This window comes from Hyaloscypha bicolor (assembly GCF_002865645.1).
Source record: "Hyaloscypha bicolor E unplaced genomic scaffold K444scaffold_58, whole genome shotgun sequence".
In the NCBI taxonomy this organism is placed as follows: Eukaryota; Fungi; Ascomycota; class Leotiomycetes; order Helotiales; family Hyaloscyphaceae; genus Hyaloscypha; species Hyaloscypha bicolor.
The window spans coordinates 1-117,213 of NW_020194560.1; the positions used below are offsets into that span (position 1 = coordinate 1).

The 117,213-nt window shown below is 41.6% G+C and overlaps 34 protein-coding genes across 34 annotated transcripts; 14 read left to right on the top strand and 20 right to left on the bottom strand.

Annotated features, from left to right (window-relative positions):
* Positions 1-16,262: 16,262 nt before the first annotated feature.
* On the bottom strand, positions 16,263-17,457 carry K444DRAFT_662988 (uncharacterized protein). Its single transcript, XM_024886767.1, has 3 exons — positions 16,907-17,457; positions 16,645-16,846; positions 16,263-16,578 (listed from the first exon to the last, which is right to left on the bottom strand). The coding sequence occupies exons 1-3, from the start codon at positions 17,140-17,142 to the stop codon at positions 16,321-16,323; spliced, it is 696 nt and encodes a 231-aa protein (XP_024737473.1). The 5' UTR covers positions 17,143-17,457; the 3' UTR covers positions 16,263-16,320.
* Positions 17,458-18,847: 1,390 nt separating this feature from the next.
* On the bottom strand, positions 18,848-20,999 carry K444DRAFT_629073 (Phosphoribosylaminoimidazole carboxylase; the record flags this gene model as incomplete). The annotated part of the gene is made up of 5 exons (XM_024883002.1): positions 18,848-18,994; positions 19,048-19,092; positions 19,256-19,668; positions 19,786-20,112; positions 20,162-20,999. 5 exons carry the CDS (start codon positions 20,997-20,999, stop codon positions 18,848-18,850), a joined length of 1,770 nt encoding a protein of 589 aa, XP_024737474.1.
* A 16,017-nt stretch (positions 21,000-37,016) lies between these two features.
* K444DRAFT_528055 (uncharacterized protein) lies at positions 37,017-38,138 on the bottom strand (the record flags this gene model as incomplete). The annotated part of the gene is made up of 4 exons (XM_024874682.1): positions 37,017-37,700; positions 37,749-37,846; positions 37,916-38,041; positions 38,090-38,138. 4 exons carry the CDS (start codon positions 38,136-38,138, stop codon positions 37,017-37,019), a joined length of 957 nt encoding a protein of 318 aa, XP_024737475.1.
* Positions 38,139-38,527: 389 nt separating this feature from the next.
* Positions 38,528-39,730, top strand: K444DRAFT_560539 (uncharacterized protein). Its single transcript, XM_024876903.1, has 3 exons — positions 38,528-38,800; positions 38,862-39,217; positions 39,270-39,730. The coding sequence occupies exons 1-3, from the start codon at positions 38,575-38,577 to the stop codon at positions 39,597-39,599; spliced, it is 912 nt and encodes a 303-aa protein (XP_024737476.1). The 5' UTR covers positions 38,528-38,574; the 3' UTR covers positions 39,600-39,730.
* Positions 39,731-41,395: 1,665 nt separating this feature from the next.
* On the top strand, positions 41,396-43,860 carry K444DRAFT_612331 (uncharacterized protein). The gene is made up of 4 exons (XM_024880108.1): positions 41,396-41,712; positions 41,772-42,069; positions 42,121-42,484; positions 42,539-43,860. The coding sequence occupies exons 1-4, from the start codon at positions 41,579-41,581 to the stop codon at positions 43,438-43,440; spliced, it is 1,698 nt and encodes a 565-aa protein (XP_024737477.1). The 5' UTR covers positions 41,396-41,578; the 3' UTR covers positions 43,441-43,860.
* K444DRAFT_386134 (P-loop containing nucleoside triphosphate hydrolase protein) lies at positions 43,489-46,226 on the bottom strand. Its single transcript, XM_024872388.1, has 6 exons — positions 44,935-46,226; positions 44,666-44,873; positions 44,399-44,611; positions 44,225-44,350; positions 44,092-44,169; positions 43,489-44,043 (listed from the first exon to the last, which is right to left on the bottom strand). Exons 1-6 carry the CDS (start codon positions 46,054-46,056, stop codon positions 43,622-43,624), a joined length of 2,169 nt encoding a protein of 722 aa, XP_024737478.1. The 5' UTR covers positions 46,057-46,226; the 3' UTR covers positions 43,489-43,621.
* Positions 46,227-47,333, bottom strand: K444DRAFT_386140 (uncharacterized protein). Its single transcript, XM_024872389.1, has 3 exons — positions 46,956-47,333; positions 46,513-46,902; positions 46,227-46,426 (listed from the first exon to the last, which is right to left on the bottom strand). Exons 1-3 carry the CDS (start codon positions 47,026-47,028, stop codon positions 46,398-46,400), a joined length of 492 nt encoding a protein of 163 aa, XP_024737479.1. The 5' UTR covers positions 47,029-47,333; the 3' UTR covers positions 46,227-46,397.
* An 814-nt stretch (positions 47,334-48,147) lies between these two features.
* Positions 48,148-50,900, top strand: K444DRAFT_612334 (uncharacterized protein). Its single transcript, XM_024880109.1, has one exon. The coding sequence runs from the start codon at positions 48,199-48,201 to the stop codon at positions 50,827-50,829; it is 2,631 nt and encodes an 876-aa protein (XP_024737480.1). The 5' UTR covers positions 48,148-48,198; the 3' UTR covers positions 50,830-50,900.
* On the top strand, positions 50,661-51,407 carry K444DRAFT_386229 (uncharacterized protein). The gene has a single exon (XM_024872390.1). It carries the CDS (start codon positions 50,931-50,933, stop codon positions 51,207-51,209), a length of 279 nt encoding a protein of 92 aa, XP_024737481.1. The 5' UTR covers positions 50,661-50,930; the 3' UTR covers positions 51,210-51,407.
* On the bottom strand, positions 51,408-53,322 carry K444DRAFT_386230 (uncharacterized protein). Its single transcript, XM_024872391.1, has one exon. The coding sequence runs from the start codon at positions 53,262-53,264 to the stop codon at positions 51,606-51,608; it is 1,659 nt and encodes a 552-aa protein (XP_024737482.1). The 5' UTR covers positions 53,265-53,322; the 3' UTR covers positions 51,408-51,605.
* A 496-nt stretch (positions 53,323-53,818) lies between these two features.
* On the bottom strand, positions 53,819-54,335 carry K444DRAFT_527933 (uncharacterized protein; the record flags this gene model as incomplete). The annotated part of the gene is made up of 2 exons (XM_024874670.1): positions 53,819-54,077; positions 54,139-54,335. The coding sequence occupies 2 exons, from the start codon at positions 54,333-54,335 to the stop codon at positions 53,819-53,821; spliced, it is 456 nt and encodes a 151-aa protein (XP_024737483.1).
* A 4,662-nt stretch (positions 54,336-58,997) lies between these two features.
* Positions 58,998-60,423, top strand: K444DRAFT_612336 (glycoside hydrolase family 105 protein). The gene has a single exon (XM_024880110.1). The coding sequence runs from the start codon at positions 59,083-59,085 to the stop codon at positions 60,199-60,201; it is 1,119 nt and encodes a 372-aa protein (XP_024737484.1). The 5' UTR covers positions 58,998-59,082; the 3' UTR covers positions 60,202-60,423.
* Positions 60,424-62,586: 2,163 nt separating this feature from the next.
* On the bottom strand, positions 62,587-63,062 carry K444DRAFT_720868 (uncharacterized protein; the record flags this gene model as incomplete). Its single annotated transcript, XM_024888495.1, has 2 exons — positions 62,911-63,062; positions 62,587-62,857 (listed from the first exon to the last, which is right to left on the bottom strand). The coding sequence occupies exons 1-2, from the start codon at positions 62,967-62,969 to the stop codon at positions 62,587-62,589; spliced, it is 330 nt and encodes a 109-aa protein (XP_024737485.1). The 5' UTR covers positions 62,970-63,062.
* Positions 63,063-63,874: 812 nt separating this feature from the next.
* K444DRAFT_560553 (cora-domain-containing protein) lies at positions 63,875-67,437 on the top strand. Its single transcript, XM_024876904.1, has 3 exons — positions 63,875-64,726; positions 64,779-66,803; positions 66,863-67,437. Exons 1-3 carry the CDS (start codon positions 64,359-64,361, stop codon positions 67,137-67,139), a joined length of 2,670 nt encoding a protein of 889 aa, XP_024737486.1. The 5' UTR covers positions 63,875-64,358; the 3' UTR covers positions 67,140-67,437.
* Positions 67,438-67,692: 255 nt separating this feature from the next.
* K444DRAFT_720870 (uncharacterized protein) lies at positions 67,693-68,316 on the bottom strand (the record flags this gene model as incomplete). The annotated part of the gene is made up of 1 exon (XM_024888496.1): positions 67,693-68,316. One exon carries the CDS (start codon positions 68,314-68,316, stop codon positions 67,693-67,695), a length of 624 nt encoding a protein of 207 aa, XP_024737487.1.
* A 2,372-nt stretch (positions 68,317-70,688) lies between these two features.
* On the bottom strand, positions 70,689-71,741 carry K444DRAFT_612338 (uncharacterized protein). The gene has a single exon (XM_024880111.1). It carries the CDS (start codon positions 71,576-71,578, stop codon positions 70,742-70,744), a length of 837 nt encoding a protein of 278 aa, XP_024737488.1. The 5' UTR covers positions 71,579-71,741; the 3' UTR covers positions 70,689-70,741.
* Positions 71,742-71,913: 172 nt separating this feature from the next.
* On the bottom strand, positions 71,914-76,218 carry K444DRAFT_612339 (uncharacterized protein). Its single transcript, XM_024880112.1, has 5 exons — positions 75,918-76,218; positions 75,555-75,866; positions 75,162-75,398; positions 74,164-75,098; positions 71,914-74,099 (listed from the first exon to the last, which is right to left on the bottom strand). Exons 1-5 carry the CDS (start codon positions 76,021-76,023, stop codon positions 72,183-72,185), a joined length of 3,507 nt encoding a protein of 1,168 aa, XP_024737489.1. The 5' UTR covers positions 76,024-76,218; the 3' UTR covers positions 71,914-72,182.
* Positions 76,219-77,719: 1,501 nt separating this feature from the next.
* K444DRAFT_386322 (uncharacterized protein) lies at positions 77,720-78,780 on the bottom strand. Its single transcript, XM_024872392.1, has 4 exons — positions 78,722-78,780; positions 78,262-78,650; positions 77,922-78,197; positions 77,720-77,856 (listed from the first exon to the last, which is right to left on the bottom strand). The coding sequence occupies exons 2-3, from the start codon at positions 78,576-78,578 to the stop codon at positions 78,032-78,034; spliced, it is 483 nt and encodes a 160-aa protein (XP_024737490.1). The 5' UTR covers positions 78,579-78,650; positions 78,722-78,780; the 3' UTR covers positions 77,720-77,856; positions 77,922-78,031.
* A 372-nt stretch (positions 78,781-79,152) lies between these two features.
* On the top strand, positions 79,153-79,588 carry K444DRAFT_528015 (tubulin binding cofactor A; the record flags this gene model as incomplete). The annotated part of the gene is made up of 2 exons (XM_024874679.1): positions 79,153-79,317; positions 79,409-79,588. 2 exons carry the CDS (start codon positions 79,153-79,155, stop codon positions 79,586-79,588), a joined length of 345 nt encoding a protein of 114 aa, XP_024737491.1.
* A 187-nt stretch (positions 79,589-79,775) lies between these two features.
* K444DRAFT_642872 (uncharacterized protein) lies at positions 79,776-80,867 on the bottom strand (the record flags this gene model as incomplete). The annotated part of the gene is made up of 1 exon (XM_024884788.1): positions 79,776-80,867. One exon carries the CDS (start codon positions 80,865-80,867, stop codon positions 79,776-79,778), a length of 1,092 nt encoding a protein of 363 aa, XP_024737492.1.
* A 546-nt stretch (positions 80,868-81,413) lies between these two features.
* On the top strand, positions 81,414-82,262 carry K444DRAFT_501562 (uncharacterized protein; the record flags this gene model as incomplete). Its single annotated transcript, XM_024873350.1, has 1 exon — positions 81,414-82,262. A coding segment is annotated over one exon (849 nt), but the record flags the coding sequence as incomplete, so codon positions are not given.
* Positions 82,263-83,121: 859 nt separating this feature from the next.
* Positions 83,122-83,811, bottom strand: K444DRAFT_612345 (ubiquitin; the record flags this gene model as incomplete). The annotated part of the gene is made up of 4 exons (XM_024880113.1): positions 83,708-83,811; positions 83,584-83,638; positions 83,421-83,503; positions 83,122-83,209 (listed from the first exon to the last, which is right to left on the bottom strand). Exons 1-4 carry the CDS (start codon positions 83,716-83,718, stop codon positions 83,125-83,127), a joined length of 234 nt encoding a protein of 77 aa, XP_024737494.1. The 5' UTR covers positions 83,719-83,811.
* Positions 83,812-84,519: 708 nt separating this feature from the next.
* Positions 84,520-86,124, top strand: K444DRAFT_588599 (uncharacterized protein). Its single transcript, XM_024878064.1, has 3 exons — positions 84,520-84,722; positions 84,782-84,935; positions 84,988-86,124. The coding sequence occupies exons 1-3, from the start codon at positions 84,537-84,539 to the stop codon at positions 85,758-85,760; spliced, it is 1,113 nt and encodes a 370-aa protein (XP_024737495.1). The 5' UTR covers positions 84,520-84,536; the 3' UTR covers positions 85,761-86,124.
* A 558-nt stretch (positions 86,125-86,682) lies between these two features.
* On the top strand, positions 86,683-89,400 carry K444DRAFT_386425 (uncharacterized protein). The gene is made up of 6 exons (XM_024872393.1): positions 86,683-86,816; positions 86,870-86,970; positions 87,025-87,051; positions 87,103-87,613; positions 87,664-88,393; positions 88,447-89,400. Exons 1-6 carry the CDS (start codon positions 86,775-86,777, stop codon positions 89,193-89,195), a joined length of 2,160 nt encoding a protein of 719 aa, XP_024737496.1. The 5' UTR covers positions 86,683-86,774; the 3' UTR covers positions 89,196-89,400.
* Positions 89,372-90,176, bottom strand: K444DRAFT_629094 (uncharacterized protein; the record flags this gene model as incomplete). Its single annotated transcript, XM_024883003.1, has 2 exons — positions 89,372-89,936; positions 89,986-90,176. 2 exons carry the CDS (start codon positions 90,174-90,176, stop codon positions 89,372-89,374), a joined length of 756 nt encoding a protein of 251 aa, XP_024737497.1.
* Positions 90,177-90,571: 395 nt separating this feature from the next.
* Positions 90,572-91,949, top strand: K444DRAFT_527855 (uncharacterized protein; the record flags this gene model as incomplete). Its single annotated transcript, XM_024874664.1, has 4 exons — positions 90,572-90,702; positions 90,892-91,092; positions 91,144-91,551; positions 91,622-91,949. The coding sequence occupies 4 exons, from the start codon at positions 90,572-90,574 to the stop codon at positions 91,947-91,949; spliced, it is 1,068 nt and encodes a 355-aa protein (XP_024737498.1).
* Positions 91,950-92,479: 530 nt separating this feature from the next.
* On the top strand, positions 92,480-93,375 carry K444DRAFT_528099 (carbonic anhydrase; the record flags this gene model as incomplete). Its single annotated transcript, XM_024874687.1, has 2 exons — positions 92,480-92,721; positions 92,802-93,375. The coding sequence occupies 2 exons, from the start codon at positions 92,480-92,482 to the stop codon at positions 93,373-93,375; spliced, it is 816 nt and encodes a 271-aa protein (XP_024737499.1).
* Positions 93,376-93,870: 495 nt separating this feature from the next.
* K444DRAFT_663007 (NAD(P)-binding protein) lies at positions 93,871-95,448 on the bottom strand (the record flags this gene model as incomplete). The annotated part of the gene is made up of 4 exons (XM_024886768.1): positions 95,173-95,448; positions 94,660-95,115; positions 93,963-94,572; positions 93,871-93,904 (listed from the first exon to the last, which is right to left on the bottom strand). The coding sequence occupies exons 1-4, from the start codon at positions 95,204-95,206 to the stop codon at positions 93,871-93,873; spliced, it is 1,134 nt and encodes a 377-aa protein (XP_024737500.1). The 5' UTR covers positions 95,207-95,448.
* Positions 95,449-95,882: 434 nt separating this feature from the next.
* On the bottom strand, positions 95,883-97,197 carry K444DRAFT_588613 (uncharacterized protein). The gene is made up of 3 exons (XM_024878065.1): positions 96,738-97,197; positions 96,397-96,683; positions 95,883-96,345 (listed from the first exon to the last, which is right to left on the bottom strand). Exons 1-3 carry the CDS (start codon positions 96,871-96,873, stop codon positions 96,001-96,003), a joined length of 768 nt encoding a protein of 255 aa, XP_024737501.1. The 5' UTR covers positions 96,874-97,197; the 3' UTR covers positions 95,883-96,000.
* A 69-nt stretch (positions 97,198-97,266) lies between these two features.
* Positions 97,267-100,253, top strand: K444DRAFT_629098 (uncharacterized protein; the record flags this gene model as incomplete). Its single annotated transcript, XM_024883004.1, has 6 exons — positions 97,267-97,275; positions 97,364-97,867; positions 97,945-98,317; positions 98,366-98,817; positions 98,927-99,171; positions 99,221-100,253. The coding sequence occupies 6 exons, from the start codon at positions 97,267-97,269 to the stop codon at positions 100,251-100,253; spliced, it is 2,616 nt and encodes an 871-aa protein (XP_024737502.1).
* Positions 100,254-100,906: 653 nt separating this feature from the next.
* Positions 100,907-102,829, top strand: K444DRAFT_386551 (uncharacterized protein). The gene has a single exon (XM_024872395.1). It carries the CDS (start codon positions 101,259-101,261, stop codon positions 102,735-102,737), a length of 1,479 nt encoding a protein of 492 aa, XP_024737503.1. The 5' UTR covers positions 100,907-101,258; the 3' UTR covers positions 102,738-102,829.
* A 173-nt stretch (positions 102,830-103,002) lies between these two features.
* On the bottom strand, positions 103,003-105,383 carry K444DRAFT_663011 (uncharacterized protein). The gene is made up of 2 exons (XM_024886769.1): positions 105,087-105,383; positions 103,003-105,017 (listed from the first exon to the last, which is right to left on the bottom strand). Exons 1-2 carry the CDS (start codon positions 105,191-105,193, stop codon positions 103,091-103,093), a joined length of 2,034 nt encoding a protein of 677 aa, XP_024737504.1. The 5' UTR covers positions 105,194-105,383; the 3' UTR covers positions 103,003-103,090.
* Positions 105,384-109,167: 3,784 nt separating this feature from the next.
* Positions 109,168-110,304, bottom strand: K444DRAFT_612352 (alpha/beta-hydrolase). The gene has a single exon (XM_024880114.1). It carries the CDS (start codon positions 110,263-110,265, stop codon positions 109,216-109,218), a length of 1,050 nt encoding a protein of 349 aa, XP_024737505.1. The 5' UTR covers positions 110,266-110,304; the 3' UTR covers positions 109,168-109,215.
* A 3,064-nt stretch (positions 110,305-113,368) lies between these two features.
* K444DRAFT_629103 (uncharacterized protein) lies at positions 113,369-114,395 on the bottom strand (the record flags this gene model as incomplete). Its single annotated transcript, XM_024883005.1, has 3 exons — positions 113,369-113,422; positions 113,567-114,272; positions 114,334-114,395. 3 exons carry the CDS (start codon positions 114,393-114,395, stop codon positions 113,369-113,371), a joined length of 822 nt encoding a protein of 273 aa, XP_024737506.1.
* Positions 114,396-117,213: the final 2,818 nt, after the last annotated feature.

Genomic DNA, 117,213 nt, shown 5'->3' on the forward strand with positions numbered 1-117,213 from the left:
TTATTATAAATATAGTAAGTATTAAATAATACTTATTTTAAAAAAAGAACTTTTTAGATATTTATAAAAATCTCTAAATTATAACTATAAAAGCTTTCTTTAGCTTATTCTAAAAAGTTAGAAGCCAAGTTATATTAATAGGACCTTTTTTATAATTAGGTCTTCTATTAGGTTTATTTATTAGATTTAAGGCGCCTTTATAATAAATAATATTAAAATTATATATTATAAGATATATTACCTAATATACTTAATAGCTTTCTAAATACTTTATTTTTATAAAGTATTAGAGGTTATTATAGTCTATAATAACCTTAATTATAAATCTAGACTTTTTAAGATAATAATACTAATACTTAAAGGCTTTAATAATTATAAATAGCTTCTTATTATAAGTACTATAGTTATATTTGGCTCCGGAGAATTTCCGGGACTAGAATATTACTAGATACTAGTATTTTTTCGGGCTATTATTAGAATTAACTTATTATAAAATAGTATTAGTAATTACGAATTTTAATATATTAGTTTTAATATAAATCTTTTTAGAAAAGTCAAAATAGACTAGAATAAGTATTATAATAAAAGCTTTTTTTAAAATCTTAAAGCTTTTAGCTACTTTATTTATTTATATAAAGAAACCGGATTTCCGGCCCTTTTTTATTTCTTTTAAAAGATCTATTAAGCCTATAATTACCTGAAAGTAATAGTAAATAAATCTATAATAGAAATTAGTAAATCTAAGAAATACTTAGATATTATAAAATAATTCTAGTTCTGGCTATTTAATAATATTATAGACCTATTTAGGATTTATATAAATATTTTCTATTCTAATAAGGAAGCCCAAAAATTTAACTTCCTTAATATTAAACTTATATTTACTAAGTTTATAAAACAGGTTATTTTTATATAGCTTAGTAAGTATCTAGTAAATATAATTATAGTATTTATTCTTATTTCGGGAATAAATAAGAATATTATCTAAATAAATAATTATAAAATAATCTAGAAGCTCTATAAGTATAGTATTAATATATACTTGAAATATAACTAGTATATTAGCTAGCCTAAAAGGTATTATAAAATATTTAAAATAGCTATAGCAGATTCTAAAAGCCGTCTTTTACTTATATTTTTTATGAATTCTTATCTAATAATATATATTCTTGAGATCTAGCTTTATAAAGATCTTAGCTTCTCGGAACCGGTTAAGAGTCTTATTAATAAGAGAAAACAGATACTAATTCTTAATTATAACTTAGTTAAGTCTATAATAATTAATATAAAGATATAGTTCTTTATTTTTCTTAGAAATAAAAAGAATAAGTGCCCCTATTAGGCTTTTATTAGGCCTTATCTAATATTTATAAAGTATATCCTATAAATATAGATATAATACTTCTAGTTAGGTTTCTAATAAATTATATAAAGGCCTATACGGGACTATATTATCTATATTAATAAAGTATTTAATATTACTAAGATTAGGAAGTTCCGAAGCTTTATTAGAATTAAAAACCTCTAAGAAATCTTTATATTTATTATTCCGGAAATAAATAAGTATTTCTAAGGCTTCTTTTTAAAAAATATTAATTTACTATATTAAAAACTCCTATTTAGTATTACTAGAATTATATAATAAAGTAAAGACCTAGTAATTATTATAAATATATAAAGCCTATTATCTAGAATAGTTATATTTGCCTTTAGTTAAGAATAAGACTTAAGGTACTAGCTTAGGGTACTAGTTAAGCTTCTTACTAAATTCTTTTAGTATTAGGATCTTAATATTATTAGGCTATATAGGTATATATATCTATTATTTCTTAATATAGTCTATATATTATATAAGGATTACTTTATAAAATTCTATACTAAAAATAAGGCTATAAGAGCTAATATTCTTATACTTATAGAACTAGAGCTTAAAAGAATATATCTTACTATAATTATCTATAATAAATATCTTAAAATTATAGGCTTAATAAACCTTGAATTAGTTCCTATAAAAGATTATAAATTCTTAGTTATATTTAGCTAAGATAATAAAGCCCTAGCTTTAAGCCTAATTATTATTAAGGAAGTTATAATCTGATCCGGTATTACTAAGTCTATTATATATTTCTAAAATATCTATTTCTGGCTATATTAATTTTACTTAAATAATTATATAAAGTAATATACCTTTTTTATTATAACCAAAATTATTAATATTTAAGATTTGGCCTTCTTTTTTCTCTATTTCTTAGGAAAGTTTCCTCTAGAATACTTCTCTATAGCTATAGTATTAACCTACTTCTATAAATGCCTTAATTCTTTTATAGTTTTGGCCTTATTAGGGTTCTACTAAACCTATTTAGTATATTTAAAATACTTTATATTTCCTAAGAAATATTCTTTCTATTTATAAGTCTAATAAACTATACCTAAAGTAAAACTAGTACTTTATTAAGGCCTTAAAGAAGCTAAAGTATTACCTAAGAGTTTTTTATATAATCTTCGGAACTTATTCTTTCTTTTTTAATAGTCTTACAAATTAGAATTTATTAAGTTAGGGTCTTTAGAGGCAGAGTTACCCTTATTAGACTTCTTTATCTTTATTTTTCTTAATTTAGAATAAGTAATATATTTTGCTTTCTGAGCTTTCTTAAACTATTCGGAAATAGATATTACCTTATTTCCTAAGAAAATAGATATAAGTATCTAATAAGTCTTATAGTTAGATAAAGTAATATTAAGAGTCCGAATCCGGTCTTTTTTAGGGTATAGGTCCTAGTTAACTTTAAAACTAATTATTCGAGTATATAACTCGGTAATTATCTTACTATTCTTCTAATAAAGATCTCGGAGTTCCTTAAAGATATCTTATTAATAGGTTTAAGATACTTAAAGTATATTAGCTAAATAGGCCTTAAATTACTTCTAATAAACCTTATATAATAGTAGGCTTTACTTTATTATAGTTTCTCAGGTATTATAAGGTTTATTTCTAAGAATACTTATAGTAAAGTTAACTCTAGAAAAGTATTTATTATAAGTTCAAGATTAGGTCCTAAAAACTATTTCTTAGGAGAATATAAATATTCTCTATTTCTTAAGGAACTTTCTATAATATAAGTCAGGTATCCGGACCTTAAAAAGTTTTTCTTAGTTTAAATATATCTTTAGAATATTATATAATAGTTCCTAATAAATAGTATTGAGATTATTCTCAAAGCTTATTATATTAGGAAAGAAAATAAGTTCTAATTTCATTTTAAGAAGTTCCCTAGTAGGAATTACTAAGGAAAATAAGATAAACTTATAAATAGAGTTTTTATGAGATATAGTAAACTATAAGGTATTCCTAAAGGTATTCTTATATTATTCTAACTATAGAATATATTAGTTAATTATATTTACTAATTCTTGCTTTTATTAGAGCGCTTTAACTTTAGTATATAAGCCCTATTCTATAGCTTAGGTAATAGTAATTCGGGTATTAATCTCGATATCTTAATTATTACCGGGATTATTTCCGTTATTATTACTAGCTCTTAAAGACTTCTAAAAGGCTCTATTAAAAGTATTAGATAAGCCTTTACTATTACCCGTATTAGGGTTAATCTAGTCAACTTCCTTTATAAGAATAGCTTTAATAAGAGGTTATATATTTCGCAGATTTCGAGATATAATTACTTATTAAACTATTTTCTTTAAGAATAGAGAGATTAGCTTATAAGGTATTTATTAGTAGGTAATAAGATAATAGAATAAATTAGTAAGTTATGAAACCATAATATTAAATTTAGTATAGAACTAATCTTTATCTCTCTTATAAGATCCAGGGAAGTTTCCTCTAAATAGGAGGCCCTAATAATATATATATAATTAGTAATTTATAAGCCTAATACTTATAATATAAATAGTAGTTAGTTATAAAGTCAGAGGGCCTCCGATCTCCCTAATTAATACCCGTAATATCCGAGGTTTGTTATATGCCCTTAAGTTACGTATGACCCTATATATATTACATATTTCAACTACTAATTATATACTATAATTAGTGAAACTAGCCTATAAAGCCACTATTACTAAAGTGCCCTAGAAGTACCTATAGCTTAGTAAGTCTATACCTAAATTATAGGCTACCTATTCTTATAAAATAAGGTTTACTAAGGCTATAGGCTTAAGCTATATAAGGAGTTTCAGGAATTAAAAGACAATTCTAGGATATGCCCCTATAAGTATAAGGGCTTAATTACTAAAAGGCCCTATAAAACTTCTAAGTTCTAGTATTTAAATACTATAGTTACTAGGCTAATAGTATAATACTATAGCTATAGCTACTATAGGACACATATACTAAAGTTATATAACTTTATATTATAATATTCGTATTATATAACTAGTATTATTTAATAGAAAACTATTTCTCTCGAGTTAATTACTTTTATTTTATATTTATAGTTTTCTTATAAAACTTTTCTTTAATTATAAATTCTATAAATTCTATTAATAAAATACTAAATTATTTTTAATATAATCTATTATAGGTTCTTTTAATATAGAATTATTTAAGAAATTTATTAGAATTATATTTATATAAGCTAAATAATACGAGAATTTCGAGGATTTTATAGAATCTATTTTTTTAAAAAGTATTAATATAGCTTAGAAAGAGCTTACTAAAAGAAAAATAACTATTAGATATTATATTTAATATTTTTTTATAAGCTATAAATTCCGGCTACTAAAATATTATACTAATATTAATAGGCTCCTTTATTTTTAGTTTATATTAAGATTTCTTTAATTTTATAAATATAATTTTATATTTTAAAATATTTTAGTAGTATTATAATAATAGAATTAATATAATAATTAAAGATATAAAGTTTAAAGAATCTTATATATTAGAAAATACTAAATTATAAAATAAAATAAAAAGAATACCTTAATTTTTAGTATTATTTTACTTAAGTAATTCCGGTTTAGCTTTATTTTATATTTATTTCTAATATTTTATTCTTAATAAATTATATCTTTATACTAGCTATTATATTATTTTTCTTTAAAAAAAAGTTTAAATACCTTTATTTAGGGAATTATTTAGTTATAATAAAGAAAAGAAAAAAGAAATAATTATTATTTATTTAATTTTATTTAATTCTAATAATTTATTTATAATTAAAATATAGTTTTAATTTTACTAAAATAATTTAGTTTCTAATATATTCTGGCTAGTTTTTTTTATTTATTACTTATATTATATCTATATTTATATTAATAATATAGTCTAGAAATATTATATAAATTATAGCTAATACTAGAACTATTATTATTAAATAGTTTTCGAATAGAAATAGTAAATTAAATTTATTTATTAAAGCAGGCTTTAATATAATAGTTTATTTTTTTTCTTATTTAAAATAGAAATATCTGGCTTAACTAAGCTACTTCTAAACTATTTAATTAACTTTTAGGCCTTTTTAAGCTTAATATATATATTTTCGAATTATTTATTTATTTTAATAATTTATATATTAAGGCCAGATATTTCAGCTATTTTATTATTAAATTCCCGGGCTTTAAACTTTATGATTTTTGTTTTATAAAAGCTTTTAAAGAGCTTTTTGACTTACTTAATAATATTATATATTAATTTATTAATATTTATAGGATATTAGTTCTTTATTTTGGCCTTTAGAATTATTTATTAGCTTTTGGTTTTAGACTAATACTTTATATAATAACTGCTATTTAGTATTATATATTTCTTAATTATAATAGGTATTTTAATATTAGTTTAGCTATTTTTATTACTATTAAAGTTCTTTTTCTTATTAGAATTCTTTCTATTATTAGACTTTTCTTTATTAAATTCCTTATTACTATCTAATACCTTATATTTCCTAAATATATTACTTTTATTCTTATTAATATTTTTAGTACCTGGCTTAATAAAATTAATTTATTAGTATTTCTTATTAATATTATTTATTCTATTTATTAGACTATTAGATTTATTATTACTAGTAATTAAATCCTCTATTTTATTATTCTTAAAATACTTTATTAAAATAGCTTTTATAGTAATTTCAGATATATTCTCGAGAATAATACGGGCTATATTTTATATATTAATTTATTTTTAAATAAGGGAATTACTATTTTTATTTATAAAGATAATTTAGCTAGTAATTATATTATAAATAATTATAATTACTAAATTTGAGATACTACTATTATTATTTAAATTATTTAGGATCTGGTAAATAGTTTTATTTAATCCGGCTATAAATAATATATTACTCGAATTCTTATTTATTCTATTTTTATTAATAGTTCTATTAAGGGAATAATAATAGTATAAATAGTTAAGATTATAAAAATTAAAATAACTAGAAAAGTTTTCTTTGATTTTTAATAATATTTTAAACTAATATAAACGAATATTTATTTTTGGTTTAGCTTTAAGAATTTATTTTTTTAGGCAATTTGCCTAAATAATAAAATATAATATAATATAATAAAAGAAAATATTTTATCTAGATTTCTAAAAAAAATTAAAAAAATATTAATATAATAGAATAAAGGAAATATATTAGAATTTAAATAAAACCCGGGAAATATCTAGATTTTTCTTCTTTTTCTCTAGTTATAAAAGCTTTATTATTAAAGTTTATTATTATCTAAATAGTTTTTATTAAATTTTTTTTTAATATATTAAATTTACTCGTTTAGCTAAATAAAAGGTTCTATTTTACTAAAATTCTATTTATAGAATTTATAGAATTCAAGTATTAAGTTTTTAAAATTTAATATAGAATACTATTTATTATTTATATTTTATTTCTTTTATTTAACCTTATAATAAAGCTTATTATAAAATATTTTAAAAGAAAGAATCTTCTCGATTTCTTATTCGAGTTTACTATTAATTTTAATAAAATTAGACTCTTTATTAGTTTGGCTAGGTAATAGATTAATAAAGTTCTTAAAAAGTCTATTTATATAAAAAATTAGCTAAATTCTATAAAATAGGAAAAGATTTAATTAGTATAAATAGCCTATTATTTTATTAATTTTAGAAGATCTAATAAAGAAATAATTTAATTTATTAAATAAATAATCTATTTTCTATATTTTTTTAATTATATAAATTATATTCTCTAAACCGAAATTTGATTCTTACTGCTTTTTATTAATTTATTTAGCTTAATATTTCTAGGCTACTACTATATATTTTCGGGTATAATTAATAGTAGTATTAATTCTTTTAGCCTATTATTATATTTTTTCCCGATTGAGTTTTTTCTTTAATATTTTAAACTCTATTATTAGTAATATTTAATTAAAATTCAGCCTGAATTTATATCTATAATTAATTATTAAAGAAAATAAGCTAATTAATTTATATAGGTAAGTAGTATTTATAATATTAAATACCGGAAATAAATTCATTTAATTATTCTAAAAGTAATTAATAAAGAAGTAAAATCGAATATTAATAATTTAATTAATAATTTCCGTTTATTTATTAATTTAAATATATTCTATAATCGAGAGTTTTAGTTTAGTTCTAATTAATTTTAATAATTTATTTATAAAGTCCGAAATAAACTAGGGTTTTTAGTTATTAGTAATAGTAAAGAAAAAGCTTCGGAATTACTAGATATAATAATAAAACAAGCTAATAGTAATTCTGGCTATAATATTTTTGGTTATTAGTAGACTAATATATTATTTAAATAAATAATTAATTATAATAAATATATTATTATATTTCTTATTTATAGAATTAGAAATATAGAAATCTATAAATAAATTATCCTATATTTTTGAGAGAACTAGTAAGAAATATAATAGGCCTAGTATTTTATTTCTTAGCTTATAAGACCTTTAATATTTATAATAATTTATTATAAAGTAGTTAATATCTATAGAAAAAATAAGCTATTAATAAAGTTTCTAAACTTGGATTTTTGTTTTATTTTAATTAAAATAAATAATAGTTATTATATTATAGATTTATTATAGGAATCTAATTTATAAATTATTATATTTATCTAGTATAATAAGTCTTTTATTATAAAATGAATAGCTATTTAATATTTCTTATAAATCTGTATTTTTCTGGGCTTTCTTTTATTTATTCTTAAGAACCGGGCCTATTTAATTAGTTTATAGAATTTTAATTATAATTAATAGCTTATTTATTTTTTCTATTTTAATAAAAATAGAAATAATATCTTTTAATTTAGTAAAAGTAAGAATTAGATCTAGTAAAATAACTAGTCTAGTTCTTTTAGTTTCTTTAGCCTATTTCTGGGTTAGTATAAGCTTATTTTTTCGAGATAAGATATTAATAATAGTATTATTTTTATTTGGCTAATAAATAATTTAATAATAGAACTATAATAAAAAAATTTTTATTGGATTTATTATTTATTTAAAAGTCTTTTAGTATTGAAATATTTGAAAGCTTTATAATTAGTAATAATTATAAAGAGTTTTTTATTATAGATTTCGTAATAGCTTTTGGTTCTTTAAAAAGCTTTAAAATAGAATATAACCGGATATTATTATTTATTCTTTAAACCTTTTTTAAGAAAATATATTTATAATAGCTAGATTCAAATAATTAGTTTTTAGGCAGGTTTCCTAATTATATTTAAAATAGAAAAATATTAGAGTAAAAAGAAATAATTTTTTAAATTAATTAAAGATATTTAGCTGGGTTTTATTAAATATAAACTTTAATATAATATTCTTTTTAGTTAGATAATTTAGGAAATAAGAGATATATTTATAGGCTTAGATAAACCTATAATAGAAGTTATAAAAGCCCAAAAACAATTATATTTCTCTTTTTATTATAAATTAATATTAGTTTCAAATAATAGAGATTTTAATAAAATCTATTTATATATTTTAATTTGAGATAATAAATCCCAAAAATATTATTTTAGAAATTTCAAATTTATATTTATAGATATTAATTTATAATCTAGTATTTTAAAATTTCTATAAAATTATTCTAATATATTATTAATATTTCTTTTTATTTTTAGTAAAAATAAATGTATTATTAATATAGGCCAAATAAAAGTTATTTAAATAATTTATTAGAATAATATTAATATATTATTAAAAAGTTATAGAACTATTATAGAATTTAAATAATAGAATTATTAATTTAAAAGATTTATATCTCGTTTTAAAGCCATTTATATTATAGAAACTAGTTCTATATAGATTTAATTAAAAGTATATTAAATATCTAACTTAGTAAATACTAATAATTTAGCTAATTAGTCGAGTATTTTAATAATAAATAATAAGAAATAATAATTCTTTTTTATTATAGTATTTAGCTATTAATAATTAATATAAAATTATAAGTTATTATTTTTCTTTTTAATAAATAAAACAGGTAATAAAAAAAAAGAAATTAGATAATTTAATAAAGCCATTTTTTAGGTTCTTAATAAGATATTCTCTTATTTTTTCGAGTTTATAAAAGCTTATTTTATAGAAATAGGCTATTTTTATTAAGGGATCTAGTCTATTAAAACAGAGCTTATAATTAAAAAATTAAGATTATAGAAATATATTTATTACTTTTTTAGAAAATACTCTAGCTATATTATATAGCTATATAAAAAAGAATATCCGGAGTTCTTAAAATTCTTTAGAATTAAAAAATAAAATATTACTAAAAGTATTTAATTTATTTATATTTAGAAAGTATATAAGATTACTAGTTTAAATATAATATTTAAAAGATTATAATATTAGTTATTTAATTACTATAGGTAATAATAGATATTTCTTTAATTTATAACCTTATTTCTCAAATATATAATCGATTTTATTAATAATAACTAATTCGATTAAATTATTAGAATTTCTAGTATTTAATTAGAAAATAATTATTCTAATAAAACAGAGAAAATAGCCCGGTAACTTATTTATTTTAAGAATATTAAGATCTAGCTTTTTCTTTTTTACCTAATATTTGGCTTTTCTAATAAAAAGGTTTTATAAAGAAATAAGAAATATATCTTTTTATTTCTTTAGTCTAGTTTTACTAGTTTCTTTTAGGATTCTAGTTAGAATATCTTTTAGATATTTATCTTTTTAATATTTTATATTAAAATATTAGATTTTCTAAATAAGGTCTAATTAATTTATCTTATGATTTTCTGGCTAATAGAATTAGTTCTATTAATAGTCTAGTAAAATATTATATTTTATAAGCTATTTTTTTTCTAAGATTATATTATAAGAGCTAAAAATTAGTAATAAATAAATATTATTAAGCTTGGAAATATTAATTAATATCTAGATTTATTATAGCTATATATTAAATAGCTTTATTAAATTATTTATTAAAATCTTATAAAAAAATAAGAAATTTAAATTTATATAAAGGCATTTATAATACTTTTATTAGAGAATAAATATACTTTTAGTTAATTAGAATATATATATTTATTCTAATATTTATTAAATATTAGAAAATTATAGTTTTATTTTTTTTAATATATTCTATATTTAATAAGAAACTAGTTTTTATTAATTAATTAAATAAGATTTATAAGTTTTTAATAGAGCTCTTATTTTAGAAAAGCTATTTCTATATCTAGAACTAGGCTTTTCCCGATTTACTAATATTATATTTCTTATTAAATAATAGATAGAAGTTAGTATCTTTATTATTTATTTCTAAATTATTAGTTTTTTCTAAATAATTAGTTTTTTCTAAATAATTAGTTTTTTCTAAATAATTAGTTTTTTCTAAATAATTCTCTTTAATAAATATAATTTTATTAGTATTAGAATAGACTCTATTTATATATTTAGGGTTTTTTATAAATATAATAATAGAGATTTTTGAACTAGTTTAATCTCTTTTTAAATTCTCGATAAATAGCTTCTTTTAATTATAAAAATACTAGCTATTATAATTAATTTACTAGATATAAAGTTATAATAATTTCTTAATTTCTAATAGGCTTTCTAGTTTAGAGTAGTATTTAATAACAAATAGTTTCCGTTAATTATTTCTTCTAAAACTATTAGTTCTTAATTAAAAGAAGCTTATTCTTTTATTTTATATATTATTTAATAAGATTTCTGAGTAAGTTAAACTTTTTATTATTTAAGCTTTTAAATAGTTCGAGATTTATCTTATTTATTAAATTATTATATTAATTATCTAGTAACTTTTCTAGTTTTGTTATTAAATAAATAAATTTTACCTAGAATACCGGAAATAGCTTATTTCTTTATTTTAGATACTAATATATTTATTTTATTTTCTAGTATTTTATTTCTTTATTTTTATTATAAGCTTATTAAAGAATCTTAAAAATCTATTTAATAATCGAAATCTATTTAACTAATTCAGGTTTTAGTTAATTATAAATAAAGTTACAGGTATTTCTAGTAACTAATTATATTATATAAGTAATTTTTAGTAATTTGCTATCGAATTTAAAGAAGTTCTATATTAGTTTATTTTTTATATTAAATATCTAGTTATTAATCTAATAATTATCTTTACTTATAAATAGAATAGAATTCTTGATTTTAATAAGCTATAATTAATTACTATAGACTAAAAGTAAAAGAGAGCTTTAATATTAGTTCCTATATAGTTTTTCTAATAGGAATTTATAATATTTCCAGATATTTACTCATTTAAATCTCTATTTTATAATTTCTTTTTATATTAGTCTTTTCCTTATATAAAGTTAACTAGTAATTGCCTTTAGCTTATTAACTTTTTTAATAAGTTAATTAATATATAAATGAAATTTCTAATAATATTCTATTTATTTATTAGCTATAAAGCAGTATTTATTAATAAAATTATCCTATATTAGTAATTTCTACTAGGCCTTATCTATTTTCGGGGCATTTATATTAATTTCGAATTCTAAATTAGCTAGCTATTTCTTAATATTTTCTTCCGAAATAATATTATAATAGCTTTTCTAGTAATATAAATTTATAATATCGAAATCCGGTTCCTTTATTTTATTATATTAGAGTCTTTTATTTAATATATCTATAATAGTAATATTTGGTTCCGGGCTATTTATAATAGTTTTAGAAGAAGTATTAGTTATAGAAATAAATATTAAGTAAGTTCTTTTTATTTAATATTAGTAAATTATAACTAGTTATTATTTAATTTAATTTTAAATTAGTAAACTATAATTAATTCTTCCTATATTAGAAAAAAGAACCGGTTCTTTTATTTTTATTAGTATTAAGGAAATATTATCTATTTTAGTTAAGAGCCAAATTCCGAGATTAATTAAGTTACAAAAAATAATATTTTTCTTCTTTTATATTAGTAGAGAACTGACTATTAAAAGAGAAGTATTATTTATTCTAGTTAAGAGCCAGATTTCAAAATTAATTAGATTATAGAAAATATTATATTTCTAGCTAAGCTTTCTAGTTTTTTATAATTCAAGGAAGTTATTAAATATTAAAAGTAGTATTCTATTTTCGCTTTCTAAGAATAAATACGGGTTCTTTATTAGTAGTATTATATTACCTCTATAGGCCAAATCAAGCGAACTTAGTATTATATAATAGCGGGATTAATATAATAATTAAAGATATAAAGTTTAAAGAATCTTATATATTAGAAAATACTAAGCTATAGAATAAAGTAAGGAGAATGCCTTAATCTTTAGTATTATTTCGCTCAAGTAATTCCGGCTTAGCTTCGTTTTATACCTGTTTCTAATATCCTGTTCTTAATAGATTATACCCTTATATTAGTTATTATAAGTATAATAGATAGCTTTAATATTAGCTAGTTTAAAACTCTAGTAAGTAGTAATAGGTAAGTATTGGTTTACTAGTAATATATAGTACTATTATATAGATATCGTGGAATACTAGTTATATTAGTTAGTAAAAAATGATTATATTCTATAAATAGGAATTGTAATATCGAGGTATTAATATGCGATCCCTAAATATACTAAGCCTAATTAGTGCTAGTATCCGGTATGCCCCGCTGCCTACATGTCCCGTTGCCTACATATAGGAAACCCGGTCATGTGATATAAATTACATGACCTCCGGGAAACCATACCAATAGTAAGAAAATCAGGATAAAATTACTCGGAATTAAATTATGGTTTCAACAAGAGCTCCACGCCAGATATATTTATAGTTATAAGGAGCAGGGGCTCTAACGAGATAACTTTCGTAGTTAGGGGCCGGTATGGATAGGTGGCCGGTACGGGTTCCATTTGTGGACCCATCTTTGCCCTTTAGAGTTGGATTTGCCCAGCTTATTATTAGGCTAGACTCGCTCGCCAAATTTGCAGCGACTTGGGAAACGCGAATCTGGACCAGATCTCTGGGACCTCCGATTGTGTTCACAGGAGGGCAAAATGGGTTCGACAGGCTCTCCTCAGGTATGCTGGGGCTCTCTTTAGACATGCTTAGGCTCTGCTTACCCTGCCCTTAGGTTAAAGTAGCAGCTACCCACGTCCGGGGACCAAAATAGAACTAGCGAAAGGAAAGAAAATTAATTCTGAGTCTAGTGGTCCACGTCTGCATATAATGTCTGCCCGTTATACATAAATTCGGAGGGGCGGATAGAGAAGAGTAGTATGAACAGTGTATCAAATGATTAGATTAGATTAGATTAATGGCTATTAATCTAATCTAATCACGAAATATACTCATTAATTATATTCTATTCACGTATTAATTAGATTAATTATAATTAATCTAATTAATCTGATTAATACACACGTGATCCTACACGTGACCGTGCTAGCCTAATCTGGTAACGCTCCTGCCCGCTCTAGCTCTAGTGCTATACTAATCAGGGGCGGCAATACTTAGTAAGCGACCCGAAGCTAAATTAAAAAAGGGGGAATATAGGAGAATAACTAGTTTATTATTATTAAAAGCTAGCATATAGCTACTATTATATAAGCCCTGGCTTAGTTTAATTAGGGCTACCTAATAGGTGCCTTAGTTATTTAATACTTATTAAGTAAATAGTCATTTACTATAGTCACGTAATAGATTAATTAGATTAATTATAATTAATCTAATTAATTATTCTAATCTAATCAAAAAAAATCTGAATTATATTAATTATAATCTAATTATATTAATTAATTTAATTAACGTAATTAATCCTTTAATATACTAAGTATAAATAAGAAATACTTAAGGTATTTATACTACTTATAAATATTCATAAGTAGTCTTAAATAGAATATAAGTAGTGTGAAACTCAAAAAATTTAAGTAGAGTAGAATATATATTCATGAATATTCACGAATAGCCACGTGATCTCAATAAATTACTATATATTTCATTTTTAAAAAAAGAACTAAGGTACCTATTAAGTAGCTTTATATAAGCTAAGCTAGTACTTATATAGGACTACTTAAATACTAATCTTCTATAATAATAAACTAATTATCCTCCTCAGAATTTTGTTTTTTCTCCTTTCTCCCCTTACTATTATTATTAAATTCTTAAGTCGAGGTAATCCTAGAAGTATTATTAAGGGTTCGGTTCGCTTACTAAGCGCCGCCACCCTATCTAATTAGGTGGCGAGGTGGTACTAGAGCGAGACTACTGGGGGCTTTACCAAATAAGGCTAGCTTGGGACGTGTGTGCGTCACGTGTACACTACTTAAAGTATTCATGAATACCTTAATTAGAATATCAGTAGAATATAAGTAGTGGAAATATTTAATGAATAGAATATAAGTAGGGGCCACTACTCTACTCTACTCTATTCATTGTTCACACTGGAGAAGAGTCTGGTGGAAGAAGGTATACGAAAGACCAAAGATTTGGGAGGAAGGTGACGCGAGACAACGCGTTTTGCGACACGAATCTGCCTTGAAAGGTTAAAGGAGGTATTTTTTAGGAGGGGCGGGCGGGTGAGGGATCCTGTTTCGGCTCCTTAGGAGCCGACTTGGTCCCCCTGAATATAATCGTATAGAGTTGACAACTTTCGCACGGCGGAGCTGAATGGGAAGTAAATTATAATTGGTTAATAGAAGGAGAGCAGGAACGTGACTGAGCAACCTGAGTAGAGGGTGAGGCGAGGGTGAGTAGCGCCTGAGCAGAGCGGCGATGGTGACTAACCACGTTGAAAGGAAGGGAGGTTTAGATTCGATGAGATTACCTTTGTAAGCAATTGGTAAACTCGAGATAAGCTGACGATTCTCGTTTTGGGACCGAGAAGTAACCAATCTAGGCAAGTACTAGGGTAGGTACAACATCAGCTAGACACTTGAAATTTCGCATTTAGTGGCCTGACCGCGGAATGCGGGCCTGATCAAGTACTTGATGTGACACGACACTCATTAGACATTTGTCTTTGGAAGCTTGACCAGTCTATATAAACCTTCATCGCTTCACTTAAACCCAGCATTTTAAGACAAGACCACATTTCTTACCCATTTATATATATCACCGCCTTTCATGGAGCTTTAGGCATGAAGAGATCTATTATCGCTTTCTCTTCTATAATCTGGATAGCATTAGCTGCGCCGGCCCAAAATGCTACTCTCGTTGAACGTGGGAGTGAAACCATCGTACTCTGTACAGATATTAATTTCGGAGGTACTTGCATTACTTGGACCCAACAAAGTCACTGCTGTAAGTCGGGTATTTCAATCTTTGAAAAAGAAAAAAAAACAACTCACTAACGATGTATAGGGGACTTTCAGGATCCATTTTTGGCCCCTTACAACGATCAAATTTCCTCAGCCTATGCCCTGAGCGACAGTATCGAATGGGTTATGTGGGAGTAAGTCAGAGCTAGAGGATGGCTCACAATGAATTATCTTTTAACATAAAGTAGGGATTATGGCTGTAAGGGTGCAAACATATTATTTGAAGGATCACTTGAGGACTTCAGTGTCTTGAACTTCAATGACAAGACGAGTGGGTTGTCGTGGTGTTGGCCATGTACACCGAGATAGTTTTAGTAGACCTAAGGGAGATATTGAATTATTTTGTACTTATCTCAAACAAATTCTTCTCCGCGTTTTATTTAAAATTTTGTGACCTTTAATTAAAAGCATTTACCAGCAAAGTACTTAGACTCCTTAACCTAGATATTATAACTCTTAATAATTTCTTTACCTTCATATCTTAGTAAAATATCTTATATAATATTTTTAATTTATTTAATTGAAATTCTCCGTTATAGTTTATTTAATAAATTCAAGTAAAGAAAAGAACTTGTTATATACAATCCGTCTCTTCCTCTATAACACAATTCCACCCTCGTCCTCATAGCCCAAAACACACACGTTATTTCATACCCGCTAATACCTCTCTGCCCCGGGAGACCAAATCCCTATTATCCCACGTCTTACTCCCTCCCCCGTTAACAGCAACATCAATCATGGCAGCCGCAAGCTCATTAACCCTAATCATCGGTGCAAAGGTCGCACTGAGGCTATTGAGCAAGCTTCTGTCTTTCGCCGTCACGCCCGAGGGGCGCATGATGTAGACATCCAATCCCTCGTGACCTTTCCCGAACTCCTCAAGTTTGGTTTCTGCTTCACCCTGTATTTACTGTTAAAATCCCGAACGTAGAAGTGACATGGAAAAGGGAAGGGGGAAGGCACTCACACCCAGACGCCGCGATTCTTTCGCGTACGGAAGGTAAATGGGTTTCCCTTCCCTTACAGCGAGGATGCCGCTCGTAAATACGAAGCGGAAATTCTGGGACTCAGGTTTGGGGAGTTGCGAGAAGGCGTTTACTCCTGCGAGGGCGTAGTCGAGGGTTACTTTCCGGGTGGTGTTTGGGTTGGTGGATTTGGCTCCTATGCACCTGCTCATATATCAATATCCCATTCCAGTATCCCAGCAATGAGAATGGAGGTAGACATACCAAATACAAGCATCGGCCCCTGATAACTGTTCCAGAACAGATGGAGTGTAGGTTGAGAAGTCCTCCACTAAGACATTTTTCACCTTTGGATTTGAGGCGAAGGTTGCTGGGATTGGATGGCGGGTGAGTGCGACGACGGATGTGATTGAAGGGTGAGCGAGGGCTTGCGTGAGCACTTCTTGGCCTACGAAACCTGTTGTGCCAGTGAGGATGAGCTTCATGGCTTTTGATGTCATGTGATCTCGAATTTGTGAGTTGTGATTGGAGACAAATGTCTTGAAGTTGTAATTGTGGATCGAATGAGGTTGATGATTCTGAAACAGAAGGGAAAGCAAATTCACCACTTGCCTTTATAATTCGAGGGTATAGACACTCATGTACGTATCAGTCCGTTTCTCGCCTCTTCAAATGACGATACCCCCCTTCTCATGATCGTTGTTCCATTCGTGGAGTGATGGGATTTATCCGATGTGGCTGAAAGCACCCAGGATTTCGGCCGAAGTGTGGCGGCGGGAGAAAGCTGCGCTGTCGACATTCAGCCTCCAACCGAGAGCAGCCAATCCAAAAGACCAGGTCGGGCTGATTTTGACCCGCCCGGTCACATGATCGTGAAACTGTTAAGCCGACTTGGAGATGCAGTGTGACGCATGTTTGTAGCCTTGCTCTAATTGTCGGGGATGCCGACGGGAGAGAATTCTCGTTAGAATCGACTTCGTGACTGCCTTAAAGAGGACGGCGAGATTATATTGAGGATCCGAGAGGAAGGCGATAGATAGCTCGAGATCTCAGAGAAAGACACGCTTAAAGCGAGGAAAATGGTGACAGCGAACGTACGAAATAGGGGTAAGGAGATGAGGCAATAACGGCAAATGAAGAGTGGAAGCGGCAATAAGGGAAGAGGGAGAGTGACACGGATCTGCGACTACGTCTCATCACTGAAGCAAAACCGTACTGGAAAGTAACGGAAGAAAGAGGACTGGTTGACTGCAGTCAGAGTTGAAGCATCGAAGGAAATTAACTTGAAAGCATTGCTCTGTGACATGGTCTCAACCTATTATTACATCCAGTGAACACCATATCCAAGGGAATGTTCCTGACCACGGCCAACCGAGCTCTGTAGATGATCGATAACATCAGAGTGAGATCCTTTATGTGCTTATGAAGAGTATTTTGCCCAGAAGCCTGAGTTTGGGGGGACTTGCTAGAATGGAATTGATGGTATATCTTCCCCCCCTCACAGTATTTACGCGTGTATGGTGTGCTGAGATTCGCATCTGCTCTGGATTCTTGGACTGAAAAGTCGCCCGAAGTCGAGGTAGTTGAGGTCTTGAGGTGTTCTATTTCGCCGCCTCAGCAAGTTGCGAACTTAGTTGGGGGGAGATCGTCATAGTTTTTGGGCTCGTGGCATAAAGATGTACAAGATCTCCGAATCCGTAACTTCAGACGGGTCAAAGATGCGATTGCGGACTTCCGAGATCAACTGAAGATGGTTCGAGCCCGTCGGACTGAGAGATCCTCGAAGGCTTGCCCATACGTCTTGGTTCGCAACATTTCCATGTTCGTTATCCTTGGCGATTTAGTGTGAGGATCCGTGGTTGGATTTGGCGTGCAAATCGGTCGGCCAGAAACCTTCACCCGGGAAATAACCCCCAATTATACCCGTCGCCAGGAGGTGGTTCTGTATTTCAGCTAGTGTGGAGTGCCGTTTGAGGAATTCCGACCAGCGTACGTAATAAGGTCTTGATCCAGGGACCAAGGAGAACCTGGCGCAGCCTGAGTTGTACTCTATATTGGATTTACATTGTATATTCTGCTGGTTTTTGCCGGACAAACCCCACTACCCAAATCCCTCCTGACCGAATTTCAACCTCTGCAGTCGACCCTCACGTTTGTAATCGATGGAATTATCAAGACTTGAAGGTATCTGATTTAATTAGCACTTCAATAAGCCTTGAATCCTACGTCTTCTAATCGTCTAGCTTTTCCGACAACCTCTTCACCCATATCACTGGCGTATTTCTCCAGCTTTTCCCGAATCACATCATCACTTGCGCCCAGGATTCTCGCAGCTAACAATGCAGCATTGATCTGCTCAAGTTAATCTTCTCATCTCCAAACCAAACTCGAGAGTTGGAACTTACACTATTGTTGATCGCCACCGTCGCAACTGGCACGCCCCTGGGCATCTAGCCATCATTTAATTAATCCGGAATTTTCTTGGACTTGAAAGGGGCATTGGAAGCTGAGGAGTAATGCTCTTGAGACAAACGAACATGCAAGGGCCCGAGAAGTTCCCGGGCTCCGAGCTCTCAAACTAACAGTAGTAAATTAGTATGAAAATAAGCTTACCTGAACGATACTCAGCAGACTATCCATCCCATCCAAAGTGCTCCCTTTCACCGGAACCCCAATAACAGGCAGCGGTGTCGAAGCAGCGATCATGCCTGGTAGATGCGCGGCTCCGCCAGCAGCTGCAATGATCACTTTGAAGCCGTTGACGACGGCCGAGGAGGCGAACTCTGTCATGCGGAGGGGTGTTCGGTGCGCAGAGGTGATGGTCACGTGGAACGGGATGCCGAGGGTAGTGAGGAGCTCGAGGCCAGGTTTTAGGACCGGAAGGTCCGAGTCGGACCCCATTGTTACGGCGACGAGGGGTTGGGGGAGTAGTGATGGGGAGGGCGAGATTGTTGATGTGGGGAGGTCCTTTCTCGAGGCTCGCATGTTGTCTGCGAGTTGGATTAGGGGTGTGATCAGGTGTTCGCCTGAGACGATGTTAGCATTAATCTTCCAAATTGAGAGGTACATTGAGGTGAAGTAAGTTCGCCAACCTGGCGAACAAGACTTCCACATCAGTTTCAGAACAGGGAAGTGAAGCATACCTTCAGACATTGAATTCGCAACCACCGTGATATGCCCAATTTTCCTTGCTGGCTTTGACTCCTTTCCATACATATGTAAAGCAGCATTGGGAGTCGCGACAGCACGCTTCATGAGTTCTTTATGCGAATCCTTCGAGGCACCGCCAAGGATGTTCAACATGACAGCTGACGGGAACATAGCGGGTATCGTGGCATTCGGGAATGGTGGCATGATTCCCAGGATCGAGAGAAGTTGCGACTTGTATTGTGAGAATGTCGGGCACGCTTCAATGGTGTAGTGACCCGAATTGTGCGGACGAGGAGCAATTTCGTTGACCACAAGGGCTCCTATATAACGAGTGAGTAAGAAGTGATAAAAAAATAGTGTGAATTTTACCAGTGTCCATAAGGAACATCTCCACTCCGAAAACACCTTTGCCCCAAAGACCTCCAACTGCCTTTCTCGCGAGCTCTTGTGCTTCTCGTTGTACCTTCTTGGACACAAGTCGCGGAGGAAGGTAGACCAACTTGCAGATGCTATCCTCATGTATCGTCTCCACAGCTGGATATGCAACTGTTGCCTTCCCGTCCGTTGAAGCGTCATCCTCAGTTTTCACAACCATCACAGCCAGCTCCATCATGAAATTCGCCCATTTCTCTGCGTATAATCCTCTACCCTTCAATGCATCTAGTGCCTCCGGTATATCGTGTGGGAACTTGACGGTAAAGTTACCCCGTCCATCATATGCATCCTTCTTCGCCTTCAGCATAAATGGATATCCATATTCAAGTCCAATAGCGTGCAATGCACCTGGGTTGGACTCTACTTCCTTTGATGGGACAGTCGACACCCCGTTCGCAATAAAATGCTTCTTCTGTAAGAATTTATCCTGGATCGTCCGGATCGTCTTCCAACTCGGCTGGACCTCCACCTTCTTCATCGTCCTCTTCCCATCTTCCCCAATAACCTCGACGCCCTCTGTGGCAATATTTTCAAGCACATATGTATTCACATGCTCAATTTCCACGGTCAGGATATCCACTTTCCTCGCCAGTTCGAGGATCTTCTCCTCGTCGATGAAGGACCCATCAATGTGCGCGTTCTTCGCATTGACTTGTTTCGCCGGAGAGTTCTCGGCGTCGAGTATGAAGACTTTGATTCCGAGGGGGTTTGCGGCTTCGCAGAGCATTTGCCCAAGCTGGCCGCCGCCGAGGAGTCCAATCGTACGGTCCATGGAGGGGTTCTTGCGCGTTGTTAGAGTGAAACGAGAGGATGTTCTGGGCCGATGGGAGGTTAGAAAACTAGTAGAATGTCGCCATTCAAGGAGGGGCTGACGCGGGTAGTTTGAAATGCACTACTTACATGAATTGGTCCTGATCATGGTAGGAAAACGCGGAATGTCGTGACCTTTTCTTCCAAAATGAAGAATTTTGACCTTGCCGGATGAGGATAGTTTGGCCGGCAGAATTCAGCTCACCGCTTTGAAAGTACCACTGCCTTTCTATGTCAGGTGATCTTACATCTCTTCCTCTTCTCCTCTTCCTAGCCTTTGACTTTGGGAACAATAGGTCTCAACACAAAGGTGGTAGAATCTTCGTAAAACTACTGAGGCCATTAGCGGGCTAGCGGACAAAACCGAGAAGCGAAAAGTGATTTTCTGATTTTCTGATTTTCGCGCCCACCACACCTCACTAAAAAAAAAAAAAGTACAGTATACACGCCTTATTCTCGACTACTCCTAATCCCCCCTTAGCTTACGTAGTCCGTAAGGCAAATCCTATGAATTACAAGGCATATCTCCATCTCTCTTACTCTCTATATCCTCTATACTACCTATATTACTCGAATTATCTATATCTCCTTTATCCCCTTTTCCTCTAGTATCCTTACCCTCCTCTACTATAACCTTTTTCCCTATTATCTTCTGACCTTATATCTGTTTTTATACTTGCTTTCTATATCTTATAGGCAGTCGAGGCTTTAATATAAAGGGTTTTATAGATATAGAGCAAGGCTTTCCAGACTTGGTAGGATTAGTATTAAGTTAATAGAAAGTATAGACTTTACTATTATTATTATATCTGTAATTTATATAAGTACTATTAAATTTGCCTTCTATAACTATATAGTATTTAAAAGAGCCCTTTAGTCTCTTCTTATTACTATAAGTAATATAAGCTTAAGAGAATTCGGTTCTATAAGTATATACTAAGCTTGCCTCTAGATTTGCCTTGCCTTTCTCTAATTCCTTTAGCTCCCTGCCCTAGTATAGCTCTATTTCTCTAACTTTAGCCTTATTATTAATTTGCTTTACTACTTTAATAGTATTATTAGATAGTATAAGAAGATTAAAGTATTATTATAAAAAAGGAAAAGGAAGTTATATATAAGAAGGAAATTAAGAAATAGAAAAGTTTATTAATTAAATATATTAATAAAAGAAAATATTATAAACTAAGTCTGAATTATTAGAAAATATATTATAAATATTATCTTTTTACTTATTTATAGCTTTATTATCTTTTCTATTACTTTTATTTTTACTAAAGCTATTACTTAAAGCTATATTTAATATGTTTTTAATAAAGAAAAGCTTTAATAATAGTATTATATATCGGAATTAAAGTTGTTTTTAGAAAGAAGTTAAAGTTAAGATTAAGGCTAAGATTAAAGCTAATATAGTTATATTTTTATTATTTATCTTTAGGATATAAAGATATATATTTAATATAATTATTTAAACCCGAATAAATTCATAATAAATAATATCTAAAAATAGAAATATTAGTACTTAATAGCCCTAGATTAAATATATTTAAATATTAAAAAAATTATAATTTTAGGTATTATAGTTATAAAAATAAAGATATAAATATTTTTTCTTTTACTAACTTATAAAAGCTAAGATATATTAATAATAATTAAACTATATTTGATTTATATAATTAGCTAATTTATTTTACTAATTATAAATAATTCGAAGTAATTTAAATTTCCTTAAATCTCTATATATAATTTATTATATAAACTTCTATATTTCTATATTTAGTAATACTATAATTATAATTTTTAAATAAGAAAAATTCTCTTATTCTAGTATATATAATTATATTTATTTCTTATTTTTTAAATATATAGTTATTAAATTAGAAAAGTTTAAGAATTCTAAATAATACTTTTTTTTAAGAAATATATATTTATAATAAATAGTAAAAATAAATATAGAATTATATAATAATATAATTACCTTATATTAATAACTTTATTTTTTATAAAATTATAACTTTATTTTATTTTTATTTTAAAATCTCTATTCTTTTTCTATATTTTTTTAATTTTACTATTAATACTAAAAGCTTCTATTCTTTATTAATATCTTCTCTATTAATACCTTTATTAATACCTTTATTAATACCTCTATTAATATTAAGAGCTAGTATCTAATTACCTTATAACTTTCCTTTTCTCTTTCTTACTTCTTCTTATTTCTCCTTATTTCTTCTCTAAACTCCTTTTCTAAACTCTTCTTTCTTTAATACTTCTTCTATTAATACTAATAACTAGTATCTAACTGCTTTATAATCTTTTCTTTCTTCTCTAAACCTTTCTAAATTTCTTCTCTAAATCTTTTCTTTAAATCCCTCTTTCTTTAATACTTCTACTAATAATACTAAAAGCTAGTACCTAATTATTACTTCCAGATTACTTTTATTTAGAACTCTTATACTATAAGTCTTTAACCTACTTGCTTTTTAGAAAGCTAAATTTTAGATCCTTTTTCTCTTTTTCTAATATCTCTTTTTCCTCTTTTCTAATACCTCTTATATCTTTAGGCCCTTTAGGAATACTTTTTCTTAAACTTCTAAAAAAGAGGCTAATTCTTATTTAGATTTCTTTAAACTTTAATATCTCTTTTTCTTTTCTAATATCTCTTATATCTTTGGGCTCTTTAGAAGTACTCTCTCTCAAACTTCTAAAAAAGAGGCTAATTCCTATTTAGATTCCTCTAAACTTTAATACTTTCTCTCTTTCTTTAATACTTATAAAAGCCTTTAGGCTATTACTAAGTACCTCTATTCTTTATCTTAGAATATATACTAACTTATTTTTATAGGAAATAGCTTTTTTTCTTCTAATCTCGATTTTTTTAATATATACTTCTTGCCTTTAGACTATTTAGATATCTTCCTATTTACTTTTATAAAATATATACTAATTTATTTTTTAGTTTCCTTTATTTTACTTCTTCTTTAATATTACTATATATATATCTAGTTAGTACTAGTTCTTATAACTTATAATTAGGCTTTTTATTTATTAAATACCCGGATATTTTATTTTTCTTTTATTATAAATTAAGACTTAAATAGTATTTATTTTAAGTATTTATATTCTCGGATATATAAAACTCTTATAAATCTTTTAGAATTATAAACTAGCCTATTTTAGTTTAGGGAAGCTTTCTTAAAAGTATTTCAGGAATTATAGTATTTATTATAATCTTTTCTAAAGATTAATATAATATGAGTATTTCTAGTTTATTTTCTTTTTATAAAGTAAACTATTACCCTAAATCTATATAAAAGTCCTAATTATTTCTTAAGTTAAAGTATAGGTATTTCTTATTTCTATTAAATTAGGTATAAAGAATAGCAGGTACCTTTAGACTAGACTATAATATTAGTTAAGTACTAAGACTTCTTATACCTATCTTATAAACTTATAATTTAAGATATATTATATTTAATAGGGCTTCTATATCTAATTACTTTATATTAGAGTAAAATATCTTAGTATTATAATTAGAGAAATTCTGCTTTATAATTTTATTTATTACTTATAGATTTTCTAGCTAATAAGTCTTAGCTAATAGCTAAGAAACTTATTAGCTACTTTATCTAAAGTCTTTAGGAATAGGAAATTGCCTTAATAAAGACTTAGTATTAAAAATGGATTTAACTAATTAATCTAAATAAGGAGTTTATAATAGGAATCTCTATATCTGGATAATTTTATATAATAAACTCAAGTTCCTATTTCTAGTTATATAAGTTATAATATATAATAAACTTAAAATTTTCTGGCTTATTAAAGCTTGGGTTATTTTTAGAAGAATTAGTAAGCTTTTTTAAATAAACTTATTAAGGCTTTGGTTTTTAAAAGTATTAGTCTAGCTTTCTTATTTCTTTTTTAAGTAATAGTTTAGCTCTTAGGAATTATATATAAATATTAATAAAACAAATATAAGAATATATTATATATGTTTTCTAAATAAATTAGAATAGAACTTATAGGATTCCTGTAATATTTATATTAAATCTATAGTACTAGCTAGTAAAGACTTTAATAACTTTAATAAGACTTGAATTACAAGCCTGGCCCTTAGATTTCCTGCTTAACTTAAAGATTAAGTAGTTTATAATAGGTTATTTATTATAAAATATATTATATTCTTTTCTTAAAAAGTATTAGATACTAGTAATAGTCCGGAAGCCCTAAAGTCCTTAAGACTCTTTATAAGTTTCGGGCTTTAGGGCTTTTCTATAGCTAGCTAATTATATAAAATTATATAACTATATAAGTCCGGTATTAATATCTTTAATTAGTAACTTTATATATAAATATAGTATGATTTTTAGTATAGCTAGTCTAATATATTATATATTTATATATAAATACCTGTAATTTTATTATTATAATATAATATATTCTTAATATAAAAATTTCTTTATAATTCTAGATTTTTAGAAGCCTTTTCTATACTAAAGGCAAAGTATATAATATAATTTAGGTATTAAACTCAAAAGGCAAAGAATTATAAAGGCCCTAATAATTATAAAACTTTATAAACTTAAATAGATTTAAGTATTATAAAAGTATTAAATTTAGTAGCCTGACTTTTAAATTATATAAGAACTAATTAAAGAGTATTACTTTAAAGTATTAATTCTAAATTCTAAATATATATATATTTATAAGGAAATAAGACCTAAAATAGTACTAAGCTAATTATAAGATATAGGAAAAAGTATATTAGATATTAGGCCTATTTTTTCTTAATTACCTTAATCTCGGTAAATATTTATATATAATTTATTAGACCTTATATAATAGGTTTACTTAGGAGAAATAAGGTTAATTAGCCTAGGAAATTTAATAATAATAGTTAAACTTCTGTCTAGTATAATAGGTAAAGTACTAGTAATAGCTCGAATACTTTAAGTTTTACTTATAAAGCTAAAGATATTATATCTATTAATTCTTTATATCTAATAAGGAAAAGAAATAATATATTTATATCTTTAATATACTTATTATTATAAAGTAATACTAATATGGTCTATAAGATTAATTATAGTTTTCTTTACTAGAAAAAAAAATAGTAAAATTAAAAAAGGATCTAATAATTTATTACTATTATTATTATTAATAGCTTTAATATTATTATTATTATTATTAGGATTAGCTTTAGTAATACTTTTTATAATACTTTCTATATTATTTTATAGCTTTTAGAGATTAGTAAATTAAGAAGAATCCTAGTATATATAAGTTAATTAAACCTAAAAATAAAAAAGAATTTATAAAAGAAATAAAAAGTAGGAGCCAGAATTAAAGAAAAGAATTATATATATATTTTTATTTACTTACTAGTTTATTAAATTCCTTCTTATTCTTAAAGTCTTATACCTATACTAGTAAGTAATATTTTCCTGGGCTCTTTATATCTTTTTAGTTTATTATTTAATTTCCTCAAGTTATTATATTTTCTAAGTATTTTCTAGCTCTTTATAAGTAATTTTAAGATAAAGATCTTTATATAAAGTTTCTTTCTAAGTATTTTCTAGCTTTTTATAAGTAATTTTAAAACAAATATCTTTATATAAAGTCTTATTCTAGTATAAAATAAGGAAAATTATTTAGATATTCTTAGGGTCTAGATATATATTATAGTAAAAAAGATTAAAGATAGTTTAAATAGAACCTAGTAAAACTATAAGTTCCTAGGCTCTTTTATTATTAGAACTAATATAGAATACTAGTTTATTTATATTATTAATAAATTAATAATAATAGATAGGTTTACTAATATAAAGAAAGAAATAAAAAAGTAGCTACTAAGAAACTATATTAGAAAGAGTAAAAAAAACTCGATTATTTATTTCAAATTAAAAGTTACTTATTAAAAAACATTTATTAGAATTTATATAAAGAATCTAGTAAAATGTAATATATACAGGGTCGCACGTGACTTAAGGGCATGTAACGAACCTCGGATGTTACAAGTATTAATTAGGGAGATTAGAGGCCCTTCGACTTTATAACTAACTACTATTTATATTATAAGTATTAGGCTTATAAATTACTAATTATATATATGTTATCGGGGCCTCCTATTTAGAGGGGGCTTCCCTAGACCTTATAAGAGAGACAGAGATTAGTTCTATACTGAATTTAATACTATGGTTTTATAATTTACTAATTTATTCTATTGTCTTATTACTTACTAACAAATACCTCATATAAAAGAAATAGAAGAAAACTTATTACTAACTTCTTTAGAAAATTAGATAGTTCTTTACTTAGCTCTCTAATTCTTTATATTATTAAATACCTACTTATAGAAAACTAGTTATAAAACTATAGTCTATAATTTTATAAGACTAGATCCGGCTATATTTTGATTTATAAGACTTTAAAGGGCTTTAGATAGCCTATTATTAATATAAGAAGCTATGGCCTAGATAATAGCCTGAGTAATTCTTATATTTATAGTTTATTAAGCTTATATAATAATATAAGTATTATTAGAAAAGTAGTTAGATTAAGTAATATGGCTTATAGTAAAAAAAAATATAAAAGAAAGTAGTTATAAGGCTATTAGAATAGGAAAAGCCTGGGGTAAAGCAGAACTAGTATCTAGTAGCTATATAATAATAGTAATTAGAGAAATAAATATAATAAATATTTCTAGAAAAAAAGATATAAGATAAGAATACTAAAAAAAGCTAAAGATCTAAAGTATTTTAGATATAAAAAAAAGAGTAAATATAAACGGAATTCCAGAGCTATAAGATTCAAGTTTACTAGTATTACTATTCTAGGTAAGTAAAGCGGCGGCCTTTATATTATATTTATTATTAGTAAATTAATAGAACTTATAATATTAGATATTACTATACTAGTATTTAGCTATAGGATATATAGTATTAGGGCAGGTTTTAAGAAATAGTAGTACTATTTTAAGAAATAAGAATTTAAGAATATAGAATATTTATATAATAAATAAACTTAATAATTCTATTAGTACTATTCTTAAAAATAAAAATAAAGTTTTAAAAATAATATATTTAATAATAAATAATACTTATCTTAATATATCTAGTTATTTTATAATTAGCTTATTTAATTACTTTATATTATTAGGAATATTACTAATAAAGAGCTATTTCTAGATAAAGTCCTGGATTATTAGGAACTATATAGGTATTCTTCTAGCCTATATATTATTTATATACTTTATATTTATTAGGATAACTTACTTAAGAATCCTATTTCATATAATAGTAATATTATATTTACTAGTTAGCTTCTCAGACTCTCTTAATATTAGTAGCTGCCCTGAGGCTATATATGTCCGGACTATATATTAGAACTAGTAATAAGCTTAAATATATAGTTAGTTACTATTTCTATTAATATCTTTTATATAAATATTAGCTATATTTATATTATAAAATATAAGCTTCTAATAATACTATTCTAGTATTTCTTTTAATAGAAACTCATTAATATCTATATTAGTATATAAGTAAACTATTTATATAAAGTTATATAAGGTTATATTACTTACTCTAAACTAAATAATTATTAAGAATTATATTATAAAGCTCTATATTTATAGAGTAATTCTAGTATTATATCTTGCCTAGGGGCCTTATATATAGTCTAAATAGCTTACCGGCTACTATATTAGACTTAGATTTGTTTTTTCTAATCTTATAGATATTTTACAAGTCTATAAACCTATATATCTTATTTTAGATCTGCTATATATAAAGTACTAGTAAAGTAATCCGGTCTTATAGGTATTAGTAATTATAACCCCTAGTATAGGCCAGTTCCTAAAAGTAGTTTTATATATACTAATTAGAATTAGTTATATAATCCGGTATTATAATACTAGACCTAATAGCCTTAATAAAAAGTAGTATAATTATTAGTATCTAATACTTTCTCCTAATAATAGAAAGAATAAGAGGCAGATATAGAGAAACGGAATTACTTATATACTACTAGTATAACTAGCTTTTCTAAAGCTCCTACTACTAGAATTCAATTTATTAATTCTCGGTACTTTTTCTAGAAATAAAATAGTTCTTTATATATATAACTAATAAATTAGCTATCTATAAGAATATAAAGTATACTTTAGTAATAAGAGAGAGTTTAGAGCCTTAATTAGCCCTAAAGAAATAAAAGCAATAGCCTATTTAAGTATAAATCTAAAGATACTATTATATAACTAAATAAGTAATCTAATTAGAGATTCTAATATATATCTAGATAATATTATATAAATAAGTATTAATATAAGTATATATCTCGATCTTAAATAGTAATAGCTTATTATATCTATTAATTAACTAAATCTAGTCCGGTTTAGATATAATATATTTTTCTTTCTTAAACTATATCTATTATATTTATAGTATAATTATTTCGGGATCTAGAAGTTATAATATTATATATAAGCTCTTTCTATAAATAATAAAATATATTAGTAAATAAGGCCCTAACCTTCTAAGCTAGGGCAAAATAGTAAAGTATAAAAAGACTAATTAGGTTATTAGTAAACCTTATTAATAGAAGTATATATATAAATACTATTATTTATAACCTATAACCCGCCTATTATTTAGTTTATTCTATAGTATTATAAATAGTTACTTATTTACTACTTACTTATTTATTATAGTTATATAGTAAATAAGACTAAGCTTCTTATATATATAAATAACTCTAGTAATTAAAGCTATATAGCTATAATTCTTAAGATTCTTAAGTATTTCCTTATTTATATCTCCCAGATAATATAGAATTATAATCTATATATAAAGAAAAGATATATCTGCTATTTAAGTATATATTTAGATATTCTATTCTTATAGTTACTATTAGATTATATATGAATTAACTAAGATTTTATATAAATCTTTTAATCTATTTATAATTTCTTCTTAATTAATATTTATATAAGCCTATTTAGTAATAGCTTTATAATATAATAATAGATTTATTAAAAGTTATAGTATTATTTTAATAAAATCTACTAAGTTATTTAATAGGAATTAAGTTTAAGATATACTTTACTATTATAATATACTTTTTAGTAATATAAGTACTAAAAAAACTCGAGTAATATTACCCTTATATAATTTTATTAATTAATTACTAAAAAAAAAGTAATTAGCCAGCTTCTTAGTTATTTTAATAGTTTAAATTTTCTTATTTCTAATCTCGGGGAATATTAAGGAAGTTATTAGACCCTATTTAATAGCGTTATTCTAGAAAGCAATGATTGCGCAGAGATGCAGAAGCTTCGATTCGAGATCGCAATTTATTGGCACTCGTTGTCGTGGAAATGTTTGGCGATGAGCTGTCGATAGTAGGCAATGATAATATTTACGAGCTTCGTTGCCAATCAACCACCAGAACTTCGGAAGATCTCCAGGGTGCGCTAGCTACGGGCTCCTTTAAGGACGATGCTGCAACTATAATTTTTTTTCGCAAAATCAAAATTACGATATTTTAAAAATGTGCTATTATTAATAGTCTAGCTAATTTCTATGGTAGAATACAATTAAAACAGTTAATCTATATGGTGTTTTATTATATTCCATGGTAGGAATGCAATAGGGTAGGAAAAATTAATAAAATGCACGTGATATGCCCCCTGGCCTACTAGCTATCTGGTATACTTCGTTTATACTTTTGTTCCTATATTATTATTTCTAATACTATTAATCTATTATTATTAAACTCTTTATAATAGGTCGTTTTAAGATTAATATTATGTGCTATTAAGCCCATATTCTTTATTTAATTGAGCAGCAGCTATTATATGAGACTATTGTGGAGAGGTTAAAGCATGACTTTGACGTTGATATTTCCCTGAGAATACTATATAGTAGGCTTTCCGAATGGAAAACGCCCTCTAAACGTTTAATATTTAATCCTTTGCCGCAGGTGAAGGGTCTTATTGCCTGGTTCTTTTGTAATATCCATATGACTAATACTAATATACTTACTAACCTCCGGAGCTTAGGATATGACATTCCTAATCTATAACTATTATAATAAGCTTGCCGGGCTATGGGCCTTTGACGTCAAATGCTTAATTCGCAAGTTAAGCTAGAAAAGGAGTAATTTTGCCATATCCTCAAGTAATATATAGTGGATAAAGGCCCATAAGGTAATACTAGAAGTTATGGCTACCGGCTTCTATATACTTATCTTAACTCTCTAGGGAATGGCCAGAAGTTTTCTAGAAATAGAATAGCTTCTGTAATATAGGAAATTAATCCAGAAAGTATATAACATTACTCGGAAAAGATAAAGGCAGCTAGGGGGAAATATAATATTTATGGGCCGAACTTTGTTTGGTCTATTAATGGCTATTATAAGGTAAGTATAGTATATACTTAACTTCAAAAATTATTATCTCAATAACTACTAATCCGTTTACTTAGCTATGATTTTGTGGGATTGAGATATATACTAGTATTAATGCCTATTTATGGTTCGTACCTTGGATTTATATTAGAATCTCAAATGGTTATGCTATAAGTAGTAGTATTTCCTAATTCGGTATAAATATATCCCCTTGAAAATGCCAAAATTCACTTAGTCGTGATTCCGGCTATGTAATTCTATAGTATTATAGAGAACTAGTTATTTGAAAAACCCTTAATTTAGGTAATAAACCCCCTAAATCTCTATACTATATTCTTCTTTAGGCTAATTAATATTATACTAATATATACTTACTTATACTACTTTCCAGGTTACTATCCTAGTATAATACCTTGACTTAGTAGACGAAATAGAGGTTATTCCGCTCTATATTCAATTGGATAGAGGATGCGAAATACCTATAATTACTAATATCTATTATATCCTCTATAAAGCAATATACTAAATAAGGGGTATTAATCCATATTAGTTCTCAGATCTCTATTAGTTCGGGACTAGTATAGCTAATTAATGAATTGAGGCATGGTGAGGGCAAGTTGCGAAGGTAATTTATCTATACTAATCCCATATAGACTTATTTAATTAGCTAATATTATATAGGATATGCTAAATAAATGGAAGATATTTTTCAAGTAACTATACTCTCAAAGGCTTTACTCCCGTAAACTTCTCCCTGACTATATTACTATGCTTTTTGTCTATTTACTTATTATACGGGAGTAAACTAAGGAGTTTGTCCGGGTTTGGAATATTTATTTAATTAGGAAATAGCCTAATTATCTATATATTATCCCTAGTTAACTATTCCAGAACTATATGTTTTTAGAGCAGATAGGGGTTAGGGACTACGGGATTCCTATTAATATTAATAAACTAAACGAGCTATATAAAGGATATGCTAGCTATAATAAAGACATATATTTACCAGAGGTTATACTTGAGTAGTATAAGCAAGAGCTTAAGAATGCCGGCTTTATATTCCTAATTATGGAGTTTATATGTGACTTAAATAGGGATCTGAATTACCTGAGTATATATATATATCTAAGGGAGTCAATTAGTAACTACCTAATTAATACGAAGAATACTTGTCTAAAGCTAGGGCTTTTATTAATACCTAAGGGTATATATAATTAGAATTCATTACCAGAGGTAGCTATGGGACTAGAAGAGGCAAGGCTAAAGAATTATAATAATTAAGATGGCATTTAGTTTATTAATAAAGGGAGAGACGCTAGCTATAGAGATAAAGATCTTACCTATATTAGCTCTGACGACGAAGCGAAGGTTAAAGATAATGCGGAGGATACTAGATTTACTATAGATAGTATTACTTTTAATAGGGCAAATAGTAATTAGGTTATAAATAGTCAAGAATATAGATAGTTTATGGATAATGGATATATATCTGAGCCTAAAGCAGAGGAAGAGAATAATCTAGAAATTCCTCCTGTAAATATTAGTCGGTTTACCCGGCCTTAGAAAGGCTAAATAGGGACATATTAATATATATCCTAAAGAAAGAACTAGCTAAAAATATTAATTTTTGGTAAAGCAATTAATTATAGAAGCTAATAGTAGTCTGCTTAATTAGTTAAATTCATATAGTTATAGGTAGTTTAATGTCAAAAGATTATATGATTCACCTTATTAGAAAATTAACCCTTGCCTCTTTATTTTCCATACCTCCTATAATTATTTTATTAACTTGTTATTTTAGTAGTAAGAAGTTTATAGTATAGATCAAATTCTCCGTTAATACTAGCTCTATTAAATTAATAGTTCTTGAGAACTTTTAAAGTAATTATAAGATATATTTGGTGAAAATATCTCTTTTTATATGGAATTTAGTTTCTCTCCCTTAATTTCTATAGCCCCTTACTTAATATTCTATAGCCCCTAGTATAAGAAACCATAGTTTATATAGGAATAATATTAGGGATAAATAAAATATGTCCGAATTTAACTTGTGCTAAGGGGTATTCCTTATAGTCCTTCTATTTACCTCTTTTTATATATTAGTAATACGCTACTATTAATAACCTCTAAAATAAGTCTCTAATATATAAATTCCCTAGGGAAAAAGTTATAGGGGTATGGGCTAAAGGGTTAAAATAATATTAATATATTATAGTTCTATCCTGCTACTTGACTTTATATTACTATTTACTAAACTATAGATTTATTAGCTATACCCTCCTTCTAATATTTAATTATAAATTAGATCCTTATTATATTATCCCTAAACGTTTTTAATAAATAATCTCAATCTATGGAACTCTTATTTTATACGGGAGGTACTATATCCCCCCTCTATAATAAAGTGTCTACTATGTGGTGCAATTAACCTAGCTACTTTTTCTCCTGCTCCTATTACTCCTATTTTAGCTATACCGACTATTATATTAGATAATATATCATTTTCTAGTCAAACTCAACTTTAGAATACTGCCGCCCAGCTATTAAGAGACCAAGGGGTTAATATCTTAGCTAATTCCTATTCTTTTTACTATTTCTCGGGTATGGATCTCTCAGAGGAGGTTCTTGAATCAGAAGTATATAAGAGGAGATAGCAGGCTAAGCTCGAGCGTTTAGAGCGATTACGTGATAATTTCTATTAGGAAGCTCAGGGCGAAAGTATATATCTATTTGTTTAACTCCTATATTAATACTAATTTTATTAGGTTTAGTCCTTAAAAGGGGTAAAGCCCTTGGTTCCCTTACTCTCGGCCAGGGGGCATGTGTAAGGGCTTTTAGTAAGAGTAAATCGCCGATTCCTCCTGCTCCTATTATCGAAAAACGATATAAGGTCCTTATTTCTATTATACTATGTATATATGAAATAGAAGAACTAGAGAGTAGCTTTACTGGGAGGAGTATACCTATTTTAATTACAAAGAAGTTCCTTAGCTTAGAAGAGTATTAGGAGGCTCAAAATATTCAAATTGAGCTATAGATAGTAGAATAGTTTAATACATATGTAAAGCTTATTTATAGAAATATATACCTCTTTGCTAATATAATACTTTATTATAGTCAAGAACTATTATATAAGGAGTTTGCTATATATTTAGCCAAGGCTTTTTTATTATTAATTCCGTTACTTGAAGACTAGGAGCTTAATTAATGGATTATGATCTTGGAATACGTAAATGGGGTATCTTTTACTACTAAAGTAAGCTATTATTTATTAGTATCCTAATATAATTAGTACTAATATAATTAGGTATGGCCAAAGGATAAAAACAAGAGGATCGACCATGTGACTAATCTGATATATGGAGCTGAAAATACTATTAATGGCTTATTATCCTATTTTAGCTAATTAAATAAGAGAATGCCAAAGCATATTTATCTTGTATTTGATTAAGATATTAATAAAATTCAGGCAAGAGACGACGAGATTCAGGATGAGCGTGAAAGAAGGGATGGAGAGATGCCTTACCTCCTAGATTTTAGCCCCCTATTAGGAGACTCTCCCGATATTACCCCTAACGTAGTATCTATATCTATAGTTATATCTATGGCATCTTCTTTACCTGCTTTGACTCCTAATTAATAGATCGAAGCTATATGGGAGAAGGTTGCTTCTTTAAAGAATTAGTTAGGTAATGACCTGAATTCTGACGATTTTAATTCAGACGATAATATGCCTATGCTAGAAGCTAGAATTACGGTTTCTCCTGCTCCTGTTCCTACTCCTGATCCTACTCCTGCTCCTGCTCCTGCTCCTGCTTCTATATCTAGTAAGTTAATAGATTTAAATATACTAGTAGATCTGACGTTTTTACTAGCGTTTGCTCCCGCTCCCGCTCTATCCACTCAACGTCCTCTGAAGTCTATATTAAAGAGGAAGCGGGAGGTGATTATATCAAGCGATGACGACGATAATTCAGATCTTGACGATAGAGAGAAGGAATTACCAGGGGATAGTGATTATAGGCCGGGGAATAGGTGTAGGGATAATCGGGGGCAGTTCAAAAAAGCGAGAACAGAGTAATACTACTGGATACATTTGACTATAATGCATGGGAGTTGCGTATTTGGCCATAATTAGGTGTGTTTTCCATATAAAATGTGGCCATTAAATAAATCGCGATTCATCATAATTTTGATTTTGCGAAAAAAATTATAGTTGCAGCATCGTCGCTAAATCAGCCCGTAGCTAGCTAGCTGTGGGCCTCAGTAAAAACGGCTGATTGCCGAGAAATTATCCAGGTGAGATTTTCTGTTCAAATTTGAGGATATATGAGACAGTCTTCAGATCTTTTGTTTTGGTTAAAACTGTGAGCAAATGCACCATTCGCAGATCTCTTACAGTCTCACTCAGACAATGACACTTATAGAAGTTTAAATTGGCTTTTTATATGCTGGCGAGTCTCCTCGAGTGTCGCTTCTGCGCCCTTACAAGTTCAATGTAAGGTCACTCTGAGAGACCAAAACTCAAACGATCTCGAGCACCTTGCCACCGCCGCAGCATGTGCTCTTCCGGAATCTGCCCATTCGCCTCACCAAACTCCCGCGTCTTGTCAACAACAAAATGGTGTACAAGCTCACAGCCCAAGAAGGCGGCATGTGCGAAATAGCAGTACAGCTGTGTCCCCTCAACGCAAAAAAAACTCGGTCAATTCTGCATCCAAACCGGCAACATTATGCCCTACCAACCGCTGTCCACCATCCAGCTCTTCCACCGGTACCCGGCGTCCGGGCGGGCCTACTGCGAGCCCGTCTTTTCTCGCATTGCTCGGGGCTTCGCGCCATTCCGTGCCGTCGTCAAGAAGCCATTTCTACCCCGCAACGACCGGATGACGAATGTCGGCTTTGACATTTTGGGCGGGCGGCTGAGGAACGCGCATAAAGCCGTCTGGAAAGAGATTAAAGAGATCACGCCTTTGAGAGCCCAAGAGGCGAACGTCTTTCCCTTCCTCCCGGTGACTTTTGTGGGGTGGAAGCGTGATGGGAAGCATTGGAAAACGAAGGAGAACGGACTGTTCTTGCTGCTTTGAAAAGACATTTGTTTCGTTGCATCGTTTGCGGAGTTGGTGGGCTTAGGGAATGCATTGGGCTGTCATCAAACTGTATGTTGGTATAATTGTAAGAATAGTCAAGACGGATGTGGACTTCGTTAAGAACAAAGGACATGCATAGACGGAACTGGAGTTCGCAACACTTCGTTGAGCGAGAACTAAATATTTGACTGAAGAGACTTATGAATGAAGTTGATTAGAAGAGCGACATGACTGCTTTTGCCATGGTCTTTTGACTTTTGAAGTTCTGCATTGAGTACCTAGTTGATTTTCTATAGATGCATCCAATCTTACAAAGTACAGCAAGGAAGTACGCCTTTTGTTTGGGATTTGTTTGGGAGAGAACATGCTGCTTGTCCGCCCATATCACATCCTCTATAATAACATCTTCCGTTCTTTCATTTCCCGCCAGGTCGTGGCCATAACTGCTCAACATGGGTTTCAGAAACTAGTCATTTAACTTCCCTTTACCTTCCATAACTTGCCCTCAGAGCCATAATCTGTGCCCTATCTCCGGGAGGCAACTGATCAATAACTTCTTGTGGCATGGCCATTACCTGCTGCATCAACGCATCCGCATCCGGCAAAGCCTGTTGTTGCTGCTGCTGTTGCTGTGGGGGAGGAGCTCTCTGTTGCGGTGGAGGTGGAGGATATAAGCCTTGACTCTGCGGCGGGGTTCCCATCGGCATACCCAACTGACCACTCATATGCTGAGGTGGAGGCGGGAATCCAGGCGGGTAGCTACCAGGTACTGGAGCTTGGTATTGCTGCTGCTGCTGCTGCTGTGGGGTCTGAATTGGTGGAGGTTGGGAGGCTGCTTCGACGACAGAACCAAGGGCTTCGGTTGAGACGAGACCCATGAGGAGGAGAGCTTGGAAGATTGCATAGGAGAGCTGGGGAGCTTGGTGTAGGAGTTCGGTGGCTTTGGCAGCGTCGGTTGTGGCGAGGGTTTTCATTTGGGAGAGGACGTCGAGGAGTTGTGCGGGTGGGAGAGTGTTGAGGGTTCGGGAGATTGCATCGGGGCAGGTCAAACCGGGTGGTAGGTCGACACCGAGGGGAAGAGGAGGGATCGAAGAGTTGGAGTTCATAGGAGGTGGGACGGGGACGCCGTTGGAAGGTATTGGAGGCGGTTGATATCCTGTTGAAGCGACCTGGCAGAGTGTTAGCCGGGAAAGCTATGAGCGATGGGTGCTGCTCACGGTATCATCCTCGCCTCCATCATTCGAGAAGTCAACGCGTAGCTTGCGGTTCATGATTTCATAGTCGTTGAGATTCCGTACTGCAGAGGAAGCAGAATCTATTGACGTGTGGAGAGGTTAGCTCTTGTAAATTTGCGCACGCGACAGCGAAAGGGAAGGCTGCGAACCTGAATCTGGAAATTCCACGAATCCGAAGCCCTTTGGCCGACCTGTCTCTCGATCATATACCAGTCGGAAGTTCAAGACCTTTCCTGCACTGCTGAATATCCGTATGATCTGCTCTTCTGTGAGGCCTAGATCCTGTAAGCTTCGGCGCAATCAGGATTCACCTTCGCACTTACCATAAGGAATATTTCCAACGAACACGGACTTGGAAGGCGGCTTCGACATCTTGGCGATGTCTTCTGAATTTTGGAGTGAGAGAAAGAAATGAAAGTTCACTGGGCACCTGCGACAGCAGGATCTTCGGGAATGTGAAGGTCGACGGATTCACTTGAGCACCGTTCAGCATGAGAAGAAATGGCACAGAAGTCTTAGGAAAAGTGTTTCTGGCTATTCTAGTCCTGTTTGCCTCTTTCTTAAAAGCCCAGCACAGCTCCACATGCGAATTTCTTCTTCTCGATGGGGGTGTTGTCGATGGTGTTGTCGTGGGAGGAAATGGTCAAGCAAGGCACGAGAGGTTTCAATTTGATATTGCGCCAAGAGAGAAAGCTGGAGAAGTTAGCGCGGCACTAGTCAACATTCGGCAATGACTTTTGTCGAGCCTGCAACAACATCAACAACTTCAACCGCGCATCAAAGGGACTCTCGATTGGCCTCTGACAAGATGTCAAACCCACAGGAAGCATGGCAGAAGCTGCAGAGGATGGCAATGCAGGGCGGGAGGGGCGGAGGACCATCTCCCAGAGGACTCGGCGGAGCTGTTGGAGGTCTTTTCGTTCTGGGAGGACTCGCTGTCGTGGCCAATAATTCGCTTTTCAATGTCGATGGTGGCCACAGAGCTATCAAGTATACGAGAATAGGTGGTGTGAGCAAGGAGATCTACTCGGAAGGTATGGAAGCTATTCCCGGCCGCCGCACAGCTTTCGATGGCGACTAACTCATTCTTCACAGGCACACATCTCAAGATTCCATGGTTCGAGACGCCAATAGACTATGATGTTCGAGCAAAGCCACGCAACGTTGCTTCCCTTACCGGTACAAAAGATTTGCAAATGGTCAACATCACCTGTCGTGTTCTCTCCAGACCCCGAATCGATGCCCTTCCACAAATATATCGAACGTTGGGAACGGATTACGATGAGAGAGTTCTGCCGTCGATTGTCAATGAGGTCTTGAAGAGTGTGGTTGCTCAGTTCAACGCTAGCCAGTTGATAACACAACGAGAGAATGTGGCAAGATTAGTCCGAGAGAATTTGTCGAAGCGTGCGGCGAGATTCAACATCATGCTTGATGATGTTTCTCTGACGGTATGTGAAGACCACTCTTCAGAAATCATCATGTACTAACCATACATTTTAGCACCTTGCATTCTCCCCCGAGTTCACGGCCGCTGTCGAAGCTAAGCAAGTCGCACAACAAGAAGCCCAAAGAGCCGCATTCGTTGTTGACAAAGCCCGTCAAGAGAAGCAAGCCATGGTCGTCCGAGCCCAGGGTGAAGCTAGATCTGCCGAGTTGATTGGAGACGCCATCAAGAAGAGTCGATCCTATGTTGATTTGAAGAGAATCGAGAATGCGAGAGCCATTGCCCAGATCTTGCAGGAGGCTGGCGGAAGGAACAAGCTGTATTTGGACTCGGAAGGTCTGGGACTGAATGTCACCGAGGGTTATGAGGACAAGACGAAAAAGTAATGGCATGGAATTGTAAAAGGAACTCTCCACTGTACGACAGATAACATTGTATTCTATCCCAAAAGAGGCTTCCATTGCCTTTGCTCCATAACATTCTCTCATGATATTTCACGTGGCTTCGTTCCTCGAGCAGACTTCTGTTCACCCATGCACTTGCCCCCATGCCAACGGCAAAAACAAAAAGGGGGGGAGGGGGATTTGATTTGATGATAAATATCGAGCAAAAGTGCTTGATTGAAAAGTGTCTACATGAGACAAGTGTCTGGGTTGGTCTGTGAAATCCCCGCGAAGGCTGCCTCGGCAAGGTCAATCAGCTTTCTTCAACCTCGTTTCGTCACCCAACTTCACGACACACATCAACATTCAGTACTTTAAAGCGTGACCTCTCTTACTTGTGTATTCGCCTCTTCTGTTGGAAGGCTAAATAGCAGGCCAAGAAATAGCCTCACCGAGATCCCGAAGCTAGGAGTTCCAGAGCCGGCCAAGAGCCAAGATTTCCATCGCCTACCAGGTAAAGCATCACGTCCCCGCCTCTCCAGAGTATCATTATGAACTGCTTCCTCTCAAATACGAGGCTTCAATAAGTTTATTGGGTCCCAAGAACTGGATACGAGGCGCCGAATAGTCTGATGGAAGCACAACATCAGTCTTTCCCGGCTGAAACCACACAACGCGTGCGTCCATCTTAGCCACTGAAGTCGGCGAAGAGAATCCTGATTCGCGGGGTCCCTGCTGGATATTTTACTTCCGTAGTTCACCTTAGTAATTAGTAATACGTACAGAGAGATTGTTTGCGCGACTGGATTCATGTTGATGCTCCTTGTCCCGAACCATAAGTCAGCAAAAATTCCGGGATCATTACTGGCATGGCTTCCTAGCGCGGAGGGGCTGAGTGCTTTCAATATCCTGCAGGGGAAGGATGCTCCGAGTAAGTTGTTAAGCTATCCGGATGAGAACTATTTGGTTTCAAAGCCGGAGAATTCGTTGGTGGAATAGACGGTCCTGGATTGGTTGAATGGGTATGTCGGGTTGCCGAGGTATTCACAACCTGAGGATGAGACTTTCAGAGAGATTTTGATGAATGGGCCATGGACTTACTGAGTAAGATGGATGTCTTTTCGGTACGCGGAAGAACACAGTATTCCTGCTGGCTTGTGGAAAAAGCCCCAATGGAAGAAACTCGGCGGGCCAGACCCCAGGTCTGTGGCTGCGCCATATAGACCGTAGCAAGGATGGCGACAGCGTTGATGAGATTTTGAAAGTGCCTTTGGAAAATGTGGATTAGGATGCCAGTCTCTCTTGGTTGTGGTTCATGAGCCTAGCTGATTATTTGTTTGTGTTGGTTTAATAGGAGTTGGTTTTAAGAAAGTTGTGAGAGCAGCGGTGGACATGGCCGGTTTCAATACTTAACTACTATAAGAACTGGCAGTTAAGTCCTATTTCATTATCGAAAACTCAGTATAGTACATTCGGAATAGATCATGTGATTTTGTCTCAAAATAGGACTACATAGTAGTGTCGGAAGGGACTTCCTTTCCAGGATTAATAACTGGCTCTAAAAGGACACTCAAGTTTAGCAACAGACCTAGAAGTCGAGCTTGGATGTTCCAGGAGATGAGGATAGCGCTGTATGGACGACTGCCTAGCTCTCGTCTGTGAACCGTTCGCTTCTAAGTGTAGCAAACGAACAATTAGCTCCCGGCATGGAAAGAAGTGCCGAATAATGCAGGTGATGAATCATGTTTTTGAAATGCCACTGCTCACCAAATCCGTTCCTGAGACCGGTATTGTACACGGCCAACTCTCGATACATATTTTCTACCCTGTCACGTGGTCTAAAATTGCGCACCGGGGCTGTGCATTGCTGCCTAGTCCCACGACAACAGCCTCGGAAAGAAACAACTAATCTTCTTAAATCTAAACGTCCTAGCTTTTACATCTCCACTTTGACCGCTAATGATATTAGCTAGGGGGCCCGAATGGAGGAGAGTACGACCCAAGATGCCCTCGGTCCACATTTATGTCCCCCGGACGCATTATATGGTTCGCTTCTAGTGTCGAACGATTTGAACAAAAGCTTGTCGGGATGGTTTGTCGGCGATTTGTTGACAGAGTAAGATTTTGCAAAGCCACAGAGAAAAGGAGGTTCCAAGCACTAATCCATATTATCAGTGGGCTTGGACAAGCTCGCCAAGCATTTAAAGACGCTGTGAATGAATTTAGAGTACACGTATCAGAAAGGGAGTGCGCGACATGGTTAGACAACTCAACCACAATCTATGATGTAGAAGAAGCTGTCAATCTCGCAAAGCAAAAATACGAAGGAAAATCGCCAAAGTCGCGAGCGAAGCGATGGCTTACCAGTTGTTCTTCTAGACTGATGTATTACTCGGTCATCATGGATACTCTGTCACAACACCACCCAGAATATGTCTCTTTGGCTTGGGGAGCAATGAAGTTCTTGTTCATCGTGTGTCAACCTACCTATCCACTGGTACCTAACTGTTAACATGTCGGCTAGGCCGTGATTAACCACGAAGAATTAATCACGGAGATATCAAAGACCGTTGCCAACATTGCAGATGTCCTACCTCGAGCCGACCTTTCCGCAAACTTATACCCAACACAGCGGATGAAAGTTGCAGTTGCCCGACTTTACGCTAAGATCCTCCAATTTGTGAGAGAGGCTATAAAGTGGTATAAGAAGGGAAAGCTTGCCCACTCTGTGTCGGCAATTTTGAAGCCATATGACCTCAGTTTCAAAACTGTTGTCGAAGATATCTCCAAGGCATCCAGACAGGTGGATGCAGAGGCTGCAGCAGCCTGTAGGGTCGAGATTCGAACACTTCATCTCAAAATCCAACATCTTACTCAGTTATCGACGGGTTAGTAAATGTTGATGGGCTCGTATTGGCTCAGAATATTGACAGAACAAATAGCGTATTTTACTAGTCAAGGTTTGGCATCCTCAAGTATGGCTGAAGAACTCGCCCAACAAGCTGGAATTTTCCGACAACGACAAATAATGCAGATCGCGGCCATACCAGTACTACGCCACATTCCAAACCCCGACGAATCTTTGGATTACTGTCGCTCAATCAAGCGCCGACGTAGGTCACATATTTTGCTTGACACAGCACAAATCACTAAGCTGCAGCACTGGCATCAAACCGCGGATGCTTTCCCCCTCCTCATCGCCCGCTGCATTGGACTTCGGACAGTAACCCGAGATTTCTCAGTGGAGTTACTCGACACCATCCGGGGGAGTAATGTGCCTGCAATCTGGGCATTATCACAACCCAATTGGGACGAGGAAGAACTACTGTCACTGGGGGGCCTTTTGCTCTCTTTATCGATGCAAGCTTTGGTTTTGAATCCCCAGGTTCTTTCCGCAAGCATCAATCCAATATCGAGCTACCATTTCGAAAATATATCCAATGAAGACCAGGGCTTTAAGCTGCTCCGCCGCTGCTTGAGTGGCGTGAAAAGAATGTACATTGTTCTTGACTTGACCTTAGTTCATGCAGCAGTTGAATATAACTGCGGCCGAACAAGCACCTTTGTTCAGAACTTCATTAATCTATTATTGGGTAGGCTGGAAAAAGGCATCAAGCTGGTTATTGTTGCTGAGAAATCGGAGGGATTTCCTGCTGTCATCGAACGCGATCTATTGGAAGACTCCCAGATTTTTGTTTCTGGGCAGAAACCAGGTCCTAGAATTCGAGAAGGATTTCGCAGAGGAATGACTAGGTATTCCAGCCACGTTTTACCCGTGAGGTCAGACTCAAGAGGTGTTGAAAATTGGCTGTCTGCTGTGGATGGCTCGGTGGGAATTGTATAGGATAGTATTTGTATCATATGCAACCAACAAAGAAGAGATATCATGTTTGTGTTATAGGCCAGTGTTCACAAGTGTGTATAACAAATCCAAGGGGAATATATACAACACCACAGAAGCATCACCTCTTATCGCTAACGATAAAACCCCACCAATACACAGGAAAATAGAATCCAAGTACTCCCTACCTAAGTCTCTGCTCCCTAGCCCATTGCTTATCTGTATGACCCTGAACAGTCTTCAGATAGCGATTGAAATCCCTTGCTGTCTTCAATACTTGATCAAGATGTTCCCAATCGAGTCTCTCCTTTCTATATACGGCCAACTGGCGTGCAGTTGTCATCGCATTTCTGATCTGCCTCCCATTCAGTTCCTCCGAAGCTAGATCATCTAGATGCGATTCGAGCTCGCTGACATTGACGTCCGCTCCAGCTTCCTCAAGCATAACTATAAAGTTATTCCAAATCGTGCGTCTGGAACTTTTGCTGAGATCTTCGTAATGTAGGGAAACCTGGATCCGCGATTTGAATGCTTCGTCGAATATACCGACTCGATTGCTCGTCATAATGAGGATCCCGTCATAGTACTCGAGGATTCGAAGAAATACTGATTACAACGTTAAAAGTGTATATGATTGAGGGGTGAATGAGTTACCGGAGACCAAGCTGTTACGTTCGAGGTCGGCAATGCCGCGTTCCTCGAGAAAGACGTCTGCTTCATCCAAAAGCAAGACTTCCGGTGTTAGATCCAACATTTTTTCAACTACGGCATTTAAGTCCTGACTTACCACAGTTCCAAGTTTTCCCGAGATATAGCACCGTTTGAAGATAGCGTTCCACGTCAGCCACTTTTGTACCCACGTCGCCACATGTTACCCGATATAATGGTTTCTCAGCGATTTCAGCAACGCTTTCTAGGGAAAAAGTTAGCATTTGCGGGTTCTGGTCTGCTTACAACGTACCAGCTGTCAGCGTCTTTCCCGTTCCCGGACCTCCATGTAGCAAAATCATAAGTCCATTACCCTTTCCTTCGATTATATCTTCTACTCTCCCAGTGGCAATGCGTACTTGGACCAGTGCGGTAATAAGTTCTTTGGTTTTCGAATCCAGAACTAGTCTATCAAAGGCACGTTTATTCCACTCAATCGGATGGATCCCGCCGACATCTAGTTGTACTGCATCTGAATCAGCGTTCTTGTCCCATATTGAAAGTGACCAATTTCACGCACACCACCTCTTCTCTTGCAGCCAAAATCCATATACTACTGTCGGAAGCAATATGACTGTTAAGTCGTCAAGGTCGTCTTCCCAAGGAATACTAACAGGCCATTGACCGATACGAGAGGCATCTCCCCTCCTGGGAGAGGTGTCCCTTGCATGTTCTCTAGGATGCATCCTGGAATAGGTTTGGATATCAATGACAACCCTTGTATGTTGCTGAATAGGGGCATTAGCCTCGGATATCGGAGCATACTTTCCTTATAAAACTTGGACCTACATGGTTTTTGGTCTTCTCTATATCGAAGCCGGAATAACAGCCAAAATACCGCTCTTTCATAGCCCAAAACATCTTGCCTCGCATTCTCAGTTCTTCTATAATGGTATTATCAGTCTTAGAAATCGGACGGATTGGCATGTCGGCTATGGTGGAACTATCTGGTAGTGGCAAGGGTAGTTGTAACACGGTGTGATCCCGTTGAAGATTGATACCATTATATATCCAAGACCAACAAGGTATCCACAAGAACGTCTCGCGGGGGCGGTGGGGCCAGGTCGCTATCACATATGCCCTAACTGTTTCTTTGCTCTTCTCAATCACGATATTGTTTGGACAAAAGAGCTTGTCGATGTGCTTGTTCGTTACTATTCCGGAGTCGAACTGATTATCAGCTTCGCGATACTCGGCTCCCCAGTCCGAATCTATGAACTCAAGCAATCCCAAGACATGCTCCGTCATTGGGTCGGATCTTTCTTCTGAAAGCTTTCTTAAAGCAGCTCGATGGTGGTAGAGAAACAAATAAGGGGCATCCATGTCAATCATTTTCTCATCCACACCGGTAATGTGATTCTGGTAGCCCGGCCGGGGTGGGTCATATAAGGCTACTTTTACGACTGCCTTCTGTAGCACGCCGGGGGGAATAACCATTCTCTCGGCTCTAGGGGATATTTGTGTATCGGCGATTGGGAACCTCCTATATTCCGACTCGAGTTGGCGTTTTGACGGCCTCTCTCCTTGCACGCATTGATGCTGCTTGAAAATGATAAAGGAGATATCCGGGTTTTGAACGCAGTACCTTCCAAGGTGCAGGACAACCATCTCCCCTTCTAATTCCTGATCTCCACTTTTTTCAGAGAATTTTTTGACTGGTTTGTCTTCATAAATGATTTCTTTGGCATGGCTATGGTATTGAGCAACACAAAGGACTTGATGCAGAACCTGTCGACGGGGTACGCTTTTCACGGGGCGGTCTGGGGCCTCTGACCCTGGCACGGACGGTGGGGGCGGCGGTGTCGGTCGAACGATTGGTTGTGTCAAGAGACTTTCCATAAAGTTTCTCTCATCGAATGAACTCAATTGTGTCCAGCAGATAGCTGATGAATAGTGATTGTGGGTTATCATCGTATAAATCGAGTGCAAAAGATCTCTCCGCTGCACGACCTAATTCAGCTGTCAAGTCTGGAAAGAATTGATTTGGGATATGTTCGTGAGCAGGAATTGGTCCCTTCGTCAGGTCTACGCCAGGAACTCTGCTTTTCCAACCAGCTAAGGTTTTTCGCTTAGACATGTCTGGTGGAAGATTACGATATACCGAGGGAGAATTGCCCTGTCCCTGCCGATGATTCTCTAGACTGGACTCGGATTTTCTTCTGCCGGTAACACGCAGCCTGTCTCGCCAAATATAAGGTTCAGAAACGCGTGGATTGCTCCAATTTTGCATGAGCAAACTTTGAAGGGTGCTGTTAGGCAGCATCTGCCCCATAAGAGAATCCTGAGGATGTATTGATTCAGTGGGGGGATGAGGAATATCAGGAGGCGGAGGCAGATGAAGACTATCAAAAGGTGGATGAGGAATACCAGGAGGTGGAGGTGGAGGGTTATTTGTAATAGCAATAGGAATAGGGTCGGGACTACTATATCGCCGGATTCCCAGACGACGTTTGGGAGAGCGACGGCCGTGTTCCCGTTCGTTGTCTTGTCCAGCTAGGGCCAATTCATTTGGTTTCTCCGCCAGAATTTGCAAGTCGATGGAATCAGCAGCTGAAGTGTCCTTCCGAGAGATAGTTGAAGGGACTGGTAGTCCCTCCGATGGACCCTGTTGACGATTTTGACGTGTTGCACGAAGGTCGACTTCAGTCAGGTTGACAACCATTCCCTTCGCGCCAGCCTCGGAGCCGCGCACAGAATTATCCGCATCGGAATCGCTATAAGTCGAAAGAACTTCGTTTTCGTAAATTGAATCGCTATCTGAATTGTTTGTTAGCCAGATCTCCTTTCCCCACAGGGTAGAAGACTCTCACCATTCCTAAAACCGGCTTCGCCGTCTCCAAACTCGTTCTCGATGGACATGGCTCGATGTTTTGGTGGTGGCATACCTGCAGACGTAGGTCAAATCGCTGTGAGATCAACGGACGATCTTTTCAGAGAGTCGACTTGAGAAGGGGAAACTCCTTCACAACAGAAGCAAGGCCGCGAGCCTAACCTTACTGTGCCCAAGGCTGCCTGGGAACTGCCATCCCGCTTTCAGCCCCATAGAAGGCATCACCCACCAACCGCCCACGCCCCCTTCCCGCTCAACTTGGATTTTGGAGACCTTAACGCCACAAATTCGAAAATTAATACGATATTCGCAATATTTCGAGTATTCACTATGACCTGGAAATTTTTTAGAATTTTCCAAAGACTTTGAAAAATCTAGAAAATTTTGGTGGGGTAGGCGTGGGCGGGAAGGAGGTTTGGGCGGTTGGCGGGTTATCCCTTCTAACGAGTAAGTGTCGATGTGGCTGTGCTAAACAGGGGGCTGACAGCCCGCAGCACGGTAACAATGACACCTCCTAATATATAATAAGAAGATATAGTATTATGGAATTCTCTTGTAGGTACATCCTATTCCTACATCTTTATCATGTGTTTGTATCTCTTCAAGGTACAATCTTCGAGCTTTTTCTTGACTTCCTTTCCAGTACCGATCGATGTGTTTGTTGTTCACGGAGCCTGTCTACGAGAAAGTCTTGTGGCAATGTGGTCTTTGGCCTCGCGAAGAGTCTAGCAATAGTAATAGCAAAGTGAAATTTATGACAAATCTCAAGAATAAGAAGACGTGTGCGGTGTCTGAAAGGTAGATTGCAGATAACTTGGTAGTTGTGTTCGAGAGGAATAATTGTCAAAACTTGACAAAAACGAGATGATGCGCCCCAAGCCAACACCTAGCCTCATTAGTTAAGTGTGTACTGCTCTGGTTGCTCTGACGGCTCAGGTGAGCTGGCGCAGCTGAGGGAGCAGAAGGTGATTAGCGACTGAGTACGAAGATCACGGCATAAAGTGACGGGATAGGGGCATTTGTGCTTGCAACATCACTTCAGTGTCTGTTTCGAGCGCACTCGGCTACTAAATTGCCCTATGCTGGGAGGGATTCTACCGGGAAACCGGAGTATTACATAAGCCAATTTCCAACACCCACCATACTTGTATATCTAGAACCACCGCAGACTTTCCCCCCGCACCTTAGCATCTCTATGCCTGGATATTTATCCTTACATAGAAATGAATTCTTTAGACTGGGAGTTTGCGTCCCTTACAGGGCATCCTATCCAAGACACTGACCTCGACCAACTCAAATTTGCCTACAGGCCTCTACCAACAGCCTCTTCCATCCGCTTGTTGCATCTCCAGTCCGGTGTAGGCGATGGCGCTGTCATCCGTCTGTTGACGAGAACCGTTGATCTCGACGACAAGCCGCAATACGACGCGCTCTCGTACACCTGGGGCCGACCGATATCTGTGTTCCAAACAAAAGAGGGGCGCGACTACCTAGAGGATCAACAACTGCCCGTCATTTGTGATGACCGGATCGTAAATATAGGGCAAAACCTACATGAATTCCTTGGCGCCTGGCAGCGGATGCTTCAAGCCACCAGCGATGGCAATGATGAGAGGACGGTGTCTGCGAGAAAGGTTGGTTTGCTACCTCCAACTGAGCTGTGGATCGATGCTCTCTGTATCAACCAAAGAGACATGGACGAAAAAAGCACCCAGGTTAGCATGATGGGCCGCATCTACAGCCAGACCCAAAAGGTAATCATCTGGCTCGGACCGGAAGATAACTTCACACGACCAGCTCTTCAGATCATTTTCAAGATGCAAGAAATCGAGCAATTACAAGCCAGGGCTTGTCGCTCAATGACGGATGAAGACGGCTGTAAATCACTGGGACTACCACCAATCACATCCAGCATCTGGTGGTCTGTCTTCGCTTTCCTTCACCGTTCTTGGTTTCGGAGAGTCTGGGTGATGCAGGAACTGGCCTTCGCACCGCAAATCCAGATGCAATGCGGGCTCTTGACGTTTCCATGGGCCGCTCTGAGCAAGGCCGCCGGTGTCCTCTACGAGAGCAGACTTGGGGACTCCATGGATATGTGGGCCTGGATGGAGTTGGATGGACCTAAATTCAACGAGCCGTTGTTTCTGGAGGACCTTACTCCGATCTTGACCACCGAGGAACGACTAGATTCGGACCGAAATTTATTCTCGACATTGAAAGGGCGAGCCGTAGGAAGTTCCTTTCACAACATTATACGGCTAGAGGCTACACGTGTCGGTGACGGCTCAAGACTAGGAGATGGAGCTGACGGTTTCCGGCTGGGCACGAACTCGAAGGAAATTATCCCGTTCGTACCAATCTTGCATATGTTCGACTCCACGCGCAGGTCGGAGTCAAGTGATCCACGTGATAAGATTTACGCCGTGTTGGACATTGCGAAGAGAGACGTTCATGACACTGACCTTGTGTCTCCATACCGCAGACCCCTCGTTCCAAATTATCACCTGGATACAGCGGAAGTATACCTCGAGGCTGCGTGGTATATCTTATTATCTAGCAATGATCTGGAGCTCCTGTCAAGGAAAAATCTTTATTCAAAGAATGAAGAGAGTGGGCTGAAGCCTCGGAGTCTTCCGTCTTGGGTTCCGGATTGGACTTTGACTTTGAATGAGACATCAATGTGGGCATTGAAACCATTCAAGGAGGGTAATTGGTCAGCATCGCGCGACGTATTTTGGGTGCCACCTGAAAAGTCGAGCGTATACAGACAGATCTTGACAGTTCAAGGAGCCTTGGTGGATGTCGTCGCGGAGGCAGTGGAATCTGAGAGCTTCTCTCTGAGCAAATCGGGCGTTGTCGCTGCTGGTCTTCCTGCAGTTTATCCTTGGGCATCAGAGAAGTTAACACCCGGGGACGTACTCTGGAGGACTCTCGTTGCCGATTACGACGAGAACAACTACCCTGCTTCTGACGAGTTCAAGGCTATTTTTTACGATAGCTGGATGGAAGAGAACAGAAAGGCCTATCGTGAATATTATTGCGAGGAGGGGCTTTCAGATCCAGAGAAGGAGGCTGAATGGTTTCGCTTTGTAAACCACACTTCCGCAATATTCCCACAAGAGGAAAAGTCATTCGAAGAAACAATCAAGACCGAGATAAAGGGAGAAAGGTGTCAGGGGAGTGTGGCACCATCACCTCAGCCAAACAATGAAAAGTTACAGCAGAAGCCCAGGCAACATGATGGGCAATCTGCACGGAACTCAGTTGCATCTGAGAAGCCCCCAATCCAAATTGAACAACTTTCCTTCAATAATACAGAACCGGAACACGAGAGACAAGAAAGGGCAGAGGAAAACTGCGCAGTTCCCTCAAAGCTTAACCTCGCTAACCAGGCTCTCTCCCAATTCGACATCATGATGAAGCAACTCGCCAAATCCGCCGAATTTCCGCAGAGTGGCCCTGATGGGGCCAATAGAGCAGATAGCAAAGTTGAGGTAGAAGAGGAAGACGACCATCAAGACACCAATACCGATGAAGACCAGGCCCTAACCCAACCCCCCAAAATACGCTCTCCTCACTCCTTCTCGGAGCGCGAGTTCGATCGCCTGAGACTTATGTTCAGCTCCAGTAGAAGAATCTTCAGGACGCGTGAGAATTATCTTGGTAATGGACCAAGGAGCATACGGCCGGGTGACCAGGTTTGGATTCTAGCGGGGACAAAAATCCCGTCTGTCCTGCGTCCGCAGGAAAACGGCAAATACGTGCTCGTCGGAGATTCTTACGCCCATGGGATCATGCATGGAGAGGCATTTGAGAGGCAGGGGTTTGAGTTTGTGGACATTCAGCTAGAATAACATCAGCAGATCCCAAAAATTATAGGGTAATCAGGTCGGAGAAGTCCTTAGTAGCTTTCCAAAACCTCCCACAATGTTCTCCTAAATAACAGTCAGCTCATATGGTTGAGAAGGGTGATGAAGCAAAACCTCCCAATCGCACCCACATTCACGATCCAAGATTTGAAAACCTCCCTGAGCTGTGGTATAAGATACATGTCTTGATCTTTGACCTGAGGAGCTACCAAACAAACACCGGATCTCGTGATAGGCTCGAGATAATCGTCGATCCCTCATATATCGGCTCGCCTTATTTCACTAGCTGTGAAGTCGCGATCATAAAATTTCCCCCAAATCGGTGGGAGCAAGGGACTAACAATGCTTGCGGAGCTTATCGATGAATTTTTGCAGGTAAGGTTGGAATGGAAGATGAAGAAGCGAGTAGAGAGTGTGGATTTCAGGGTATGCACGGCCCATGATGTTGCGCCGATCGTGGAGAAAGTTCTGGGGGCGAAGGAAATGGACTTCAGGAATGAAGAGTTCGTTGGGTTAGTTAGTAGAAAAGTGGGGATTGGAGTTGGGAGAGGGTACAGTTTGGAAGGGAACGCAGAAGTATTTTGCTCCAAAGGGCAAGAAAGAAGGAAGAGTTGAGCAGTGCTGAAGGGTAGACAGATTTCATGACTGCGTACATTCACTATCCAATAAAACCCAACATAACATACAGTTCAGACATGCATTGATCTCCGCCGTTCCTTAGCTCCTCCCACCAGCCCTCTGCCAATAACACCGAGTACAACTTACGAAGGGACCATGAATGCTGAGTTGCTGACTATGGAGGAAGCGGAGCCTACAGAATATGTAATGCCGATTCTGGAGCTAGTACTGCCGCCAGAAAACATCGATGATCCATGGCTCGAAATGCTTGCTGTATCGTTTCGCTCCATCGTCTCGCGATCTCGCAGATTATCTATATGGCTATTCCTTAACGGTTTGTGCTGAAAAAGGCGGCGATGGGCATCAAGTTTTGACCAAGCAGCCTCGGCCCTCATCCACATTGCCAACAGAGGGACCTTGTCCGATTCTTGAACAACCGGTTGCATCTCAGAAGGTTTTGTCACGACCAATAGTTCACCTAAAGCAGCAAACAGCTCTTGCTCGAGTGCTTCTGTCATGACTAATGTCCTCTGGAAATCAGTTCTCTCGAAAGACTTTTGATGGATAAGCGCAGAGAAGTGTTGTAAAGCGTTCTCTAACTGCTCTATGCTTTGGATCAGCTTTCCTTGTCGTTTGTAATGCATAGAAAGCTCCCGGCAACATTTCAACAGTTGGATCCTAGTCGCTGGGTTATTAGGGGACCTGATTGGTGCTGGAATTGTAAAGCACAAGTCCGCGAGTTCAAATTTCTTGAGTTTCGAATAATGGGCCCCAATCCCCACAAATTCGGTCCAAAGCTTGAGGTGATGCGGCGCTTCGACCCATTGTTGCTGAATAATCTGTAGCTGAAAGATATTGTCAGCGAAATCTGGCCCAAGTTCCATCTTGTGGTGTAATCTTTGGACAGAATCCAAAAGTTCTACGACTTTTCTACTCTCCTCGGTTGTTTTGGCCAGGACGAAATTCTCGATTATTGCCTCAAGGAGGAAGTGAAGGGCTTCGGAATCCCGCCCTAGGACCCTGAGGAAATTGCCAAGTATCAATTGGCATTTAATCTGAGACAATCTTTGGCGTAGGGCCTTGAATCCTGCGATGGCTTGTCGATAGAGGGCCTCCGAATCCCGGTATTCTTTCATCCTCCTCAAAATTCGTGCTTTACGAACAAAACATCTCATAGTCTCTTTACTGGCAGCTCCGAACTCTATGTCATAGCCTGCTTGAACGAGTTCCAATCCAATCAAAGCCTCTTTTAGAAGATGTGCCTTTTCGAAGAAGGAACATAACTTCCACATATTCTGGCAGAATTCCAAGCCTGTCTCATCACTATCAGCGACGAGATGCTCAAAGATTCCAGCCATGGACCTGCCGTTCGCTCGAAGCTCTAGAGCCTTTTGCTTCTGGTGGAAATAGAGCCGAGATCGAGCTGACAACGCTTGCATGCCCCTTTCTGATATAGTAGAGGATTCACTTTCCGAGACGGAGCCTTCAGATTCGTTGCTATCGTTGGTTCCCAGTACTGGCAGGATCCTGTCTGCGAGGAAAGGATGATCCAGCTCCTTTTCCACCAAATAATGCGGAGTCTCTATCTCGCTCTCTTCAAGCGGTTCCGAATTCCGTGCATGGTTTCCTCTTGTATTTGATACGGTCATATGAAGTGGAAGGCCTTTTGGAACACCCGTCGAAAGATAATCGAGTCCATTGTTGGGGTGCTGGACATGGGAGAACGACAAACCAGAAACAGCCCCAGGGTGTTTGGCTCTAAGGCTGGAGCTCTCAATCATACGAGAAATGACCCTATCCATCTGGGCAGCCAATGCATGTCCCAAAAGCCGATCAGGCTCATTAATCGTAGCCGAATTCCTAGAAAACATACGGTCAGCATCATTGAAAGTATGTGCACAACATCCTGACTGGCGGTAAAATATAAGGGGAAAGTGGATTAGTCTCGTAATTCCGAGACCTTGCGAGAACATTCGGATGTGGCAATTTTATTGTGCCAGAAATGAATCTTGTATAGTCTCGATGCGGAAGAAAAAGATGGGGAAATTTCGTACTGTGTGAGAGCAGGGCCATCCAGGCCATCCATCCCGCTCGAATCGTACGTTTGGTGCGTCTCCAAAATTGAGAAGCCGTCCTCACTGGACTCACTCTCGGAAGGAAGTTCTAACACAGTGGATAATCTGTCTTTTCCTTCACTTGTCTTGAAATCCAAGGAGATCTTGTTTCCAGGATACGGATACCAAGATGGGAAACCACCGTCTCGCTTTGAAACGGTTGGACTGTTCCTTTCTGGCTCTGGAGAATCTCGAGGGGGAGTGTGGTAAGTAATGTTTTCCGGCGTGTCTTTGTGAGATCGTCAATACCATGTTTTTATTGTGGTGTAATCACACTTACCTGCTTCGGCAGATATGTCGTCAATTTCCCTGGTTAATTTTCTCCGTTTGAACTGCTCAATTCTTTCTCGCGTGATCTGAGATTCTCCCAGGAAGAAAACAGTCCTTTTGCCTTCATCATGCATCCGCTTTGCCGCTTTTGCTACTAGGATACTCATATCGGCGGCTGAGATATTCTTGTCGAACTTCCATTCTTTTAGCTTTTCTTTCCATTTCCTCTCACTGTGATCATATGTCAGTCTCATTCTTGGAAGTGAAATACAATGTGGCAGGACGCGGGTACCTAGCCTTGAATCCATGTTTCTCCTCAATAACTCGTTTTGTATTTTGAAGTGTGAAATCATCGGTGATATATATGTGGCGTATCTCGTCCTGAAGCGAGTCCCATTTCTGGTCATTCCGAGCCCGGAGAGAAGGCCTTGTCACTGGACCGGATGTCGAGGATGTGTCTTTCTCCCAACCTGGCAAAGCCTCGTCCATAATATCATGGGACGTATTGCTGCAATATAGTTTATAGATGCGAACTGTGAAGACTTGTGCTAAGTTGGTAGACGTGGGAAAGAGAGGGACCGAAATTCTGGGAACAGGGAAACGAAGTAGTTTAAATGCAGGTCTCCTTCCACTAGTGATGCAACCGAAAAAATCTGGAGGGCCAAAGCCAACAAGCAGCAAGGCAGACTCTAAGCGGACCATTCAGATTTGCTGGCAGAAGTGCATTTTCGAAAGCTGGAAGTGCTGCGCCACCGTCTCTTAAGCCACAGTGTGGGACTCGACAGGGGCCGAAAATCTGATAGAAGGGTTCACTGGTCAACCGCCCAAACTACTCAACCGCCCAAAATTAAAATCTTAATATTTAATTAACGCCTTAATAAAATTTTAATTCCTATTGAATACTAATACTTTATAGTATTCTCAACCCCCTAATGGCTATATATTACTTTAAAACTATGTGGTATTACTAAAATTATTTATTTAGTAGCATTTTTGGCATTTTCCCACTGATTTTTACCCTGCCATCTCTACCCCTCACTAATTTCTATGCAATTAATTAATATCTTATATAACGTCCTAAATTCTTTGGTAATATATGGCTTAATATAAGAGAGTATATTAGAAGGTTTTTTGCATTATTATAATAATATTTCTTATTGAATTTTCTTTGGGATAAGAATTAGTAACTTGCGTTTAGTGGGGTAATAAGCCTAAATTTAAGTACCTAATTCTTGGAACAAAGAATCGCTCACATTACTTAAATATTCAATTGCACTTTAGATACTATTCGATTTTTCGATTATAAAAGCCCAAATATTAACCGAATTCGCTATTATACAGTAAACCCTATGAACTATTAGGGGCCAGCCCCATACTTCCAATTTTCGAATATAACACTGAATAACCGCCTCTTGCCTCCCTGACAAACGCTGTCTTGCCGCTATATCTTGTTCCTTTGGTTTCGCTCCATTAATTCGATCTCGAAGGGTTTCGTATGCAATTCCATGCTCTCTCGCGCATTTTCGAATGGATTTAGTCTTCTTGCTGGTATTATGATCAAGATAATCGTCATGGACCATCTGTAATCGCACGCTCTCAGAGAGCTCATTGGGATCGTCCGGAAATTCGACATAGTGATTTTTCTTTACAGGCATGTTGAGGGGCTAAAAAAGCTTCAGAAAACAATTGATTTGGTAGTAAAATATTATGTGGGTGTTGAATTATGATTTTTTGAAGGTAGCGATTTTGGGCGGTTGAGTAGTTTGGGCGGTTGGCCAGTGAAACCTTCTATACCCTGCCGCGTTATCAGTAAATCTGGCATAACCTCTCCTCCCGCCGCATTAAGCTGGCCAATTAACCTATGGGAATTTTGAAGCTATTGACGTTGCTGGACTGAATTTTCACAATATTTATTAATTGTTTGAAAAATTCTCTAAGAAGTAATGACTGGGTAGAAAAATAGCCTTAATTAATACCGAAACCCTTATAAATTAGCTAAGGCGAGGTTGCGACTTTTAGACTGCAGCGACTGCAACGATGTTGCCCTCGCCTCCTAAAAGCGCCCTGAATGCCCTCAATAATACCACCTTCTAGCGAGCATGTTGCGATTTAATTAAATCGCGATCTATATCATAGACTTATATACTTCTATACGTTACTCATATTTTTTTTATTTTTACGCTTTAACATACTTCTAGTGAGGTTTTATTTAAAGTTCTATAGAGTTTGATTTTGGGAATAGCTGCGCAATCTCGCATTAATTAATTGGCCAGCTTAATCCGGCGGGTGGAGAGGGCATGTCAGATCTACTGATAACACAGCAAGGTATATCAAATTTCCGGCCCTCGACAGGAAAGGGAGGCTTGGTCCAGCCCTATCTGCCCGGTTCCGGTTTTAGAACGCATGGGAAATGCTTTGACTCTAATGGTCAGATCTTGGACAGTGAGACACTCATGTAAAACCTCTCCTGAGCATCTTGTCGATAGCTCTAAAGACTGGACTGAAGGTTGTGTCAATTGACCAACTGGCGACCAATAACCATTGTCAATCTCATTGTCCCGGTCCGAGGGGCCCAAAAGCGGGGTCAGGCGTGAGCACCCTATAAGAGCTGCAGAGTGATGCCTGTACCCAAATTTGTAACATTTAAAACAAGAAATAAATAGTCACTAAGAGACACCCATTTCATTTAAAGAATTTTAAGATAAGCTCAACTTAGTTGAGTTAAGTTAAGATAGATTAAAACAAAGCTTATCTTTTTTATCTTATAGTTCTCTTTCTAAAAGTACTTAAAAAACATAGATTTATATTCAGAATTATGAAGAAAATTGCACACAAGCAGATTGTTATGTCGTGCCTCAAATACCTGAACGGACCAGAGCTGAGGGGCCTATCACGCCGAAAGCTTGGAGTTGCCAATATTCAAGTCAAGGCGCGGTCTCCATTTACGAATTATACATACAACTCTTTGTTCGAGCATCTCCCACAAATCTTCGACCGATGTAGACATCCCCAACGCTTTACATCACTTTTTCAGCTCACCTCATATGCATGTCCTCACTTGGATAGATTATATCGCCACCTATTCAGATTTGAAACGACTCATCAACACCGAGAAGACGATTAAAAAGCTCCTGCAGAGGAGGGCGAAGCATACCAACCCTTTCCGCTGTGGGAAAGAGGTCACTTTACTGAACTCGTGGTTAGTAGATCTCGTGCCTTTAGTGGCCAATTTTGGAGAGAGAAAAAGAAGAAACAGGAAAAGTTTCCTGGAAAACCCAGCTTCTATCTATCATCTCCTACCACTGTTCTGTCAACCAGAGAGCGCCCCCCCTAAAGCCATTTTTAGCCGGGATACACGGAACCAGCGGTATGCAACTTGCGGGTCTGTCGAATAAGACCTGGGGTGACTATCTGAGCACGATCCTTGAGCCACAAGAGCAAATTTCGCGCCTTGCATGCTCCGCAACTTGCTTCGCAATTAGTACTAATAGTGGGACTATCAAGAATTTTAACCAAGTAATCGACCAGATCTGCCAGGAAGTCAAGACTCTGCGTAACAAACACAAAACTCCAGTTAATCTCTTGAGATTCGGAACAAAGGAAGCTATTCTAGCATCGTCCGATTCTAAAATGCTACTCATATAGGGCACATCTTTATGGACTTAGCGACATGAGCCTGCAATCGCAGCGTAGCCGATGTCAATCTCGTTTGCCGAAGAGGATTCGAGACTACTTGTATGTCTGAAAAACAACCACTTCCCCATTTTGGATCTGAGAACTGGGACTAAAAAGTATTCCGAGGACTGGACTCGAGATCTTGAGGGTTAAAGAGCGCTTTCCTGTTCTCATCCCATAGCAGCTACGTGCAATGTCGATGAACGTTTGTTGGCAGTGGTGTACCGGGGTTAAGACCTTCTGCTTTGAGACTTCGTGGCGGATATTTTACTGGAGATCAATACAAAAGCAGGCACTAGTGCCAGCATTCGTCGGAACGTGAACGGAGGCGTTATTACCGCAGTCTTTGGAACTCGTCCTAATCTTTCTCTCCTTGCAGCTGCATACGTTGATGGGGATCTCGTGGTTTTCGATATCAGCGATGACTCTGTAAAACGTAGAAAGCCTGCTAAGGCCCAAGTGCTTGCGCCTTCCCAGACGGTCGAAGTCTTGTAGCGGGGGATACTTCCAGAACGGTCCATTTGTACGACTTTGAGACTTTGAGACTTTGCGACTTCTAAACAGAATCAAGTCGGACGACTTTATAATTAGAAGTTTGAAGTTCGGCAGAGGTAGTTGTCGCATACTTGATAGTATTGATCAATCGGGACCCACTGTGGAGCCCGAATCGTAACCCCCCCTCCCCCCTATTGATCAATCGGGCTCCCGATTAATCAATCGTAACGCCCAATTGATCAACCGCTCGTATTGACGAACGGCGGGGGGGACAGATCGAGGACTGGAAAAACGTGAAGTCGGAGAGAACGTCTCTGCCCACTGAGATGCGGCGAGCTCCGAGTCTGAATCTTGGTGCGATTTCACGACTTGAATTGGGAACGATTTAGGGTTATTTTTGGGAAAGAACTTGGTCTTCGTTTTGGAGTGTGATATGTGTCATACTGAGAGGGGGAGAGAACCACAGGGAAATGTTCAATGTGTACAATAACAATGGAAAGTGAGACGTTGCCGAGGTGTGAGAGTCAAATTCCAATCTTGAAGACTTATTTGCGAATCTTTCGCCTTTTAAATATCTTCCATTATGACTCGTGGTAGCAGAAGTTGAGGCTTTTTACTCGTTAGAGAGTCTGGCAGTCCAGGCTCTGAAGCCCCTGTAATTGAGAGCGAAGAGCCTAACCGAGCCCCTTTATTTAGCGAAATGAACCTCAATACCGCGAGCCAGTAATATTTCCCGGAATCTGAAGGGCATTTCTAAAACAATCAAGGACGGACCTTACTGCATAAAGGAAATTTGTCACACTCAATTGATGTATCATGAGGATATAATTTGGCGAGAATTTGCTTCTTTGAGGTTTTAATACTCCGTATCCACATGGCTACAGGGATGTGGCTCCCCAAAGATGGGGTGGTCCCGGGGTCGGGTGGATCACGGCCTCATCACCCCACTAATCTCCTGATGGCCTCAACTCCAACCTGACCAAATTTTCGAATCTGCAAACCGAACACTGGCGTGAGGAAAAGTAAAGAACGGACAGGAAAGACAATCTCGTCGCTTGCACAAATCATGCCAAAGGTCGCCAGCGGGGTTGAGGCAGTAGCTGTCCACGAGACAATTAAGTTGCTAATCGACCAACTTGTCAATATTAAGGATGAAACGGGAGAATTCCTCTTGCGGTTGGAAGACGGCCGAGTAATCGACACCAAAGGATGGAGTGGATGGGAATGGACTCATGGCATCGGGCTCTGCGGCCTCTGGAATTACCACACCCTCACCGGTTCTCCAGAAGCCCTGAAGCTTATCGAATCTTGGTTCGCAGACCGTTTCAGCGAAGGCGGAACTACGAAAAATATCAACACCATGGCAGCTATGCTCACCTTAGCATACCTGTACGAGAAAACCGGGAGTGCGCCCTGCCTCCCGTGGCTGGAATCTTGGGCAGATTGGGCTATGTATGAACTTCCACGGACAAAGTATGGCGGCATGTCGCACCTGACTTACAACCTACTCAACTCGGAAGAGCTCTGGGATGACACCCTAATGATGACCGTTCTTCCCCTGGCCAAGATCGGCAAGCTCTTGAATCGACCCCACTACGTCGAGGAAGCGAAACGTCAATTTCTCCTCCACATCAAGTATCTATTTGACACGAAAACGGGTCTGTTCTATCATGGTTGGACTTTCGATGGAAATCACAACTTTGCCTCAGCGCTGTGGGCCCGGGGAAATAGCTGGCTGACGATTGCTATCCCGGAGATGTTGGAGCTGCTTGACCTACCCGAGCATGATGCATTCCGTATCCACTTGATTGACACACTGGAAGCTCAATGTCGAGCACTCATACTACACCAAGAGCCGGGAGGCCTCTGGAGAACTCTCATCAATATGCCCTCTCACGAGGGCTCCTATGTTGAGAGCTCAGCTACTGCGGGCTTTGCGTTCGGCATGTTGAAGGCGCTGCGTCTGCGGTACATCAAAGGGGAGGAGTTTCGGGCTTCTGCTATCATGGGGGTAAAGGCTGTTTTGGAGAAGGTTAGTGATGAGGGTGAACTTATGGATGTCAGTTTTGGAACGGCGTTGGGAGATACACTGCAGCATTACAAGGACATTGATCGGACTAGCATGCCGTATGGGCAGGCAATGGCTATCATGGCACTCGCGGAATTCTTGCGTGTGTTCATATGAGCCAACTCTCTTTCTACTGCCGGATGATATGGAAGATTTGTTTGGGACCCGCAAATATGCGGCAATTGCGAGCCAAGGCAAAGGGTCTTTGCTTGGCCGGACAAGGGGAGAATGAAGGGTTTCCCATCCGATTCTTTCTAAATCTCAAAAACCGATGAGTCTTAGCCAACAATGTAAATGGAGCCGGATGAACCTATTTGCAAATGTCAAAGATTATCCAAGTTTACGACCCGTTCTCGCCGCAGTTCCAAAAGACTTCTTTCAAACATTTCAGTAGAATGATAATGCGGTCAGTCGACATTCACCAAACAGATTAAAGCAGAATAACTGGAGGTGTATTGGAATTGTACGCATGAATAAATGGACCGTACTTTGTGAGAAATTGGCATCAGATACAGCCAGAAGCATGTATGGACCCCCGTAGGTAGATATGGTCCCGTGACATTGCATGCGTCTCCAATTCAACCGACTTTATGGCCACTTGGTTCCAGACAAAAGGTTCCAGCGAGATAAATAAGATGAGCTTTCCAAGAACTCCCAGATTTCTTCAATCGCTTGGATAAGAGAAGGCGTTCTCAATCTCATGTCAACCATTCTCGACATCAGCAGATCCGGCATGATGAGTGCAACACCTCGCAAGCCCGCTGCTATCGGCCTTTAGGCATTCAGGGTTCCGGAAAGAGCACTCTATTGGAGAAATTCAAGCCAGAACTGGGAACAGATACTTTCACATTCTACGATGGCTCACAAGCTCTTGCTGATGTTCTTTCAGGTATGAACTCTCTCCTCCTTATGTTTTTGATGTTGACGATACTGACGTGAGCTTGTCCAGGTAGCCACGACGAATTCAAGAGAATGAGCGAGGAACAGAAGACCTATTGGCGCGAACAGGAAATTCAAAAAAAAAAGAAGGAAAAAAAAGAAGAAGAAAAGAAAAAAGGAATCTACACGCGAAAACTCCCGACACGTAAGCGTACTTCTCTGAACTAACGACTTCAAGCAACTCGTGAATTGCTTTTGCTTCCAGAGATATCTCGAGTGCCCGGCTGTGATCATGCAGGCATGTCTTCAAATATTCAGAGCTCCTATGATATAGATTCTAATTCGCAATGACATTTACAATTACAACATGAACTTGGATGTCCCCGCCAAGACGGTGGCTGAGCAGCATCTCAACAATAAGGAGAGAGCTCAAGACTCCGCAGCAGCCGATCACCTGTGCAGGCGACGAGAAGCCGGGAAGACAAAGCTCCACGATCTCTGCCTCCAGAATGGAATTCTGTTCATGTTCATTTTCCCGAGCCCGAATTTGATCGACAAAGCCTCAATACTTCTCTGCAACTTTCAGCACCATACTGAGGAGGACAACATATCTGTCGCCAATACCAAATTTGATAATGCCGTCAATACCCCTGAGGCTGCGCTAAGTATGGTGATGGCTTTGGATGGAGACAAGACTATATCTAGTTGCGATTCTGGAACCTTGCTCTGGGGGATGGTTTTCCAGGAAAAGCGGCGGAGAGAGGAAAAACCAGAGCGCCCGCTGAAGGAGATATTCAGCAGTTCACTAGGATATTCCTACCCTGCGTTCCTATGGGCTGTATAGCTGTAGGTGTTGAAATTAAGTGGCACATAAAGCTTAATTCAGTACTAGCTAATGATGGGAGAAGCCCAGTTTATGTGGGCGAAAGCACAAAGAAATGCCTTAACTTCAATAGTATGAGGAGAGAGCTGACGATCTAAAATTTGAAGAGCTGTGGGCAGCTGTAGCTGGATATGGAGCGGGTTCACAAATGCAAAAGCCGTAGTTTAGTGGCAAGGGCCACGTCAAAGGCGCAGGAAAGGAAAATGCGAGGTGTGCTTACTTCTCTCTCCCTAGTATTTGCACCACCCTGCCATTGCGATTGAGCTAGCCTCCATACATGGTAAATCCCCTACTCAATGGCCCTCTGCCCGCCGTACCGCTCAGTACCGTTCAGTTCCGACCATTTCTATCGGTGTGTGTTAGATAGTGTACACAGTATTTAAGATACGCCCCACTCGGTGCGTATTATAACCAAAAGTTGTACGGATACCCCATAATATATACAACGATTGATATTACCAGTCATATACACTGCATGTATTAGCACAGACATCACGGGCAGTATGTACCGTACGGTACGGCTCGGAACTAGATATATATTATATTAGCGATATTATCCGGCGTGTCTATTCAACACCCTAAATATCAGCCATCATAATGCTTATATTATGCTATCTAACGCAGTGACCTTTTCTATACCGAGGCGTATTACGTTTTCGGATGATCTTCTGCCGTCCCGCACTATCGCTGTGCTCCCTTTCCTTTTCTAAATCGCATAATCTACCCGGTGTGATGAATCGCTACCGATTCACGCTGCCGCCCCAGACGAGGGGCTCCATCCGCTTCTTCAGCAGATTTGGAAGTAGCGTGAAAGCGAAGGTAGTGTGGTCATTGATCTCAGTCAAGCAATAGAAGCGGATTGGGGTCTCCCCATGAACAGCCCCAAGAATCGCGTAGAAGTGTTTGTTCGTAAGACCTACGCAGGCTGCTGTCACGATATCGAGGTGCTTGAAGAGGTGCATGTGGAGTTCGGGAGCGAGCGTGAGAAGAGGGTGTTCCGTCGTGGGGTAGCTTGTGAACCATCAGCAACTGCAAAGAAAGAAAGTGGTATCTGAGTTACTGACCTTTGGTGCTTCCCTTCAAGCAGGTCCTTGGACCCGGAAGCGTGACTTTCAGGCGCCATAACTGTGAGAAAATGGTGATCTTGTGTGTCTTGCTAGATGTTTTCAGAGAAGTTGCAGGCGATCTTGAGGGAGATCAGATTTGACGTCTGTTGAAGGTCCCTTGCAAGCTTGTAAAGACTACAAACTTCCTCGCTTGAAGGAGGTACCCTCCCACAGCTCCAAAGCAAGCTCCCTTGCAAAGATAATTGAGACTAAGTTTGAACTCACTCTCACGAAGACCGGAAATTCTTGAAAAGTAAAATTTGTTTTTGTAATCGTAAAGCACGTCGAAATGCAGAAGAGACCCACGCGTGGGTAGTCACGTGACAAGAATTCATTTCTCCATTGGTGAAGTTTTGGTCCTGGACGACACAGTCAAAATCATGGCAAGTCCTTTTTAATTTAGTATTTCTGTATATAGCTCCGGTGACAGGAGCTCATTGGTACACAGAGAGATTCACAGCAGCTGGCTAGATGCAAAGTATGCAATATCCCTTTCGAAAACTGCCACATGAGGAGCTTGAGTTCATCGGAACCGAAAAACAGTCATGCTGTTGGAACGACTAAACCGGAGGCATGATGTTACAAGTGAATGAGATGCTGTGTAATTGAAACCGAAAAGAACGACCGTCAAAATCTTCGGAGATGAGAAGCATGACATGTTGGGCTGGAAACTCTCGGTGTCAAACTACTGTTAGCAAGAATTGCCCCCATCCACCTTGCGCGTAGTTGCTAGACTTGTATATTCCGTAGAACATGGATGACTGATTGATATTCGAGAAGAGGTGAGAGTGAAGAAAGAGAGCAAATTGGAGCCAGAAGTTGGCTGGTTGTGGCGGGTAAGACCTGGCCAATGGGAAGCTTCGGTCGATGACGTCCTTCCTTGACCTGGCCCACGAGGCTGACTCTCCGAACATCTTTCTCCATCATCTCGCAACACCATCCCCCGAGCTTTAGGAACAGCAACGTTATCTCTATACTGTGGCAATTTGCAACGGACTGAGCTTTTACGCCAGGAGCTGTGCGTTATTCAACAGACGTCACAGCTGGCGCCAATCGTTTTTAGCGCTGTGCAAGACGTCGCCGCAAAACCCGCCCACATTCCTCTCGAAGACATCGACGACAACGATCCCAGAAGAGACGAGTCAAGGTTCAAACACCTTGCCCATTCCTATCGGGTGATGCATATCCGTCAATTGTTTCTTGCGCCCACTTCCACATTTGTGTCTGGACGAATACGCAGTCTGTCGTCGCCGCCACCGCCCGTGCTGGCTTCAAGAGTCTAGCATTCGAGAAAAAGCCTCATATGTTTCGAAAGATCAGCAGATTAAGAAGTATTGAAATTGTACTACTGCGACGACGAAGGCACCGAGTCAGACTCTGCGAGTTGAAACTAACCAGTTGTCACAATGTCTACCCCAGCCCCGCCTCGTTCCACGTCCTCTTCAAATGCGAACGCGGAGAATCAGCATCCAAGACCAACGGCTCTGCAGATTCCTGAAATCAATGCAAACAATTCGAATTCCACATTGCGACCCGACGCTGTTACCCCACAAGCGATACCTAAGAAGAAGAGAAATCATCGCGGTGGGAGGAAGAAGCGGACGAGGAAGCAATCTTTTGCTGCCTCGACGGAAGATGGTTCCGGTATGCCAGAAACTTTACAGCCACACCGGCGAGGCCCTTCGGAGAGTGCTGTGCGGAACAGTTTCTACCGACTGCAAGGCAGGAATCCAAGCAACACGAGTATCGAGAGTGAGGCACTGTTGGACCATAGGTGATGATTTGAAGCAAATCTATGTTGAAAGATTCTAATTTATGCTCCATAGGGACCAACAAAGTATGCGCCCAAGAAGATCCTCAACAATAGCTCAAAGTCCCTTTGGTGGCGGGATATACGACACCCCCACCTCATATCGACCCCAGTACCATAATCCATTCACATCTTCCAATGATTCTACTCGCCGACCGAGAACTGCAAAGAACGAAAGTGATGAGGAGGATGATACGGTACAAGATGAAAGAGCCCCCCTCATATCCTCATCTTCTCGATCGAAACTCTCTGGGCCGGGCGTTGGATATGGAGCGTACGGTGGGGAGAGCAAACTTAGCAGACATAATTCACAGCGACGGTCTTCCAGCAAATCCTCTTCGAGAAGTAGGAAGAGGACCATATTCGACAAGCAGAGTGCACCATTTCCGCAGCAGAGCGAAGAGTATAATGTTAATTATCCACCATCGATACCTGGCAGCCCTCGGCTCAGTGCTACAAATCGAGAGATGAGCTTTGGGGATATGATGGTCAGAGATGACTTTGCGCCATCACGAGCATCACCTGGAAGGGATCTTGACGATGTCAGTGAACATGCAGTAGAAGACTCGCCTCGGAGAGAATCAGGTTTCGAACGGAGACATACGATTGCGTTGCAAGCAGAGGAAGACGTCTGCTTCCCAGTGGATATGTCAGAAATCGCGGACGAGGATATGCCTCAGCGGGAAGGAGCAGCTTTTCGACGTGAAGGGGGCCCAAGACGAAGGCGAGGGAAGTGGCCGGATTTATCAATTCTTGACGAATGGAGCAGGTTTGAAAAGGAGGGCCGGAGTGAGGAGAGGCGAGCAAAAAAAATCACCGAGCCACAATTGATCGGTGGACGATTGCGACCAATCCACAAAGGCTGGCATCGGGCTGAAGATGACGCGCCCTATCGATTCACCTATTTCAACGAAGAGTTCCAAAGTACTATCCATAGCCAGACGATTTCCGAACTGGTCCAGGCAGGTGGCAATTTCCGAGAACTTTTCATCCCGGACCCACCAGAGCTGAGCGATAGCTCAGAATCGGACGATGAAGAGGAAGTTGGCCCTGGGGACGCGAGCTATATACATCATGTAGGTGGGACGAATGGAGATTCAAAGCCTCCAACACGTCACGGTTCTTTGATTGGTCAACCTCGACCAGAGTCCCGACCAGGGACCTCTGTAGCAGGATCTGAAGTGAAAGTTCCATCAAATGAAACTTCGGGTGAGGAGGCTACCCCCAACAACGGAATCAAGTCTCCTACCACGTTGAAATCGCCAAACATTGCGTCACAATTGGCGGCGAAGCCGAAAAGGTACGGAGAGCGTCCAACTTGGTGGTTGGATGTTTTATCTCCAACTGATGCTGAGATGAAAGTTCTCTCCAAGACTTTCGGAATTCATCCTTTGACTGCAGAAGATATCATGCTGCAAGAAGCTCGAGAGAAGGTCGAGCTGTTCCGAAACTATTATTTCGTCAACTACCGTACTTTTGAGCAGGATATGAATAACGAGGACTTCCTGGAGCCGGTCAATATGTATGTGGTGGTTTTCAGGGAAGGGGTTCTCAGCTTCCACTTTTCGATGACACCACATCCTGCCAATGTTCGAAGACGAATTCGGCAATTGAAGGACTACCTAATCTTGTCATCTGACTGGATATCTTACGCCATTATCGACGATATAACAGATGTCTTTGCACCCCTTATTCAAAGCATCGAAGACGAAGTCGACGATATCGATGATGCTATCTTGAAGCTACACGCTCCACCCACCGCGGACGATAAATCTAACAAGGATAACGAAAAACGCTCTGAGTTCGGAGATGGAACGTCAGGTGAGAGTGGCGGCGATATGTTGCGTCGAGTCGGCGATTGCAGAAAGAAAGTTATGGGATTGTATCGTCTACTCGGCAATAAAGCAGATGTAATCAAAGGCTTTGCAAAGCGGTGTAACGAGCGATGGGAAGTTGCGCCAAGGAGCGAGATTGGGTTGTATTTGGGCGATATCCAAGACCACATCGTAACGATGACGGGGAACTTGTCCCATTACGAGAAGTCAGTTTCCCTCTCCACTTACCATCCCCCCCTCTCCCAGATACTAACGCTTGACGTAGGATCCTCGCCCGCTCCCATGGCAACTACTTAGCACAAATCAACATCCGCATGAACGAGCGACAAGAGCAGACCGCGGACGTACTCGGCAAACTAACCGTCCTCGGTACCATCGTGCTTCCTATGAATATCATCACGGGACTGTGGGGAATGAATGTTTGGGTCCCGGGACAGGAGTATGAGGGGGATTTGACGTGGTTTTGGTGCTTGGCTGCGGGATTGCTCGCGTTCGGGTTTAGTTGCTTTTATATTGCGAAGAAGGTTTATGGTATTGTTTGAAGGAGGTGAAAGAGGGCTGTACATATGGTTGGGATGGGAGATGGGAGCAGGGGTTGTATATACAGATTGTTACGATGCATGGATGGAAGACTGTAGATTGGATACACGGGACATAAGATAGCCCCGGTTTGAATATGAGGGCAGTACATAAAAATTTAGTAATGATGAGAATGTTGGATACGGTACTAATTTTATATGCACGGGTACAGGCAGCGAGATGGAGAGGAGCAACAAAATTATATTCACTTGCATCTAGTAAGATAAACAAGAAATGGATGCGAAGTCCCGCAATTGCTCGAGCCCAATTAATGTTTCCAAACTCTCTCGTTCGGGTCCAGCTTATGCCAGCATGGCCATGCGAAGAGCCGCGATCCGGTCTTACCTTTCATCGTAATCTCAATCGAGACTTCGGACACAGGTGTTTTATTCCTCACCCACTGAGTAGAGACCTTCCGCCTCTTGGTACCCGAACGTCGAATAGTACTCAGAGTTACTGTACTCTTCTCCTTCTGAGATGTAACTTACATGCTCAAAGTCCTCGTCATTTTCATAATCACCATCGCATAATTCTTCTCTGTACATAACGGGCAAGTGCTATGCTCGTGAAACCAGCGCTTAATACATTTCTCACCGAAGACATGACCACACAGTAGCTTGCAAGGGTCATGCGCAAGGCCGTATGGTTCCAGGCATATTGTAAGATCTTACAAGTGGGGTCGATGGGATTGTAGATGGGGGTTAGGAAGTAAGGTGTTGTTTCATTAGAGGGAGGCAACGGACGAGGGTCATCATTCTGCATCTCCGTCTCGTCACCGTCTGAGGACAGTGTATGCAATATGTGCAGGGAATTGGTGAGGTCATGAGAGGGAAACCAGGAGAGCAACTCGTTGGAGGAAAAGGATCCTTCATCAGGCGAATAGGACAACGTATTTGAACCACTTGGATATCCTGGGTAGACAGCCTCCCGCTCCTCGGCCTCCATGTCATCGGTGTCTTGGGAGTCGGACAGAGCTCTCTGGTAGTTTTGATTCTGATATGGCCGCTGAGTTTCGGGAGACTCATCAGCGCCTGAGGCCTCCTTGTTCTCAAATTCTTCTCTATAAGCAATCTGTCTCTTGCTATCACGCTCCTCGTGGTGGGTAAGGTCCTCCTGCCTGGCGTCATCTCGTCCTTGCATAACTTCAACTTGGCCGTCGCGGTCAGCTTGTTGATATGATGGCGAGGCGTGACCCTCGCTGTTCAGCGACTGTGGAGTTCTGTTTGAACGGGTAGTTTGGCCTGTGAGTCGACAAGCCGTGTTGATGGCGACCTTTGGATTCTTGGCAGAGGAGTGTCCTGTAATATTTGATCGTCGTGTTATTAATACGTCGAGTGAAAATCGAGGCTAAAGTTTTCCTTGATTGTGGATATACATAGTTCGAATTGTGTCAGAGACCATAGTTCAAACTGCCTTCAGGCATTCCGATCGCCAGACTTGTGACGTAAATCGGGGCTGTTCTTCCTATCCTGTCATTTACTTTGATTAGCCTTTGCTGTAATTGATTTCCGCATACAAAGGCTTCCAAATTGTGTATACTTTTGAACTACAAAGAGTGTTCAGGCAACGGAAAGCTTCAATTACGTACTGTATTTGGGTTGTCTATTGTCCTTGCGCTTCCCGCCTTTGTCTTATTGTTCCAGAACAAAAGGCAATTGTTGACTTGCCGTTAGTACGGAGCTGTGGCTTGATCACTAGGTTATCGGCACAGATGTGGCGCTGGAATTCAGGGATTATTCTTGCCAGATTTGCTGATTGTTCCGAAAGGAAATTGTTGAGGACGGTTAACCTTTTGTTAGCTTTAGCACCCCAGCCAGCCCTGGAGAAGCACCCTTAAAGCTCAAGCGAGCCCAGCAGTTTCTCATTGTGATTAAGCCTTACAGAGGCACTATAGGCTCTGAACGTTGTGTCCTCCTTGGAAAGTTCCTGAACGTTCATACACACTCCGCAACAGAAATAAAAGGACGAAATGACTTTAATCACGTGAATACATTCTTCTCCTCTCCCCATTTGCCAAGTTTCCAGGAGGTTCAATGCACTGTTCGCTCGTCAAGAACTTTGTTAATTAATCGACGTTGAAACTCAATTTTCTTCGGTCTCAAATCAAGCTTTCTTCGCGCACTTCCCGTCCTAGCTTACCTGTGGTTCACAACATTCTAATTTCACGTGGATTAACCCTCACTCCATATTCAGCTAGTTCAGACCATTTTTCAAAAATGGCGAGTAGATATACAGTTGATTTGGTAACTATTCAAAGTCCGTTAATTTATATGAAACAGAAAAACCAATTATTCTCTGTCACGTTGCATCTTTGGAACAGTATTGGCTTAAACTGATTGCATTGCATTGGTTGGAAGCAAATATGGATAGCTAAGAATAAAAGGAAGTCTCACTGATTCTTAGTGTGAGGCTGTTGTCTCTTTCTTTCGCACCCAACAGCATGAGGGTAGGCATGTACCCGAGACATGCAGAATATCAAGCCTCGGTCCTCACCGTTCATTCACTCCCTCGGAGGGCCTGACTTCGTAGGTGAAACCCTGGTTCGGGTGGTAAAACCCTTTGAGAAATGAGTCCCTGAAATAGTGTAGAGCTCATGACTTCTCTATGTCTCGAAACCCGGGTCTTCTCCGTATGCCTTTCGCTGCTTTTCATCACGCTTCTTACGAAGCTCAAGATCTGTTTGCTTATCGCTGCCTCGGTGCACATCTTTGTGGTGTTTGCGAACCTGGTTCCCTGCTTTTCCAAGTTTGGACCAGCCCTGCTCCGCCTTTTCCGCAGCTCGAATGACCTTGTCGAAGCGTTTGTAGGTATTTGAAGGCATCGTGGTCTGGTGTTTTTGAGTTGAACCGAGGAAGTTATTGTATAAACCAGTTTCCTTGGTACTGAAATATGCAAAATACTCTGGGGATAAGGACTGGTGAAGTTTGTGTGGACAGTCTGGGTGTTGATGTTTGATATGATTTGGATATCAAGGAGGGTTGGGACTTGGACAAGAAATTTCTCTGAGCTTAAAGGCGATCTTGGATTGTTCTTCCAATTGAACAAAGTATCATTCTTTGGCGCTCGTCTATGCAGCGTCCGTGGCGAATTCGGGCCACACGGAGCGGTTAGCGGTTGGGTGGGAAAAGGGAGGACCATTGCGACATCGAACAAAGAATTCAGGGGCAGGCAGTAGGCTGGCTTAGCATCCTTCATGTCAGCTTCCGAGCACACGGGGGTTCAGGCTTTCATTGTGATCTCAGCACTGTTCAGAGTAATGAATTTTCTTCTTGTTTCATGTTTCATACCCGCGGATTAATAGGAAGGAGTAACAGGACTGTAGCTGCTGCTTTCGGGAGTCTGCGCAGAAATGTACGAGCATGTTCAGTGGGGAAAGGGCGGGCACCTCTGCGAAACCGTATATCATCTCGGTTTATGGAGTTATGAGCATTATGCCAGAAAGTGTTCCAAAGAATGGGCTTTTTTGGTGTGGGGCGTCGTTCTATCCCGCAGTGTGGTTTACGGTATGCTTTTACAATGAATAATACCACTGTATCATCCTTTTGTGCTATTCAATATTCATGTCTCAAACCGAATTTGACTCGGATTCATACTCTACATCGAATTTTATTGTTCGACCTGATTCATTTGATGGACCAGTTACTCCAATTAGTAAGTCACCCAATAGAACGCCTTTCTCAGCTACCAACCTCTGCGGCCCCGCCTCCATGGGTTCCTGAATGCCCAAAATGACCTTTCCATGCCCCTCCACAAGGCGCAAACTCCCGACTTCGAACCTCCCTAAACTGGCATCTAGAGAACTGTTCTTGGAATCCAGTATACCCTCGCAAGCTTTTGACAAATCTCCCACTCTCTCCTTGGGAACGTAAATCTTCAATCCCGCAATACCGTAAGCCCCGCTCGGATGAGAAGTACTCTCCTTCGAGAACGGAACCCTCAAGCCTCGAGCCGTAACATCGTGACAGAAAAACGGTGTTTCTCCTCTCTTTGTTGGTGGTTCCGGAACCGTGACTTTCCATTTCAACACTTGTGCATCCTCCTTCGTTCTGCCTCCAACAGCAGGTGGCTCATATTTCAGCCCCAAGGCAGCCTTCTCAAGTCTACTTTTCAGAACTTCATAATTATCGTCTGCATCTCCTTGGCTACTGAGCGCGAAATCAATGACCCCCACCTCTTTATCACCCCAGCGATGTCCGACTCGGTGCTTCGGGTCATCGTCGACGAAGGCGATCAGCTCAAGATACGAGCCGTCTTGGAAGACAACGAGTTTGTTTTCCGTTTGACCGCCGGCATGGCGACCTCCTGGTATGATTGTAAAGTTGTCTGTCAGCCATTTGGGGGGACTGAGGACGGCTTTGTGTGGGAGGAGGATGACGATGTGGTCGAGATAGACGGGGGTCATTGTCGGCTAGCAGATAAAAAAGACGTTGATAAGTCGGCAGAAACCAGGGAGAGCTACTATTTGTATGAGATTATATATGAAGATGAGGCTTTATTGAACTCGCGGTAGGAACTGGTGCCTCAAACGCGATCGATGACGTGATAGGTGCATGATGTGAACATTGCTGGCAAAGGTGGGGTAATTGAGCGCTGTCCATAAAAGCTGACATTGTAGCAGTACTTACGTGTCTTATGCGATAGCCGCCCTGCTACTACCAAACTCCTCCTTTCACTTGATCTTTATCATTTCACGGCGAGCAAGAAAGGAGCCATTATCAGGGCCCAATTTCTTGTTTGCAGGTTCAGAAATCCGCTCGGGAGGCCATTAACATTGATTCAAGTCCACGTGAACGAAGGAATAGTATCGCATAATTGCCGAACTTCCAAAAAGCCTGCATTGAAGCCAAATTGTAGCCGGGCTTGGTTGCTGCGTTCCTGATCTCCCGAATTACCTATCTTTAAAGGAGTGCTCGCTTAACCCCTATCCCGCTAAGCGGGGGCGGCAGAATGTCAAACTCCCCTCTTTTCCTCGCCACATTCCCCAAAGTCACCCAATATCCAACGCCCTAAGCTGCAGCCGACTTTCTCGGCCTTCCCCTTCCCCTTCCCTTCAGCGTAGGTGTCGCATTATAAAGATCCTCCTTCACCCCATTATCTTCATCGGCCTTGACCCCAGGCTCTTCCGATCCAGCGTCCACAAAGATCGTAGATCCATTCGGCCCCTCCACAAGAGAACCGTCTAAGTTCTTCTCCCACGCATTAAGCTCACCCCACGGAGTGGGAGCGCTCGTCTTCGGCCGTTTGATAACTGGTGCATCGCTGTTGCTGTTTCGTCGTTTCTGGGAGACGGATGAGGATGTGGAAAGCCCTCCGGGCTTTTGGAAAGATGCTCTCTGTCGTCTGTTAAGGTTCTCCACGGATTCGGTCCTTTGTGTCCTCAATACTTTCACGTTGTGCCGATCAAATAAGGCATAGACAGCATTGAAAGCCCGGGTAATCTCTTCATGAGTTTCCACTGGCATTAGTGGAAATGAGGTCTTGATTTGTAAGGTCAATTTCACAATGTATTCTTTGAGCTGTCGAAACTCGGCCTTGGTTTTGTAGTTTTTACCGAACATGCGGTCCGTTCCCGTTTGTTTCACAACAAGTGCCGCTAGCCTACTAGCCTCGGAGGCAGAAAAATTGACTGCACTTGGACTGGCAACGTTCAGGTCTAGCCACTGTTTTGTCGCGAGCTCGAGGATATTTAGTCGAGTAAACGCTGCGGACTGGAGATTCTGATCGGCTTTGGGACCTTTCTCTTGCGTCTTTGACAAGGCAGTCTGGAGGGCTTTGTAGTTCTCGTGCTTGAAGTCTATCAGCTGCAAGACAGCCCATTCCATCCGGAGGTTAGGCTGATTGTCGTTATTTTCAAAACATCTCAGAATCTGATCGACCCGGTCTTGGAGAGTCGTCTCATCCAGTTCAATTTTCTTGTCCCTGAGTAGTTGCTCTCCCCACCTGGTTTCCGCCACTTCTTTGGCAATCCTAATCCTCGTCTCTTCCGGCTCATCCAACCAGGTTGCAACAGGCACAGTATCTCGACCGATGAGTTTGTACTGACCAAGGTAAGCATTCTGATCGGTGCCCATCTTCAAAATGATTGGATAACAGGACCCAATTGTTCCATTATCTGACTTGCCCTGTACCAACATCAGAGCACCGTGAACGCCAAGTCTAGGTGCATATCGGTGGAGTTCCGCGTTGACGCGGATGATCGTCCGCCATGGTACGATTTGATTCTCCCTATCAGGGCTGATCTTGGAGAACGTGTATTCGCGACCGCCGATATGTTGTTGTATGAATTTTGAAGAGAAAGTCTGCAATCCAGACGGAAGATGTATCCTGGGTGGGGGAGGCAAGGCTTTGAGAGTATCCTCAACATTGCGTTCTTTTGGGGGTTGAAAACCATTGGTCTTCACTACTGGATTCGGTTTGGAGGGAGTTGCCTTTGCCGGCTGCAGAGATTCATGGGGGGTCTTCCTCACACCTTGGACGTTTCCAGCAGGAGTTGAATAGTCCTGCCTAGAGGTCTGTATTGATGAAACATATGGAGCTAGAGAATTCTTCATCGGCGTACGATTCTGGGCTGATATTTTGATCGACGTTGTTGTATCGCTTGAAGATTGTTGAACAGAAGGCTGAGGTGTCATTGATGATTCCAGTGAGGCGGCGTGGCCTGTGGATTCATTCGTTGTTCGGATTTGATCGAGAACATTCCGAATATCTGCATTGGTCACAATGCGACTCATCGGGGCCCTTGGAAGGTTATGGCAACGGCGGTCGATCTCTTCGGTCAACAATTGAGATGCTCTAGCAGCATTCACTTCTTTGCTCAATTTGGCGAGAAGATACAACGTCTTGTCGCCTGCTGTGTGGCCTTCTGGAAGCATGTACGATGGTAAAGCGCGCTGTGGCACGTCGACCCAGTTTTGATGGATCGTCTTAAGTTCGCGAACGTGTCCGAGTAAGCATCATCGTCTAATGTTTGGATGGGAGTACAAAAACCTTTCTATTAGTATCCAACTCATTGTGATTTTGAACGAGGCTGTTGATCCTGTCTTCTGGCCCCAATGCTAGTTCTTTGTACGCCATGTCCCTGCCTTCTTGTAAGCTTGCCTCTCGGGCAGATTTGAGCTCGTCGTCATGAGTCCGCTTCAATACTTTTAAGTCCAATTTCTGGGGCTCATTGATGTTTTGACCAGAATATGTTTTGCGTCCGGCATCGTATCCGAGCTGGTAGGAATCATTTTTGACTTTGTCGAGCTGATCGAGGTAGTTTCGTTGCAGAGCAAGTCGTTCTCCTTCGTTGACAGCATGGAGATCCTTGATTGCCTTATCCTTCCCAGCAAGCTCACCTTCGCGCCTTGCGTTGGCAAGCCGTACGCTCAACTCCTCTGAATGCTTTTTCGCAAGGTCTTTCAAGGCGTTGATTTGCATCTGACAACCCGAAATCTTCGCCACAGCATCATGTTTGGCTCCCTGCTCTGTGTGTAATTGCCTTTTCAATTCATCGGCCTCTTTCTTGAGTTTATTCACCTTAATCTCGTGCTTCGATTTGAGTGTATGTTCCAACTCTTGGATTTGTTTCGTTCGAACCATGTCTAACATTGTATCAACCATGCGAGAGTGGAGTGCAGAGAGCCCTTTGACTAGCCCATGCACATTCTTCGCTTGCTCGCATGTGCTCCCTACTTCCTCTTTAATTGTTCGTTCTGTTTCACCTACTGCCACCGACTGCGCGTCGTCGTTTTTAGTTGGACTGGCTTCCTCAAGTTGAGATCGATTTCCGTTTTCGCCTTGACTTGAGACTTCACTGGGGCCATTTGGCGGCAAGTCTTCATGTCGAGTAGCGTCTTCAATCTCCTGATCAGAATGATGACATGAATCATCCACTTCCTCTTCGGCTAGAGCTCCCGTATCTCGTTGCTGTCTCATAGCTGCTGCAATTCAGACATGAATTAGCTAATGGAAAGTAAGAGGCATGAAGTGATGCTTGACCGTACCCTGTTCAGCCGAACCATGTTCAACAACGACCACGGTCAGATAGCCTTTGTCTAGAGCATTATTGCAACATCGAATTTGCTCAGCAGTCCACCTTGAGATGCCACCTTTAGTATCAGGGAAAGCAAGGTATTCTTGACTGAATCGCCAATTGTAGAGATTCGGTGGCTCGGGGTCGGAGTTTCGAGGGTCGATGGCTTTGAGCGAGCACTGAACTAATCGCCGACCTACCGCAGTTTCTAGGTGGAAACAAATCAGCCAAGGCAGACAGAATGATGCAGTCCAAGCTGGAAATGTGCAAAATCTTTCGAGTGATTGAGATTACTGCCCATAGCAAACTGGTGTGTGAACCACATGTTCTGATTCAATAGTCTGTGGAGGAGCAATGCGCGTACCAATGGTTTGTACGAGCCGTTCCTTAAGTCTGTCCGGGGCTCTGTATCTCTTCTGGGATGCCTTCGAAGAATTCAGCCCGGAGACATTAAGAGCGTTAACAAATTTAGCGGCTGCAATTTCTTTGTCATTGACCGCTTCGACCAAAACGTCCCCGTCTCTGAGCTGTTGGAGCAAACGTTCTAGTTGAGGATCCGACCAATCCCGAATATCCAAGTACCTGTCTGGATCCAAGTGATATACTTCGGTACCGAAAGTCCATCTCAACCAGCATTTGCCCTCTAGGAGCCAGTTTTGAGGAATATTTTGCGATACTGCATGGTTGAAGTGAGCTGTTGTTAGATCAATGAACGCTCTTTCCTCACCTTCTCTTGCTAACTCTCTCAACTGCTTTTGGTTCCAAGAAAGTAGCCTCGATCTCGTCGTAAAATTTAGCCCTGCGTCTGACATCTCATCTTCAGTCTCGGCCATGCTTACTTATACTGAGCCAATGGCGTCTCGGAGTCCTCGGCTTGACCCAATTTCGGTTCAACAAGATCCTTGATCGGCCGACCCTAGGTTTCCATAGTGCGTCCGCAGCAGATGTGGCTTGAGAGGCTGCAGATTGAAACGAAATCAGATTCTTTACCTCTAACAACCTGCTAAGCTTTGTTTGTTGTGTTTGTGTGAGTGGATGGTTGAGGTGGACGCGACGTGTTGTTCGAGGACACGACATCTCGCGTTGACCCGAATGTGGTGTAACCTTAATATATTATGTCAGCACCGCCTGCTAGCCTACGAAGGGGTTTAAATGTTAATTGATACCTGATACAGGGTTCCCACCGGCGAACCAGCTAGAATTACAGGGTGGTCCCACCAATTATAACAGCTATCATAATAGCTAATTACCGTGAGTCTCCTGTTTCTCACGCCGTTAGAAGATAAGTCCTCTCTCTTGCTCTTCTCTCTATTTACTCACAATAAAAACATCAATTTTCGTCCCTACATCAAAGACATCGAGTAAAGCAACGGGCAGAGACAACCACCTATGTATTCAAACCCTTTACTACACAGCTGGCTGGAAAGTGGGCGATATCCTCCTCTGGAATCCACGCGTCAATGGCGGGCAAGTTACCTACGCTCTACGGTCTTTCCTAACGCCTCAAAAACAATAGTGCAGGCCTCATCTACTTCTTACCACCCTTTATTGCAAACGCTTAAACTACTAGGATACCTTTAACTCTGTCTCCCGCCATATTAAAAGAAAGGAGCTACTAAAATCGCTTGGCTAGAGCTTTGAGAAGTACCCTGTTTGTATAATCTTTTAGAAGGATGGCTATACATAAGGCGTGAGGAAAGGGAAGCAAGTCACTAATCTCTCTTGAGAATTAGATACTCCAGCTTGTGTAGGCAAAAGAGTATAACCACTAGACGGACGAGTAGTGGGACGAGATATGTTAGAACTATGAGAACTGGGTATAACTAGGCTACTATAGAAGGCAGTGGTATACAAAGAAGATCGATCTATTGTCGCAAGGATCAAGGGAACGGTCACGTGGCTGGTCACATGTACCTAACTAGGCTGCGAGTTAGCAAGTGCTTCTCTCTTCTCTCCTCTCTTCTCTCCTTACTTATCGTGTCCTTAGTCCTCGAGTTTATACTATAGTTTTGTGTCACCATCCCCATCCATAGTACTGATTGGAACGGGGATATTAAACCAGGAGCAATATATGGGCTTCCATATCGTAGGATCAGAGGTGTACGAGTGAGACGCGGAAAGAGTGAAGGTTGGTTGATTTCTAAGAAGAGAGAAGGAGAGCGGGGTAATATATATACGGACTGAACGCTGAATCATGTGGGTGTGTTTTCTGCAGTGGATCTCGTGAAGGCCTAGAATGCAAAGAAGCTCCGGCCAGCGTAATGAGTGCTTGCTTCGCAGCATCTGCCTCAGTAGCTTTCTCAGAAATTGTCTCTCCAGAGCTTAACTTCTCTCCCGTGGCCAGTTGTCTCTAGCTTCTGCTTCCAGTTGCTTACCTTGGTCATCCCGAGCGATCCAAGGATGTATTCCATTCCCGATTTCAGGTTTGGGTCTTGGTGATTTCCAGATGCTGCTGCTGCGCGGTCACCCAGAGTCTATTCGAGCGTTCTGCTCAGTATTTGTGGCGCGAGGATCCTCCTCGCGTTGTTTTGAACCCTTCAGTTCCTGGGTCAATTCTTTCCATCACTGGGGCTCGGTCTTTGAGCTATAGAGCGAGGTCATCCGGACCAGATCAGACGGGGCTTGCCTGGGCAATAGGCCTAAAGCCTCCATTACTAGCTTCATTGCTCGTATCCTCAGCCGGAGAATTTTCTGGGCTGCCAAGAGCAGCTGATTGAGTGTGGCCACTCACCCGAGGTTCAGGACTAGAACCGCTTCTCTCCGAGCCCACACCATCGAAAGGCTCACGAACTAAAGTCTTCTTTGCTAGAGCCTCCAGTGCGCAGTTCAACTGATCAATGATCAATTGCCAGAAAGAGTTCTTCTCAGGGAATTGGCGAAATGTGCCGTGGGAAAGGAACCGTCGTCTCCGGCCGGGCAGCCCTTCTGACCCATCATCAGTAAAGCTAACTTGAATCTGAAAACCAAGAGCCCCGTAGTTTCAACTGCCATCAATCTGTCCACGATTCTAGTAATTGGTTATCTCGTCACTCATCAATGTAGTGAGTCAAAGCTGCCTCCGTTTTACTGACAAGCTGCCTCCTTCCACCCAAAGGATGCTTTCTCTAGATAGCTCGGCGGTATTCTCAATAAATTGTTTCCGGCGGTCTACAGCCATAGCATTTTGGACTTCTCTATTCGAGCTGGATGCTGGTTCGCTTCTGGTTTGTTTATGATGTTTAGACGTTCTCGGCTTTTTGTCCCTTGATATCCACAACATAGAGTGCTCGCTTTCAACAGTGTTATTGCACGCACTCCTTGATCTGGGTAAGAGACCAATTTGAAATGGATCTTGGTGGGAAGGCAGGGTACTCTGGACGGAGCTGCCACTGATAATAGTTTGGTGCATCCGGGCCAAATCTCAATACATCTACGCATAGAGCGTTATGGCGGCGATGAATGTCTCAGTCCAAAGCATTCTCTGGAGGGTTGTAAGATGAGTTCACGTGACATTTTGAACCATTACGGTTCTGGAGGAGAGGAATATCTTACCAATGGTCTTCTGCGGCTTGTCTCGTAGCGAGTGCCCTGATATCCTCGTGTGATGCTTATGGCTCATATCATGAGGCTTTCGCTGGAATAATGCGTCGGTATCTTCAAAGTCCTTTGGGTGGGCTGGAGGGGCAGACCCTTTGGCGGCCCTGGAGAGTCGGGCATCTTTGAAGCCCTGCCTTTAGGGCTCTCATATAGAACAATGTGATGTAAATAAAATGGCCGTGGAGTTGAGGCTCGTCAAGTGTATTGGATGTGTTGAGGTTGCGAAAAGAGAGGAAGTTCGCCTCAGGTAGTCAAAGCTAGAACTACCCGGCGGTCTTGTCCCGGCAAGCGCGACACGCCCAAGCTTTGTCTTGAACCCCGCGTCGAAACCCCCTCTTCACCACAACAATTCTCCAAAACAACAATCTCTGATCCATAATCCACAGATGGCACCCCCAAGCCCCCTCGCAATCGCAACCGGCTCAGTCCAACGTCTAGTCAAAGAAGAAACATCCTATCACAAAGAGCTCAAGAACCAGGAGGCGCGGCTCGAGAAGCTGGTCAACAGCACGGAGGAGAATGAGAACAAGGAGTATCAGTTGAAGCAGGAGGTATGTCACTCCTCCAGCGACCTTACCCTGCCCTATATTTTTCACAATTGGAGTAAAGGAATGGTTGAGCTAATAGGATGCTTTGGTATAGAGAGCAGCAATCGAAGAAACGAAAGCCGTTTTCCCACCCCTCCGCCAACGCATCACGGACGCCCTGGCGAAACTTGAGGAGAAGCTTGAAGCGGGACAGGCTAGTGGTGCGAGTGAGGAGGAAGTGAAGAAGGCGCAGGAGGTGATTACGTTGGCTAAGGAGGCTACGAAGGAGAAGTGAAGATTCAAGATAGTGGAAGTAGGACGTGGGCTCGTAGTGAACTGTGGAGATGATACCCTGGGGTGCGAACGAGTCAAAATGACTTGATATACATGGCGGCATGGTGTTCACAGGCTTGGTGACCAAATTGAGGGTATCATATCGTTTATTGGTACAATGGTACATAGACTTATGGCCGACCATGGATCTATGTGGTGTCCATTTTTTCCTCCACTATAGGCTCGCCCCCTTCAATGAGAGCTACTTGATCCTCAGCAGGCTCCTCAATTGTGACCCTTGGAGTCTCTCCTTCTATTTGAGACTCGGTGACTTCTGCCATTGGTGTGTCTCCCGCAGTATTCGCATCCACCTCCATGCTAGAATCTTCCGCAGCTTCCTCTCTGCGTCGTTCTGAGACATCAGGTGAAGGTGCTCGACTCGTGGCTCTGCTCCCTGGCCGAGACAAAGTACCCGAAACCTGCGGTCTAGGCTTCAATCCCCTCTCTGGACTATTTTGCGAAGGTCCATCAGGTCCCGGTGTCGCATTACCGCTCATACTACTATGCTTCGGCGTCTGACCCCCTCTGCTCCCCTCACCTACCTCCCCATCCTCATCCCCACCATCCATACCCTCCCTCCGCTCCACCTCCTCCTTCTCATCCCTAATCAACCTCCTCAGCTGCATCCCCTCTTCCACAATTCTCCCAAACTGCTCCCTCCTCTCCTTCCACGTCTCCCCATACGCCTGACTCTCCCTCTCCAGCTCCCTACAGTCCTCCTCCAACTTCTGCAGCTGAGCCTCCTGGTCCTCTCTCGGTCTCAGCATCTTATTCGCATAGATCTTCTCCGTCAACTCGTCGAACTTCTTCCTCTGCTCTAAAGTCTTCTTCGAATCCTCAAGCTGGATCCTTAGCAGCGCAGTGTTATCTTTGACATCTTGAGCAGTTTCTAGGATACGTTGCTTGTCTGCTTTGTATCGTTCGCGTTCGCGCTCGTTGCTGTTTCGTAGGAACTGGATGCGCGCGATGCTGCTGTCGAAGGCTGCGAAATCGAGGAGGATGTCTTCGCGGAATTGGCGTCTGTCTTCAAGTTGCTTTTGATGTTCGGCATCTTGTATAGCGGCTGCTTCATCCGCGTTGTCAGGTGGAGGAGTGGGAAGTTTGCTGGGTGTTGTGAGGAGGGAGCCAGGTGTGAGGAGGCGTTTGGCGACGCGGTTGAAGGGTTTCGTTTCTACGTTCAGGAGGCGGGTCTTGTGGAGTTCTTCCTCATCGCGTTGCTCGAGAAACTGGAATGAGGCCATTGCGACAGGTTTCACCCGTCTTGGAGAAGAAGAGAGGGTTGACCGTTTGATGGTTCAGAAATTGAGTTCGGAAGGCTTCTCGAGAATGGAAGCGGCCGCTTGCGTGCCGCCCAGTCCAAATGCGCAGGCTGGGTCTGGACTTCACATTTGAGCTCTCTTTGTTGAAGTCATTTACTTTCAATTCACTTTCGCCGATTCAATGATATCGCTATATATACAAATTTTGGTTTTGCAATGATCAAACCTCCTACAAATTTTTCGTATCACGACTCCCTTCAATTCCTGCAATAACCCACACCTCGCCGGAACGACGCCTTAGCGCTGCTCAACCAGCCCCGTCCGTCTCCAACCTCAGGACAGCGACAAGGACTTATTGAGCATAGCAAATCGTTGTTCAACCCTTCCGGCCAGTCCAAAAATCCCCGATTTACCCACCAAGATGCCTTCCATATCACTCATGGATTTGTGCACCAAGGCCTGCATCAAGAACATTCGCAGTATGCACCCTGCCTTCCTTTTGAACTCCCAACTAATCCCACCACTGGCCTGACAGATGTTGGCTCTTTCGAGTACTGGAAAATCCGTCCCGTCCTCCAACGCATCGAGTCCCCCGAACAACTCCACCAAATCGAGCTTCGCTCTCCGCAAATCTGTGGCGAAGATGCTGAGCTCTGGCGCGCTTTCATCGCTCGAGACATCCCTAACTGGCGAGACAAAAACTATTCTCCTAAGAATCCGTTAGAATGGTATCGGGTCTACCGCAAGTACAAGAAGGAACAGCAGAGGGAAATCGAGCGGGATGAAGAGGCATTGCGGAATAGTATGATGGGCTTGAAGAAGGAGCGAGAGACACATGTTTCGAAGGTCGTGGATTTGAGGACCCTGCCGAAGATTCCTAAGGATCCGAGGATGCTAGCTAATAATGGCGGTGTACCGATTGGGAAGGCGAGGGGCTTTAAGAAGGAGGGCGCGAGCACCTTGATGTGGACGGCCGGGAGCAAGACAAAGTTGACGGATGGGAAGAGTGTTCTTACCAGGGCGAGGAGGGAGGCGAAGGAGATTAGCCAAATGAGCAAGTTGTCGAGACCTACGCATCAGTTGAAGGGGAAGATGGGCCAAGTCATGAGGGCGCCTCCTGGAATGGTTAACGAGTATCAGAAGGCAAGCCAGCCGGTGTTGAGGATATTGTCCAGGAAGCAGAACCCTGTTGGGAAGTTTTCGGGTGGTATTACTGGAATTAGTGGACCATCTCTTGAGGAGAGAGAGGCGCGGTTGCGGGCTTTGACATCCCCACCAAAGAAAGATGCAGGAGGTTTACAGGAGACATTGGTTGGTTCTTCAGAAGACGATGAAGATTACCTCGACGACGCAGACGACTTGTTTGACGAGCACCCTTCATCACGGCCCCTTGCCTCATCCTCGTCACCACCCCGTTCATCGAAACCAACTCCATCTCGATACATCTCTAGCAGCCCAGCATCCTCCGCACGCCCACCACAAGCGACTGCAAGACCGCGACCACAAGCCTCCTCCGCCTCTCCACCACTTACTGCCGCCCGTCCCGCACCCAAGCCATCAGAACTCATCTCCTCAATCATTTCAAAACCAAAGCCGTCAACTCCTTCCGCAGTACCACCATGCATCCACTCCAACCCTCGTTCGCGAACAGGAAGCCCGGCACCCGGGGCACCGAGACCAATGATGCCCCGCAAGAGAGCAGAAGTCGACATCTTCAACCGTGGGGCGAAGAAGCAACGGGTTAGATAATGTATATCGCCCGCCTCATCTCCCTTCTGCTTTCGAAACTTCGCACTTGGCAGCGCGGCGTTGGAAGGAGCGGAAACTGTTTGTAGCATATTTCAGTGGTAGAATGAATTCAAATCAAATCACAGCATAACTATGGTCGGATGCAATGTGAGAGGAGAAGGGGGAAGTATGCCGCGTAGCATTATTGTCTAGCTGCCGCTACCATAACAGCACCCGAAATCAACGTAGCAAAGCAATGGAAACGCCACCCATTTGTAGGATCATTTATGCTCCGTATCGTCGTTATGCTGCAGCGCAAGGCAGGAATTCTCGGTGAATGATAAAGGAATACAAATCCGTCCACTGTCCAGCATCCAGCAAGCAGGCAACCCAACCTCGTATCCTCATATCATCCATCCAGTATGCAGCTCCATAATCCACATCTCATTCCAGGTTCTCAGGATTTATCCGCTCTTGCAAAACCCCTCTATCTCCCAAGATGTGTCCGTATCTAAAAGCCACCCCGCAGCGCAAGAACCAAATGCAGCGTCGCTCCGCCTTCGAGGTTATATTCGCTCGCGGTCTTCTCGTCGGCCCTGTTTGTACCACATTAGCCTCTCGCCCTCGTTGCCCTCTTCTTTCCGTTCCTTTCGTTTCAGCTTCAAATCGCGGGGTAGGCAGCCATTTCCCCTTCCCTCTTCCCCCTTCCCACACCATCTTTCCCCAAACAACACGACGACGCTGGAGTTGGAGGCGACTGAGATGCTTGTAGACCCGCAGAGACAAAATGGAAAAGGGAGGATGTACATCTGCTTCCCCCCAAAGATCAATCTTTGCTGCACAGGCGGAATACCCTCTTTCTCCTCAACTTTCTCCTTGATTTGCGATACCTATATATCCCATCATCAGCGCCCTTTCTCTCTCTGCCCCACTCTCTTGAAGTTGGGGGTGAAAGGAAACGGAGCCATACCCGGTAATCAGGCTCGATGTCGAGCTCGATTTCCTTGCCTGTGAGGGTTCTGACTCTATGTCGACTATCAGCGTTGTCTGTGAAGGGAGGGGGAAAGGGTAAAGGCAAAGAGAAGAGGGCGCACTTGATCAACATCTTGCTTGCTTTCTCGAGGGTGATGGGAAGGTGACGTTGGTTGTGTGATTGAGGTTGTGGTGCAGAATGCTGAAGTTGAAATTGTTAGACATGGAGGGGAAGATACAAGCAGGAACTTGAAGCCTTGCCGTTAGTGCGGCCGGAGCTTTTATTTTCCGCGACAGGGGTTGAGGGCAGAATTGGGCGGTGGATGAGGGGCTGCCCCTGAAATAAGCGATCACCAACACTGAACCAGTCTCTCCTTTGAGATGCATTTAAGACCATAAGCTTTTGGGGAGAATATAATATTTTGTATTTTTGTATTGACTGGTTGCTTGGCCGTCTAGTTTTGACAGCCAAGTGAAAAATATCTGGTTCTGATTTAGGATCTTGACCAAGTGATGGCAGTGCTTACAAGTCCAGTAGATGTCCATAAACCCCAAGCAACACCTCCCTCCATATCTCATTCTCACATCCAACTCTTTTCACCAGCGAATTCCCCACACTTCTCGCCTATTCATTCTCACACCCACTCCACCCCCTAATAATCTCCCTGGCCCTTTTCACAGTTTCCTCATCCCTCGGCTTCCCCGCCGCTCAAACAACACCTTCGCAACGCCAAGACACAACTTCAGTTTATTTATGAGCCGAGGAAACCCAACTTAGCAACCATTGCTGTCTATATTTATTGGCGAAGTGAGACGAGAATAAAAGGGGGCGATGCGCTGACCAATCGTCATTTTGGACCGAGGGTGGGGTGCCGGCAGGGGCAAAGAAAATTTACCTCTCGTCCTTGGCCTCCCTCCCCACTTTCACCATCAGCTTCCTCACCAGTTAAGATGTCAATCCAAGGTGATAGCGCTCATGAGGGACAAGAGTCCACACCACCTCCAAGCCTTTGGAAAGTAGCATGGACGAACAACAAAGGAATATTCCTGATCATCCTTGCCCAAGGAGTCGGATCTACAATGGACGCGATCGTAAGATTTCTGCAACAAGGAGGGCACGGAATGCATCCTTTCCAAGTGAGAAATCCCGGAAATCTCCACAGCTTCTTATCTGATCAGAACTTGATGTGATGCAGGTCATTTTCGCCCGCATGAGCATGACATTTCTCTTGAGCACATTTTACATGTGGTGGGTTAAGGTTCCTGACTTCCCACTCGGGAAGCCAAGTGTCAGAGGGTGGCTTACACTACGTGCGATATGTGGATTCTTTGGACTATTTTGTCTATATTGTAAGGCCTTGTCAACTTCGAGCGACTTCCCTCACTAATCAACGAACTGCAGACTCAGTCCATTATTTGCCACTTGCAGAAGCCACAGTCTTCAGATTCCTGACTCCCATAGTCACTGCTTGGGCGTGTTCTATATTCTTGGGCCTGGTCTTCACAAAGAAAGAACTCGCCGCTGGACTGATCGCCCTGGTTGGTGTGGTATTCATTGCTCATCCAAAGAGCATCTTTGGGCCTGTCGAGGATCATGCTCACGCCATGGAAGCTCGTCCGATCGATGAGGTATCTTCTGCTCAGCGCGTTATTGCTGTTGCAGTAGCCTTGGTTGGTGTAATAGGGCAGTCAGGTGCCTACACCATGATCAGGGTGATCGGAAATGAAGCCCATGCGCTAATTTCTGTCAATTACTTCGCCGTTCTGGCTACTGTTGGGTCTGCTTTGGCTCTTCTTGTCGTCCCTGGCATTGCATTCACGATGCCTCATGGCGTACGGGAGTGGGTCCTTCTTACGCTTTTAGGTATTCTGGGATTCATTCTCCAATTTCTGTTAACTGCTGGGTTGCAGATGGACAAAAGCAGCAAAGCAACGAGCATGTTATACACGGGAATTCTGTTCGCCCTGTCATTTGATTGGGCTATCTGGGGTGTTCTACCCGGCATGTGGAGTTTGTTCGGGGGATTCATCATCATCGCGAGCACTCTGTGGTCAGCGTTACAGAAATCTGAAGGGCTGCCTGTGAAAACCTCCAAAACCGTTGCAGATGAGGAGCGTGCCCTTCTTGGGGCTCAGAGGGAGGACGAAGAAGGAGCAACCCATACGGTCAGATAATTCAGGGAGTACCACGATTAGAGGTTCTAACCCAGCCTGTCTGAACGAAGCTGTCGAGGGGAAAGACTGATGGCCAGGAACGCGCAAAAGAGGCTTGCATTTACTTTGGACTCGTGAAGGTTTCAATGGTCCGAGAGATGGATGAGCCATATGTCGCGAGCACACCCAGAAACGATATGTTGGCGCCTCCTTGATCAATTTAGGTATCTTTCGTGGGCAGTCTTTGCAGTGTCAAGTAGCTGATGCTCATGACAAGGAATATCTCGCTAAAATGCCCATCTTTAGTCCTTTCGTAAGTGGCAGGGTCAAATGTTGGACCAACATCTTTCAAAACGTTTCATTGGCTACCGACTAGGGATGCACGATTTATAATTATTACAATTATATAATAATCAAGTCCCGCGTAATTATATAATAATCAAGTCGCCAATATTATAATGCATAAAATACTGCATAAAAGAGCGTATAAATCGTGCATAATTCGGCACGTGGAAAAGGGTAAATTAGTGGATTTGATTATTGGGGAGGAGCACGAAACCGCGCTAGTCAAATGGAGGCTTCTGATTGGCTATGTCTCATATTCAAGATAATATCACCATAATCAAGTCGGAGTGATTATTTTACGATATTACGTATTCAAGTCCTAAATTATATAATTTTAGCATCCCTACTACCGACACAAGATCCCGCCCCCTGCTTTCTCCCGGCCGAAACTGAAACCCAACTTCCAAGCGCCCAAGCCTGACAGCACCAGAAGCTCCTCAATATTTCCCCATGCGTCTTCATATCTACATTGTGGGTCTATCCTTCTCAATTGTTCTAGCAGCATGTCTTCAGAAGCCTCTGCTTCTGAAACCACGTGTCAACGTGCGGCCCGTCAGCCTGATGGAAAAAGCGATGTCGACAATGAGGACCTCAGCGAACTCCCGTTCCATGTTCAGTCATTCAGAGAGGGTCTCTTGGATTTTATTCATTTCTTGGGATTGCAAGGGACCATATTAGTTGCTGGAGCAGATGATGATGACTTCATTCCGTTATCAGCATGCAAGCCGGATGGTACGACCGAGTCCCAGCGGGCAAGAGAGAAGGAATTCATGGAAGGTGCACAGGATCTCGTGAACGGTGCGAGGAGCGCTGAAAATTGCGGAGAATGGAAGATGCTGATTCAAAAGCGGCTGACTCATGGAATGGAGAGTGCAAACAACTTTGGGTATGTAGCACGAAGGGAGAACTCATGAAGCTCTGCTAATGGAATCCCTGGTAGTTCAACTATGCATACCAGCATTGCATGGTGAGTGTGTCCTGAACATCTGGTATGTGAAAAGCCTATAACACTCAATAGGGCAGAGACCGGCCTTTGGCGTGCCAAACCAGATCCACCTAAAGACCCAAGTCACCAACCTTCGCCAAGTCTGTACTTCGGGTTTCCGATTCGCAAAATCGACGGAGCCGACCAAAAAATAGCCAAAGGCTTCCAAAAGGACTCATCATTTAACAATTACACTCTGACAAATTTTGCTAAGCTCACAATGAACGGTCTTCAGTGTGTTCCGTTCGCTCGACTTCCACTTGTTGCGGGGGATCCATTAGTGTGCTTTCCTTGGGCTATAGTCCAAGTACTTGGCACGTTTACCTCCGACAAGCCAAACGATGCTTCCTTTACAGACACGGTTTCTGAGGCCTCTGCCGCTGCATCAATAGCACTCTCGATGTTCGAAAGGTTGGCAAAATTCGCGGATGAGAAGCAAGATGGTCAACACATCCCACCTGTTGTCGTCATCACGTCGGTTGGAGCAAAGACGATAGTGTGGCTTGCTTACTGCGAGATTGTCGATGATCGACTGCGAGACCATGTGAGAACTCTCCTTTTATCTTTCTTGCAATCAGTCTAACGCGCGTCAAGAAAATGATAAGAATTTGGGAGGGCAACATCACCAAGATCTGGGATGCAGTTCAATTCTGCCGTATCATAGACAATCTCTTTTTCTGGGCTCAGCATTGTTTGAAGCCCATGGTGACGCAGTATCTAAATCAATGGAGGTGTCGTTATTGCCCCAACGTCCCGAACATGCAGTCCCAACTCGAAAAGAATTCAAATACCGCGGAGCTGGTCCATCGGATTCAAGATCGCTTGAGCTCCTTGGGAATATCCCCGGGCGGAGATCTACCAGCACTCATTCAGCAAGCTGTGGTGCTCCAGGAAGTAATGAGATCGAGCGACAAAGAGCCAAAAGTGGACTCAACATTGAAAGACGAAAAGGAGCTTTCTGAAACTGCTACAGAAACACATCCCAAGGACAGCAATTTTAATTCCAAGTCATCTCGTTTACCGAATGCTCGAGAAGGTAAAGGAGATGACTTGGAATTAAAATTGCTGTCCTTGGGATTTGTACCCGAACAACTGTTATCAGGAAAGTGCGTCGAGGCCAACATTCCCCTTGTCAGCGATCTCGAGCATTATGACCTTCACCCCGACAAAGCTGAGAGAGGTAGTGCCGAGCCTTCTGTGCTGTGTAATAAGAACACACTTCAACCCAAGTTACCTCTCAAGCATGAAACGTCTGTAATCGTCGTCCCGATCAAGGACAAAGAATCTGACCGTCAGAATTCAAAAGTACCTGAGGGTACAAAAGGTACGCACCGGCTCCACCAACCGTCTGCTCTCCCCCACTCATATCACCACCAGCTACCTCTGCCAATCTCACTTTTGATGAGCCTGTTTCGATCTCCGAATCACTTGTTCTTTCAGCTGCGGATGAGAACTGCGGGAACAATTCTTCATTATCCAACCCACCTCAGCCAGCCAAGGGAAAATTTCTAGGTTCTGATGTGAGAGAGAACTCATTACTTGATCCATCGAAAGACTTGGGCCACACCAGTCCCAACCTTGTACAAAGAACCCTTTTCTCCATGGCTTCAAGTGTAGTGAATGGGCATGTACTGTCCTTAAAGAAACAGCGACAACGAAAAAGCGACCTCAAAGTTGAAGAGAAACAGAAGCTCAACATAAACCTTTGGTCACCTTCGGACAACTCAATATCAACTAAGGCCTTAGGCAAGCGATCCAATGCTATTGGTCCACCCTCAGCTCCGTCCAGCCCCTTTGTCTCAGAAACTTTTAGGCTGAGCTTCGAGGTAAGGCAATGGTTAGACTCGGACCGGGAGGAACAGGACAACTCAAGCATGGACAAGAGATGCCGCCATGGACCGTACCCTAATCTTCACATTTGGCTCCTTGAGCATGACGTGTATCGGCTCACACCAGCTAGGCGCATCTGGCTTCAGAAGAAGATGATGTCTGAACAACAACCGGCAATTATAGAGCCTCTGCCACCGCCGCCTAGCTTGAGTGTTAAGATTCCTTGGAGAGGAAAAAATATCATCGTGAGACTGCCACCTGCTAACTCATTTTCGGCGTCTACCGAGAAAAAATAAATTACCTGAAAGGAGGGACAATATCGAAATGAGTTGTTTTTCATCACCTGGCAGGCCTTGCCTTGTAGTTCTATATTTTTCTCCAAGCTCCCCTTGATTCTCTATGAAACTGAGCTTGCATCAAAACAATGATCTTCTTTTATCTTTCCCAGAGCTCTAAATCCAAATCTTACAAGTCAAAGCTCAGATATCGCCCTGTCATACCTAACCCAAGTCCAAATATTCAACCCCGTCTTCATGCCCTCCGTCACCGGCAGCCCTGCATGCAACGTACTCTTCAGGCCCTTCCCCTGCGCGTCCAAGTTCCTCCAAAAAATCGCATTCCCCGTAATCGGTCTAAACGTGACTCCCGCGCCCAATTCCTGATCACAATCCACCCACTTGCACCATTTCTCGTCTTCTAGTGCTTTCAAACGAGGGAAGTTGGTGCCGCCCCCAGTGCAGTTGGCTTGGATGTAGACGAAAAAGGTGCTGTCGATGTTACCGTCCAGGGTGGGCGAGTCGGTGAACCAGTCATAGTGGTCGCGGTATTGGTTTGTGGGACCGTAGCGTTGGACGACGAGGGGTTTGATGAGGCTGTCGCTGGGGGAGAGGTAGAAGGGGAAAGAGCGGGCTCGGGACTCAATGCATTTGATGAGATATTGGCGTTCGAGTGATGCAGTGAGGGAGGAGCGGTAGTTGGTGTTGAACGAGACTTTGCCATCGTCTGACCAGAGGGGTGAAGGTTTGAATTTGCTTTCACTGGAATGAAGTCAGCTAAAGGATTTGGGAGGGAGGGGCTCAGACGAACCTCAGGTCAGTGAGCTGTGAGGCTTCTTCTGGAGTAACGAATGACTCTATGTAAATGACAAGAGGGTCTTCGGAAATCAAATATGTTCTATAAGAGTCCGTTCTACAAGCATCCGTGATAGATGAAACTGTGGCATCTCCGGAAGCAGGATGTGAAGTCTCGTCTGATGTGAACGACCAGCTAAAAACCATTGGGATGAGAGTTGACCAAAGGAGCCATCTCGATATCATTAACATCTTAACGTTGCAACTCTTAGTCACGCTTAGCCGGGAGTGTTGATGGATCTCATAATGTAAGAAAATATATTGATGAAGAAAGGAAGAAGTGCAATGAACTCAGGGACCTTGAGATGGCGGGGTCGTTTGCCTCTTGCTCCACTATAACGAGCCCCTGTTGCGCTAAGATCAGCCTATCTCAGGAGGGGCAGAGCACACGTGCTCTATCCTCAAACCTCAACCTCATCTACAATTGAACTTTTCTTCAGCCGCAGCAATGATCACTACGGGTGCATCCTAAACTCGCGTCAATTAGAAAGCAGCTCGTGAACTTGTTCTGGTCTGAGTTCCTGGATAGGAGACTCGCGGAGATGTGGAGCCTGCGGGTGCCGGCTCTTCTTATCTCAGCCACATTGACAGCCTCATCCGCAGTGCTTCAGTTGCAAGGTGACAATTTTCAATCTCACCTCGAGACCCACTCTCCCGTACTGGTAAATTGTAGGTGGTTTAACTTCAAGCCATGAATTGGTTTATTGACACTTTCTTTAGTCTGTCTTGTCAGTCACTCTCTCCACCCCACCACTGATCACTTCTCACAATTCGATCCCAACTCACAGCCCTGGTAGTAAGTATATACGCGCCGTACATGGCCCCAAAAGGAAAGTTAAACTAAACTTATCTTTCATTACAGTGAGCCATGCCGAAATCTCAAGCCCGAATTCGAAGCAGCAGCAGAAGTGCTCAAGAAAAGAGACATCGCATGCATCAGCATCGATTGCAGCCTCGAAAACAAAACATGTATCGCCAATCACATCACATCATATCCCACAATCAGGATTTTTCACGGCCCTGAGAAGTTCACACGATACAGAAACGAGAGAAAAGCGCCAAAGTACGTATTTCCCTTTTCGGACAGCCATTCAAACACTAACTTTTGGTTCAGTATTATATCTTATATGATAAGAGACAGTCTACCACTTGTCTTAGAAGTTACTACCGATAATATAGAGGAGGTTCTATTGATGGGAACATCGACTTTGATTGCATACATCGATGAAGATGATCAGAAATCTCGATCAGTTTTCACTTCCTTCGCGGAAGCACACCAAAACGAATTCATATACGGCATAACATCCAACCTAACATTAGCCAAATCTAACGTACAGAAAGCTCCCTTCGTCATTGTTTATAGTCCTCTAGATCAAGTGAACCCCATCTTTAAAGACACCTTCTCGCTTGACAAGCTCGAAGCTTTCGCCAATAAATATTCCACTCCCCTCATTGGAACATTCTCATTGGAAACCTACTATGCCTACACCGAAGCACTACCGCCATCTTCCCCTTGTACTCCGTACACCTTGACTGACACTTCAACAGGCCGGGTTACCCCTCCTACACATCTTTGTCTCCACCCCCTCCAGCTCCGACCATTCATCCCTCCTCTCCCTCCTCAAACCCATCGCCGAGAAGCACAAAAGCAAACTGAACTTCGCCACTATCGATGCCACAAAATACCGATTCTTCGCCAAAGCATTGAATCTTGCGACTGATAAGTTTCCCGCGTTCGTGATCGAGGATACCGTGAGCGGTGATACGGCGCCGTTTGATCAAGATGAGGAGGTTACGGGGCAGAAGATTGAGGGTTTCGTCCAGAAATATTTTGAACTTAGAGGGAAGGGAAATGTGCCAGTGCAGACTGCGGTAAGTTTTCCTTTTGGAATGGAAACGCTGACGGATCATTGTATGTGATCGCTGATGATGTACGTAGGGTCCGATTCGTGATGAGTTGTAGGTATCAACGCACCGAGAAAGATGTTCAGAGCACTGCGCAAGAACCCAGTTCTACTGCGATTCGACCATCAATGGTTTCAGATGATCTCCTTACTGCAATGCATCGCTTTCTGAGGTTCGTCGTTGCGTGGTTCCTACCTTGTTCAGTTATCAAGTTGATTGACTCCGTTCACGTGATACGCCCCCTGAGAGCTCCTTCCTTCATCAGCAACAACGAGATTTTCTCCAAAACTAAACACTCTAGTGTACTCCTTCCTTCGGCTCCGCCAGGCGTTCTCTTCCATTCCCTTCCCTTCCTTCCTCTCTTACCTCCACTACACAACCTTGCATCTCTTCTTCCCATCAACACAGTTAATCCATTTCTCCAACCCTTCAACTTCTCCTTGTACAATCACGCCTCTCTAGTTTTCAGGCTCTCCGCCCATTATCGCTATCAGGATCTCCATCCTTCATTGTTATTCAATCCATCAACAACACCCTCAGGCACAATGGGCTGCATATCAAGCAAGGAGTCCGTCCCTGAAGCTGCACGCGCCATCACATTGCCGAATACATCTGAACCAACGGCAAAGGACGGTGACGAGAAACCAGCTCAGAAAAACCTCTCGCGGTACCTCCAACAGAACCATGACGCAATCTTTGCCAGCAACAGGAAATGGATTGAATCAAGACTCGAGGAAGACGCCACCTTCTTCGTCAAGCTCTCTTCGAGTCAACATCCAGATTATCTGTAAGACCGCCCATCTTAGGATCTGCCTCCGTCTTCTCATGAAGGGAAATGCAAATGAACATCAACTGACAAGTCTGCAGATATATCGGATGCGCCGACAGTCGTGTCCCCGCGAACGAAATCATGGGTCTCGACGCCGGTGAAGTCTTCATCCACCGCAACATCGCCAACCTAGTCCCCAACACCGACCTGAACGCTATGTGCGTGATTGAGTACGCGGTCACGCACCTGCACGTTAAGCACATCATCGTCTGCGGGCACTACAACTGCGGCGGTGTGCAAGCAGCCCTGGCGTCCTCTGACATGGGCCTCCTCAACCCCTGGCTCCGCAACATCCGTGACGTGTACCGCCTGCACGAGAGTGAGCTCGACAAGATCAAGGACGAGACGCAGAAGTACCGCCGCCTGGTCGAGCTGAATATCCTCGAGCAGGCCCGCAACGTCATCAAGACCGCGACGGTCCAGAAGTCGTACTACCTAAATGCGTACCCGATCGTGCACGCCTGGGTCTTCGATCTGAAGGATGGCGTGTTGAGGGATCTGAAGCTGGACTTTTCCGGCACGTTGGCAAGCATCAAGAAGATTTATAATCTGGAGGAAGAAATCAAGTCGGCTAAGGGCACGCCGCATTCAATATCTTCGGCAATGACTTGAGAGAGGGGGGTCGATTTGGGAGGTTCTTTTTCTTTTGCTGTACGGTTAGTCGTTGCCGTGAGATTGGCGCTAGTCGCTATGGCGTAGATGCAGAGAATAAAGATTGTTTGACGCACCCTTCAAAAAGGAGTTCTGTATTTGCACTGGTAACCATATGAACTGAACGCAAAGCATGATGATACTGTTTCTGCACCGGTTGAAAAGCGCTGCAGAATCAACTTCCACACTCGAAGAAAGGTCTCGAGAGGAAATGAAACTCCACCCAGAACATCCCCGAAGTCGAGATGGTAGTTCAAGGAGAAAGGAATTGTACACGGCACGCATTTGACTTACCACAAGATCGAGGAATCGTATGCATCCATGAATTACAGATATAGGAATCATGGTATCTCATTCAGCCTGCGCTATCGACAAAGAACCAGCCACAACTAACATCCAACTGGCCATCCAGACGACTTCCAATCTCCCACCAAAACCTGATCCCTGAAGCAGACTTCACTTCTCAGCAGGCGGTACCAGAACCGTCGACCTGTGATTTAACATCAGTAAACACCTCCCAAACAAGGCTTCAGGGAAGGAAAACTCACGCGCTCTCACTCCCCTCCTTCTCGCCACTGCTCTTCCACTTGTCCAAATCAATCACCTGCCTGCCCTTCCACTTCGTCATCATATTCGCTCCTTTCGCTCGCAAGCCCACTTGATACCAATGCGGGAAGCCCCGCAAAAACGCCAGCGTGACCCCAAAACCCGGCAGGATAACCTGTCCACTCCTCCCCCTCCACACCTTCTCCACGATCGCCTCCGCGACCGTGTCTGGTTCCAGGGCAGGCACGAGGAACGGGGAATCGTTGTGGTAGCCATCGAAGAGCGGGGTCTTGGTGTAGCCCTGATTGATGACAATGGTGCGGACCTTCGGGGCGTTGTACCGCGTCTTCAGCTCGGCGGTCAGGCCCTCGTGGAAGGAGAGCGCGGCGGCTTTCGAGGCGCCGTAGTCGGTCATGTTCGGGACGGTCATGTAGGCGGCGAAACTGGCGACGGTGACGATCATGCCGTGGTTCGCGGCGACCATGGCGGGTACGAATTCCTTGGCGGTCCAGTAGTGCGCCAGTGTGTTGACGTCGAAGGTGAAGCGGACGTCCTTCTCGGTGGCGTCGAGGATGTTCTTGCCGCGGGCAACGCCGGCATTGTTGATGAGGACTGCGGGGGTGAGAGGTCAGTTCAGCAATTGAATTGAGACGAAGCCGGAAAAGAAAGAAAGGGGTTTTTCTTTGTCACCTCGCTTACCGGTAGGCTCCCCCACATCTTTCCTGATCTCCTTTGCGACTGCTGCGAGAGTGGCGGGGGAGGTGATATCACACTTGTAATAAAACACATTCTTCGGCGCTTCAAAAGTCATAGGGATGACATCCAGCACTACCACCTTCGTGCCCCTCTCCGCCATAAGTTTCACAACCTGTCCTCCAATGCCCCCCGCGCCACCAGTAATAACCACAATCTCTTTCTCCCAGTCATACTTATCCTGCGTCCAATTGTTGAGCACCTTCTGATCAAAATACCCACTTATCAATCGGATAACGCCGAAGATGAAGAGCGTGCGGAGCCGTGAGAAGGCGGTGGGGTGGAGAATGGAGAGGTCGGAGCCCTTCTTGGTGTATCGCGCTAGGGCGATGAAGAGGAGTGTGAAGAAGGGATTTAGTGCTGTGCGCTTGAAGAAGGTGCCGATGGGGTCAGAGGTGAGTCCTGTGGAGGGAGAGAGGGAGTTAGTGAAGTGTGATCGAAGAGAGAGGTCGTGCGTACCTTCGCGGGGAAGCCAGCCTTTGCGGATTGGCATCTTGATTGCTGTGTAGGGAGCGTTGCCTAAAGCACTTTGTGCTCCTTTCTGATTGTTCGACAGCCCGCTTGGAGATGAAGCTGGCTCGGGATGCAATTCGGTGACGGTAGAGAGAAGAGAGAGGGAGGGACGTCGCGATAGATATTCAGCTCGGCCCGCGGAAGCCCAAGTCAAGCCCCCGGGATTCGAGGCTCAATTAGCCCCCAAGCTTCATCCTAGAGAGATGCGCAGGCAGTCATTTCTCATATGCTGGACCGAGGTGTTGGGCGTATTGAAACGCGGGGTTAGTGCGGCCTAGTCCTGATGCGGGGGTTACTGCAAGCCACAATTGGGGGGATGCGTGTGGAAATGCGGGCCACGTGAAAATGGGGTCTGGGGATTCGGATATCGAAAACTGACTCTTGGAAAGCGTGTCATGCATAAATAGTGGTTGTCTTGAAACCAGTAGAATTTGCCCCTGAACCGGCGAGGCGGGTCTGCATCTTTACAGTAAGTGCAGAGGCACATGCTATGCACCAGCCCTATGCAAGTTTAATGAGAACCTAATTGGAAATGAAAAGTATAGGTTTACCTTTATGATATAGGATGGCCACGTTGGACTTTGTATCAATGGACGATATTGCTATCGAGATCGCTCTATGTCTTTGAAAAGTGGGAAAAAAGTGGTATCCGCCATCGCCCATTAACGCCGAATGTCGAGAGAACTCTCTGTGTGTATCGTCCTATCCGTTTTACAGTGGCTCGGCCACACTTCACAATATTGTACCAACACTCAACACATTGAGTTGGTATGCTTACAGAGCAAGCATAAAGACTGCAACTCCAATCCACATAACATGTAGGCCTGCCCTCCAATCGAGCATACCAGCACCTCCCAAGCCATCCCCCGGATTCGCATCTGGTTTCGGTCCACCAAGCCCTGATCCGCTATCACCATTCCCTTGAATCGATGTCCCAGGTATCCTCGTGAAGTTATTTGCAGAAGCAACTAGCATCGATTCATTCAATAAAGTATTGTTCAACGAAGCGCATGACGGTCGGTTGTCTTGCGCAGGTATACTGTTCGTGACATGGATTGGGAGGTCGAAGATCGTATATTCGTCCGATCCGTTCAGACGGAAGTTCTGTCGGATGGAGATCTGCCATTATCAGCTTTCGTGACGTCAATAACCCAAACAGTCGGCACGTACATTGTAGAGCCCTCTTGCAGAATTGATATTCCCAGGCGGTCCCTTCCCAACGAGACAATCCGGCCACACCCAATTGACATGCTTCACCGTACTCCCATTCTCCTGTCCCATAATCTCATCCAGACTTCCATTCGACGCTGTGCCATTGGAGATGGTGAAGTTCCATCCCGTGATATAACTAGAGAGAAAGATCGTGATGTTGTAGATGGCGGAGACAGGGTTCGAGGGATATGGCGGTAACTGGAGTTGTCCATCGGAGCTCACGTCAATCGCGACTTGCAAATGATCTGCCCCTCATCAGTCCTCTGCAACGTCTGGAATAATTTCGAAGGAAGACTCACCACCACCCAACGGCGTATTCGGCTGTGGCGAGTCCACAATCGCGATCCCAGGAGTAAATATTTGCCCGTTGACAATCTGCTGCGCATTTAGGCATCTCGCCGACAGCGCAGCGGCAACAATGAATCGAAACAGCATCGCGTTTAGTTCATCTTATTGAATAGCTTCAACTCTCCAAGCTTCAAAGGGTTCAAGTAAATGAAGGGGAGAAACGGGCTGCGGACGTCATGTCGTGGGTAAAGTTGGAAAATCATGGCATGGCATGCCAGCAGGAGGTAATAACAGCATGATGTTAAGAAAGAGGGGATGTGATGTGACAAGGGAGATTGAACGGCCGTATTGGAAAGGCTGCAGACCTACTGATTGGGTTATGCATTCCGGAAATCACGCGGTATGGGGTACTTTGACGGCGAAGCACGGTTGCAGTGGTCCGAAACCATGGTGGGGAGAGCTGCATTGGAGCTGTTGAGACTGAGGTTGTATCAAATACATTAAGTGGCGTTGGAGATGTCATTTCGACAGGGGGAAGGGATGACTAAGGTAAGCTGCCGCGTCACGTGTCTCTACATCAAACCTTAAATTTGATATCAAGTTCTTCGAAACATTCAACCTCTGAACAATCATTCAGACATTGGGCCAGTATTTTCCAGCCACTTCCGCAACGAACGATGCTTCTATTGAGACGATGATCGGCCCTGCATCATGGCAGGCTCTATTTCGATTAGCTTCCCGTCGCAAGCCAGGACACATCCCGTTCTTCACTTCCTCAATATCTCGAGAGCGAAACGAGGCACGTCCAAAGGCCTGGAACCCACTCAAGCCATCCAATCAAAACCTCGTCTTCCAACTCTCCACCGAGGTATCTCGAGCAGTGCACAACAATCTCCCTGTCGTGGCCTTGGAAACCACAATTTATACTCATGGATTCCCGTATCCTGAGAATGTGGCGTTAGCACTGGACTTGGAGAAGATCGTTAGAGCTAATGGGGCGATTCCAGCGACGATTGGAGTCGTGGGGGGTGTGGCGAGGGTTGGGCTGACTAGTAAGGAGATCATGACCCTCGCTGCAGGTGCTGGGAAGCCAGAGACGATGAAGGTTTCCAGGAGGGATTTGCCTTATATTCTGGGCATGGTATGTACAATGATCTTCTGTTTTCAGAGGATGCTGCTTCATGGGGCATTCAGAATACGTGCTCAATTGAATCTTAGGGTGTGGCTGGAAAGAAGCTCAATGGCGGGACGACTGTGTCTGGAACTATGCTGCTCGCTGCCAAAGCCGGAATCAAAGTTTTCGGGACAGGCGGTCTCGGTGGCGTCCATCGTGGAGGTCAAGACACGATGGATATCTCCGCTGATCTCACCGAGCTTGGCCGGACTCACGTAGCCGTAATCAGCAGCGGCTGCAAGAGCTTCTTGGATATCCCTCGAACTCTCGAGTATCTAGAGACTCAGGGGGTGACCGTCTGTACGTTTGCAGACGGAAGGACTGGGGCTATTGATTTCCCCGCTTTTTATACGCGGGACAGTGGGAGTAAGAGTCCAATGGTTGTCCAAGATGCGAGGGAAGCGGCCGCAATCATCTGTAAGTGGCATCACCACAGCCTTAAACCGACCGCGCTCACCAATTTAGTTTCTCAGAGTATGTTTAGTGGATCGAAAAAGTCCGGCATGTTGTTTGCGAATCCTGTTCCTGAAGAGTTTGCCATGCAAAAAGCTGAGATCGATGCCGCCATTGACCAAGCAGTTCAAGAGGCTGCTGAACAAGGTTTCCATGGTCACGCTAATACGCCCTTCATCCTTTCTAGAATCAAGGACCTTACGCATGGTAACAGCCTTCCAGCCAACCGCGCCTTGATTGAGTCTAACGTAGCGATGGCGGCGAAGGTTGCTGTTGAACTCTCGAAGCTGAAAGATTCCACTAATCAAGACCCCGAGCCGAACAAGGAAATGGCGAAAAGGGCATCTATGGGCCAAGCGGATGTGAACCTGCGAAGACGAAAATGCGACTCCAACGATGAAACCTCGAATATTGAGGTAAATCTACGAGACAGATTGGCCCATTCAATCACTGGAAAAGCGGCTGTAAGTACTTCATTCCCTGTCAATCCCCGTCAAAGACGATCCAAACCCAAATCGAATTTTAATTGTGCTTCCAACCCTTGTACGGAGTATGTTCTCACAAAACCTGCAGTCGAAAACTCCAGACATTGTGGTCTACGGATCTGTTGCGATGGATCTCTCTTGCGATTATGCACCTCTAGGCGCAGATGCTCATTCCCCGCCGAGGGACTTGCCAATCTCGCCTCAAATGCACACATCAAACCTTGCCGCAATCAGCCCATCGATTGGCGGTGTTGGTTGTAATGTAGCCCTAGCAGCCCATCGTGCTGGAGGCACTACATCTGTGCTGCTTCGTAGCTTGGTTGCAAAAGATTTGTAAGTGATGAAGTGACAGTGCTTCTTCTCATGACTAACTGTATTCTAGAGCTGGACAGACTATTTTGGCCGCTCTAGAAACCGAGGGACTCTATGTTGGCGGTATTCGCAGTCTTCCTCTTCAGTCGATAAACCCCGATGTCAAGCAGCAGCACCGGACTGCACAGTATGTTGCGATCAACGATGCCAGGAAAGATCTTGTTCTTGCAATGGCAGACATGAGTATCTTCAGCACGCCAAACCCTATGGCTGTTCCATTCATGCGAGTAAGTCCGAAATGGGGCGTGGTCGATGCGAACTGGCATCCGCGGATGATTCGGAAGATATCTCGTCATCTCAAAGATTGGAAATCAAAGGTGGCATACGAGCCAGTCTCTGTCCCCAAATCAGGAGGCATCTTCCAGCCATCCGGACCCACTTCCGATCATCTCGGCCTCTTCCCAGCACATACAGTTGATCTCGCGACACCAAACCAGCACGAGCTAGCAGCAATGCATACTGCAGCAAAAAAATGGGGGTTCTTTGAATCGCAAAGGTGGTGGGAGGTCATAGACAGTCTAGGCATTCCCAGCTCCGGGCTTCGCGACCGTTTCGTCGCCACGACGAACCACAAGATGACAGATGAAGGCATTCCACTTCAAACAATTCAACTCCTCCCAATCATTCCTACGATCCTTACAAAACTTGGGGCTGATGGTGTCCTCTTGACAGAGATTCTCAAGCCTGAAGACCCGAGGCTTACAGATCCTGCTCATGCGCCATATATACTATCTCGCACTGTGAATGGGAGCATCGAGGTTGGAGGTCTATACATGCGTCTTTTCCCACCTGTGGAGGTTGTGGATGACGTTGTTAGTGTTAATGGCGTTGGCGACACTTTCCTCGGTGTCCTCGTCGCCGGGTTGGCAAAGGGCTTGGAACTAAACGGGGGATTGATCAATGTTGCTCAACGAGGGGCGGTGATGACGCTCCGGAGCAAAGAGTCAGTGAGCCCTCAATTGGGAGAGCTGACCCCGGAGTTCGATCGATTACAGCAGAATGCTATCACAGAAGCATTGGAAACAGCCAGGGATGGAGCATAATATACCTACTCTGAAGCACATTTTTCAAAGCAGAAACTCAGGCTACCCATCCTATTCACTGAGAACATTATTCGCCGAGAACACTATCCCAAAAGAATACTAACCGCTGAGGAAACCGTCCTCCTGAATTTGAGCTATCATGAACAGCCAGTTCCATTAAGCTTTTCGCTCGCTCGAGAGCTTCAATCCCTGGTCCTCCACTACTCGACAATAAGTGCCTTGGTACCCTTGGCGTGATATCTGCCAACAGTTCCGGGTGGCTAAGCTGAATACTGTTTGCTGTTAGAGGCATTCTCAACATCGCTAAGTCTCGAACGATTACACTACTTTAGGTCCCGGCTTGGCTGCGGAAGGGACGAGCCAGATGTGGGTTTGCCGCACGAATTACTCGATGGCTGCTTTCCTTTTCTACTCGATTCTTTCCCAATCGAGTTGGCAGGAGCCACGACAGTCGCGGAAATAACCACACCACCAACTTCCCCGAGCTGGACTCTCAAGTCAGCCAGGTCAACCCCATCTCCGCAGTCCAGATCACAATGGAAGATTTTTTTCGACAAATTCCACTGTCCCTGTGCCGTTCACGCTACGTTCGTGTCTTTTTTCTTCTTCAAATATAGAAGCTGGCTTGCCTCCTCTTCTTGCTCTTCCTTCCTCACACACGCATCTTCGACAACAATTTTCAGAGCCACTTCAACAATCAGCTTCAAACCACGTTTTACAATATCTTACGAGTGACGACAGTCAAGATTTACGCTATTCGTACTCCTTACAACAACACCAACACTTCGACGAAAAAACCATCGTTTGCACCCCAAAAATTGCGAACAACTCCACCTTCTCACAATCCAACTCAAGAGAATCTAGCAACTCAATCACTCATCACGAAGAAAGTTTGAGATTTGACAAACAACTTATCAACACCATCTTCAAGGAAACCTCACGCTCTCGATCACTTGGACCACGACTTTTGACAAATTGACGAGCTTTCAGTGCCGTTCTCTAAATATGGCGACGCGCTCTACCTTAGGTTCAACAGCATTCCCTGGTGACGCACTCGACAGAACTAGAACCATGGATTCCAAATTCGGCACACAAAAAGATCAACAACGGAAATCCCGCCTCGCTACCAGGATCTCTTCACCCCACACCAGGATTACTATCAGAAAATTACATATCGGCAACAGAAGAAAGACTCTCGCCAAGAGGAGACAACAAATAGAACATTGGATGTCCGTGCTTCAGTCCGCACAACAACATCGCTGCCTTGAACCAGCCATGCAAACGACGAATAACGACGACAGCAGTCTTTCAGACGTCGACATTGGCCTGGACGACCTCGGATCAATCCCAGCATCACCTGGCCGACCTCACTCGCCAGCACTAGAGGATCTATTCCAACCCATTACAGAAGAAGACTTCTTTACCAACTTGGACGTGAACCCCAGGCCTTGCAAACGAGTCAAACGAGCAACCAATAACGACAAGGACAGCCTGTCAGATGTTGACGTTGGCTTGGGAGATCTCGAATCAATCCCAGGATCATCAAATCAACCTCTTTCGCCGCAATCAGAAGAGGAAATCTTCCCAATAACAGAAGAAGACTTCTTCGCCAACTTCGATCCCGACTCCACAATTGGCGTATCCTTTACGACGCGCAACCTCGAAACACTACAACAACACCTTACACAGCCCCTAGAAGCTCGTGACGGACCAACAACAGAAGAAGACATCTTCGCCGCCTTTGACGCCCATCTCGGCATCGAACTCAATACCCCAAGCAACGCATCTACTCAAACTACCAGTGAAGAAGACAGCCTCTCAGACGTGGACGTCGACCTCGATGACTTGGAGTCAATTCCAGAAGGTTTCGTCATCCCAATGCTCAACGAAGACGGTACACCTATCTCCGACGACCCGGGATCCGACGCTGCATCCAACACTAGCGCCAACGGACCACACCAGCCAGCCACACCAACACCACAGGACGATATCCGCAATCTCATCATCGCTGTTCAAGGCGACGACACTGACTTACGAATGGAAGACACCTTCTTCCCTACAACATCGAATCGCCCAACACTCGCCAACATTACTGTGACTTCGCCGTATAGGAATGAGAATGGAGGGAGGGTCATAGGAGGAACGACAGCGCATCACCGGCGAAGCATAGCGACCATCAGGGCACAGATCGCTGAATTTCAAGAAAGAATGAGACAAGGGGATCACACCGCGAGGTTAAGGCCGAGAAGGCATGCGAATCAGGAGAATGCTCCACCGGCTGGGAGGGAAGAGGGGACGACCGAGGAACAGAGGAGAGAGAGGGCTTGGAGGGAGGAGAGAGATAGTATGATTTTTGGGTGGGATGATGGGCAGGAGGGGAGGATGCAGGATACGGAGAGGAGAGAGCACAGGCGCGTGCAGAGGAATATGAGGGTTGAGAGGGGGAATGCGTATCAGGAGAGTTGGACGAGGCATATGAGATGATGGGGATGAGAGGTTGGTTGTAAGAGAGATTGGATATGAGAGAATGACTTGGGAATAAGATACTGATTGAATGGGACTTCATTTCACCAAAAGATTTCGCCTGCAATACATGATGTGATAACAGTCAGAGCACCCCCTCAAAGCTTTGCGTATACCTATCTACATAAAAATATCCCACAAAGGTTCGTAAATTCCTAAACCTATAGCGCAAGAACATAATATTTCGAGGGATATTTGAATGGTAAGCCTTAATAAATGTACCAGAAGCTTTTCGACATTGACATTTCTGGACCTGCGTTGTACATAGAGATAATAGCAGCAGATTTACAAGCTTTGATTTATACCTACAAATGCTACTTAATTATCGTATCTCTTACGACTACCTCCCCAGGTTTGCCTCCAATTCTCGGTAGCTCACACCATACACGCAACGACCCCTTTTCCTCGCCAGGCTCCGCACGTAAATTCCTCGCTCTCGCCTCTTCAGGCACATAATTACCCACCATCCCTTCCTCCTCAACGCTAACAATCCAACTACACACCTTCGCCAGCACAAGACTATCCATAAAACCCTCCCTCCTCTTGACCCCATACATCAACCGTATCGCCTCCCTCCTGACCACCGGATCGCGACACTTCTTCCCCACGATCTCTAGCGGCAGTATAACCTGACTATCAAAAACGAAGAACGAATCATCCTGCTGATCCAGCAGAATCTTCGTCAGGGAGAGGATGGATGTGAACGTTGATTTCAGGGTGTCGAAGAACATTTCATTTTCCCGGAACACGCAATCCATGGCGACGCAGGTGCAGAGGTAGTGCACTTGCAGACAGATCGCGGAATACCGATCTTTTGTCTGACGTGAGGAAGTGGCACGATCGAGCAACGGCGTGAACGCCGCGTACCACCTTGCCATCTCCTTCCTATATCCATCTAACTCGGCAAGACTTTGCGGGCTCGCATTACACCTAATTTTATCCAGGACATACATATTGTTATCTGGTTGCTGTGCACCGCGGTCGTACGTCCACGCTACAACCAGGAAATGAATCGTCCGGCGCATCAAGATTTTCCCGAACACTTGCGCTTCGGAAATCCGCTCGAATTCCGAGGGCATCGTTTGGACGGCGGCTTCCCGGTCGTTCTTGCGAGTCAGGTGGCAGGAGACAGGTAGCTGGTCGATGTACACCATGCCTTCGATCTCGAGGCGGTAGAAGGCGTGCACGAGGTCATCTTCTACGGTATGTGGAGAAGGCGATATGCCCGCGCCCGCGCTGTCAAGAGAGCAGTGATGCGGTGCGGTCCAGTCTTCTAATAGTTGGACGCTGGATCGGATTTGATCGAGGGCCGACTCGTGATTGCCATGGTAGATCTCGAAGGCGATGATGAGGATTGAGGCGAGTAAAGTTGTCCGCAGGTCTTGTTTTTTTTGTACTGTTTGCCGCATTTGCTTGATTGCTTTGTTCATCTCTCGGAGAGAAAAGCGGTAATGTGCGATGGCCTCGTCTTGCTTTGATATAGAACCCAATGCCCGTGAGATGGAGGAGGAGCGACCTGTCTTGAATGAGAGATCGATAGCTCCGATTGCAATGGCTGCGTATAGGATTGAGCGTTCGCCTTCACAGGCTTGTAAGACTGATTGGTTCCAGAGAAGTGGGTTGTAGCAGCCTCCTATGTGAGCTACCGTTTTGTCGGTGAAGAACCGAAAGTACCGATGTTCATCTTCGTTGTCGAAGATTGAGGTGCTCGGGGGTCGACATAGTGTGATAGCACGACAGTCATGTGTATGACCAGGTTTACCAGGTTCTAGAGGCGGTGTCTGAAGTTGCAGTGGTCGTTGTGAGCTTGGTGAGGATTTAGAGACTGAGCTACGGTGAGAACCATGGCTCTGTGGATCATTCTCTTCTTGTTCCTGAGCTTTGCGGATACACTCGCACTCTTGCCCGAATGTTTTGGGATGAAGAAAGCCAAGTTGTGTTTTCTGAAGTTGGAGTCCGCTGCGAGGTGTCAGGCTAGTATCGAAAGTTCCAGGTAACCCGAAGGCTGTTGCTGTCTTAAACGTCTCAAGATCCTTTGGCTTGGCATCGTTCTGGAATGATGACGACTCGGGAGGAGTGGGATCAGACTGGTTAGGGGTTGACATGCGTGGGAGAAGAGGTTTCTGCGACGGCGGAAGCCTTTCCGCCTTCGATGCAGGTTTGTATCCCTTGCAGCTCACGCCAATAGCCAGGCAACGGCTGCATTCGGGTTTCCCTTCATCACACTTCACTTTCCTTCTTCTGCAATTTAAGAGGCTATGGTCAGCTTGCCTCGAAACCAATTTTAGTGGTAATAATCTCGTGACCTACTTGCACGTTAGGCAACCCGTTCTCGCTTTTGGTGCGGATCGCCTCGACTGTTTGAACTGGCTCTGGTTTTGCGTCTGGCTCCCCCCCGCGACACGCTCGGCCGGCATATTGTACGTCCGTCGCAACCAGGCGTCCGATCAGCGAGGTGGGGAGAAGGGGGATTTGAAAATAATGGTACCCTCGGGCTACTGACCCAGTCTCGGGTGGTAGGGTCGTGGAATTGTCAACGGAATAGATGAAACCGGGTCTAGCAAGAGACTGAGATCTTCCATTCGCGATGGCTGCACATCAGATGGCTGAGAAACGGTATGGGATGGAGGGGGAAGAGGACGTCAGATCTTAGTTTCGACACGTGCATTGGTTAGGTAAGATCTTACATGCCGCCACCCTACAAACCCCAGATCCTAGTTCCCTGAACGAAGGGGGAAAGTGGCTTACGGCCCCTGAACACGCTTCTGCACCTAGGTGGCGCAGCCCTTCCGTAGCGGAGGATCGGTTAGAGATCCGGAAAGAACGTGACCCGAGAATGCTATGAGTAAGGCTAAACCACCTTTAACATTCCCTACATATCCTAAAGTTAAGATATTTTGAATAAATAGATAACTCAGGGAATTCGAATCATAAAGTTGAGGCCATGAAGTCGAGAATGGCTCGTGGTGGACAAAAAAGGCCGCACTAAACTTTAATGTTCTCGGCTAATTTGGGCATTAAAAGGAGACGATGTCCAATGCTCTAGAACCTCATAGACAATCGGAGAGAGTAGATTTTGAATATACTATAAACCAAGGCAACTGTCTTGAGAAGGAGTGTCCGAAATAGCCCAAGTTAACCGGGGACATTCAAAATTCAGTGCGGCTTTTTTTGTCTACTGCGAGAATGGGTGCTAATATAAGGTGAGTTAAGGGCGCATGGACCCAAGAAGTCGCAATTTCGGTAGCGAATAATCGTGCGTCAGGACTTGCACTAAAGCCCCTGCGTCCCTGCGGGTTTAGTGCGTATCAGCAATACGGTCGAAAATCAGCAATATGGTCGCTTTTTTCTCCCATTTATCGATTTTAATTAATTAAATATCAACACCATGGCCAAATACAACCCAGAAGAAGGGTAAAGGATGGCCCAGGCCTCCGATCTCTATACCAGGAACCCACACGTCAAAACATCTGCGATTGCGCGTCAATTCAGGGTAAAATATCGACTCTGGAAGCGCGTTTGGCTGGACGAAAACCACAAAACACCAAAGGGAGCTACAACAAAACCCTTAATCCTGACCAGGAGGAGGGCCTCAAGTAATTTATCGATTTCCTGATCTATTTAGGCTATAAAGCTAATCTCAAGACGGTTCGGGCGGCGGCAAACAAGATTCTGGCGGAGAGCGCGTCCACCCACCAGGCGACGCATATTTGCGCATAATAATAAATACTAGCTAGAGAGCTTGGTTTTGTCAAGCTACCCCCCCTTCCACCTTCATTTTATAATAATGGCTTTGGTAATATAGTTAGATCAGATACTAATGGGGAGGAGATAATTATTGGATACACGAATTAGGAGATGGTGGTTATGTAATTAATTGATTTCTTAAAATCGTAGCATTTTGGGGGGGTCGCCAATAAGGTAAAATATGTAATATTTCCACCATTTTTTACTGTACGCATATGCAATGTAAAAGTAAGAGAATTTTATTTATTAATTATAGTATAAACTCTATATAAACTATAAAATATTTTTCTGCGATTTGTACTAAAATTCTAAAAATTAGTGTTCCAAAAAAACGACCATATTGCTGATTTTCGACCGTATTGCTGATACGCACTAAACCCGCAGGGACGCAGGGGCTTTAGTGCAAGTCCTGACGCACGATTAATGCAGACTGCAGGCTGAAACCCTGGTTCGGATCCCAATTCTCACACGACAGTTTAATTTTGCTAGACTAGATTGATCTCAGTCTCAGTTCCTTCCATTAAGCTGGGGTAAACTGTAGTCTCACTGCCAAACATAGATTAAGCTATAGCCTACGCGGTATTTGAGACCTTGGTTTAAAGATCTAACATCAAACTGCGCCGAGGGCTCTCCAGAAGTCTGACTGGACAGAGGTCATAGTATTCGCTTTGCAACTTGGAAAGCGGCTTGGGCAGAGAGACTCAAAGAGTTAAACAGCCATGGAAATGTTGTCTTGATTACCTTCAAGAGATGGCCATTTCCAGGCGTCAAGCCTTAGCAAGATCTAGGCTCAGGCAATAAGTAGACTACAATAACGGAATAACCGACCCTCGGTGACAAGACATTAGTGGAAAGACTGCCAGTTTTCTGCTCATAGGTCAAGATTTACTTCGTTTCATTCGCATTACCTCAAAGCGTTATTACCCGCACGCTGTCTATTTTCACGTTCACCTCCTTTCAAGCTCAATTCCATTTCAAGTTCTTCTAAGTCATGGGGGGGGGATCTAGTGTGACTCTCCGCTTGGGCTGGGAAAAGCTACTTACTCGTTAGGGAATTCTAGTGAGACAGGCCTTGCCGCACGGGGTTGCTTTAATAGGGTGAGCAGACCTGAGTCGAGCCTGAGAAAAACCCGGCACTGATTACATGAGGCAAAGAGTTGAGAAGCGCCAACACTCCGGTAAAATAACAATTATTATTTGCTCGTCTTCAATTTTCAATCAGAGAGCGGATGTCTCTCTAGACTCGAATTCATCCTCCCTTTCCTCGTCAACCCTAATATCGGATAGACTGATAGAATCGGAAAAGACATCCTGGATGCACTTAATCTCAGACTTCTCAAACTACTCTCGATGCTCTTTAAAGACAACGGTGCAACCCCAGAACTTCCTCCACGCACTCCATCTCCACCAATGGTACCTAATTCTCTTTCAATTATCTCAATGGATCTTGGATACCACTCTTGTCCCAGGTTGAATGTGTGTGAAGTCGTCTTTCGTGGCAACATCTTGTTTACATACTTGCTAAATGGGAAATCGCGTTCTCCGCAGTATTCGATACGTTCATAGTAGCGGCACCAAGTTAGTTCTGCTTGAAGACAGTCGTAATATTTGAGCATCAGGGGAAATTCACTCCTGTTTCCCTTGTTTCCATATACCTCGACGTTCAGGTAATGCACGTGTTTACTTGCTCTTCCGAGAACTCGCAGCTCGTGGCCAGATTCTTGAGCCAAATCCGATCCATAACTCTTTTAAAACTCCAGAGTCGGTACTGTGCAGAGCTTGTAAACCAGAACCAAGAAAAGAGAACCTTCCCGAGTTTGGGGCAATATGGGTTCTGCTATCTCCAAGTCGAAGTCCACAGCCAATCCTCCCCAGGCTTCATTGCCAGATACTCGCCATATTCCTCTGGATGGATTTCCGTGTCTAAGGACACACTGCCTTTTTATAGTTCTCGCATGATGTTTTGAAAGTAAGACCAAGACATGTGGCAGTGGCCACGTCAAGATGGCTGAATATAATGGCAAAAGCTCAGCTGGGCGCTGCGCGATGTGAGAATCGGGAGTTCTAAGGCCTTCTGACAATAAGAGCTAGCCTTCTCTTGATTTATAAATAAACTGTACAACTTATGATTGCGAGGGAATACCATTTCGTTTCCCTTATTCTCGCACATGTTGTGAATGAAAGCAAGAGCTTCTGTCTTTGATACGCAGAAAATTGACAAGCATTTGGAAAGCTTTAAAGACGATGAAAACGAAGAGACGCGTAAATCGTATGTGTAAATGACATCGGAGTGCGGACGGAAACGGCAGCTGTTCCAAAGGAAGTGTAGAGGAACTAAACCCAAAGAGTGTATTTGAGGAATCATAAACATCTAATAAAGGGCATTTTCAGCCTTCCTCTTCCTCTCGCTATGGAATCCCAAATAAGTTATTTATGTATTCAGAATAATGCCGATACATATGTAGATACTAAGCTAATATGTTATTTCGATTCCCTGGACGTACATTTTACCCAGAGCCAAGGTGCTTATTCGCCGTCGTAGTCCGACTAGATCGGATTTTCACCTCATGGAAATTCCTAGGAGTTTACATATATTTTAACGGGGTCTCGAATAAAATAAAATAAAATAAAATAAAATAGAGAGCTCATAGCTAATGACTAATTATGAATGTGACTGAACTCTGTGGAGCTTTCATAAATGGCTATTAGGAGGGTTTCGCCGCTCTCTAAGCTGCCCCTGGTGTTCTCTATCATTATCACCAACATTAATAGTAGAGCTTCTATCAAGTTTCATGTCTTCTGCAACACGGTGTTTAACTTCAGTAGCTCGACCTCTATGGTGAAATCTGAGACTATTCCACAATTCTTCGTCCTCCAGCAGGCTTTTCAACCTTTCTGGATCTTCGAGCTCCGGAAAGTGGCCGGCTTGGGGGAAGACCAATATCTTTCCACTCTGCAGGTATTCCAAGACCGAGTTTGGGTTGCTCCTTCGATGGGTCCGATCTGATCCGCCCCACATCACCACCGCCGGCTGAGTGACTTGAAAAGAAAGATTCTTGGCCTGGGCCCACGTTTGGGCTAAAGACGCAAGGTAAAAGATACCTCCACTTGATAACACCTTTCGAGCTGGGTTAGCGAAGCCGTTAGTAGGTTTTCCTGGGGGTAAAGCGTTGTTGTACCACATGTCGGATACTCTCTGCGAGGCTACGGCAAGGAATAGTTGCCCTATGATAGGAGTTCCTATCAAGCCACTGTTCATACCCATGCGAGTTGACCAAGCCTGTTCCCCATCCCAATGCGGGCACTGCGATACAACGAGACGGTCCACCAGCGACGGCTGGTCAGTGGCCAGCAGGAACGCGACGTAGCTCCAAGCACAAGGAAACATCAGCGTGACTGGCCCTGCACGTAGCGTGACTATGGCGTGTGCAACAATTGCAGCGTACTGCTGCAGAGAAAAGTCGAAACTAGAACTTGGCCATGAGAATCCAAACCCGGGCATTTCGAGGCAGATCAGACGGTGTGATGGCGACAGTAACTCAAAGACGGCATCGTAATTCTCAAGAACATTTGGGCCATCGCAGGCAAATATGACACTCGAGGCTTGACCTCCGCTATCCCGTATGCGAATTGGACCAGCTGGGGTTTGGAGAAAGCTGATGTTGGGACGTGTGATGGCTTGTTCGACCGATGGAGATCCACCAACGCGCATTCGGAGGAGATCAACCCACTTAGCCGCCATGGTGATGAAAGAGATAACACGACTGGTTTGAAAGAAATTGTTATCAGTTATTCTGGCAGTAATAAGCTCTGATACTCCTTTCACTGTATTGCATCGACGATGATCTATTATTGCTACTTGGAAGGCACGTGAATGCGGGGTTCCCTTTCATAATTTACCTCGGTCTGGGATTTGTTTCCTTGGTGTAAATGTAGGCGTCTTTGCATTGGTTCAGCTATTTGGTTTGGATCGGGCTTGCTTACCCGAGCTCATGCCCAATGCCTGGAAATGGGAAAATGCATGACAAACATTCCAGTGATGCGAGAATTGCTGCCATCTCTACAATTATATTAGCATTTTGTTGGCACTGAGATCTAATTTTGAACAAGGCAACTTGCAAATTTAACAAGCTTCTCCAATTTGAAGAAGACTAGCCCACTGTTTGCAGACTACCGTGGCAGACTGGAGTGGAGTGCTAGGGCTTCGACGAAACTCCCGAACATCCTCGAACCTCTGTCCTAGATTGGTACGAGGCACCGAATTGGCAGTAACTTCAATAACCAGAAAATTAAAAGCCCCCCGAAACAAAGAAAAGCACTGGCTAAATTTGCTAGCTTGGTTTTCGTTGGGTATGAGAACCCCAAAATAGGGTTTGGAACAACCAACCATGAGCTAGTCTATTCTGAAATGAACCAGAAAATGACAACACTTAAGCCTCCCGCTAAAGCACTTAGTAAGTTGACGAAAGAAACTGGGGACAATACTTAAATTGAGCCTTGATTCCTTGAAATCGCATTTCTTCGCTTTCAAAACTTAACAAAAAGCAATTTAACACCTCAACTTCTCGCCTTACAAACATCAAACATGTATTCCCGTAAGATCCGAAAGCCTTCAAACTTTGATACTGAGACTAAATAGAAGCCAGATCACAATCGTCGACGCTGTAAAGCAACAGACAAGAAATGCGTTGCCGCAGACCTTGCTGAGAATTACCGGAAGCAACAACGAGCCAGAAAAATCTTCGAAGAATTACCACAACATACTACGGAACTCGAGATGCAGGACAATCAAAAGGAGTCTACGTCACCAAGCCTCCTCCTAAATAAAATGCCAAGCGAAATTCTCATTCTGATCTTTGAGAAGCTCTCAGTTTGTAGCGCGACATGTTTCGGCCTTACTTGCCATTCGGTGCACGATATCTGGATGAAGCACATATACCGGGGTCCCGTATCCTTAGATGAGCTAGAGGAGAGTACCGTCGAGTGGACGATTATGTCCACGAAGCACGTAAACCAGGGTCCCGTATTTCTACACAATACCTATCTGAAAACCGTTCAGAAGAAGAACGACATCTCGACAAATCCGTACGCGGCACTCGATACCGAGGCTGCTGGGCACTTCACCGCTCTAGGAATGAAGCATGACCTCGACCCCGAAGTCGGTCAAAAGGGCTTCCATGAATTGGAAGATATTAGCGATGAGCTGTCGGTCGTGGCCACGAAGCACACATGTTTGGGATATTTGCTTTCTGACTGGAGGGGAATCGGACCACGCTTTCGCCTATGGCGACCCGATATTATGTTCTTTGAATTGCGTTCAGAGGTGTCTCTTCCAGCGTGGCATTTCGTTCCCAGGGGAACCTACGGAGAGCAACCCGTGCAAAAGAGAGCAGCTGGGCTGTGCTGGAGGGACTTCTCACTAGATTCCAGGCTATTTCTCCGGTATCAAGATTATCATCTCATGCATATCGAAGACACTTTTCACCTGCCGAACCCAAGAAATATGAGCGGAGAAGAATGGGAGCTGAAGGCGATTGATGCCATTGACCAGGACCGCGAGCAACATGATAATCAATCTGAATGGATAAAATTTTGGGAGAAAACTTGCTTTTGGAGGTGGGAATCGACAAAGATAATGCATAAGGAGATGGAGCGCCGCGCAGCTTCTGTGGCCGAACTTGTGGACCAGGAAAAGCGGAAAGGCCGTGGCTGGCTGAGAAGAGTAGAAGCAAGGAGAAGACAGTAGAGTTTAACGAAGTTACCCATAAAATCTCGGACGACAAACGACCTCACCAAAGTCCACTTCCGTCTTTGTACCTGAGCAGCCGTTGCTCTAACCTGAGCTGAGTCGTGAGCCCTCAGTCCTAAGCACGTTAATGAGTCAGCTGGGTTATGCTTAGGGGGATCTTCTTCTGGCCCCCTCGCGAATGGGTTACTGTTTCTATATTATTTATAAATAGAATTCTACAAATCTTGCTGCCTACAATACAGCCACCTCTCTGAGTCTATCAAGATATCGTGACGGTATCTGTTCGAAGTGGTTTGAGCGATACCAGCCCTGACCTTAGAGCGACAATGACGTTGACTTCGAGAGATGTTGGAAATACGTTAGAGAGGAACTTACCTGTGAAGTTATTTCTCAGTTGTCAGTGTACCTGTGAACAAAGCGGGTAGTAGTGATGTAAAGGGATTGCTACAGGCTTGGAAGAAGGACACGAAGAGGTTTGGGAAAGGACCAGTATCTACTCCATAGGTCTGGCCCCCACCCCTGTCTCATTCATCTTATTATGTGGCCGCTTTTGAGCATATCAAATGACAATATATACTGACTCAGCGTCGTAGATGAATTACATAGACCACGGGAAGAATTTGTTCAGACCTTTACGGTCGTTTAGTTACAAGTATTAAAAGGAGTCCAATTTAAAGCCTGTAAGTGGGGAGAACACCCCTTGGAAAGTCTTGTGACTCAAAGACTTTGTAGTAGTGCTGTATGCTGGTGAGAATAATTGGGTACGGAAGTGTTGTGAGGACAACCGTAAAAGGTTGTCTCCTATAATTAATATTATATTCCATCCTGTGTATAGAGTGACCAAGCTGCCAATATGTAGGCCTTCCGAACCCTGTTTAAATGAAAATGTAGCGTGTATTTTCTTCCTGTGGCTTCTTCCAATCCTTTTGGTCGCCTTGGATCAGCAATAGCGGAACGATAATTATCGAGGTAAAAGGGGGTCTGATCATAGCCTACAAATCTAGCGAGTAAAAGTTTTATTCGCTAAATTTCAGGCTTTACTCACCATTTCCAGGCTGTAGTTGCTAAAAGCCAAAACCATCTTTTATCGCGATAATTAACGGCTATCAATCTTACCGGAGCCCATCCGGAGGTCCCTCAACTTAACAAACTACAAAACAATAATCAAACCAATCAAACAGGCAAGAACCCCAAGCCAAGTGCGCAGAACAAATCCCAGTCCCCCACCTGACAGGACAATAACACCTCCACCTCCACCCGCCGAACCTTGCGACGTAGTCTGAGCGCTACCTACCTCAGCCGTAGCCTGCGCCGCAACCAAACTTGTCGTCGCTGCAGGCTCGACTTCCTGTGTATATGTGTATCTAGTGCTCTGCGCAGCCTGCTCCGTCGTACTCATCTGCACCGCCATAGAACTCGATGCCGCAGCTGTAGGCTGAGCAGGAGTGTACGTACTGCTACTCGCAGCCGGACTCCACGTCGTCGTCGCCGCCGCCATAATCACACCACACGAGTTAGAAAGCGTAGCAGCAGAATCGGCTGCACTGGTGCTGCAATCCTTCTTCGGTTTAAAAAGACAGGTAAATCCATGCCAGAGACTGGTAGCTACCGACTCGATGTCGGAGATAACGGTTTTGCCGCCGTTTTCGATGAGCGTTATTACGCCTTCAGGATCGATAAATAGTTCCTCGACGACGGAGACGACGTCTTTGCCGTCGGAGATTATGTAGTCAAGTATTTCGGGGGCTAGTGTGGGGAGCGCTTTGACGAAGGAGGTGATGTCGTCGACACCTTCTTGAATATCATCCACCACGTCGGAGGTGAGGTCCGCGACGAGGTTTTCGAAAGCGCCAGGGATGTTGCCGGCTAGGATCTCGCAGATGAATTGGCCGGCTTGTTGTTTATCGTTTTCGAGTTCGTGGAGGAGGGCTCTGGGAAGGGCGTTGACGAGTCTTTTGACCGTTGGTTTGTCGGAATTAAAGAGGCCTTTGAAAATATCACTATTCTGAGGTTTAGTGGGGTGTTTGTGATGAAATGGGGTTCGGGAGAGGAAGGATATACTTGAACCAGCCGGATGAGGCTGCGCTGATAAGCAAGGGGATAAAGAGCAGAGCCTTGCGCATTTTGAGATGTTTGAGGAGTTATACTGCAAACAATAGCCTGTTCGAAGGCACATCTCACCTTGAATAGTGCTTGCTATAACGGAATTATGCAGACAGTTAAGAGACTTCCTCTTGCAGGAAATCTAGTACAAGGCTGTGGGGCAAAGTTACTCAAGGGAAAACTATTATGAGGGAAGAAAGATATAGAGGCCGGGCGAAACGCCTGTACTAGCAATTGAGTTAGGCACTGGTCGTTGGAAATTTTTTTGCAAGCTTAAATGGAATATAACTGCCCACTGGACGACCTATCATGAGTGTCCACGAAGAGGTTGGGTACACAAGTATCCGTTGTGCTACCAGTTGCTTTACGATTTTGTCCTCCCTTTTAAACCTCAATAATTCGCCACACAATTATATGACATTCAGAAACCAAGAGTTTGTTCGGAATAGCCTCTTAAACTATAAGAATATCAAGTTTGTTTTTATTTTCATAAAGGTTTAGCGATGTAGTCTAGATTGGCAGCATGAGACTTTTAATGTTCCTTTAATTTAAGCGAGACCCGAGCGCTGTGGCAGCCCAACGGACACGGAATGCCGACAGGGCTTTGCAGCTAGGTTGACAGCTAACGAACATGAGCCGACTTAAGCTCCGATTTGGCAAGCCTGTACCTGTTTCGGAAGGAGCCGTGCAGGGTGGCTGAATTGTTGATCCCATGAGGCCACAGCCTGATGCAAATGTTCCCGGAAGAGGCTTAAACTTCGAGGTACTTTAATGCTGAAGTGTCAAATACCATATGAGATAGGGCATGGCCACCTGGATGACCATACTGAAGCCTGGAAGCATCATGGACTTTGAAAGTACTGCGCTAGCATTAAGCTGCCGTCACATTGTGACTGGAGTTGTGTGTCGCACGTAGTGATTGGGCGCCCACATCGATAAGGCTCCCTCGATGTGCAGGAAGTACAAACTTCAGGCAAGCTGTCAGACATGGAATCAAGTGATCTGCTGGAACAGCATCACTCTATTTGACCAGGTCTAAGCAGTGAAATGCAAATGCGGGCGTTCGTCTTCGAGACAATTTGACATATCGTTCTGACCTGTCTTCTCAGCCGCCCCAACTTTGGGATCGAAGACCTGACGCTTCTAGAACTACTGTTTATAGATGAAGATAATGATTATTAACAGATTTGCGAAATATGAGAACGCATCCCCCTTAATCCCCGTAACTTCTTTGAAATAAACCACCTGGCCATACGGCTGAGATGATAGAAAGAAGCAAGTGGTCTGTTAGAACAAAAATTTGCAATGTATACATAAATTCAGAGGGGCGGATAGAAAAGAGTCTAGTTGGAGAAGACATACGACAGAGCAAAGATTTGGGAGGCAGCGCGAGACAATGTTATATTGCGAGAAAAATTTGGTTTAAAAGATTAAAGGATATATTTTTGGAGGGATCTTGTTTAGGCTCCCTAGGAGCTGACTTGGTCCCCCCGAATATAGCCGTTTAGAGTTGAAAACTTTCCCACGGTAGAGTCAAATAGTAAGCTACTAAGCAAATTATAATTAGTTAATAGAAGAGAGACTAGGACTGTGACTAAGTAACCTAAGTAGAGAGTGAGGCAATCGTGAGTAGCGCCTAAGTAGAGCAGCGATAGTGATTAATTATATCAGAAGGAAAGGAGGTAAAGATTCGGCTAAGATTACTTCTTTAGTCAAGGTAGTGGTGTTCTGCCCCCCGGATTCGGGGGGGGGGAGGGGGTTGGGTCACTGTTCTAGTAGGTCGGAAAACCAAATTAAGCGAGAACCATCACGTGCACTAGTCTCCATCGGCATTTCCCTTGCCTCAACTCCGACCCGCCCCAGGACCAATTCATGTGGGAAATTGGCAATTTTCCACGGTGCCACAAGCATGAAATGCGGGAGGGGGAAGCCGCCAAGCCAGAGGACCAGGGGACTACGAAGTACACGTATTACTAACCGCCCGCCTGCCTATCCGTTCAGCTGCGGCAGCGCCCGAGTTTCTGTAACGGAAAATACCGCAAAAATATAGCAAATCAAAAGGTCTTTCCAAATCAAAAAATTGGGAGAAAGTAAAACGACCCCCCCCGGTGTCGATTGGGGGTGTCGATTGGGGCCACACTAACCGAAATCAGCAAGCGGTGGTACGTGCCCGTATACATTACTTTATATATACTAGTGTGTACAAATCAATGTATATTGACACCTATTGCGCGTATCGCATTCTGCTCTAATACGCATGTCGTTGTTATCGTTTCCAGACAGATTTGGTTATAATGCATGTGGCAATGTTTAATTCCTCTTAACCTCTGGCAAAACAGGAAAATATAAAACAATGCCTCGCCGGGTACTAATTAGGGGTATTAATTAGGGGTGTCGATTAGGGGCATTAATTAGGGGTGTCGATTAGGGGTGTCGATTAGGGGTGTCGATTAGGGGTGTCAATGAGGGGTATTGATTAGGGATATCGACCTTAAGAAAGCCTGAAAATTTAGCGATTGAGCATCTGGAACTTATTTGCCTTGTACGCAATAATTGCCTCGCTTATTCTATGCCCCAAAACTAGAGCTCTTATATATAAACTTATACAAGTAATTATTTAGACATTTTTACAACTTTAAAATCTATTAATACTCCTGTTTAATATCCAGGGTGATGGGGGGCTGGTGGGAGAAAGGGGGTTTGCGATTTAAGGTTAAATTGGTTTCTTAGTAATAAACTCGGGAAATGCCAAAGCGCTAAGCCAAAAAAAAAAAAAAAAAAAAAAAGGATTCTGCCATCGACACTCTTAATCGACACCGGGGGGAGGGAGGTGGAGGT

What these genes read in the sequence shown, in the direction of transcription:
- K444DRAFT_588613 (XM_024878065.1), bottom strand. Translation starts at nt 96,873, where the DNA reads ATGCTGTTTCGATTCATTGTTGCCGCTGCGCTGTCGGCGAGATGCCTA. An exon ending in GAATACGCCGTTGGGTGGTG is followed by an intron (nt 96,684 to 96,737) that starts GTGAGTCTTCCT and finishes GATGAGGGGCAG; the next exon opens with ATCATTTGCAAGTCGCGATT. An exon ending in CTGCAAGAGGGCTCTACAAT is followed by an intron (nt 96,346 to 96,396) that starts GTACGTGCCGAC and finishes TGATAATGGCAG; the next exon opens with ATCTCCATCCGACAGAACTT.
- K444DRAFT_386322 (XM_024872392.1), bottom strand. Translation starts at nt 78,578, where the DNA reads ATGCACCAAACTATTATCAGTGGCAGCTCCGTCCAGAGTACCCTGCCT. An exon ending in TGGGTGGAAGGAGGCAGCTT is followed by an intron (nt 78,198 to 78,261) that starts GTCAGTAAAACG and finishes ACCAATTACTAG; the next exon opens with AATCGTGGACAGATTGATGG.
- K444DRAFT_612339 (XM_024880112.1), bottom strand. Translation starts at nt 76,023, where the DNA reads ATGGCCGAGACTGAAGATGAGATGTCAGACGCAGGGCTAAATTTTACG. An exon ending in ACATGGTTCGGCTGAACAGG is followed by an intron (nt 75,099 to 75,161) that starts GTACGGTCAAGC and finishes TCTGAATTGCAG; the next exon opens with CAGCTATGAGACAGCAACGA. An exon ending in AGTTGGATACTAATAGAAAG is followed by an intron (nt 74,100 to 74,163) that starts GTTTTTGTACTC and finishes CGCGAACTTAAG; the next exon opens with ACGATCCATCAAAACTGGGT.
- K444DRAFT_386140 (XM_024872389.1), bottom strand. Translation starts at nt 47,028, where the DNA reads ATGCCACCACCAAAACATCGAGCCATGTCCATCGAGAACGAGTTTGGA. An exon ending in CGAAGCCGGTTTTAGGAATG is followed by an intron (nt 46,903 to 46,955) that starts GTGAGAGTCTTC and finishes CAAACAATTCAG; the next exon opens with ATAGCGATTCAATTTACGAA. An exon ending in CCCTCCACCTCCACCTCCTG is followed by an intron (nt 46,427 to 46,512) that starts GTATTCCTCATC and finishes ATACATCCTCAG; the next exon opens with GATTCTCTTATGGGGCAGAT.
- K444DRAFT_386134 (XM_024872388.1), bottom strand. Translation starts at nt 46,056, where the DNA reads ATGATAACCCACAATCACTATTCATCAGCTATCTGCTGGACACAATTG. An exon ending in TAGAGAAGACCAAAAACCAT is followed by an intron (nt 44,874 to 44,934) that starts GTAGGTCCAAGT and finishes GCCCCTATTCAG; the next exon opens with CAACATACAAGGGTTGTCAT. An exon ending in GGGAAAGACGCTGACAGCTG is followed by an intron (nt 44,351 to 44,398) that starts GTACGTTGTAAG and finishes CTTTTTCCCTAG; the next exon opens with AAAGCGTTGCTGAAATCGCT.
- K444DRAFT_386551 (XM_024872395.1), top strand. Translation starts at nt 101,259, where the DNA reads ATGGCGACGCGCTCTACCTTAGGTTCAACAGCATTCCCTGGTGACGCA.
- K444DRAFT_612331 (XM_024880108.1), top strand. Translation starts at nt 41,579, where the DNA reads ATGGAGGAGAGTACGACCCAAGATGCCCTCGGTCCACATTTATGTCCC. An exon ending in GTCGGCGATTTGTTGACAGA is followed by an intron (nt 41,713 to 41,771) that starts GTAAGATTTTGC and finishes CCATATTATCAG; the next exon opens with TGGGCTTGGACAAGCTCGCC. An exon ending in TCTTACTCAGTTATCGACGG is followed by an intron (nt 42,485 to 42,538) that starts GTTAGTAAATGT and finishes CAGAACAAATAG; the next exon opens with CGTATTTTACTAGTCAAGGT.
- K444DRAFT_612336 (XM_024880110.1), top strand. Translation starts at nt 59,083, where the DNA reads ATGCCAAAGGTCGCCAGCGGGGTTGAGGCAGTAGCTGTCCACGAGACA.
- K444DRAFT_386230 (XM_024872391.1), bottom strand. Translation starts at nt 53,264, where the DNA reads ATGGATAGGGTCATTTCTCGTATGATTGAGAGCTCCAGCCTTAGAGCC.
- K444DRAFT_662988 (XM_024886767.1), bottom strand. Translation starts at nt 17,142, where the DNA reads ATGACATCAAAAGCCATGAAGCTCATCCTCACTGGCACAACAGGTTTC. An exon ending in GGGGCCGATGCTTGTATTTG is followed by an intron (nt 16,847 to 16,906) that starts GTATGTCTACCT and finishes ATATATGAGCAG; the next exon opens with GTGCATAGGAGCCAAATCCA. An exon ending in AAGAATCGCGGCGTCTGGGT is followed by an intron (nt 16,579 to 16,644) that starts GTGAGTGCCTTC and finishes CAGTAAATACAG; the next exon opens with GGTGAAGCAGAAACCAAACT.
- K444DRAFT_663011 (XM_024886769.1), bottom strand. Translation starts at nt 105,193, where the DNA reads ATGCCGGCCGAGCGTGTCGCGGGGGGGAGCCAGACGCAAAACCAGAGC. An exon ending in ACGGGTTGCCTAACGTGCAA is followed by an intron (nt 105,018 to 105,086) that starts GTAGGTCACGAG and finishes CTTAAATTGCAG; the next exon opens with AAGAAGGAAAGTGAAGTGTG.
- K444DRAFT_560553 (XM_024876904.1), top strand. Translation starts at nt 64,359, where the DNA reads ATGTCTACCCCAGCCCCGCCTCGTTCCACGTCCTCTTCAAATGCGAAC. An exon ending in GAGGCACTGTTGGACCATAG is followed by an intron (nt 64,727 to 64,778) that starts GTGATGATTTGA and finishes TATGCTCCATAG; the next exon opens with GGACCAACAAAGTATGCGCC. An exon ending in AACTTGTCCCATTACGAGAA is followed by an intron (nt 66,804 to 66,862) that starts GTCAGTTTCCCT and finishes CGCTTGACGTAG; the next exon opens with GATCCTCGCCCGCTCCCATG.
- K444DRAFT_560539 (XM_024876903.1), top strand. Translation starts at nt 38,575, where the DNA reads ATGTCAAACCCACAGGAAGCATGGCAGAAGCTGCAGAGGATGGCAATG. An exon ending in CAAGGAGATCTACTCGGAAG is followed by an intron (nt 38,801 to 38,861) that starts GTATGGAAGCTA and finishes CATTCTTCACAG; the next exon opens with GCACACATCTCAAGATTCCA. An exon ending in TTGATGATGTTTCTCTGACG is followed by an intron (nt 39,218 to 39,269) that starts GTATGTGAAGAC and finishes CATACATTTTAG; the next exon opens with CACCTTGCATTCTCCCCCGA.
- K444DRAFT_612334 (XM_024880109.1), top strand. Translation starts at nt 48,199, where the DNA reads ATGAATTCTTTAGACTGGGAGTTTGCGTCCCTTACAGGGCATCCTATC.
- K444DRAFT_612352 (XM_024880114.1), bottom strand. Translation starts at nt 110,265, where the DNA reads ATGGCGGCTAAGTGGGTTGATCTCCTCCGAATGCGCGTTGGTGGATCT.
- K444DRAFT_588599 (XM_024878064.1), top strand. Translation starts at nt 84,537, where the DNA reads ATGTCAATCCAAGGTGATAGCGCTCATGAGGGACAAGAGTCCACACCA. An exon ending in ACGGAATGCATCCTTTCCAA is followed by an intron (nt 84,723 to 84,781) that starts GTGAGAAATCCC and finishes GATGTGATGCAG; the next exon opens with GTCATTTTCGCCCGCATGAG. An exon ending in TGGACTATTTTGTCTATATT is followed by an intron (nt 84,936 to 84,987) that starts GTAAGGCCTTGT and finishes AACGAACTGCAG; the next exon opens with ACTCAGTCCATTATTTGCCA.
- K444DRAFT_386425 (XM_024872393.1), top strand. Translation starts at nt 86,775, where the DNA reads ATGATGATGACTTCATTCCGTTATCAGCATGCAAGCCGGATG. An exon ending in ATCAGCATGCAAGCCGGATG is followed by an intron (nt 86,817 to 86,869) that starts GTACGACCGAGT and finishes GAAGGTGCACAG; the next exon opens with GATCTCGTGAACGGTGCGAG. An exon ending in ATGATCGACTGCGAGACCAT is followed by an intron (nt 87,614 to 87,663) that starts GTGAGAACTCTC and finishes ACGCGCGTCAAG; the next exon opens with AAAATGATAAGAATTTGGGA.
- K444DRAFT_386229 (XM_024872390.1), top strand. Translation starts at nt 50,931, where the DNA reads ATGGTTGAGAAGGGTGATGAAGCAAAACCTCCCAATCGCACCCACATT.
- K444DRAFT_612338 (XM_024880111.1), bottom strand. Translation starts at nt 71,578, where the DNA reads ATGACCCCCGTCTATCTCGACCACATCGTCATCCTCCTCCCACACAAA.